This window comes from Pelodiscus sinensis, chromosome 2 (assembly GCF_052426305.1).
Source record: "Pelodiscus sinensis isolate ZL-2025 chromosome 2, ASM5242630v1, whole genome shotgun sequence".
Taxonomy (NCBI): Eukaryota; Metazoa; Chordata; order Testudines; family Trionychidae; genus Pelodiscus; species Pelodiscus sinensis.
The window spans coordinates 239,597,316-239,719,897 of NC_143053.1; the positions used below are offsets into that span (position 1 = coordinate 239,597,316).

The following is a 122,582-nucleotide window of genomic DNA, read 5'->3' on the forward strand; positions in this document are numbered from 1 at the left end:
CTAAAGTTTCTTTGAGAGAAACAATCTGGTAATAAATATAAAAGAGAAACAGGTACAAGTAGATTTAGAGAGAGAGCAGGAAAGCTAGGTGTTCCTAATTCCTGTATGATCTAAATTAGATATCTCTTGCCTTGGGTCTTATTGAAGCCACACCCTTAACCACTATCACACTACATGTACTTTTGAGGAAGATTTCCTTTCTTCTTCTCTTATCTCTACTATCAAAACCAAGTAGGAACTGTTACTGGTTCCACGCGTATTTCCTTATTCTTTAAAAATAAAAGGTGAATCACTAATGAAGCTTGTCCCTGACAAGGATGTAAAGGGTTAACCTGGCTACCCAGTAAGCATCACCCTTACGGGTTAATCAGTGGGCCCAGCCAGGCTGGAGAGGAGCTCCCAACCCGCCGCCTGCCTGTAGTCTTCAGTTAAGTGTGCATACCTCTGTCCACTACTGGCTGGAATCACAACTATTAAGCTGTGTTCAGTAGATCCTATAACAGGGGTGGGCAATTATTTTTAAAGGGGGACCATTCCCAGAATTTGCTAAGTGGTCAAGGGCTTCATTCTTCCATGATATTAATGGAGGAAGAATGGGGTCTTGGATGGCGGTTGAGTGTAGAAGGGAGCTTAGAGTAAGGGATTGCGGTGGAGGAGGGGGTGTGGGATCTGAGAGGGAATTTGGGTGAAGGAGGGAATTGTGACCTGGGGCAGGAATGCAAAAGGGGTGCAGGGATTTGGGTTGTGATTGGGGCTAGGGAATTAGAGTACAAGGTCTGAGAAGAGGTATGGGTGAGGAGCAAGGGTGAAAAGGATTTGGGTTACATGGGGTAGGGGGTGCAGGAGGGGGACATGTTTGGGGGAAGGTGGGACTGGGGTGCCAAAGATAGACTCTGGCTGCGAGTATCTTACCTGGGCAATTCCCAGCTAGCAGCCCAACTGGATCCTCAGCCCCTGTGAGCCTGGAGTGGGGAAGGGTCCTGCAAACAGGCAGCTCCAAGCTGCAAAATTTTGCTGGGGGGCAAGGGCAGTGTGCAAAACCTTTCCCCTCTTCCACCTTCTCCCCCACCCCCATCCCGGGCTTGCAGCATTCAGAGAGCTGCTCTGAAGACAGAATGGGAGTGAGGCAGGCAGGGAGCATGACAGAGGCTCCTGTGGGCCAGATCCAGTGGCTTGGTGGGCTGGATTCAGCCCATGAGCCATATTTTACCTGCCTTTGCCCTATGATGTTAAGAGCTAGCCAATATGTTCCCTTAAATTAGGTGGCAATGGTCTATAGTTTTAGATAAGTATCTGGATGGTCCTTGCTGCCACCATAAAGTGTTAAATGGCTGTGATGGGGTTGTACAGTAAAACCAGTACCCTAGCAGACAACAAACTTGTTACTAAGTTGAGGTCAAATGACCAACCTTTGGCCTCTTTTGCTAAGTATTATGTCAGTGCAAGAGAAGAAGGAGCATCCTATGGAGGACAGGCATCCCATGTTTCCTCTCAGTCTGAATTAAATGGAAGAGGAGGAGCACCATTTTGGAAATGATGGCTGTTTTAGAGGAGGAGAACCTGTTTTCTCTTTTTGGTGTCCATGAAAGGCTACCTTAGTAAAGGCTTTTGTTGTAGCATTGCAAGGCTCTGGAGAAAAGAAGAGGCTGAGAAAACTCTTCTGCTATGAGAATGTGTGTATTCTGTTCGAGTGTGTCTACACAGCACCCTAAACTCCAAATAAGATATACAATTTGCATAGCATAAATTGCATATCTTATTTCTAATCTATTTTGAAGTAGCTTGTTTTGAAATTTGGCACATCTACACAGCTCCACATTTCGAAATAACACACTGTTTTGAGTAGTGATAGAAATGTAGCCATGTTAGTCTGGTGTAGCTGAAACAAAAAAACAGGACTATGTAGCACTTTAAAGACTAACAAGATGGTTTAATAGGTGATGAGCTTTTGTGGGCCAGACCCACTTCCTCAGATCAAAAACTGTTTTGAGACATCCCTTAACCCTCATGGAACGAGGGTTACTGGGATGCCAAAATAGCGCACGGTTGAACCCATTATTTTGAAAAATATTTTGAAATAATAGGCAGCTTGTGTAGATACGGGGTAACTATTTTGGTAAATAGCCGTGCAGTGCAGACAACGTACCCTTCATGACCTTCTTTTTAGATTACTGCACTTTATTAAAGCTATTGATGAAACTTCACATCCTGAAAATTTTCCAGCTGGCTAACAATAGAGCACCCTCCCCACTTAATCAAAGTTATTGGGATTTCCTCACCCCAGTATTCTCCATAGGCTCCCCACCAAATACAGAGTCTCACTCATGGTCTCCATCATGATATGGAAAGCCCTCAATGGCCTAAGTTACCCTAGGAATCGTCTCTACTTTTCTGATAATGCTCTCTCATGAAAGTTGAGTTCCATTGGGGCAGGCAACTGTTCACAAGTAGTGGGAGGCTCATCCAGAGGAACTTCCACAGCAGTGGAACCAGCTGGCTCTGGCAAGAGCAAAGAGCATCCTGCTCCTTTCAGTGCTACCAGCAAAACTCATCCTTCCACCCAGCTGTGTCTTCCCGCCCATGGAGGCTTCCTATAAGCGATCAGCAATGACTCCTTTGCACGGCAATGGGCAAGGCCAGGAAGGTGATGGGCCAGCGCTATTGTCTGGGACTAAACACTCACTGTTGGTCCCTATTGAAGGGGAGGTGTTGGGGGGGGGGGCTGTGGTGTGTGCGCCCCCCATTAAAGGGGAGGTGGCAGGCGCTGTAGGGGGCGGGGAAGTGGCCCCCTTTAGCGGCGGAGGCGGGGTTTACAGCTCTCCTTTCCCACGCGTGGCCATGTGGGTGAAGGCGAGGGAGGCGGGGCTGCCGTGGACGGTCTCCCCAATTAAAGGGAGGCAGCGCGCCCCATGCGGGGGACACCCTGACTAGCTCGCGCTCCTTAGCGGCCCCTTTAAATCCTCGGGCCACACCGGCAGCGAAAGAAAGGCGACGCCGTTCCTCTTGGGCGTGCTCGGCCGGAGGGGGAGGGGGAAGAAAAGGGAGCTGCCCTCCCTTTTACGCGCGCTCATTCACGGGCCGCTGACGGCACCTGGGTCACGTGCCGAAACACGTCATGCCGCGCGCGGTGGCCCGCTTCGCCAATCATCGGTGGCTGCCGCGGCCTTGGGAACCTTTAGCGACGGCCAATATCTTCCGCTGGCGAAGGCGGGACTTCCGCCGGGAGCCGGAAGCGGGGCTGCGGGTCTCTCATGCGAGCGGGGTGTTGCTGCTGCTGGGATCCGAGACGTTGTGGGCCCCAGGTCCCCCCGCCGCCGCCTCCTTCTTCTCCTCGCCTCCCCTCCCCCGCCGCTGCTGCCGCCGCCTCCTCCTCCCCCCCGGGCCCCGCTCTCCATCCTCCTCCTCCTGGGATCCGGCAGTAGCGAGGCCCTGGTGGCGGCGGCGGCGGCGAGAGGCCCCGACCCCCGCGGAGACCCCGGCAGGAGTGAGAGGCCCCAGCCCTCGCGGAGACCCCGGCAGCGGCCCCGGCCTCAGCGGAGACGCGAGCGGCGGGTGGCCCGGGCGGCAGTGGCTGTTGGTGACAGGTGAGTTCAAGGGCCTCCCCGGCCTCTCGCCCTCCCTTTGGCCGGCCGCGCTCCGGCTCCTCCCCAGGCTGCGACCCGCCACCTCCTTTCACCGGGGAGGCGGCCGGAGCCGCCATCTTCCTACCCGAGGCGGCTGCTCCTGGGGTAGTTGGGTCCCGGCGCCAGCCGCTGTTGGTCGCGGCGAGTGCGAGTCCCTCGGTGTGGGGTCGTGCCGGGGCCCTGAGCTGTGTCGGCTGCCCAGAGCCCCGCACTGCAGCGGCCGGGCCTTGCTGGGGCGCCTCCTGCGCACTCTCTCGTTCGGGGACCGGATCCCCCCGGAGCGGAGCAGCCGCCGGTCACGGTCTAAAGCGGCTCTGCTTCCCCGCCCTGCTTTAGCCTTCTTGGTCGGGAGCCTCAGCGGAGATCCGGCCCTGCGGCAGGGTCTCTCCCTGCGAGGCCGGGATGGGGGAGGGGGGTGTTCCATAAAACTCTGCGAAGCGTCGTAGCTAGGTCCTGCCGTTTGCGGGCTGGGAGGTGGGGTCCTTACCTCGTTTATCTGCAGCCTGAATGAAACCAGGTACTGCCCCACTCAGAGAAGCGCTGCTGCTGCTTGGTTTTTTGTAGACAAATCTTTCCCTGGACACAAGTGAATTAATCGGTCTGAGAGCTTTCAAGGCACATGTATGTAATAGCTTAAAAAAAAAGCACCTGCAAAAAGTGTTTGGACCTTAAATTACTGTTTTAAATCAAATATGGTGGTTCTTGGTCGAAGCAGCAAATGGAGGGACCAACTTTTCCCCTCTTCACGTTGTGCAAATACTCAAAATTATTATTCAGTTTTACAATGCAATTTATATTCAGTGCTTTCAGTCATGGTATTATACAAAAGTCGTGTGAGGCAGAAGAGTCACTATTTCCACGTTGCTGGTGAGGAAATTGAGGCAAAGTTAAGATCTGTCTGTGACCACGTGAAGACATGGCTTCACAGCCAGTTAGGAATTCTGACTACTAGTCCTTTGCTTGCTCCCCTAGATCATGTCTGTGACCTCATTTTCTTGGCCTTCATCTGAAAGCTCAACAACATTTATGTTAATCTTAAGTGAAGTAAGATATAGGGGTTGCACATTGGAGCTCTTCATGTAATTTCCCCAGAGTTAACTTTGTGATGGGACTCTGATGGGGCTTCTTATTTGCTAAATGAAGTTTTTTCCTAAATTCAGAGCCCTGGAGGTAGAACTTCTCAGGTAATTCAGACGTGTCAGCCACTGTGCACTTGCACTAAATCAACTTTCTAAGAAAATCACATTCTCAAATGGAAAATTAAAAGATTGATTTGTTGCCTGTCTTTGATGTTGGAATAAAATGTTAGCTTTTAAAGTGCTGGAAAAACTGAGATGATGCATAATGAGGCATACAGTGTAAATGATGGTTTTTTTTCCTTATATAATGTCTAGAGGTGAATTTCCCCCTCCCTCCCGCCCCCCAAATGATGCAACTTGTATTGTGGTTTTGTTTTAAATAGTCCATTTTAAAATATTTAAGTTGGTTTAATATGTATGGAATAAATGATCTATATGAAAACTAAAGTGGAAAAAGCTAGGTTAGTGCCTTTTAAAATCCATACTTCGACACACACATTTTTGTGTGATCGCTTATGCAAAAGCATAAATTGTTTTACTAAGTAATGATGGTATATCATTAGTATTTCAAGGTATATTAAATGCATCATCACTTAAAGTTTCTAGTACCTTTCCCCTTGTAATCCTTGTTTAAAAATTCCCACACTTATATACTGAAAAAGGTGTCCTGCATATAGAATATTCCCAACTCTTATCCTAACTCATATCACTTGCTTTTAACTTCATACTTTGTATACTCCTTTATGAAAGCATGCAATATCGGGTTCATGTATCTGTTTACTAGTTTGGTTTGACAGTTGAGAACTTACTTTAATTGTTCTACAGGACATCATGATGGGTTTAGACAAGCAAGACCCTTTCTTCCTTTGGGGGACTAGGATAATTATTTGACATTCCCAGTAGTTGTTTATAAACAGGTGACAATCATGTTAAATATTAACTACTTGCCTTATTTTATAGAAAGGGAAAATATATATTTTGTCTAATGTACATGTTTTGTGAAACTAAGTTTTTTTTTTTTTTTTTTTTTAGTCATTTTAAATTGCATAAGTGGAAGTAGTGTTTTGCTTTAAATCAGTTATAAGCTTACTGGGCATTAATTTAGCTATTTATATTAAATTGAATATTTAGTTTCTGTTAGCTGTGAAAATGCAATAGATGTATTGAAAACATTCAGTGAAGACATATTCTGCTAGAGATGTGAAGGTTTAACAGGTTAACCCATGGAGCTAGCGCAACTTCCCACTGGAAGGGTGCTGCTCCAGTACAGCCCCACGGCCTGTGGCAAGGGGGGGATCACAGGCAGGGGTGCTCTGACCAGGCTGACTCAGCCCATGCCTGCAGCAGGTGGGTAGGAAGGTCTTTCCAGCTAAGCTAGAGTGGCCCCTTCCACTTGCCTCTTTCAGTGGATTAACCAGTTAAACAGATGTTTTATATCCTAATAGTCTCACAAGCCATATAAAATGTTTACAGACCAAGCCAATGACAATGAAAGCTGGTAAGGAAATGAGTATAAAGTGTGAGCAAGTTGATCAGGTCTTGATGATACGGGTCTTACTGGTTAAAAATAAGAAATGGACCTTTAAACTTAAACTTATTCTGTTGCCTCTCCAACATTATCTTCCCAATTTTGATTCCAATATTCTTATACCCCGTTCTCCACATTAGACCCTTTTACACTTGATAAATTAGCAGACAGTTTACAAGAAAGCAGTCGATTATATGGCCAACTTGTTTCTTGAATTGAGGAAGGCTTTAAACATACAGGGTAGTGGCCTGTTGACCAGCTCAGGAAAGATTTTATGCCTGGGACAAGACTCTACAAACCAAAACTGAAAGACTGCTGTAAGAAGCAAGCAAATGCAGCCTCAGTGTTTGGCATCATTGGCAGAAAGAAGATTGAATAGTAGACAATGTAGGATGAGCCAAGGAAATGTTATATATGGGATATATAAAGCCATAATTGTTAGGCATCAAATGAAGCATCATTATTTCTAGGGTGACCAGAGAGCAAGTGTGAAAAATTGGGACAAGGTGTGGGAGGTAATAGGTACCTCTATAAGACAAAGGCTGACTATTGGGACTCTACCTATACGACTGGGACATATGGTTACCCTATTTATATTGGGATTGATGTGCTGCCAAAATTATAGGCTCCAAATGGGAAGTTACAGCATATCGTTGTTTAAAATATGTAAGTAGGTGTTCGCTGGTAGTAAAATAGCTGGTACTAGTCAAATGAACAGATACAAACTGTCCTTGTTGGTTTTTTGTTCCTGTATATTCAGGCTGTCGTGTTAAACAAGTCCTGCAGCTGTCTTGCTGTGTATACAGAGTCGGAACACAGGCACAGATCAGAAACTAAGGTTATTACAAAATACAGAGAATTATAACAAGGAGAATTTCTTTTTATCCCTTTGAGTTTTATAAGTGGTTTATAAAATGGGTTGGCTAGGAGAATTGTGTGGGACAGAAATAAATGAAACTCTTGAAGTCAAAGCCTAAGAACATTTGAGCAGGCAGGTTATGCTCACGCTAATGTCACTGCTTGTTTTGTGGAATGTGATGCCTTGTTTAGTTCCTGTTAACTAAAAAACAAAGTCAACAAAGGTAGTAGGTGAAATGGAGGAAACTGACTTACTCATTTTGTATTACTTGGAAGCAAAAGATTAAGTGATTGAAAAATAGATTAGCTGGAGTACTACTAATTTCACTTTTTTGACAGCTAAACTTGACAAAGTTTGTGAAGAGAAACCAGTGTCTTCAGCTGAAATGCTGGAGTCCTGCTGGAAATGTTCCTTTATCCTCTCTCACTTCATAGCGCACTGAAAGATAGCTTTATGCCAGAATACTCTCAGCTAAATTGCAGGCAGGAAGTCCCATAACCTTCAAGCAACAAGAAAAATTGAAAAATGTTAACCTACTTACTATTCAAGAAGTAATTGCCCCAAATATAAAACTAGACGGTATTTCAACTAGCTGTATGATAAACTAGCTGTTGGATGGTTAATGGAGACCCAAATAATTGGGTACTTGGCAAGTCTTGCAATAAAACCCAGAATTTTTATGATTCATAATAAAAGATTTTATCTGAGCCTCGACAGTTCAAGGGAATTGCTGGGAGGGGCTTATTTCTCTTCTTCACTCGAAGTTTAAGTGAGAGAGGCTGTACTAGTACAATGGTAATTTACCTTAAACTGACTTGCATAGATCTTAGTAGAAAACTATGGAACACTTTAGGGCAGTGCTGTTGTTTTCACTTCGTGTTCCTACTTCCCTTTCACCATCTTCTCATCCCTTCTACATTTGTCAGTGTTAATGTTGTCATCTTTCCCGAGTTCTCCTTTTTTTTTTTTTTTTAATGGGTTCTCCCACTTGGTATAGACAAAACTTTAACTAAACTAAGTGTGCTCCTAAAACAGTTTAATTCTGAAATTGAAGTACTCATGACTGTACTTTGTGATGATACAGCAGCACACTTCCATGTTGACCTGTGTATGTTGAGGATGGCAATTACCTACTAATTTGGAAGCTGTGCAGAGATCAGTCTTATGTGATAGACATTTTGGCCGTACACTATTCAAATGTACTTGCAGGACATTGAGGAGGCAGTGTTTTGGCACTCTGATGAATCATCAGTTTCTCCCTTACTTTTGAGCCTTACTCTTTTTCACTATACATCTAATTATGGAGGGCTGAATGGTTCATACTCTGGAGCTTGTCAATACAAATCCTTAACAAATAGTTGAATGATTTAATGGATAAGGAATCATTCATCCATAAGATGAATGGATTACCATCTCAGCACTTCAAGACCCTGTTGTTGCTCACATACCACTGATGTTGTGCAAGGAACTGCAGTCTGTGCAAAGAAAATTTAGAATAAGAATTTAATCTGGATTGCTCTCATGGTCCTGAAGAACTGAAAGCCAGTAGCCATAATTGTAAATATTACTCTTGTAAATGTCATTTCTGGGGTCTAGCCTCCTACAGATGACTTTTATGCTTAGAGTTCCTTATCTTTTTTGACCTGTGTTAAGGATTGCTTCTTCTGTGGGCTTTTCTCAGTAGAAAATAGTATATATAAATATGGTGGTAAAACTAGGGTAGACCTGAGCAAAACACCCTCCTGCCCGCAGACGTGGCAGGGAGCCTCAGGCAGAAACCCCTGCTTGCCCCACCCCTGCCCGCCACTCAGAAAAGCTGTGTCTAGCCCGATTGTTTTTTCACAAACTGTAAACGGGGGGGGAGAGCAGTGGTGCTTCACAAGCAGCTTCTGCCCCAGCAAAATCTCATTGGCTGGTTTCTGGCCAATGGGAGCTGCCTGTTTCAAGAACAGTCAGCATGCAAAGGACCAATCCTTCTGCCCCTCAGGCTGTTACTCACAGAGCACATGGCCCTGCAGCCTCTATGGGGATGGGGCAAGCTCCTGCCGCAGAAACACACTGGGCTGCTGGTAGGGAGTTGAACTGGTAATTCTTCTGGCCCGAGTGTTCCTCTGGCACCTAAGCCCTCTGCCCCTACTCCACATAACCCAAATCCTCTTCCCCCCTCTCCTGAGCCCATGCCCCCTCCCAGATCCTGCACTCCAATCCCTTGCCCCAGATCACTGTCCTCTCCTGCCCTATGTCACAACCCCAACTACTGCACCTCAATCCTCTATCCAGGTCACAACCCAAACCCCTGTACTCCAGGTCACAACTTCCTCCTTCATGCAAACTCTCTCTCCCAAACTTCACAGGCCCTCCTGCACCTGAATCCCTTACCCCAAGCTCCATCCCAGACACTGCAACTCTTCCTTTAGTGTCATGGAAGAGGGCAGCCCTCGACCATTTTCCAAAATCTTGGATTTCCCCTTTCCCCCATCAAAAATTATTGCCCACCCCTGGTCTAGAGGGAACGAGTTAATAGAAGATTTTAAGTGACAGGTGCTTAAGCTTTTTGATATATTGCTTGTTTTGGAACTGACTGACTTTTGATAGTAGTTGTAGATGTCATAACCAAATTGTGTTAAGAGCATGTATGAATTGGGTGGGTGGGTCAGGGGGAGTTGTTCCCCCTTGGAAATGCTCAGGAGGTGCTAAGCTTCTCAGGATTTTGTCAGGTATATTTGTTTTTGGCTGTGTTGCATTTTGTTCAGAGGATGATGCTATAATCAGATATTGCTTTTAACAGTTTTTGAACATCTTCTTTGACCTTAGCTCCTATGAGAGTATAGTAGGCAATCAACAATTTCTTTCCAAGCTTCTCTGTCTTGTGCCATCTTTTCTAATTCTCTCCAGCTTTTGCCAGTTTTCCTCACATTCACATCTAGGTCTCTTCTCTGACTATTCTTTGGCCTTCCTCTTCCCCTTTTTCCTTGTGGGTTCCAGGATCGGGATTGTCTAGTAATGCTAGTTGGTGGCTTTCTCAGTGTATGGCCAATCCATCGCCATCATCTTCTCAAAATCTCTTGCTCTACAGGGCATTGCCCTGCTCTTTCCCATAAGCTAATGTTTGTAACCTTGTCAGACCACTTCAGGCCAATGATCTTACGCAAACATTTATTAATAAAAGTTTGCAATCGTTTGCTGTTTGTCCTTATTCGCCATGATTGAGCTATATAAAGTACTGATTTTACATTTGAGCTGAAAATCCTTATTTTGGTCTGTAGCTTGATCTCTTGAATTCCATATGTTCCTTAAAATAATAAAAGAACCTCTTGCCTTCTGTATTCTGGTCTTAATATCTTCATCCATACTTCCCCCTTTATTTACAATACAACCTAAATAAGTGAAGATATCCACTTCCTCTAGTGTCGTTCCTCTCAGGATAAATTGGGCTGCAGTTATTTGCTGCATTCACTTTCATGATCATGGTCTTTAGTCCCATCTGCTGTGAAATCTTGTCCAGCTTCACTGTTTTATTTTGCATTTGAAGTTGATTGTGACAGAAGAGCTAGGTCATCTGCAAAATCACGGTCTTCTAGCTGTTTAAACAGGGTCCACTGGATTCTATGCCTCTCATTAGCTGTTGTTTCTCTCATGATCCAATCAACAGCCAAAAGAAAGAGGAAGCAGGAGAGCAGACAACCTTGCCGAACTCCAGCCTTTATTCTGAAGGGTTCTGGAAGGTGACCCTCATGCAAGACCCTACAGCTCATATCTTCATAGGTCTTTTTTATGAGATTCACGAGCTTCTGAGGGATCCCATAGTGCTGTAATAATTTCTACAACATTTCCCTATCCAAGCCGTCGAATGTTTTTTCATAGTCCACAAAGTTGATATACAGGCAGTCCCCGGGTTACATGGATCCGACTTACATCGGATCCCTACTTACAAACGGGGTGAGGAAACCCCGCACTAGCTGCTTCCCACCAGCAGACCAGGGAGCCGCGAAGCTAGCGCGCCCCCCCCCCGGCGGCCCAGGGAGACATGGAGCGGCTTTTCTCAGCAGACACCTCAGCTTGAGAATAAAGGACTGAGGGAAGTGAAGTGTGGGAGAATAAAACTGAGCTCTGGAGAAATGTTTGGCTAGAGTTTCCCCTACAATATGTACCAGTTCTGACTTGCATACAAATTCAACTTAAGAACAAACCTACAGTCCCTATCTTGTACATAACCCGGGGACTGCCTGTATTAAGAAACATTCCATTCTAAACATTCTTCATTCTAAACATTCTTCAATAATTATGTGCAGTGTGTCTGGCTATCTGATCAATGCAAGATCTATTTTGACGAAAGCCTGCTTGTTGATCTTTTAGCTTGGAATCTATAGTTTTCTTGAGGCTTTCTAGAATTACCCTGTTTAATACTTTGCCTGGCACTGACAAAAACATGATTCCTCTATAATTCATGCATTCTTGTAGGTCACCTTTCTTTGGCGATTTTACTAAATATCCTTCCCTCCAGTGTCTCGGTAATTCTTCCTTTTCCCAAATGTTATCAATAAAGCTGTGGAGTATTTCTGTTGATTTATCTGTCTACCGTTATAGCTTCTGCTGGTATTCTATCAGGACCTGCAGCTTTCCCACTTCTTAGAAGTCAAATTGCTTCCTTTATCTCTTCTTTACCTGGCTTGCTACAATCGACCAAGAGATGGTCTTCAGCTGACTGGATTTCCGGGGGATCTTCTGGAAGTGGTCTGTTTAGAAATTCGCTAAAATGTTCTACCCATCTTTCCCTGTTCTGAACATACCTTAACGCTACTAGAGGTTGTCAATAAAGGATAATGGAACAAATGGGTTGAAACTGCATCCGTGACCAAATGGGGCAATATTACTAATTTTCAAGTAGAATTTAAAATGTAATTACGAATAATTAAGTTTCATGATAGCATTACATTCGTTAGAAGCAATTTGTTTTCTCTCTCCTTACCTAATCCATAACACACATTTTAAACTTATTGTTCCCTTTTCTCTCAAATCAAAATCTGCCCTCTGACACTCTCAAATTTCATGGTAATGGAAGATCTGCATGGGTGTCACAGGGTGGGGTTTGTTCTTATTGCTTCTATTTGAGCCTCAATAATTCATCTTGGTGTTCGCTATAGCTACTACTACTAATACATCTCTTTTTAGCTAGAGAAGGGCATAGAAAATAGATTGAAGTGCTGCCATAAAACAGTGATGTGAAGTAAATACTTTACCCAGTCAGCACATAATTGTATCTGTCCAGCTGTGCTCAGTATGAACTCTGCTTTTGAAAATTATTTGTGGATTTTATTGTTGGAGGAAAGTGTAGTACTTTTACAGAGCAATGGTGTTTCCCTGGTAATTTTTCTAATGTAAGGTATTTCCTAGTGCTCAGAAAGCTTAGGATATTTGCTATTCTGGTAATAAGTCTTGTTTCTCAAGATATTAACTAAATAATTACTTGTGGTGAGTGCTTTTTTTAACTAATTACCTCATCAGACACTTCTGTTACAAAGCTTAATCTAAAAATAGTCTGCAAACCTTATACTGAAATCACATAAGACTAAAATCTTTAATCTTTTTGTTTAGAGTTGGCACTCATGATACTCTTACAGGTTATGGATCTGTCTGGGGTTGCCCCACAACAGAGCTTTGCTAGTGCTGACCACTGTTCAAACAAGGAAAGGATGAATCAACAGGCCAATGTCCAAAAGCAGTTTGCTTACTCATACACAGTGGCTGGAGAGGTTTTTATGCTTAAATGAGTCAGTAACACCTTATTTCAAAATATCTCCTTCTTAGCAATCAAAACAAGAATGGAGCAAAATTAAATGAATACATAAAATAAATGTCTTGAACTTCCTGAAACCAATTTAATTATGGGTGTCAAACAGAACTCTGATATTGTTTTACCATCCTCCAGTGCTCTCGAGAAATAAAAGCACCATATCTACATGGTGGCAATCGTTGCTCCTTTATCACCAACAAAACTCAGCCATGAACTGATAGTTCTATAAAGCCATTCAGGGGCAGGTAGTGAACAGTAAGTTTTCCAGTTAACATGGCAATTATGTTCTGTCCACCTTTGTTGCTCACAAAGGAATTTGGCCATGACACTGGTATTGATCTCCATAATCCTGCTTACCTTGCCATCCGGTCTTAGATCAGTCACGTTGTTCCTGAATGATAGCCCTGTGAATTGCACTGTTCTTCCAACTCTTACACTAGGAAGATGAGAAGAACAGGTGTTACAAAAAGTGTTATTTTTCTCTTCTGTCAGTGGCTTTCAAACTTTTTTTTTCGTAATCCAGTTCAAGAAAATGGATGTCAGTGACCCAACATAATTTGAGGAGTGTGGGCTCTAGGTCGGGGCTGAGGATGATAGCTTCAGGTTTGGGGGTTGGTCAGGGCTGGGTTAGGAGGGACTTCACCTCATGTGCCTCCTGGTCAGTGGTGCAACAAGGGGTGCTAAGGCAGGTTTCCTGCCTGTCATGACATTGCAGACCATGCTGTGCCGCAGCCAGCAGCAGGTTCCCAGCCAATGGGAGTGTGGAGCTAGTGTTCAGGGCAGGGGCATACACGGAGCCCTGTGTGCAATTCTGCCCCCTCCCCCGCCTAGGAGTCAGGCCTAATGCTGGCCGCTTCCGGGGCACATTAGTCTTCAGTGCCAGGAGAAGCAGGAAGCGTGCCTTAGCGTCCTCACTGGTCATCTTGCAGCAACGAGACCTGTGCCTGACTCAACACAGTACTGGGTCATGACCCATAGTTTAAAAACCACTGGTCTAAGTAGTCATCTGTTGCAATTTGGCTAGGGATATTGAACAAGATTATTCAAAGTATTATGGTTTAGAGCAGGGCTACTCAAAGTTGAGTAGCCCTGCTCTAAACCATAATACTTTGAATAATCTTGTTCAATATCCCTAGCCAAATTGCAACAGATGACTACTTAGACCAGTGGTTACCCGCCGCACATGCTGAGGGTTACAAGGATACCCACCGCGCATGCTGAGGGCCACAACTTAAGTGTGGTTGCATGTACATACAAATAGTTTCTTTCACACTGACGGGCATGAATACAAGGATTAAGGCAAGACTACACAACACATGGGTGCCATTTAAGTCAGTTCTGCTGATTTTAATAAAATGCAATATTTACCCCATTTCCACACGACAGCACTTTTTATGAGCAATGACAGTCCAGGAATTTAACTACTAAAACACACATCAACCCAAACTTCACTGTGGGCCGCAAACAAATGGGCTGCATGTGGCCCATGGGCCACGTGTTGAGTAGCCCTGGCTTAGAGCATGGTGGGTAATTTTTATTTATTTTATTTATTTTATATATATATAAAATAAATAAAAGCTTCACAGCCAAATTTAAAATCCCTGTAAAGGAAAACACAAATGTTGGTGGTGTGGATTTTTTTTGTTTTCTCAATGGTTTCAAAATGCATCATACTTCCATCATTTTGAAACAAATGTTTAATTTAAAAATACTGAAATTTAAAGCTTTTTAATTGGGTTGAAAGTATTTCATTCGGCCAAATTTAAGAACAAAGGAAGAGATTTGGAAGTGGGGATGTAAGAAGAAATTGAAAAAACTAATGCTCACTTCAGTTGCCCAAGGACCACATTTATGGGTATTAACTATTTCACCAAAGAATTCTGATTTATGATGGAGCTTGACAATTTTATCTTACCACGTGATGTAAAGATATTGACAGGGTTTCCGAGCAGGATGTAGTGTTATGCTATATGTTCTAACTTGTGGGGAATGTTAAGGAGGACACTGAGTCCAGGCTGAAATTCTGGAAGAAATCCATCCTTGAAAAATGAGCTAAAATCCCTGAATTGCTAATAGCTATGATTACAGTATTCATCCTAAATGTGGTGGTTAGACTAACTATAAATACAAGCATTTTACAGTAGGTGTTGGTGTCCCAATTTGCTTATTTTTAAAAAATTGTGCATTGTTACAACTTCTGAGCTAGCATGTAGATTACTTGCAGAAAGATGTGCAAAGAGGCTGACCACACTGAGCATTTTGATTTTTATATTTGACAAAAGTTATTCATGGTAACTAATTCAAGATTGCATGTCCTAAAAATGAGGAAAAAATATCAGGTTAAATGAACGTACATTTGTGACCACTCTAAATCATTTTACAAAGGCCTTGAAAATATTCACAATTGTAAGCGAAAAGATTAAGTTATATGGGAGAAATTTTTAAAGCGATCTCAAGGGAAACTCAGAAGGAAACTGACTAGAATTTCCTGCAAAAGAAATGTAAGTGTTTTTGATTAGAAGAATCATGTATTTAGCTAACATTTTAATTGAAAGAAAACTGCTTAAGAGGTTGTTTTTATTACCTTTACTGTCAGTTATATTTGATCTTGCCCCACTTGGGCTTTGAATGTGTCAGCACTTTGGTTTTGCTGTCATGCTCCAAAGATCTGCTGTGGTTGGGGAAAACATGTTGTGCCAGTACTGCCTTAGCTGCCCTACTATATGTTCGTCAGTCCAAGCTGTAGGAAATATCCCAGTGACTTGATTTTTTTTTAAATTTGCCCTTAATTAGCTTAAAACTGAGTTTTATATTTAACTGCCATGCAAATTTGGTAGCTAGCATCGTTTTCTTAGAAAACACGATGAATCGTGTAAATTCCATGTGAAGGTTAGAGACTATTTCACAAAGCACTAAACATTTAAAACTCTCCCCTAATATATCAAAGTGAAATAGAGTGAAATATTAGTTAATTCAGTATGCTTGTTGTGGACTCACAACATGCAGCTGAAAATACGTTTCTGTTTAAAAGATCAGCTCATTAAGATCTGTTGAATTAGACAAGAATTTTAACCCCTGGTAGTCAAGATGTTAAATTTAATTGAATCAAATAATCGACTAGCCGATGGATTTTTCCATCAACTAATTGATAAGTGGGGAGGCACAGCAAAGTTAGCTCCAGGCCTGGGAGCTAACCCCTATGGTACTTCCTTTAAAAAATCTTAAGAGCCTGTTGACTCTTAATGCATTTAAAAGGCTAGTGCACAGCAGCAGGGAATCTGCGTGAGCTGGGAAATCAGCTATCCTGGCTAGCGTTGGGTCCCTCCTGCTTCATTTTTGCCTTTTAAATGTACTAAGAACCAACAGGCTTTTACTACAGTACTACATTTTAAAAAGCAGAGGTGTGTTTTGGAGTAGGCGTGAGCCAGGAATCTCATGATTCCCCTCAGCACCATCTCTGTGAGAAGCAGGGGAGGCAGGAGGGGACTGGGTGTGAGCCAGGAATTCCTGGCTCACACCCAGTCCACTCCTGCTTCCCCTGCTTCTCACAGAGATGGTGCTGAGGGGAATCAGCTTTTCAGACAGCTGCCCCCCGCACCAGCTACTGTTTCTCTCCTCCTCCCCCATCCCTCCCTTGTTGCCTCTGATAGAAGCAGCAAGGGGTGAGGGAAGTGACTAGTTGCTTACATCCCCATTGGGCAGTGCTCATTAACTTAATCTTACAGGTTCGAGATGACACTCTCAGTCTTATGTTTGGTTACTAGAATAAGAGGCAATATTACAATAGCTTTATAGTATCTAGCTCACCAAGGGAGAGCACTATCACTAAAATGTTGGCCCAGAATTAGATTTCTCTTGGTGGATTAAGTCAGACCTTAATTTTAATGGTTGAGTATTTATATCACAATGTGATTTTACTCTGTTACAGACGAGAGGTTTTCAGGTGGGGAGACCCCTTTGGCAGGTGGAATATATTTTGTGAGGAGAGGTATGACAAGCTTGGGGGGAGAGAGGGAGCCTTACCATGGGCACACATAATTAGCAAAGTTCTTCCAGAGCTGTCATGTCTTCAGATGTTGCTGTGCATTTGACTCTAGATGGCACTGTGCATTTTTATAGATTTTTTTTTTTTTTTTTTTTTTTTTATTATGCTTGCATTGCCCTCTGCAGTTGAACTGTTTGCTAGGATGCGGTATGCCCATTCAGTTGTAAACATGGATCACAATTGTGATTTTTGCTTTTGCTCTTATTACAATAGATCAGATCATTTCTGCAGCAGTTAAGAGGGGGAAAAAAAACAAAGGAACAGAAACTGATTCAAAGGAAGCGTTGCCATGTCATATATTGGTATATGTAGTTGCGTGGAGTAATGGTGCCATAAACGACTATACACATTGAAGGGGGACTGCGATCAAAGAAGAGAGAAAACCACTAATGTGATTTAAATACAAGTACAAATAAGATTGAGATCCAGCTAGAAGGCTTGCATTCTGGGGAACTAAAAAAGTACATCTTTGAGTATACTTAGATTTCCATTTTCAAGTAAAGTAGGGGTTTTGTGCTAATAACTGTGTGGTAAAATTGAACTCCAGTGGCTTTACAATCGACTAAACAAAACTTCAATTCCTGTGTGTCAACTTCATAGTATTTCTAAGCTCTAGAGCTTTAGAATATTAATGGCATGCTCTGGTTGAATTGGATCTTTTAGGTTCTTGCTGATGAGTTATGATTCTGCTGCAGTCTCGGACGTCCTCTTCAGGCTCTGGGGTCCTCCTCAATGAGTGCTGGGATTCTTGTCATTGGGGCCCTTGTTCTGTGGAGCATAATAGCATCCATGTCTGAGTGGAGAGAGAGCCAGATGATTTTACAGTAGTTAGATGCAATTGCCAACTCTAAGGGGCAATGTGGACCTTGTACTTGGAGTTAAACTTTTTCCTAGAGTTTCTAGCAGTGTTTGCAGTTTTGCAGTGAGTACAATAAAAGTTTTCTTGGTTAGAGAGGGAAATGGCATTTAAGTTTCCCCTCGCCATGTTTGTAAAGAGGAAAGGGAAGGGAAGTAAGGTGTATTGGTTAAAGAACAAGGAATTAATGAATTTACTGTTGTAATCCCAGCTCTAAATTGGCTCTGACTCTGAAAAAGACTCTCCATTATAATAAAACTGATAAGCCTTTTTGCTTCTTTCAAGGGTGGTGGTGTGAATCATGCATCTGTTAAGACTTTGAGTCCCTTTCAAGGATCTCCAGAAGTACAAGTTAAATACTCGGTGATATATCTTGGCACTGACCTTGATTGAATGAAGGAGTTTTTAAAACACTGCAGATCTACCATTTATTTTGAACACTGAAATGTAATTTCAAAAGTGATCCAGTGACAACAAACTAAAGATATTGATAAATTAAGATAAGCTGTGTTCCTTAGCCCACAAAACATTGTAGTTTCATTATGTTTTTTCAGTTTCAGAAAACATTGCTGCTCAGATGGGAGTAAAGCCTTGCATTACAAATCAGCTAAAGTTTCAGCATTAAGACTGTCTACACTGGAAAAGTTTTGTGACTAAAGTGTAGTCAACGTGCAAAAGTTGCCGAAACGGAAAACTTGTCAGCCTAGTTTTTCTGCTACCCGCTGTTGATGTTTCATAGACACATTGTTAGCTCCCTTGTCAACAGAATGAGCAAAGCAATGTAGGTAAGTATCCCATAGTGCCTGACATTGCCATCAGTCACTAAGCACTATAGCAGTAGTCACCAACCTGTACATCGGGATCTACTGGTACATCTTGGAGCCTTGACGGATAGTCCTGACAGGTTTGGCTGGGAGGCTATCATGTGCCAGCATTTTATCTGCCCCTCTCAGCACTGCTGTGCTGCTCCTGCCCTCTGCCTTGGAGCTGCCCCCCATCCTGGGAATCTCTTGCTTGCTGTGCAGTGCACAGAAAGAAGAGGGGATTCTGATGTCAGGGTGTCCCTCCCCTGACTATGTACCCCATCTCCAAAGGGCAGGGGCAGGGATGGAGAGAGTTTGGTGGCTGCTTTTGGGAATGGTGCAAGATCAGAGAAGGGATGAGCCTGCGTTAGCCCCTGTACCACCACTCAGTAGCCACCTGTGGTAAGCGATGCCCAGCTGGAGCCCGCATTCCAAACGCCAGCCCAAGTTCTGAACCCTGCATTCACTCTAAACTCCTGCTCTAGGCAAGTACCCCTGCACCCAAACTCCTTCCCAGAGCCTGCACTCCTCCTACACCTTAACTCCCTGCCCCGGGCTCAGCTCAGAGTTCCTCTCACTCTCCAAATCCTGCTAAAAACGAGTGAGGATGGGGAAGAGAGGGAGGATGGAGTGAGCAGAGGAGGGCCTCGTAGAAGGGGCAGGGAGGAGATAGGACAAGGGGTTTGGGTTTGATGAAGACCCTGGATTGCACTTAAATTCAAAAAGTGATCTCATGCTTAAAAAGGTTTGAGACCACTGTACTATAGGAATGTACAACATAGCATTAGGCATTTTGGGAATGTGACAAGAGGTGGCTCATGGCACATTCTACTTCCCAGCTCTCCCTGGGCTTCCGGATTACTTTTGAACCACTTGAATGGCCATCCTTGCTGCCAACTTCAGCATTTGCTGTGAGAACCGTGGGATCTACAATTTATCTATCTCCCATATTGTATTCCATGTGCTTAGGATATCCTGCATTGCAGCAGTGTTAATTGAATTTGGTAGCAGAGGACAGAGATGCAAATGTGGATGACAATGAGTGACAGGGGGCAGCCACGAATTAGCATTGCATTGGGGTGTTAGAGTAGCATAGTAGAGCATCCTTTTTGGGATAGAGAAACCAGTACCGAGTGGTGGATTACTTTGTCATGCAGAGGTGGGATGAAGATCAGTGCTTGTGGAAATTTCAGAGGTGTAAAGCAACCTTCCTGGAACTGTGCGTGCTGAGTTGGTACAAGGACACCCAAAAGAGAGCTGCTTTCTCGGTACAGAAGGGTGTTGAAATTGCTTTGTGGAAGCTAGCAATGCTTGATGGCTGCTGTTCAATTGCAGATCAGTTTGCAAGTGTGCAGGTTTGACGTAGTGGGTGGTACCTTGCTGGTTGCTATGCTGGGCAGTGGGTTTTGAGTGACCTCCACTGGCTGCTGGCTGCAGCACAGCCCAGCAGGGCAGGGGATGAGTCATTATGCAAGGGGGCTTCCAACCAGTCTGATGACTAATCTCCCAGGGAGTGGAGCCCTGGCGGGGGAGGGGGGGCAGGGCTGAAAGTGAGTTAGGTTTCTGGCTGGTATCATGGAGGAAGCAGCCTAGGCAATGGGCTGGGATTTAGGGGCCCAGGCTCCCCCATCTCAAGGGGGGCTGAGGCATCCTAGGCCTGCCCTGTAACCAGATTACATCTGTGCTGTGCTGTATCTTGGAGAAGCAATAAACTCCCTCTATTCTACTGGCTGGTGGAGTCTGTCCATGCCATTACGGGGGTGCAGGAGACAGGAAAACCCCAACACGCCGTTACAGCAGGGAAATCATACTTTGATTAATAGGACTGTGACTGGGAAATGTGGATGACATAGTGGCTGGCTTTGCTGAAATGGGCTTTCCAAACTGCTGGGGCAAACAGTGGCACACAGGCCCATTATAGGGCCACTTCACGTTGCCTCAGAGTACATTAATCAGAAGGCACTTTTGAGTCACCATAAGCGTTGCACAGACATAAATGAAGTGTGGTCAGAAAGGTGCATGATGCATGCATCTTCAGGAATAGAGGCCTGCACAGAAAGCTTCAGGCTGAGCCTTTCTTTTCAGACCAGAAAATTACAATGGGAGATGTGGAAATGCACCTGGTGATCCTAAGAGACCCAGCTTACCCCTTACAGCTCTTATACAGGGCACCTAGACACCAGTAAAGAGCGGTTCAACAACAGGCTAAGCTTATGCCACGTGGTTGTTGAATGTGCCTTTGGAAGATGGAAAGGGGGATGGAGATGTCGCTATGGCAGGGTAGACGTTTTTGAGGATCACGTCCCCAAAGTGGTGGCTGCATGCTGTTGCTTACATGATGTGTGAGTAAGGATGAAGTGTTTGCTCATCGGAGGAGCACTGAAGCACAGTTTGAAGGGCCAGATAGTTGTGTGCTGTCAGGAGGAGCTTGTAGGGAGGCCATCAATATGAGGGAGGCTCTGAGGAATCACTTAGAAATGTCAGCGCCCCTCATTGTCAATATGTTGGGGTTGTAAGACAGGTTGGGCATGCAAGAAAGTACAGTCTGCACTTGTACAGCAGGTGTACACAAACAATTAGTAATAATCCGACCCTTGTCCTCGGGTTGAGAGTAATCTAGCTGAAATAACCCTGCTGAAGGTTGTCTTGCCCATACACTTTCTCACACAGGGCTCAAGGAATGTGACTCTACATGTCCCAGTTACTACAAGGCACTTGCAGCTGCAATTGTACCAATGATTTACCTGCCACACAGAGAAGATCCAAAAGCTCTGCAGTGCTCCAAGTAGGAGAGCATTTTGAGTGATAACCATCCTTGTTTCCCTGAGAAGGTGCCAAGAGGGCCGCTATATAATGAGCCAGACACAAGGAAATGGATGTTAAGGTTCCTAGGGTTTGCAAGTGGGAGATGTCCATCTGTTTATATAGCTGCGCAGTAGATCTTTCAAAGCGCTAACCAGAGTGGCTATAAGGCACTACACAAAACATGCTAAAGGTCAAACTCAAAAAAACCTGTTATAGTACACACTACATAACTGTTGACAGTAAAAGGAGGGGGAGAGACACAAGAGTCTTGCGGAGGTAAAAGTTTTTTGTTGCCAAAATGGGATGTTTTTCACAGCTGAAATCACATTGCAATGTAAAAGCTCTCCAGGTTTTGTTACCAAAAAGGGATTTTTGGTGACACAACTTGCCACTGTAGACAAGCTGACTCGTGACTGAGGTGGCAAGAGATCCAATGTGAACAGCTTCTGTGTCCTCCCTATTGTGAAGTGTGGGAGGTTTTCCTGTTGTCTTGTTAAGGCTGCAGCAGCAGTATACAGGCAGTCCCCGACTTACGTGGATCCGACTTACGTCGGATCCCTAGATACGAACGGGGTGAGGCAACTCCCGCACATGCGCAGCAGCATTCCCGGGGCTCGCTCACCTGGGTCCTAGGATCCTCCTCTTCCTCGGGCCGGCTCCGACTGGGGTCCCGCAGAGCTGCCGGGCAGAGGAAAAGTGCCTCCCCACGCCCGCTGCCCCCCCCACCCCCTGCCAGCAACAGGCTGCCCCCTTCCCTGAGCAACAGGCTGCCAAACAGACAAAAGCAGCCTCTCTGCCCCTCCTCCCCTCTATACATGCCGGGCTCCCGGAGTGCAGCAGCGTCCCCGGGGCTCGCTCACCTGGGTCCTAAAATCCACCTTCTCCTCCTCTTCGGCCGGCTCCAACTGGCCTCTGCCTGCAGCAGCTGGCCACAGGGACAGGGATCCTGCAGAGCTGCCGGGCAGAGGAAAAGTGCCTCCCCACGCCCGCTCCCCCCGCGGCCTCGCATCCTGCACGCCTCCCCCCTACCCCCCTGCCAGCAACAGGCTGCCTCCTCCCCTGAGCAACAGGCTGCCGAACAGCAGACAAAAGCAGCCTCTCCGCCCCTCCCCCCCCATACATGCTGGGCTCCCTGGGCAAACAAAGACTCCACCAAAACAAACAAACAGTGCTGGCCTCATTGTGTTAGCAAAACAAGGACCCTCCTCCTAGAACCCTGGGTGGTGTGTGGAAATAAAGCTATTAGCTCAAAGCATGGTGCAGAGCTGTTTGGTATTTGATGAGTTACTCCTTTAGTCCTGAGTTTGTCACAGGGACAGAAATAGATGTGAAATCTTCTGAACAGGGGAACAGACAGCAAAACAAACATTAGAGGGGAGTTAACCTTTCCCTATGCTATCCAAAACTAAAAAAATGTTTGGCTAGAGTTTCCCCTACAATATGTACCAGTTCCGACTTACATACAAATTCAACTTAAGAACAAACCTACAGTCCCTATCTTGTACGTAACCCGGGGACTGCCTGTACAGTGAAACCTGTGTTCTGTGGCATGCCTGGGGATTAGGTTGTGCTGCTTTCCTGAAAATTCTGGGTATCTGGGGCCTAAGGGAGAGCGGGGGAGCTGTGCAGAGGCTGGGATGTGACCTGCTGTGGGGGGACCATGAGCCACAGGCTGGGGGGGGGGGCAGGATGTGGCCTGGTGAAGGGGGCAGAGATGACGGGGGTGGCCTGCTGGGGAGAGGGTGGCGTGAGGGGGCTGACGCGCAGGGGACAGCTGCTGCGGCGCAGGGGACAGCTGCTGCGGCGCAGGGGACAGCAAACAGAGTTGTAAACAGGGGAGTTTGGATTGTGGGACTCATTTGGGGTTTGTTTTTGCTGTGGGGGAGGGGGGGGGGCTGGTTTGTTTTGTTTTTGTGTTGGCCGGACTAACAGGATTTAGGTGGGAAGGCTGATAAACACAGAGGCAGCAGTGGCCATGGCCCAAGTAGTAGAGGGCACAAGGAGATGATTGGATGTGGTAGCTGCGGTATGTACATGATTCTGGAGGGGGTACCTAAAAGGAGTTCTGTTTGCATTAAGTGCTGCCTTATAAAGCTGATGGAAGAAAAGATCCTGGGATTGAAGATGCCGGTGGAAACTTCGGTCGAGTTTAGAAGGGGGTTCGAGCAGATGATGGAGAAAAGGCATGAGGTGGCTGAAGGGGAAAGGTTAGACATGCAGATGGAAGCAGGATCAAAGGCCTCTGAGGGGGGACTGCTGGGTGAAGAAAATGGACAGTGGAAGCATGTGACTAAGAGAACCAGGCAGAGGAAAAGATGGGCCAGTGAAGAAGAAATAGAGCTCAAGAACAGGTATGCAGAGTTGGAGAATGAAGAAGGGGTACAGCAAGTGGCCACTGAAGATGGAAGGGCAAAGAAGAAGAGAAGAGTGGTTAGTCCCATAGATAAAGGGGAAAAGTCGATGGAGACAACACCAATAATGAGCACCAGGAGGATACAGGATGAGTTGAAGAGGATTACAAGGAAAAATAGAAATGGAAAGGATTTGCAGCTAGAAGAAACAAGAGAGAGACCAGAGAATCGGACTGTGACCAGGAAAAGGCAGGTCTTCGTGATTGGGGACTCCTTATTGAGAAGAATAGATAGGCCTGTAACTAGAGCTGATCCAGAGAATAGAAGGGTGTGCTGTCTGTCTGCCAGGTGCTAAGATATGGGATGTGAAAGTGAGGTTGAAGAGGATCTTAAAGGGAGTGAGAGAGAATCCATTGGTCATCCTTCATGTAGGAACAAATGATACGGCTAGATTCTCACTGGAACGAATCAAGGGAGGCTATGGTAGGCTGGAGAAGATGCTTAAGGAAATCAGGGCTCAGGTGATCTTTAGTGGGATTCTGCCTGTTCCTAGAGAAGGGCAACTAAGGTGTGACAGGATTATGATGCTCAATAGATGGCTTAGACAGTGGTACTAAAGGAGGGCTTTGGGATGTATGGCCACTGGGGGGCATTCACGGACAGAGGACTGTTCTCTTGGAATGGACTTCACCTAAGTAGGGAGGGAAATAGACTTCTAGGATGGAGGCTGGCACAACTGATTGAGAGCTTTAAATGAGGAATTTGGGGGAGATGGTTGGAAGATGTCCAGATAATCTCTACGCCAGATTTTAGCATTGAGAATGAGGAAAACAAAGAAAGAAAGGATATAGCTGGGGGTAGGAGAATGGACGAAAGGTAGAGTGGATACTAGTCTAATAGGTCATATTGGAGGTACAATGTCGGGATAAAATTGGGTAGAGAATGTGAGTGAGGCCAAACAGCAGAAATTAAGATGTTTGTACACCAATGCGAGGGTCCTAGGTAACAAAATGGAGGAACTAGAGCTATTGGTCCAGGAAGTGAAACCAGATGATATAGGAATAACAGAAACATGGTGGAATACTAGGCATAACTGGAATACAGGTATTGACGGGTATGTGCTGTTCAGGGAAGACAGAAATAAAGGTAAACGTGGTGGAGTAGCATTGTACATCAATGATGACGTAGATTGTAAAGAAATAAAAAGTGATGGAATGGAGGAGACAGAGTCCGTCTGGGCAAAAATAACATTGGGGAAGAAAACTATTAGTGCTTGGTGTGTGCTATAGACCACCAGGATCTAATTTGGATATGGATAGCGACCTCGTTCATGTTTTTAATGAAGTAAATACCAATGGAAACTGCATAGTCATGGGAGACTTCAACTTTCCAGATATTGACTGGAGAACAAGTGCTAGTAATAATAATAATAGGGCTCAGATTTTCTTAGATGTGATAGCTGATGAATTCCTTCATCAAGTAGTTGCTGAACCAACAAGGGGGGATGCCACTTTAGATTTGGTTTTGGTGAGTAGTGAGGACCTCATAGATGAAATGGGACAACCTTGGCTCGAGCGATCATGAGCTAATTCAGTTCAAACTAAATGAAAAGATAAACAAAAATAAATCTGAGACTAGGGTTTTTGATTTCAAAAGGGTTAACTTTAATAAATTAAGGAAATTAGTTAGGGAAGTGGATTGGACTAAAGAATTTATGTATCTAAAGGTGGAGGAGTTCTGGGATTATTTTAAGTTACAATTGCAGAAGCTATCAGATGCCTGTATCCCAAGAAAAGGGAACAAATTTATAGGCAGGTGTTTTAGACCAAGCGGAATGAGCAAGCATCTCAGAGAGGTGATTAAGAAAAAGAAGAAAGCATATAAGGAGTGGAAGATGGGAAGGACCAGCAAAGAAAGCTACCTTACAGCATGTAGGGACAAAGTGAGAGGCTAAAAGTCATGTAGAGTTGGACCTTGCAAAGGGAATTAAAATGAATAGTAAAAGGTTTATAGCCATATAAATAGGAAAAAAACAAAGTAGTGGGACCGCAAATCGCTGAGGATGGAGTGGAGGTTAAGGATAATCTAGGCATGGCCCAATATCTAAACAAATACTTTGCTTCAGTCTTTAATGAGGCTAATAAAGAGCTTAGGGATAATGGCAACAGAACAAAGGGGAATAAGGGTATGGAGGTAGATATTACCATATCAGAGGTAAAAGCCAAACTTGAACAGCTTAATGGGAGTAAATCAGGGGGCCCAGATAATCTTCATCCAAGAACGTTAAAGGAACTGGCACGTGAAGTTGCAAGTCCATTAGCAAATTTTTTTTAATAAATCTCTTAAACTCACGGGTTGTACCGTTTGACTGGAGAATTGCTAATATAGTTCCTATTTTTAAGGAAGGGTGGGGGGAGAAAGTGACTTGGGTAACTACAGGCCTGTTAGTTTGACATCTGTAGTATGCAAGGTCGTGGAAAAAATTTGAAGGAGAAAGTAGTTAGGGACATTGAGGTTAATGGCAATTGGGACAAATTACAACATGGTTTTACAAAAGGTAGATTGTGCTGTGCCAAACCAACCTGACTACCTTCTTTGAGAAAGTAACAGATTTGTTAGATAAAGGAAATGCAGTGTCTCTAATCATCCTCGATTTCAGTAAGGCATTTGATACAGTACCACATGGGGAATTATTGGTTAAATTGGAAAAGATGGGGATCAATATGAAAACTGAGAGGTGGATAAGCAACTGGTTAAAGGGGAGACTACAACGGGTCATACTAAAAAGTGAGTTGTCTGGTTGGAGGGAGGTTACTAGCGGAGTTATAAACTGGGGGCAAATCAGTTGGAAGTAACTGAAGAAGAGAAGGACCTCGGAGTCCTGGTTGATCACAGGATGACTGAGTGGCCTTTGTGACATGGCTGTGAAAAAGGCTAATATGGTCTTGAGGTGCATTAGGCGAGGTATTTCCAGTAGAAATAAGGAGGCGTTAGTGCTGTTATACAAGGCAGTGGTGAGACCTCATTTGGAATGTGCAGTTCTGGTCTCCCATGTTTAAGAAGGATGAATTCAAACTGGAACAGGTACAAAGAAGGGCCACTAGGATGATCCGAGGAATGGAAAACCTGTCTTATGAAAGGAGACTCAAGGAGCTTGGCTTGTTTACGTTTCTCAAAAGAAGGCTGAGGGGAGACGTGACTGCTCTCTCTTTAAATATATTAGAGGGATAAATACCAGGGAGGGAGAGGAATTATTTAAGCTTAATACCAATGTGGACACAAGAACAAACTGATATAAACTGGCTATTAGGAAGTTTAGACTCGAAATTAGACGAAGGTTTCTAACCATCAGAGGAGTGAAGTTCTGGAACAGCCTTCCAAGGGAAGTAGTGGGGGCAAAAGACCTATCTGGATTCAAGATTAAGCTAGATGGGTTTATGAAGGGGATGGTTTGATGGGATAACATGATTTGGGCAACTAATTGACCTTTCACTATCAGTGGTAAATAAGCCAATGGTTGGATGATAGGAGTTACTATAGAGAACTTTTTCCTGGGTGTCTGGCTGGTGAGTCTTGCTCACATGTTCAGGCTTCAGGTGATCGCCATATTTGGGTTCAGGAAGGAATTTTCCTCCAGGGTAGATTGGCAGAGGCCCTGGAGGTTTTTCGCCTTCCTCTGTAGCATGGGGCACGGATCACTTGCGGGAGGATTCTCTGCATCTTGGGGTCCTTTGAACAATTTGAGAATTCAGTATCTGAGATATAGGTGAGAGCATTATTCTAGGAGAGGGTGGGTGAGATTCTGTGGCCTGCATTGTGCGGGGGGTCAGAGTAGATGATGATAGTGGTCCCTTCTGACTTGAAGTCTGAGATGCGGTGGGGGAGTGCAGGCGAGTGGCCGTGGGGAGGGCCAGGATGTGGCCTGGCATCAGGTGGCTGTAGCAGCCGTTTGCTTCTCCCCCAGGTATGTGCTGCATGCCCGGCTTAAAGCACCAGTTTCCTTTTCCCCCTCACCCTGGAAATTTGCCGGTTTCTAAAGTTTTCCGGCTAGTTAAGTGCCAGATAGCACAGGTTTTACTGAAGATAACTACTTTATGAAATAGTTGGGTTCTGGATAGGGATGTTAAATTGTGGATAGTTAGCTAAACGAGTAGTAAATGGAATTTCCATTGAATACTTGATTAGTTAAGGGGGAAGGGCGCTCACTGCCCCTGCTCCGACTCCTATTCTATTTAAATAGCAGAGATGCAGCAGGGTTTGCTCCTGGGGGCAGCCTGAGTATGGACTAAGCAGTCCTGGCTTGTGCCGCCCCTGAGAGCTAACCCTGCTGCAACTATGCCTTTTAAATGTAGTACAAGCCTCCTGGCTCTTTTTACATTTAAAAGGCAGAGACGCACTGCTTCTGCGCCTCTATATCCCGTGCCCCCTCCCAACTGCGGAGACAGTGCTGGGGGGGGAACCGGCTTTTTAGCCAGCTCCCCCCGCACCAGCTCCTGCTCCCCTTCCTTGCTGCCTCTGATAGAGGCAGTGGGTGGTGTAAATACTATTCAACTACTCTTTCACATCCCTGGAAGTGGTCATAGATAGTTGCTTCTTGCAACTGTAGAAATATAGAGTAGCATTAATTTTTGGGCTCCTGAGAGAATATTCAGTGTTTCAGAATTGAGGTGGAAAACAAACTCTGAAATAAGTCTAATTAAAAGAAAGCAACCCTCGCCCTCACCCCTTTAAATCTGGGTCCTCAGTAAATACCTTTAAATGTGATTGAGAGTTAAGTGTTCCACCATAAGTGGAGAAAAAGTGACTCTCTGTGCCCCAATTTGCAGACTATGGACACTTACTGCTGTAGGTAAATATAAATCTATGGGTCAGTAGCTTTCTAGATGCTTTTTTCAGATCCTATACAAATCATTGTCCTACATGCACTTAAATAAATTTCCCTTTCATGAGATTGTCGTTAATCCTGTGAAACTTCCATCACCACTTGATCACTAAGAGTAGTATTCACTACAAAGCATTTAGTTTATCCCTTCTATCCAATTGCTCTTAAATTTAGAATGCATTGTTGGTTTGCTGTCAGGCACTTGGAGTTGTTTAAAAATTCCCTTTTATATTCATGCTATCAAGTACCATTTTGGCATATGCAGTGACTGAGAAACAGATGGGCAAAACTACCAAGTGTAGAGTCTTTGAAATGGTCAAGTGCTCAAAGGTCCCTCCCCACAAAGTGGTTCAGCTGGCTAAACCTCTTACTGAACTTCTAGTCACAGGTTCATGTGTGACTCTATCAACTGCTAACTAGCTTGGAGGACAGTACTGCAAAGCTGTGAGAACTCAAGCTTGTTTCCTTACACATAGTGCTCCAGCAATTAAGTGTGTGTGTGTGTGTGTGTGTGTGTGTGTGTGTGTGTGTGTAAACAAAAAAATAAACAACTCGTTCTTGGACTTAAATCATTTGTAAACCTGTAACATCTTTTGATGTTACTAGGAGTTCCCTGTTAGCTGCCTTATGATCCATTTCTGCCTAGGAGTTTAAAACTTATGATTTGGCCAGCTGAGGAGTCAGATATATCTAAAGATTGTTGAGGAGCTTTGCTTTGGATTTTGAAACTTACAGAATTGCATTTTGTTGGAGGTATTCACTTACAGGTGCTACAGTGAAACTAGATGGCCTTTCAAGGTTCTCATCAAAGTTTTCAGTTTCCTTCAGAGTAGGTGAAATGATAAAACTGAGCAAAAAGTTAATACTTACCCAGAGAATTTTAAGTACACAAAAATCAGTTGCTTCTTCTCAGCTGATGGTGCGTTTCTAGTCCCTGATAACTGACTCTGTAGGCATGAAACTATAGTTTCATGTCCAGCAAGATGACTTTCTGCCAGTCTCCAAGCTTGAAACTAATAGGTGCTGAAGCATGATACAAACACAGGGATTTTTCCCCATCTTTCCTCTTCTCCCTCCTCCCCTCACAAGATGTTAATTTCTTTTGGTTACTTAATTGTGCGCCCCCATAACAGAAGATGTTTGTGTTGGGAATTCTTCCTGCACAGTTGCCCAGCTGACAGATATTGGCTCAGTTAATTCTATTATTGTTCTCCTTGGTGAAATATGGGGAGGCACGGCAGTACAATTAGGAAAAAAGACGTTATAGGAGGCTATAGTAGCAAACTTTAAGAGGAAAATGACAGAGCTGTGTTGTAGCATATTTGGGATGCTCTCTCCTTTTACCTGAGGTAGTACAAGTTATGAAATGTTGAGGCTGAGGGAGTTCCTGGCCTATCTTTAGCTAGCTGTTGACATAAAATGAAAATACTTGCCTGGAATGTGAGAAGTCTATATATGAAATTTTAGCAATTAAAAAACAAGTCAGCCCTCGTATTCTATGTTATGGAGAGACTCTGAGTGTGAGGGGTTTATAAGGGCACTGACAGACACTCCTTCAATGTAAAAAGGCAGGAAGGAGAATGGCTCATTCAAACCTCAGACCACAATTAACCCTGTTGCCTTCTGGTTTGCCAGAATGATGTGCAGAAGGGAAGGTTAAGGGTTTGTTTAAATACAGTTGCATACATTTGGAATGGGTCAGATCATGATCTCTGGGTGTGACTTTGGGTAGAAGTAAGGTGTGTACCTGGGGTTAGAGTTAGAAGGCATGTGCTGCTAGCCAGTTACTAATTGACTGAATTTCCAGATTGTTGCTCAGGCAGCAGGATCCTATTTAAATAGCTCACAGCAGCCTGTTGTAGTAGTACCTTTGCAGGGTCTGGAATCATGAGCCCTTTAAATAGCCACAGTAATCCCGGGTAGGTGCCAGGCAATGCAGTAGTGGCAGGGCTGGGAGCCACGAGCCTTTTGTTGTGTTTTTTAATTCAAAGCCTCCAACCTCAGACAACTCTAGGCGAAGGTTAGTCAACAGCTCTCCTTAACCCAAGCCCAACATCTTCCAGGAGTGGGAATCCGGGGGAATAGGTCAATGGAGGGATGATAGGAATTACTAGAGAACTTTCTGGGTGTCTGGCTGATGAGTCTTGCCCACATGTGCAGGGTTTAACTGATCGCCATATTTGGGGTCGGGAAGGAATTTTCCTCCAGGGTAGGTTGGCAGAGGCCCTGGAGGTTTTTCACCTTCCTCTGTAGCATGGGGTACAGATCACAGCTAGAGGATTCTCTGCATCTTGGGGTCTTCAAAGTATTTGAAGGCTTCAATATCTGAGATATAGGTGAGAGGATTATTCTGGGAGGGGTGGGTGAGATTCTGTGGCCTGCACTGTGCAGGGGGTCAGACTAGATGATCATAATGGTCCCTTCTGACCTTAAAGTCTATGAGTCTGAGTAGAGTTGGCCTGTGACCACAAATCAAAATTAAGTGGGCCCCCCTGCAGAAAATCATTGCCCACCAAGTTATTTACTTGTTTCTATAACATAAAAACTAGGGGTTAACAAATGGAATGAATAGGAAGTAGGTTTAAAACAAAAGAAGCTGTTTTTCACACAGTGCATGGTCAGCCTGTGGAACTCCTTGCCTGAGGATGTTGTGAAGAACAGGACTTTTACAAGAAAGAACTAGATAAATTCATGGAGGTTAGGTCCATCAATGGCTAGTAGCCAGGATGGGTAGGAATGGTATCCCTAGCTGCTGTTTGTCAGAAGCTGGGAATGGGTGACAGGAGTGAGATTTCTTGATGATTGCTTGTTCTGTTCACTCCCTCTGGGGCATCTGACATTGACCACTGTCAGAAGACAGGATACTGGGCTAGATGGACATTTGGTCTGACCCAATATGGCCGTTTTTTATGCTTTGTGGTCAATGCACATGTTACAAACACACAGTTGAGTTAAGGAACTTCTATAATTGCGTTAACTTCGCAAATCTACTGCTGCTATATTACTAATTTCTGCCTCTTGATTTAGAATCTTACGGCAGAGTCATTTTTAGGTCACCCATTTCTTGTTTGTTAAAATAGCTAAGCTAGATATTGCAAAATTCAGCCTACAGTTCCCTTGCATTTCAGCTTGTCTGACCTATCACCTAATTCCGTTAAATGTTACTTACTCTTACACTTGCTTAATCTTACACTTCTATCATTCTAGCCCCCGCTCTCCCTTACTGCCTCTCACAGAGGCAACGGGAGGGGCAGATTGGAGCTGGTGCTTTTAAGCTAGCTCCCCACCACCACAGGCTCTGCAGAGCCACCTCCCGTGCAGCGTGAAGGTGGTGAGGAAGGGGGGAAAGCAGGCAAGATTCCAGAGCAGCTTCTGTCTGTGGGGAGCTTGGGCACCACGGGGACAGGAGCTGCTGCCATCCCATGCTGCTGCCTCTGATATCAGACACAGCAGCAAGTGGGAGCCAGTGTGTGCAGGGAGCTAATTTAAAACCAGCTCACCTTTCAGACTGGTTCTGGCTGACACCCTGTGCTGCTGCCTCTGATACATAGGTAGCAGCGCAGAGTGGCAGGGAGCTGCCCAGGAGCGGGGCTGGGAGCTGGAGCACATTGGCTGCCAGCCTTGTTCCTGGGGAGTGTATTAGTAACTGATAACTTTTGCTGGTCAAATAAATGTTATGAAACATCCCTAGTTTGCACTAGCAAATCTGAAAGAACCTTACAATTTACTGGGAGTAGACATTGTGAAAACATGAATACATTATAGATCTGGCCAATTACTTGCTAGGTGTAACTGCTATACAGGCATTGGACTGCTGTATTTCCATTTGTGATACTGTTTCAGCAGTAACAGAACTGGGAAGGTATATCCTAGAACAGTGTTTCTCTACCTTTTTTTAAAAAAGTACTCTGTTTTCAACCAAAAAAAAGTACCCCCAATACCTACAGTTTTCTCACACACTTTTTTCCCCTACTATTGCAACGCATTTGTTTAAACAACTTAATCAGAACTGGGCGGGCGATTAAATTTTTGGGTGTAAAATGTACAAAAATAATAAAGTTCTGTGAGACTTAAAACAAATATTCAGTTTTCTCCAAATTTCAGTTGTGTTGACATACCCAGCAGGCTTCTCTAGAATACCCATACAGGTACTCATACCACTGGTTGAGAAACACTGCCCTAAAGAATACTGCAGGAAAAAAAGCTCCTGTGGAGGCATTAATAATCAAACATGCTGATGCTTTCGCTAAATACAAGTCTCAATTCAGAAAGGAATTCTGCCATAAGTCTGAGAGGTAGCTGCATTAGTCTGCATCTTTAAAAACAATAAGTCCAGTGGCACCTAGATTTAACAGATTTATTGGGCCCGAAGCCTTTGTGGGTAAAACTCACTTGATCTGATGAATTGGAGTGGAGAACTCACGCACGCACACACCCTCTATAACTTCCACTCCAATTCATCTGAAGTGAGTTTTACACACATGAATTTATGCCCTAATAAATCTGTTAGTCTCTAAAGTGCCACAGGACTCCTTGTTATCTGCCATAGTATCCTTACTATGTACACCATTGTTGCTTTATGTAGTTTAGGAGGAAAGCTTGAAGCAGTACATGCATGAAGGCTAATACCTAATTGCATGTGCTTCTTACTCATGTAGTCAATTGTCACATCCTCAGCAACAACCAGAAATAATGCAAGAAAAGGATATGAAGATATAGATACTTAGGCTCTGAATTTCCTTGTAAGTCCACGCTAAGTTTCAGAAGCACGCACTAGTTATAATCGTGTACCGGTATTCAGAGAAGTGATTACTTGCAACAGTTGAGAGAGTCCTAACAAAGGGCATCAATCCCTGATAACCTAGATTAATGCTGTACAGGTAGAGCGTAGTCCCGCTATCTTTAGGAGCTGAAAAACCAGCTTACCTCGCAGACTGACCGCCTGCCACCCCAGTGCTGCTGCTTCTGATACAGAGGCAACAGTGTCGGGTGGCATCTGCCCCTATCCACAGAGAGTCTGAGCTCCCCACAGACAGAGGCTGCAGGGGTGGCAAGGCTGCCACTAAGATGGGGAGGGAGGTGGCACTGTGAAGCCGGGGCTGGGGGAACCAGATTTTAAGCAGGCTCCTGCTCCCCACTCCTTGCTGCTGCTGATCCAGCAAAGGGGAGGAGGCAATGTGAGCAGTGGAGAAAATTAACTGAGCGCCTTCGCCAGGCACTCAGCATTCAGAGATGCCCATGGCCCTGCATCTGCTTCATTGAGTGTTGAGCTGGGGAGGGGCAAGCAGAGAGAAGACTGAAGCTCCCGTGGGCCTGATCCGGTGGCTTGGTGAGCCAGCCAGATCCAGCCTGCAGACTGTATTTTACTCAGCCCTGATCTAGTGTGACCTACAAAACACAGGCCATAGAATAATTCCTCAAAATGATTACTAGAGAATATCTTTAGAAAAAAGTCCAATCTTGATTTAAAGATTGCTGATGGTGAATCCCCCATGACCCATGGTAACTTGTTCCAATGGTTGGTTAGCCTCACTGTTGGTTTGTTTGGTTTTTTACACCTTGAAGGCTGAATTTGTCTGTCTTCAACTTCGATATTGGCTCATGTTACACATTTCTCTGCTAGATTGAAGAATCCTTTTATTAAATGCTTGTTCCCCCTGTAAGTGCTTACAGATCTGTTCCTTTGGTTCAGCTAAATACTCAAGCTGCTCAGTAACAATAAGACATGTTTCTTAATCACTTAATTGTTCTCTTGGCCCTTCTTTGACTTTATCAACATCTTTCTTGAGTTGTACACACCAGAACTAGACACAGTATTCCAGCAGTGGTCACATGAGTGTCAAAATGTCCTCAAGATTACCCTGTAGAAGCACCCAAGGATTGCATTTGCATAGTGTTGCTTTGGGAGTGTATTTTCAGTTGCTTATCCACCAGAACCAACGAATCTTTCTGAATCCTGGTTCCTAGGATAGAGTCCCCAATCTTGTGTATATATAGTCTACATCTGCGGTGTCAAACCAGTTCTGAGGCAGTTGCCACTGTAGTTGCTACTGTTGTAGCGAACTAGCCACACTCAACCATCCAAATAACCACATTGGTCAAGCCAAATAGTCACGTGTTGGACACTACTAGCTAGTGTGTTGGACATCACAGATCTCCATTCTTCATCCTTAGATATGCGCATTTACTTTAAAATGATCTTGTTTGTTGGCCCTCAGCCTTACCAAGTAAATAAGTTTGCCCCATATCTGTGACCTGTTCTCATTAATGACCACTCCCTCAGTTTGTCATCTGTAAAAGTGAACTTATGTTTTCTTCTAGGTCACAGATAAAAAAACTTAAATAGTAAACATACCATGAAGACTTGCCTCTGAGACCTCCAGTAAACTCTCCAGCCATTTCTTGAACGCACATTATTTGGACCTGCTGATTTTGAATTGTCTAACCATAGTAGGATTTAAACAGCTACTCAGCTTAGTTGCTGTTCTAACAAGTAGTATGCAAAGACTTACGGATGAAAAAAGCAACACTCTATCTTCCTTTTTTTGTGCATTTCAGTTTTAAACATTAGGTCCTTGCCTTTCCCTATGTAGTTGGCTTTACTTTTTGTGTGGCTTTTCTATGACCGTATAGAAAAGAAACCCTTGAATCAAATAGGTAAAAAACCTCAATATCAGGGATTCAGGAGGAGGTATATAGTACCTGAGCCTTAAAAATAACTGAATAAGCTTCAAACGACATTTAAATTAATCTCTGGCTAATATGGTAAATGCACAAGTCATTACTGTTGATCTCCTTAGTAATTAAGCTTTCATATATTAGGCAAAGTGGGCAAGCAAGTTTAACCAGAAACTTCAAGTTGAATTCATTCACTACTAAAATAACACCATACTGTATTATAACTTTAGTGTGTGTGTGTGTGTGTGTGTGTGTGTGTGTGTGTGTGTGTGTGTGTGTTAAAAATACTATGCTAAAATAACATTGAGGTAGCTCCAAAATTAGAATTGAGCTATCTTTATAACCTTAATTTGTTCCTTTCAAGTATGTGTATTGACATATTCTTGAATTGGTGATCAGATTATTTTGTCCATGAGCCTTATCTTCCTCAAGGTAACAGGACAGCTGGTGTTTACTTAAGTAGCTCTTAAGTATTTTTTGTTTTGCCTTATTCAGGTTGTAGGCCCGTTTACTGCATGGTCTTCAAACTAAGGCTGTTGAAAGGTGGGTATTTCATTGTGTAGTCAATAAGAATTTTTATCGACTACACAATTAGTCAGGAAAGAAGCGCTTAGTCATGGCTTGTCCTGGGTCCAGGAGCTACCCCTGCTGCAATTCTATGGTTAAATGTAGGAGGAACCGGGCAGGCAGGCAGGAAGCCTGGCTTCTACTACGTTTAAACTGCAGAGCTGCATTGGGGGTAGGTCCTGGACCTGACTGGAGCCAGGACTGAGCTGGGCTGCCTGTCTGACCAGAACAGCTCCTGTCCATGGTTGACCAGGTTGGCTTCAGGGAGAGGCTGTTCCTGTGCAACAAGGGCTGCTGCGGGGTTCCAGCTCCCTGCCAGGATCCTATGAGGAAAGGGGCTGCTGCTGGAGCAGCCTCTGGCGGTTGCCAGCCTGGGCCTGCTTTGCAGCAACCTTCCCTCATCCTCTGCCTTCCCCCTCCCCCCCCTCCCCACTGCTACCTCTAATAGTAATAGTAGCAGCGGGGGTGGGGGGTAGGTGGCATTGTTATTCCTCCAGCAGTGGCTGCTTGCGCCCCCCCCCCCCCCACACACACACACCCCGCCTCTGATTCAAGTAGTATAGACCCAACATCAAATTAAGTGCTAGGTCTCTCGTGGAGGTGGAGTGACTGAAGCTGTATCTATATTAGTATTTGCATTAGTCGGGTGTGTGGGTGTGTGTGTGTGTGGGTGTGTGTGTGTGTGTAGAGACGGGGAGAAATCCCTGTAACACAAATACCAGTGTGGACAGTGCTATGTCCTGCCAACATAGTTACCACTGGCCATTAGAGTTGATCTAATTATGCTGTCGAAGTGGTCTGCTGCTAGCCTAGAGTGACTACATAGGAGACTTTTTAACAGCTGCAGTGAACCTGGTAGCACTAGTACATTTATTATTGCTGGCCAGTGCCTGCACTGGCCCACTTTCATCGCTGATCATAATTAACATTTTCAACAGTGGAAACTAAGATTAAAGCTAAATATAAGAACTCTAGACAAATGTATGCTGAGTGGAGAAAGTGACATGTGCTTGAAAATTGAGATTACCAGCAATTAATCATTTCTTCTTATTACCAAAGTAGTCTTTCCAAGGGTGTGTACTCTTCTGATTTTTTTTAAATGCAATGTAATAGTCCCACTCAGAATATTGCCAATCTCGAGGTTCTTATCGGACTCCAAGTCAGGAGATCAGTCCTTTAAACATAGTTGATCAATCATTAGATTGTAGAAAAGAATTATAAACTGCTGCTATTTGTCCTCAGTGTATTTAGTGATGTCCGTGGTTTCAGATGTATTAGGTATGATAATTTTGGCCTCTGCTGCAGTAGTTCTCATCGCCACATCTGCCCACCCCCTGCCTAGCAATGAATTTTGCTCCCCAATCTTCAAAACTAGTTCTGCCTGCCCCAGACCTCACCCCCCCCCCCCCCCCCCCGTTTCCCTTTCCTCTGGCTTCTTCCCCCGTGACCCTGGAGTGTGATCCACACTCTCCTTCCAATTATAGGAAGATGTCTCCAGGGACTCTCCCTTCTCCACTCCTAGCTGGAGTACTTAAGGCAGTGGTCCCCAACGTTTTGGGGCTGCTGGGTGCCTGGGGGCGGGGCCGCGCACAGGCCACGTGACTAGGGGTGGGGCCAAGCATGCGCTGCATGCCCAAGGTCAGCACCGGCATGTGCTGCGATCCTGGGCAGGGGCTGCCCAGGTTCCGCGCGGCGGGCCAGGGCCAGGGCTGGCGCGGTGCCCCCGGGGGCGGGGCCGGGGCCGGGGCTAAGGCCGGCAAGGGCATGCATGGCACCCCCGGGGGCGGGTCCAAGGCTGGTGCCAGGGCCAGCAAGGGCATGCGTGGTGCCCCCGAGGGCAGGGCCAGGGCCGGCAAGGGCATGTGCGGGGGCCAGGGCCAGGGCACGCGCTGCGCACCTGGGGGCGGGGGTCAGCCATGCGCCTGGGGCTGGGACCTGCTGCACTCCCGGGGTTGGGGCCAGCCCAGATTGCTCTGCGGGCGCATGTAAAGGGCCCGGTGGGTTGGGGACCATGGACTTAAGGAACTGGCTGAGATGACCTGAGCCATTTGAGGAGAATGGGGGAGATTGCAGAGGACTGGCCAAGGGCAAATTATAGTAGCTATCTAGGGAAAGTAAGTTCAAGCCAGAGACCAGTCAACTTGAGTACCCAAAAATATAACAGCAAAACACTTATTCCATCATGAACTAGGTGGTTACTAAGTTACAATTGGCATGGATTTGTTAAGAACAAATCATGTCAAACCTAGTATGCTTATTTGACAGGGCAACAAACTTTGTGGAAGGGAAGAAGCAGTAGATGTGATATATCTTTACTTCAATAAGGCTTTTAATACTGTCTCTAATGAAGTTTGCAAATAAATAGGGAAATATAGCATATATCAGTGATATTCAAATCTCAGTGGTTCAGGAGACAAATGAGCGATCAGCACTACCCAGAAGAGCGGTAGTAGTGTGAATTCAGTTTCATTTACTGTACTCCCAGGTATTTATATTTTAACAGTATGATGGGGAAATTTGTGTGTGTGTGTGTGTGTGTGTGTGTGTAAACTCACAGCAGAAAGACCCAGGTGTTAGTTTTATCAGCTACAGCTAGTTAATAACTTAGACTTGTGTGAATTCCACAGCATTTTACTATCACAAGGCACATTAAAGAGCCACTTAGAGCGCACAAGCCAGTCTATCACTGGCTTAAATTAACCTGCTTTAAGGCTTAGATGAATCTTCTGTAAGGTGGGTGCACATTTTATAGGTTCATAATCAGGGTGGAAAGACATATTGGGAAGGGTCCACAGGCATTAATACTGCATCCATTTCTGTTCAATATCTTCATAAGTTATTTGGATAATACCGTAGTATACAATTCAAGTTTGTGAATGTCATCAAGCTGGGAGGTGTTACTCCAAAGCGCTTACAACATAAGAATGGCCATAGTGGGTCAGACCAACAGTCCATCCAGTCCAGTATCCTGTCTGTTGACAGTGATCAATACCAGATAACCAAGAGGGAGGGAAACCCAAAAGGTAATCCTCACGTGATCTCTCCCCTGTCACCCACCTCCAGAGAAATTGAATAAAATTATTGCCTTCGATTCTTACGATCCAGAGTTCCAATTTGTCAAGAAAAGCCTTGATGATGCTTTGAGAGAACAGATTTGCACCTTTCCCTTGCTGCTAAAGATTCAGTTTGTTCAAGATTTCAAAAATATCGACAAGATATGCAAGTTCTAAATTTGACTGCTTCAGCACATTTCGGAATTCCTCTTTCCCTTGAACCTGGAGAAATAAATCCAACTCCTCTCTCAGCTGAAAAACTGAGTACGTTCCCTGCTGACAGCCACCGTACAGAAGGGTAGAACAGCAACACATCAAAATTGGAACCCATATTCCAGGCAAAAGCTTTTGATGTGATTCACCACTTTCACCAATCATTTGAAAATGGTGTTGAGTTGATCAGGCAACGTTTTTTACGCCAGAGCTTGCCTCTGAATGAAGCCGTGAACTCCAGTTACCATTGGAGTGCACTGTTTCACCAGCGTTTGGAAGCCCGATCTTGAGCCCAGCATGGCAAGTGCACCATCAGTTGTGATACCCACAAGATTTACTCAATCCAGACCATGTACTTCAAAGAAATTGTTAACTATTTCCATCACATCCTGAGCCTTTGTGGTGATATCAAGTGTCTTACAAAGAAGAAACTCGTCTTTGAAGTCTCCCTCAACCATGGATTGTGCGAACACCAATAGTTGAGAGTACAGTGCGATATCGGTCGATTCATCCAATTGTATGGCAAACAATGGAGACTCCTTTATTTCATCCACAACTTGTTCACTGATGTTCCGTGATACCTCATGTATCAGTCTCGATACTGTGTCGTTAGAGACAGATATATCATTCCTTGCTGCTTCCTCGCCAAGAACAAGCCGCGCCATCTCTTTTGCACAGGGGAGAGCAAGTTGCTCTACAATGATATGAGGCTTCTTGGCCTGTGAAATTTTGTATGCAACAATGTAAGAAGCGTGCACTGCATTGCTTGTCTTATTGTAGAATGCACTTGTTGAGTTGAGGTGCTGCCGTTTCAGACCTGATAACTGCTGCTCGAAATAATCTTCATCCTTTTGCAACAAATTGGGGTGGCACTTTTCAAGATGGCGTTTCAGCTTAGCTGGCTTTGAGTCTTTCCCTAAAACTTGGAGACAAATAACACATTGTGGCAAATCCACGCCGTCTTTTTCGGGACAGGTGAAGTTGAATTTGATGTAGTCCTCTGAATACTTGCACTTGACATTTCTTCCTGTCATTGCCATTATAAACAAACTACACCACACCTGTAAAACAGCACATGTAGCACAGGACGAATGACACAGCAACTGCTCAGCATGACGGCCTCAGATGGAAGTTACTGGCAACACAACGCGGTTGCGTCCTAGGTGACGCTATGGATGATGCACCATGTGCTTGTGAACACGGCTTAAAACACCCTAATGGCAGCATTTGCTCACACTGTGTGACTTTGGACAATTTTCCTGTGGACCACTGAAAGTCACGATGGACTACCAGTTAAGAACCACAGCTTTAAAGAAATACAGGCAGTCCCCGGGTTACGTACAAAATAGGGACTGTAGGTTTGTTCTTAAGTTGAATCTGTATGTAAGTCGGAACTGGCGTCCAGATTCAGCCGCTGCTGAAACTGACCAGCGGCTGACTACAGGAAGCCCGAGGCAGAGTTGCTCTGCCTTGGGCTTCCTGGAATCAGCCGCTGATCAGTTTCAACAGCGGCTGACTTGGGGACGCCTGGGGCAGAGCAGCGCCCCAGTTGCTCTACCACAGGCGTCCCGAGAAAAGCCTGGTCTGCTGGGGGGAGGGGGGGCGAGCGCACTAGCTGCCCCTCCCCCCAGCAGACCAGGGAGACGCGGAGGACCCGGGCGGGGGGACCGCCCAGATGCGCCACGGTCTCCCCCCTGCCCGGGTCCTCCGCGGCTTTGCTCCGCGTCTCCCTGGTCTACTGGGGGGGGGGGGGGGGGACGTCCCAGCAGACCAGGGAGACGCGGAGCAGCTTTTCTCGCCCCGGAGGACGCAGGCGGTGGGACCGCGGCGCCTCTGGGCGGTCCTGCTGCCCGCGTCTTCCGGGGCGAGAAAAGCCCCGTTCGTAAGTGCAGATCCAACATAAGTCGGATCCGCGTAACCCGGGGACTGCCTGTATGTCAAAAGTCACATTTGCAGCAGCAGTAGTCGTCACATTAAATAAAGTCTGAGTACATTTCATTTATGCTATTAATCATTGTCAGTTATCAATATTAAGTTGTAAATTTTCAGTCATGCAAATGGGCATTCTTATGATTCTTTGACCACTTATTGTGAATTTTGATGTAGTTTGGCTGTTGGGTTTGAAAAGGTTGCCAACCCCTGATTAAGAGCATGTCTACAGTATGGAGTGGTTTGATACTGTGGAGATTACTCCGCCAGGGGGTTGATTTTTAGCCGGTCTAATGACCCACTAAATTGACTGCCGATGACTCTCCTGTTGACACCCCTTGCTCATCTCATTCTGGTGGAGTACCAGAGTCAACAGGACAGTTTTCCTCTTTTGACCCAGCATGGTGAGGATTCTGTGGTGAGTAGATCTTATCTGCAGAGGTTCAAACTTTGCTAGTAACTGAAATTGTGTAGCTTATATCAACTTGTCCTGGTAGTGTCCTTAGGGTTGGTCTGCAATAGGAACTTAGTCATAACTAAATCGTCACTCCACAGTGTGGAAAATCCACGCCTCTGTTGACTTTAGTGCGACCGATAGGGATGCTTGTATGTAGCAGTAACTTGGCCGCTCTATATATGCTGCTGTTACGGGTAGTCAGTTCTTTAAGATACACATTTAACAGTGGATATGCCAACATTGCTGTGAGACTCTTCAGTATTTTAATTTAAATATGTTAACACTGCATGAACATAGAAATGTACATTTAATACCTTAAGCTTTAATGTTTAACTGTTAAATTGGTATCACAAGATAATGAGCTTGGTTCCAATAGATCCTGCTGAGTGGTCATATTCTCATCTACAACATTGTATGCTGTAGCTGTGGTCGCTCCCGGTTTATCAGACAGGCAGGGCGAGGTGATATCTTTTATTGAGCCACCTTGTGTTGGTGCCAGATGACCTTTCAGACTTACACAAACCTGAAGAAGAGCTATATATAACCTCGAAACTTGTCAAGAGAGGTTCTTACAGTAAAAGATATTGCCTCATCCACCTTGTTTACCTACTGCATTATCATTCTTAGCAATGTTGTTGGGTCCCAACACAAAACATAATAAGAAAGAAATCTTTCAGTCTAAAAGTATAGCAAATTTCACTTCATAGTCTTCCACGAAACTCTGAAGGGGGCATTGGACACTTACTCACTTAGAATTGTTATTTAGCTCTTCCTGATAGCTGTGTTCCACTAGGTTTTCTCCAAATACATTGTTCTGTGACATGGCTACTATGGAACCCTACCGGAATATGGAGTTGGACTACAAGGTACTGATAAGTGGCGACTTTATTATAATGGTGTGGTTTTGAAAAGTTCATTATATGGAAATTAACTTTCCAAAACAGTGCTTTATAATAATGCCACTTGACCATTTAGGTCAGCTCTGTAGTCTAGTTCACTGGTATTCATGATGTCATAACACAATCTGGGATGTTGCACCAGGGCTCTCAGGTCACTGGGAAACATGAAATGACCTTCTAATTTTAAATCTTGGCAAATGGCAGTGGCATTCAGCATATGTGAATGTTTTACTTCATTGTAAAGCAGTATTTCCCTATTAACTTTCTTTTAAAAACCTAACTGGTAACTTAGAAGGCTTGCAGAACAGATCCTCCATAAAGACATGTATAATGTTGTTACTGTAACTTAATAGAACTGCACATTGTGTCAAGCCCAGGAATCTAGAATAAAAACATTCTTACCTGGTTGGATGGGCCGTGCAGTTAGCTATGTATTAATGTAATACATTTATGTAAATGGTAAGAAGAATATATAGCTCTTGACAGAGACTTTACATGAGATGAAATGAGACACATCAACAAAGGGTATATTTAAACTACAGCCACTAAGAGGCACAGTTGTGGTGCTGCTCTAGCGTTTATTGTATACTGTTGACGCTTCCTGTGTTGATGAAAAAGGGTTTGTTTTTTCCATTTGTGTAGTTAATGCATCTTTCTGCGAGGCAGTAGCTAGATCAGTGGAAGAATTTTTCTGGCAGCCTACCTGCATTTGCCCTAACTATGGCATCTAGCACGCAAAATATTTCACTGCCCTGAGCAACATATAACCAGGTCAGCCTAATATCTACATGTAGACCAGGCCTTAGAGTTAGAGGCTGAATGCTGATGATTTTATTTTTAGTTGTAATTATTAAATGCTCATATGGCTATTGCATTTCATTATGTTCATGACATTCTAAGCCATCTAAGAAGCTTACTACAAACTTGTGTAAATGTGGACATAGAATAATAATTTAGCAGACTGTGTGGCTGATGGGCATTTCAGTGAAATGGAGCTTTACTTATAATTGTTAAAATGTCATTCTACTTGGTTTGTCCTCTATAGGCTTTACATATATGAAATTCTGGTGCTAATCTTAAGTTTTCTAGAAAGAACAAGGTTGGAGGGAGGGTAATGGAGGTTGAAGGGAAGGGAATGTTCCAGAGTAGAAAGAAAAATGTGAGAAAATGTGTAGCTAGAGCAGGAGGGTAAGAAGGAAAACAGGTTCTAAAATGTGTCAGAGTAGATCCTGTGTGCATGTACCTTATGTGCAATATTTTACCTCTTAACTATGGGTGTTGGGGGCTCAAACTGTTTGTGGGTCTCAACTTGGATGGTGGTTACTTCCATGTTGTCATTCTCCTGGTCCACAAGAAGTACTTCAGGTTCACAGTAGGATCCAACAATTGTCAGTGCTGAGTTCTGCCTGTCTGGTCTTGGAATTTATGGGGGATGTGCCTGACTATAGCTGGGGCACATCTAAGAGGGAATCCACTTATGCTTATATCTAGATGACTGGCAAATGAGAAGCAGGTGCCAAGAGGAGACATATTGCCTTAGGTTACAGCCCTCCTTTTTTTTTCCCTGCTGAAGATGCTTGGTGAGCTACTGGTACTTTTTCTTTTGCACCATCGCAGATGTTAATGTTCACAGGCGCTCTAACTGAGCAAAAGATTTCTTGCCAGAGGAGAGGTTCCAGTCCCTTCAGCCTGTAATGCACCAACTATGGACAAGACAGGCAACAGTGTGAACCCTTCTTGGGCTCTTTAGCCATATATCTACATGAATCTACTTAAAAGGGATGTAAGCATGAATCTGCTCTTAATGATTAATTGATGAGCCCGGACTCATTGGTTAATCCGAATGGTTACATGCAGCTTTTTCCTCCCCCCCCCCCCCCCCGCCCAGCTATTTCTGTATCAGAGGCATGGAAGAGGCAGGAGCTGGGCCCCCTGCATGTAAATGTATAACTGCTGTAAATTCAGAAGTTACATGTGGACAAAATTACATGCATTTAAACATCCCTACCTTTCGATGTTGCTTGCCAAATATTACCTGTGGCATCTGCAGTGACCTCTAGTCCCCTTCGAAACATCATGTAAACAAACAAGCCATGGTCCTGGCCTGAATCCTGCAGGAACCTGACTGGTGAATGTGAGAAAAGAGTTTTTAGTCTCATTTGAGACCTGGACAGTCTTGGTCACTCATTTAAATCACCACTAAGTCAGCCTGCAAGACTTTCCTTCCTGTACCCTGAACCCCTGTATTGCAGATTATGATAATGCATTTCCAGTGTTCAATTAAGAGGTGCTTGATTATCTTTTCCTTTGTCTAGAAGCAGTTGAGTTTTGGGAATGATGCTATCAGCATGGAGTTATCCTCTGCTAGCTCTATACCTTTCAGGTATCAGATTTCTGCAGTGAACACTCATAGCTGTTAATCCATCAAGCCATTGCTATCCTGCAGCTGATACTCCACCAGTGACAGACTCTCATCATAGGTCTGTTTGCCATGGCAAACAATTTTTATCCAGATGCCTTCTTGTTGATTGGTCTCAAGGACTACTACATGCCAAAGTAGGTCTGCCCCACGAAAGCTCGTCACCTAATAAACCATCTTGTTGGTCTTTTAAAGTGCTACCCAACTGCTTTTTTTTGTTTTGTTTTTGTTTTTTGTTGTTGTTGTTTCAGCTAGTAGAGTGCTTTTGGATCTATGCAGATCTCTAGCTAGCTTTTCTGTACACCTTTTCATCTGTCTGAAAATGCCGTTGCAAAGCAAATATTCTATTGGCCAATAAACACTCAGTGACTGCACCTGATTGGAGGGCTTGTCAGCTAGATGTGTGGGACTGACGGACTGCACCTTAGCAGTCTAGGAGATATTGTTTTCAAGTTGGACAATGTAGGGAATAATTCTGGACACCTTGGATGCAGGTGAAAACCAACAGAGGATTTATTGCACACAGCTGGTGGAGTGTCCCTCCGGTTAACCTGGTGAACACTAGTTAATCAAAACATTACAGTAGATTATATAGGCAGCAGATGGGCGGAGTGGAAGAAATTTGATAGGGTCTGGTGGCAAGACGTAATGAGCACGAGCCAATAAACTACGGAGATTACACAGCATTTCCGCCCATTGCCAATTAAACATCTTATCAATAATATAGGTAGTTATTCCTAATAAGCCACCATAAACAAGACAAGCATTTTTATGGCAACTTTGTCTGTTGAAATGATGTGTCTACTGCGGGGTGATAATGCCTTGCATTGTTGCAGTCTTTGGTATCCAGGTTTATTATCTAGAATTAAAGGAGACAGTGAGAACGACTTCCATGAAGCTTGTTTTGGTACCAGCCAGTGTCTTATCGGAGTGAGGCTCTCTTGGAATTTGGCTGCCAGGGCAACCAGTCATGTTAGCTGCTTGTTCTACGTGTTCCCAGGCCTTGCCTCAAATTTTAGGATTTGTTTAGGAGAGTTGTTAGCAGAATACCATGGACTGCCTCAATTTACCCCTACAGACAGAAGGATCCTCAAAGTAGGAAGGACTTTTTCATAGGGCATCCCAAAACAATGTGGATGTGGTAGAGACCCTAATACCAAAGATTGTGGGATACGTATGTCTGCTGAAGCAAGCATGATTTAGCTTGTAGCTCTTAAATCCACCTGCCAGTAATATCAGCATGCTGTTAAGTTGTATTAAGTTTTTTCCATAACCTTCAGTATGTGAAATTCCTCTCAACTATTTCATGTGTCTCTTCTGGTTAGACATCAGGCTTCTGTGAGACTTGATACTTTGATAATTCATCAAGATTTCATCAAATGATCAGAAGATTGCCTATTATACCATCTCACATCAAGGAGGTTGTCTTTGAACATAACATAAGAACGGCCGTACTGGGTCAGACCAAAGGTCCTTCTAGCCCAGTATCCTGTCTACCGACAGTGGCCAGCACCAGGTGCCCCAGAGAGGGTGGACCGAAGACAATGATCAAGCGATTTGTCTCCTGCCATCTCTCTCCAGCCTCTGACAAACAGAGGCCAAGGACACCATTTTATCCCCTGGCTAATAGCCTTTTATGGACCTAACCTCCATGAAATTATCTAGCTTCTCTTTAAACTCTATTATAGTCCTAGCCTTCCCAGCCTCCTCTGGCAAGGAGTTCCACAGGTTGACTACACGCTGTGTGAAGAAGTACTTTCTTTTATTCGTTTTAAACCTGCTACCCATTAATTTCATTTGGTGACCTCTAGTTCTTCTATTTAGGGAACTAATAAATAACTTTTCTTTATCGGCCCTCTCCACACCACTCATGATTTTATAGACCTCTATCATATCCCCCCTCAGTCTCCTCTTTTCTAAACTGAAAAGTCCCAGTCGCATTAACCTCTCCTCATATGGGACCCATTCCAAACCCCTAATCATTTTAGTTGCCCTTTTCTGAACCCTTTCCAAAGCCAAAATATCTTTTTTGAGGTGAGGAGACCACATCTGTACACAGTATTCCAGATGTATAAAACTATGGTACGCCCACAGGGGCAATAAGATATTCTGTGTCTTATTTTCTATCCCTTTCCTAATAATTCCTAGCATCCTATTTGCCTTTTTGACCGCCGCTGCACACTGCGTGGAAGTTTTCAGAGAACTGTCCACGATAACTCCAAGATCTTTCCTGATTTGTCGTAGCCAAATTAGCCCCATCATACTGTACGTATAGTTGGGGTTATTTTTCCCAATGTGCATTACTTTACACTTATCCACATTACATTTCATTTGCCATTTTGCTGCCCAATCACTGAGTTTGGTGAGATCGTCTTAGAGTCCCTCACAGTCTGCTTCTGTCTTGACTATCCTAAACAGTTTGGTATCATCTGCAAACTTTACTACCTCACTGCTTACCCCTTTCTCCAGATCATTTATGAATAAGTTGAAAAGGATTGGTCCCAGGACTGACCCTTAGGGGACACCACTAGTTACCCCTCTCCAATCTGAAAATTTACCATTTATTCCTACCCTTTGTTTCCTGTCTTTTAACCAGTTCTCAATCCAAGAAAGGACCTTTCCTCTTATCCCCTGGCCATGTAATTTACACAAGAGCCTTTGGTGAGGGACCTTGTCAAAGGCTTTCTGAAAATCCAAGTATACTATATCTACTGGATCCCCCTTATCCGTATGCTTGTTAACCCCTTCAAAGAACTCTAATAGATTAGTAAGACAGGATTTCCCTTTACAGAAACCATGTTGACTTTTGTCCAACAAATTATGTTCTTCTGCATGCTTCACAATTTTATTCTTTACTATTGTTTTGTCTAATTTGCCCAGTACTGAAGTTAGACTTACCGGTCTGTAATTGCCAGGATCGTCTCTAGAGCCCTTTTTAAATATTGGTGTCACGTTGGCTGCCTTCCAGTCATTAGGTACTGAAGCTGATTTAAAGGATAGGTTACAAACTACAGATAATAGCTCAGCCACATCAGTAAGATTCTTAGGGTATGTCTTCACTAGCTCCCTAATTCGAACTAGGGAGGCTAATGTAGGCATTCGAAGTTGCAAATGAAGCCCGGGATTTAAATATCCTGGGCTTTATTTGCACCTTTCCATCCGGTCGCCATTTTTAAATGCCACTAGTCCAGACTAACTGCCCACAGCTACACGCGACAGGGACCCGGTAGTTCGAATTAAAGCTCCTAATTCGAAGTACTTGTTAAAGGTCCTTGCAGATATAAAGATTGAATAGTTAGAAATAATTCATGTTCTTAAACATGGCTTCATCTTGAAGTAATAAGTGGTGAAACCATTTTAATATATATAAAGTCTAATTAAATATTCCAGTAGCAGCATTTTGATGTCACGTATGCCAACACTTCATTTGGCTTTTAAGATCTTGAAGTCCTTGACCACCCATCAAGAACCAGTTGAGTATAAGCACTGTGGTGTTTCTATAAAAATGTGCTCAAAATATTTTTCATGCTGTCTAGTCAAACCACCACTTCTGCACACGCTTGCTTTTAGTATGATATAAGCAAGGGTTCATTTAAACTAGATATTTAGTCTTAATATTAATATTTAATATTTACTTAAATTACTTAATATTTATATTTTGGTTCCTTGAACAACACAAATAAAATGATACACCTTTGAATTAAGCTACATCTTGTTGTTTTGAGTCCTTTGATTACTTGTAGATTTGAAAGGATAAGCCTTCTATTGGTAAACATGAATTTAAAGATGCACAAACGGATGAAAAATATTTCTGTCTGCTAGACGTTTACATGTGGGGAAAAGTAAAAATGCTTGGTAGTGTAAGGATGTTTTACTTTGCATCCTATTTTGATGTGGTGTTGATAACTGAGATTGTTATGTTGAGATTCATAAAATTAAAGGTTTATGAAACATTACAATTTCATTGTCAGAGCCCCATGATTTTGTGAACATAAATGTGAATAACTTATTATTGATACACTTTTTAAACATTGAAATGTATTACCTAGCTTATTTACTTGGATCTGTAGCTATATATTAGGGATGTTAAACTACTTTTTATTAAGGTAAACAGGTAACCGCTCCTATCTCCCTTGCCCTTTCCTGCGCTGCTGTCTCTGATACAGAAGGGGGGGGCTGCGTGTAACCACAATGGTTAACTGATGAGCCCAGGCTCATTTGTTAACTGTTCACAAGTATACACTTATACATTCCTTATATATATAGAAAGAATCATAGGACTGGAAGGGACCTCGAGAGGTCATCGAGTCCAGCCCGCCGCCCTCAAGGGAGGACCAAGCTCCGTCTACACCATCCCTGACAGATGTCTATCTAACCTGTCCTTAAATATCTCCAGAGAGGGAGATTCCACCACCTCCCTTGGCAATTTATTCCAATATTTGACCACCCTGACAGTTAGGAATTTTTTCCTACTGACCAATCTAAACCCCCCTTGCTGCACTTTAAGCCCATTACTCCTTGTCCTGTCCTCAGAAACCAAGAGAAACAAAGTTTCTTCTTCCTCTTTGTGACACCCTTTTAGATATTTGAAAACCGCTATCATGTCCCCCCTTAATCTTCTTTTTTCCAAACTAAACAAGCCCAGTTCATGAAGCCTGGCTTCATAGGTCATATTCTCTAGACCTTTAATCATTCTCGTCGCTCTTCTCTGTACCCTTTCCAATTTCTCCACATCTTCCTTGAAATGTGGCGCCCAGAACTGGACACAGTACTCCAGCTGAGGCCTAACTAGTGCAGAGTTGAGCGTCAGAATGACTTCACGAGTTTTGCTTACAACACACCTGTTGATACAACCTAGAATCATATTTGCTTTTTTTGCAATAGCATCACACTGTTGACTCATATTCAACTTGTGGTCCACTATGACCCCTAGATCCCTTTCCGCCATGCTCCTTCCTAGACAGTCGCTTCCCATCTTGTATGTATGGAACTGATTGTTCCTTCCTAAGTGGAGCACTTTGCATTTCTCTTTATTAAACTTCATCCTGTTTACCTCTGACCATTTCTCTAACTTGCTAAGGTCATTTTGAATTATGTCCCTATCCTCCAAAGAAGTTGCAACCCCACCCAGTTTGGTATCATCTGCAAACTTAATAAGCGTACTCTCTATCCCAATATCTACATCATTGATGAAGATATTGAATAGTACGGGTCCCAAAACAGACCCTTGCAGAACTCCACTTGTTATCCCTTTCCAGCAGGATTTAGAACCGTTAACAACAACTCTCTGACTACGGTTATCCGGCCAATTATGCACCCACCTTATCGTGGCCTTATCTAAGTTATATTTGCCTAGTTTATCAATAAGAATATCATGCGAGACCGTATCAAATGCCTTACTAAAGACTAGGTATATGACATCCACCGCTTCTCCCTTATCCACAAGGCTCGTTATCCTATCAAAGAAAGCTATCAGATTAGTTTGGCATGACTTGTTCTTCACAAACCCATGCTGGCTATTCCCTATCACTTTATTACCTTCCAAGTGTTTGCATATGATTTCCTTAATTACCTGCTCCATTATCTTCCCTGGGACAGACGTTAAACTGACCGGTCTGTAGTTTCCTGGGTTGTTCTTATTCCCCTTTTTATAGATGGGCACAATATTTGCCCTTTTCCAGTCTTCTGGAATCTCCCCTGTCTGCCATTATTTTTCAAAAATCATAGCTAAAGGCTCAGATACCTCCTCTATCAGCTCCTTGAGTATCCTGGGATGCATTTCATCAGGACCTGGTGACTTGCTGACATCTTACTTTCCTAAGTGATTTTTAACTTGTTCTTTGTGTATCCTATCTTCTAAACTTACCCTCTCTCTGCTTGTATTCACTACGTTAGGCACACCTCCAGACTTCTCGGTGAAGACCGAAACAAAGAAGTCATTGAGCATCTCCGCCATTTCCAAGTTTCCTGTTACTGCTTCTCCCTCCTCACTGAGCAGTGGGCCTACCCTGTCCTTGGTCTTCCTCTTGCTTTTAATGTATTTATAAAAGGTCTTCTTGTTTTCCTTTATGCCTGTAGCTAGTTGGATCTCATTTTGTGCTTTTGCCTTTCTAATCTTGCCCCTGCATTCCCGCGTTGCTTGCCTATATTCATCCTTTGTTATTTGTCCTAGTTTCCATTTTTTATAGGACTCCTTTTTTCTTTTGAGATCATGCAAAATCTCCTTGTTAAGCCAAGCTGGTCTTTTGCCATATTTTCTGTCTTTCCTACACAGCGGAATTGTTTGCTTTTGGGCCCTTAACAACGCCCCTTTGAAATACTTCCAACTCTCCTCAGTTGTTTTTCCCTTCAGTCTTGCTTCCCATGGCACCTTACCTACAAGTTCTCTGAGCTTATCAAAATCTGCCTTCCTGAAATCCATTACCTCAATTGTGCTGGTCTCCCTTCTACCTTTCCTTAAGATCATGAACTCTATTATTTCATGATCACTGTCCCCTATACTGTCTTCCACTTTCAAGTTCTCAACTAGTTCCTCCCTATTTGTTAAAACCAAATCCAGAACAGCTTCTCCTCTGGTAGCTTTTTCAACCTTCTGAAACAAAGTTGTCTCCAATGCAGTCCAGAAACTTATTGGGTAGCCTGTGCCCCGCTGTGTTAGTTTCCCAACATCTGTCTGGATAGTTGAAGTCCCCCATCACCACCAAATCTTGGGCTTTGGATAGTTTTGTTAATGGTTTAAAAAAGGCCTCATCCACCTCTTCCACCTGGCTAGGTGGCCTGTAGTAGACTCCTAGCATGACATCACCCTTATTTTTTACCCCTTTTAGCTTAACGCAGAGACTCTCTACACAGCTATCTCCTACGTTCATCTCCACTTCAGTCCAAGTGTGTACATTTTTAATATACAAGGCAACCCCTCCTCCCTTTTTTCCCTGACTGGCCTTCCTGAGCAAGCCGTACCCTTCCATACCAACATTCCAATCATGTGTCCCATCCCACCAGGTTTCTGTAATACCAATGATATCATAGTTGTATTTATTGGTTAGCAATTCCAGTTCTTCCTGCTTATTACCCATACTTCTCACATTTGTATATAGGCATCTAAGATACTGATTTGATCTTGCCTCCCTGTTGTGCCCTGACCCTCCTTTCTCCTTGCCATTATAGGCCGTAGTCCTCCCCATTTCCAACCCATCTCCCAGTCCCGCACATTCAGCACTTACCTGTGGGCTTTGCTCACCTGTCCCCGTTGAACCTAGTTTAAAGCCCTCCTCACAAGGTTAGCCAGTCTGTGTCCAAACAAGGCCTTCCCGCTCCTGGAAAGGTGAACTCCATCTCCGCCAAGCAGTCCTTCCTGGAAGAGCACCCCGTGATCAAGGAAGCCGAATCCCTCCTGGCGACACCATCTTCGCAGCCAGGCATTCACCTCCAGGATGCACCTCTCTCTGCCCGGACCCCTACCTTTGACAGGAAGGATCCAAGAGAATACCACCTGTGCTCCAAACTCCTTCACCCATACTCCCAAAGCCCTGTAGTCACACTTGATCCACTCAGTGTCACACCTGGCAGTATCATTTGTGCCCACGTGGATGAGTAGCATGGGGTAGTAGTCAGAGGGCCAGATAATCCTCGACAATGCCTCCGTAACATCTCGGATACGGGCCCCTGGCAGACAGCATACCTCTCGAGATGAACTGTCAGGGCGACAGATAAGACATGAGACTCTTTTACCAACAGTCCAAGATAAACTACATCCCATTGTGGGCAATTATTTCATCCTCTTGATAAACTTATCAAGCTCTGTCATGAATTGTTAGATTTTTTTTTTTATCCTACCTGTTCCCCCTTGCAAGGCTGGTCCAGAACTTGACTCCGCTGATGGTTAGAAACCTTAGTATAATTTCTAGCCTTGTTTGATGACCAGTTTCATTTATTTCCTTAAAACAAAGATTGTGATTGAGAATTTTGTACTTCTTGATGAAGCACCAACTGATTACTAAGGGAGATTTAATATTAGCTGAAAAATTTGAAGCTATCAGTCCTGCTGATATTCAACCGTCATCAGCTTTCTGTTTCTTATCCTGTTGGATCAAGCAACTTTTTGAAGCCTGATGGAAAAGAATGACTTATTAAGCCTTCCTAACATGGAAACAGTTGCTAAGATGAAATTTGGGGAATCTGAACATTGGGAATCTGGAACAGTTGGGAATCTGAAAATTGATTTGTACCAAAAATTGGAGTTTTTGTAATCAAAGAAGAAAATTAGCTGCAGGGATGGTAAAAAGAGGTCGTGAATTGAAAATCAACCAGAATATTTCTCAAGATAGATCAAGGTACATTTTTGTATGTAACTGGTTTCCACTGTAAATTTTTCTACTGGAAAAAATTGTAGCTGTTCCTTGTGCAGTTGTTCTATGTAAAGGGTCCAGGTCAGTGGGAAGCCATGCTGACTCTCTTACCTGCCCAGGTAAAGGGCAATAGTAGTGCCACAGTTGGCTTGACACATCTCAGCCCAACTGCAGGCCAAGCAGCAGTTTATAAAGGCCCGGCCCTTGGTTGGGGCAGTCACCAAATAAGCAGCTTATATAGTCAGGGACTCAAGCCGCTCAGTAGGCTGAGGGGTAGTTTATAAGGCCCGGCCTTTAGTTCAGGCAGAGCCGCAGATCAACTGTTAAGGGCCCAGCATGGGCAAGAAGTTTATACGGCCAAGTCCTGGGTCAGGGCGGGGCGGATAGACAGAAGTTTACCACAAGCGGTTCAATAAAGCTACGTCTGCATTGCCCAGTCTTGCGCAAGAACATATGCAAATGTGGCACGGCAATATTCATTTCTGTGCCTCATTCGCATATGTTCTTGCGCAAGGCAGGCTACGTCTACATTGCCCAAACAGTTTAAAGTTTCGGCTGAGTCCCACCTGGGTGGGGATCGTGTTTCCTCACTGGCAAGAGCCAACAAGTGCAGGGGTTTAGCCCCCACAAGGGGAAGCCTGCCACCCAATGAGAGAAGTGGTAGGGGGGACGCAGACCCACCCTCTCCACTGCACCCCAGCCCAGGGCTCTGACAGTGGTAGCTTGGTGGCCACTGGGTCAACAGGGATCCGGACTGCAGCCTGCTGACCAGATCTGTGGGTCAGTGGGGATCCAAGTCTGGCTGACATCCATCTCCTCAGCTGCCCCAGGGTTGGCTGTCCCATGGCCGCTTCCCAGTTCCCCCGGGGGCCTATTTGGCTCGGTCGCTGCTCCTTGGGGTCATCTGGGGACAGAGGTGCTGGCAGCATGTCCATGGGTTCTGCCAGTCCAGTGGTTGGGACCTGGTGAGGGTCCCGACAAACCTTCAGGTCATGGCAGCAGGCTCAGTGACCTGGGCCAGAAGGGGTCCTGGTGGCCCAACCTAGTCCTCACATTGGGAGCAGCACAGCTGGGTCCTTTGCTGCAGGAGCTGGGGCTGGGCATCTGGCCTGTTTGGCTAGCCAGCTCCAACTGAGAACTGAGCTCTGAGCTCTTATACTCGTGGACCCACCTTCCTGCTTCCTGTGATGGGGCTGGGTGAACCTGTACCTGCCCACCATGGGAGTCTTAGAGGGCCCTTCCTCTTCCAGGCTTTCCTTGATTCATTACCATCTACAAAAAAAAGTTGCTTTATGAATTCCTGAGCTGTTTAAACAGTCACTTATTTACAATATCTGTATCTTCTGTTTTCTTTGCAGCTTACCAAGGTGACCAGTAAAGTTCTCTCTGAGGAGCCAAAAAGCAGACAGCTCATGACTTCTGATCAGGACACTAAAGTTGTGGCTGAACCGCAGGTGCAGCAAGTACAAGAAGTTAAGGACAGTTCTCATCTAGTAAGTATTACAGAAAATAAAACATGTTTGTTTAGTTACCTGAAACTATCTAGTATAATCTTTTTGTATATTAAACAAATATGCCCTTGGTTTGGTATTCTTTAATACAAATTGTATGGCAACTATTTTAATACAAGAGATGGGCAGTACATGGCACTGCCACTACAGATATTGAGAGCGCCATCTAGGTGACATGTGCACAAGAAAAGAAAACTCCCCTTGATGGTACAAAATTGTTTCTCAGTCCTGAAGTAGTATTCACCTTTAGTTAACATATTGTGCAATTATTAATGTGCTGATGCCAGATGGAGAATGGTGGGGCTTCTTTTTTTAAGAAAAAACAACTAACCATAAAGTCAGTCAGAGGAGAGTGCTGGAACCTACACATGAGAAATTTTACAGAAATAATCTTGGCATGGATATCTTTAGCTGATTATTGTAAATTTGTAAAATGGGAATTTGCATTCCATGTAATGAGTTTGCATAGTTAAAGCACTCTGGCTGATGGCATAAAATACATGCTGCTGTGCAGTATCCAATAAATTGAATCATCAAGTTCTTGTGGCTTTTGGCAAAACACAAATTGTGTACAGATTAGGGATGTTGGTGTTTAATCAGCTAATCGATGGAATTTCCATTGACTAGTTGATAAGGGGCGGAAACTGCAGAACTGCAGTGGAGTTAGCTTCCAGCCCCAGGAGCTTACCCAACTGTGGATCTGCCTTTTAAATGTATTAAGACCTGTCAGGCTCTTAACACATTTTAAAAGGCTAAAGCTCAGCAGGAGGTGAGCCAGGCACGAATTGGGGGTGAGCCAGGCATGGCTTGATTTCTGGTTTGGGCCTGCTCCTCTGCCTCATGAGTTAACTGGCTTTTAAGCAGGCTCCCCCCAGCACCAGCACCAGCCCCCGCCTCCCTTTGCTGCCTCTGATAGAGGCAGCAAAGACAGGGGAAGTGACTACCAGTCAACTATCAGATAAGTGTATGTTGATCGGATAGTTGATTAGTCGCTTACATCCATAGTACAGATTTATAGCAATAGTCGCAAATATTCCAAAGAGATATTTGGGTTTGGGTTTTTTTATTAGCCAAATGAAAAATTTGATTTTCTGCATGAAGAGTACTTGCATAAGAACAGCCATAAACAGTCAAACCAAAGGTCCATCTACCCCAGTCTTCTGTCTGCTGGCAGTAGCCAATGCCAGATGCCCCAGAGGGAGTGAACACAACAGGGAATCATCAAGAAATCCCTCTCCCATCACCTGTTCCCAGGCTCTGACAGGCTAGGGACACATTTTCTATCCAGCTTGGCTAACAGCCTTGATGGACCTAACCTCCATGAATGTATCTAGTTTCTTATTTGTTAAAATCCTGGTGTTCACAACGTTCTGTGAGAAGGAGTTCCATAGGATGATCGTGTGCTGTGTGAAGAAAAACTTCCTTTTGTTTTAAACCTACTATCTATTAATTTCATTTGGTGACCCCTCGTTCTTACATTATGGGAACAAGAAAATAACTTTTCTTTATTCACTTTTTCCACACGAATCATGATTTTATAGACCTCTGTCATATTCTCCCTCACCCCCCCCCCTTAGCCTCCTCTTTTCTAAGATGAGAAGTCCCAGTCTTTTTAACCTCCCTTCATATGGCACCTGTTCCAAAGCCCTAATCACTCTTGTTGCCCTCTTCTGAACCTTTTCCAATGCCAATATATCTTTTTTGAGATGAGGTGACCACATCTGTATGCAGTATTCAAGATGTGGCTGTACCATGGTTTTATATAGAGCCAGTAAGATATTCTCTGTCTGTCTTCTCTATCCATTTTTTAACGATTCCTAACATTGTTTGCTTTTTTGACTGCTGTTGAACACCAAGTGGATCTTCTCAGACTATCCGCAATGACTCCAAGATTTCTTTTGAGTAGTTGTAGCCAAATTAGTCCTCGTCATATTGTATGTATAGTTGAGTTTATTTTTTCCAGTATTTATTACTTTACATTTATGAACATTAAATTTCGTTTGTCATTTTGTTGCCCAATCACTTAGTTTAGTGAGATCTTTTTGAAGTTATTCCATCTGCTTTGGTCTTAACTATCTTGAGCAGTTTAAAAGCTTCAGAAGGTAGCTGAGTTAGTCCGTACAGGATAAACTTAAAAAAAACCAAAGTCTGGTAGTACTTTAAAGACTAACAAAACATGAAGATGCTATCATGAGCTTTCGTGGGCATAGCCCACTTCTTCAGATGAACAGTTTAGTATTACCTGCACATTTTGCCACCTCACTGTTTATGCCTTTCTCTACATCATTTATAAATAAGTTGAATAGGATTGGTCCCAGGGCAGACGCTTGGGGGCACCACTAGTAACCTCTCTCCATTCTGAAAACTTACCATTTATTCCTACCCTTTGTTTCCTGTCTTTTAACCAGTTATCAATCCATGAAAGGACCTTCCTTCATCTCATGACAACTTACTTGACTTAAGAGCCTTTGCTGAGGGACCAAGTCAAAAGCTTTCTGGAAATCTACGTACATTATATCCACTGGATCCTTCTTGTCCATGTGCTTGTTGACCCCCTCAAAGGACACTAGTAGATTAATACGGCATGCCTTCCCTTTATAGAAACCACGTTGACTTCCCCAACATATTGTGTTCATCCATGTGTTTGACAATTTTATTATTTACTGTAGTTTCAACAAATATAGCCAATACTGACTTTAGACTTATCGGTCTGTAATTGCCAGGGTCACCTCCAGATCCCTTTTTAAATATTGGTGTCATGTTAGATAACTTCCAGTCATCAGGTACTGGAAGCTGATTTAAAGGATAGGTTTCAAACCACAGTTAATTCTGCCATTTTACATTTGAGTTCTTTTAGAACTCTTGGGTGAACGCCATCTGGTCCTGATGACTTGTTACTGTTTATCATTTTACTCCAAAACCACCTCTGACACCTCAATTTGGGACAATTCCTCAGATTTGTATATTGGAAAAAAGGCTCAGGTTTGGGAATATCCCTAATAGCTGTGGTAAAAGAAAAGGAAAAACTAACAAGATGATTTAATAGGTGATGAGCTTTCATGGGCCAGACCCACTTCCTCAAATCATCATGTGAGGAAGTGGGTCTGGCCCACAAAATCTCATCACCTATTAAACCATCTTGTTAGTCTTTAAAGTGCTACATAGTCTGATCTTGCTAAAACAAAAGGAAAACTAACACGGCTACCTCTCTACTACTACCTAACATCCTTAGCGGTGAAGACTGAAGCAAAGTGTTCATTTAGTTTCTCGGCAATGACTTTATTGTCTTTGAGTGCTCCTTTAGCATCTTGATTGTGCTAGGGCCCCACTGGTTGTTTAGCAGGATTCCTGCTTCTGATGTTTTGAGAAAATATTTTGCTATTACTTTTTGAGTTTTTGGCTAGCTTAATTTGACAGTTTATGCTCCTTTCTATTTCCCTTGCTAGGATTTGACTTCCACTTTTAAAAACTTGTCTTTTTATTTCTTACTGCTTCTTTTACTTCATCATTAAGCCATGGTGGCGCTTACTTTCGGTTTTCTTACTGTGTTTAATTTGGGGTATACATTTAATTTAGGTCTCAATTATGGTGTCTTTGGAAAGTTTCCATGGAGCTTGCCGACATTTTACTTTTTGTCATTGTGCCTCTTAATTTGGTTTAACTAACTACCTCATTTTTGTGTAGTTGCCCTTTCTGAAATGAAATGCCATAGTGTTGTGCTGCTGAGGTGTTTTTTCTACCATAGGGATGTTAAATTTTAATACACTATGGACAGTATTTCCAAGTGATCCAGTTATGTTTACCTCTTGGACCAGATCCCATGTTTCACTTAAGACTAAATCAAGAAATGACTCCCCTTGTGGGTTCTAGAACCAGCTCTCCAAGAAGCAGTCTTTTAAGGTATCAAGAAATTTTATCTCCATCTCATTCATGATTCAAGAGATTTTCTTTAAAGCAGTTACATTTTAATATTGCTTTTAGGACTTCTGAAGTAATTTTCACATCTTCTCATAGGCTGTGTCTAGACTGGCAAGTTTTTCTGCAAAATCATCTGCTTTTGTGGAAAAACTTGCCAGCTGTCTACACTGGCCGCCTGAATTTCTGCAAGAACACTGACTTCCTACTGTCTGAAATCAGTGCTTCTTGCAGAAATGCTATGTTGCTCCCGTTCGGGCAAAAGCCCTCTTGCGCAAATGCTTTTGTGCAAGAGGGCCAGTGTAGACAATGCGGTATTGTTTTGCGCAAAAAAAGCCCCGATCGCGAAAATGGCCATCGGGGCTTTCTTGCACAAAACTGCTTCTAGATTGGCACGGACACTTTTCCACAAAAAGTGCTTTTCCGTTAAAAGCAGTTGCGGAAAATCATGCCAGTCTAGATGTAGCCATAGGGTTTTTCAGTTGCCCCACCACCAGTTTTACCCAGTCATACTAAGTAGAAGCTAGGGCTGGGGACAGTGGGGCAGGAAGGGAGAGCAGGGATTTACTAGCACCTCTCTCACCTGAACCACCCCCAAATGCTCCTACAGGCTCCAGTTGCTCTTCCCAACCCCTGCACACTGGCAGAGGCCTGTTTGAACCATGCAGTCACTGGGGGCACTTACCCCAGTTTCCCTTTGGATCCTGCAATTGGTATTGCTAAAACTGCTCCTGTATGCACGCAGCAGCCCCTCCATGTCTGCCTGGCTCTGTGGAACAACTGCCACGGAGCCAGGGCCTGAACTGCTTCTGCTCTCACCCCCCTTCCACTCCACACATCACATGGGAACAATAGTTGCCTGCCGGTTCCATCCCGTGAACCAACTGCGCTGGAGCTGGGACTTGGGTAGGCCAAGCCGGCTGTTCATCTGGCTGCTGCACACATGTCTCCTCTGGTCCAGAGTGTGAGCCAAGTTCCCAAGCACCTGCGCATACCCCAGGGCACCAGGCAAAGGAAACCCAGGCCACTCAGGTCCTTTCTACTGAGCGGCTCCTCACCCGCCTTGTAGAAGCACTGCTTGCTGCTGCAGCCTCGCATGTGTCTGGGTGTGAGAGCTTGGGACACGGGCTGGGCTTGGGTTACCTTGTTTGCTGTGCCTCAGCTTTGGGCAGCTGTGCTGTGACAAAACTGTGGGGCAACTGGGAGCCTGCCTCTGTTCCTGGCACAAGTGGGCTGCACACTCAGGCCTCGCACCTGCTGAAGCAGCACGCTGGGACAGGCCACAAGAAAGGCTGCAGCCAGAGCTTAGAGGCAGGACCCTTGGGAGGTGGAATCTGCCCAGGCACGGCTGTCAGGTGTCTCTACCAGTCCCTGAACAGTGTCCAGGTAGGGAGCCTGTGTGAGGGTGGACCCTGTGGACGCTGATGATATCGCTCTGTTGTCCCGCAGGACAAAACTTCTTTATATAGAGGGAGATGTTCTTTTTTATACAAAATTAGTTGGTGTTCCATGTTCCAAAATCTGGAAGGTGACAGTAAATTCATGATTAAAACCTGTTACTTCAGTAGAGTGCTGAGAACATACCAAGGCTTATATAAAATAAACTTTTTTTTTAATCTTCAAAGAATAATTCCAGCAGAGATTTTTGCTAAGACATGATTGACAAGACAATACCCTGGATTTTTATAAAAAAGTGGCTTTTCATTTTATTGTATTGTTTAAAGCAGCATTTCCCAATCTTTTCCAGTTGGGGACCCATTTTGACAATTCAGGAAGACTTGGTGACCCAAGAGTAATAGAGAAGTAGCCATGTAAGTCTAGTCTAGCTGAAACAAAAAACAGGACTATGTAGCACTTTAAAGACTAACAAGATGGTTTATTAGGTGATGAGCTTTCGTGGGCCAGACCCACTTCCTCAGATCAAAGGAAGTGGGTCTGGCCCACGAAAGCTCATCACCTAATAAACCATCTTGTTAGTCTTTAAAGTGCTACATAGTCCTGTTTCTTGGTGACCCAAGGCAATTCAAAAAAAGTATGACTGGCTCCTTAAGAGTCACCTGGGGACTCTTTTGAAATGTAATGGCGATCCATATGAGTCCTGACCCATAGGTTTGGGAAACCCTGGTTTAAAGATAAGGTTTTATTTCCATAACGTTCAGAGACATGTAGGTAACTTCTCTGAATCTGTGTGCAATGGGGATTATTTAGCAGTATTTGTTGTTGTTTGTGCTGGTCCTACCAGAAACCCTGAGCACAAGAGCCCAGCTGCCCAAAGCTTACTGGGGATGTGCTGAATCATATCCCTAGTCATCAAAGCTGTGCCTGTGGAATGACTCTTTGCTTTCTGCCAGTTCAGCCTCCCCTTCACAAAGTCTGTTGAGAAGCTTCTGGGGTAGATGCAGTCCTTGACAAACGTAGCTTTTAGGGTACCTATCTGGAGCACTGAATGAGCCAATGAACCCAATGAGCCAACGAACCCAGTGAACCCTCTGAATGAGCCAATGAGCACTGAATGAGCCAATGAGCCATTTTTTAAAAATTTCTGTAAAGAATTAATCTTCTCATTGTGTTGAAGACTAACATTAAAATCAAAACTTAAAACAGATTTAACTGCTCTGTAGTCTGAGCACCTAGTGGTACACCTAGTAATAGTGTTTATGAAGATGAATTGCACTTGAACATCTATACTCCAGTGTCCCTAGTCCAGGAACACCAGTAATGCAGAGGAAGCAGCATTTGGACACTGCTCCCCATCTCCTGAGCTGAGAATAGCAGTGCAGTGACACACTTCCCCTTCAGTTTTTCCCTGCGACTCCCATAGTGGTGTGGGGTGGTTCCTAGGAGCTGCAGGAGGTGCGGAACCACGTGTTCCATTGAGAGGAATGTCAGATAAGCCCCCATCTCCCTCATGCCCAGACCCTGCAGCATCTTCCCTGGCCTTGCAAAATCTTTAATCTGGCATATTCTGTTTCCCAGAGTTGCCAGATTAGAGGTTCAAGTGTACTGTAATTAAGACTAAATTTTGGATGATAGGACTCCTTTACTGTTACCCCAAAATCACTCCGTAGAGATGTGCTATGAGGCAAGATAGCTAGCGAGCCTGTTCATTGGGAATTTCCAAAATGTACTTATATTTAGTCATCACAGACTAGTCTACATGTGGGGTTTAATGCCGTTTTTAAGATGCAAATTTGGTAACTTGCTGTATGCAAGTGCCACTAATAAATAGTGTGCACACTAGCAATGTTGCCTCTAATTTGTTGCCATCGGTATGCTGAATAAATGTTTGTGCGCCAAGTCATGTGTGAAGGTGCACCACCAGTAAAACAAACCTGCATGCACTATAAACATGTGTGACCAATTTCTCCAACAGGACAAGGTTGGTATTTTAGAACTCATCACTCAAACAATTAAGTTTAAGAGAAATAAAAATTGAATATGTCTACCATTCAAAGCCCTAATATAACACTGTTTGAAACAATAAAATTAGAGACTGTATGAGCTATTGCTGGAAGTATCAAATAGTAGTAATAATAATGTGCATGTTTTGGAGGTGTGAGAGAGCTTTAAATCTGCTGCTGGTTATGTTAAGCTCTCCTGCTTTATTCCTCTCTTCTGCTGTGCAGAGATGGGGTATATTGGCACTGGGCGGGGGGGAGACAAAGGGAGGAGGAGGAGATGGGGAGACAGTGGGAGCCTGTGAGCTGGCTGCTGGGGACATCTTAGACAAATGTCATGGCCTCTGTCAAAGGCACTCACTGCACAGTAGACCTCAGACCACAGCAGCTCTACATCCTCCTGAGCCAGGTTTTATCCCCTCTTCCTTTCTTTGCAGACATGGAGTACAAGGGGCAGAGGCTTCCCTAAAATCAGCCGTCCTCTACACCCCATTCTGCACAGCTCACAGGAGGGTTCAGGGAGTAACTACAGGATGGAGCAGTGTGGGGGGAGGGACATCAGAGCACATGCTGCTGGATGTGCCTGCTCTGCTAATCATCTGGGGGACATTTGAATCTTTATTGCGTGGCCACACACGTTCATAGTTTGCAGGGGACACAGCACACAAGATGGCTTTCTCTGTTCTCAGTTCACATGGTGTGAATACATAATGGTAGTTGGCTGCAAACTGAGGGAGTAGCATTCTCGGGACAGCGGAGTTATTCCACAGTTCTTTATTTGCAGCTGATCCATGGGCATTATGCTGCTGCTCTCACTGTGCCTTGTGGGACAAAGTTGAGATCAGCTTTTAAAAACCCATGTTCATGTTTTGCCTCATCTGTTTTGGGCTGGTTAGCAGGTGATGTGTTCTAGGAAGGACAGACAATGGAAGGTGAAATGAAGACACATGTGGCCTCTGTGCTAAGGTCTTGAAGACTGATGTTGTGGCTTGCATTAGATAGAGGCCAGTCACTGGATGGAGTTGCTGCCATTTTGGAAACCAGCATGGAGAGTCTCCGGGCCTGTATGGGCTGGTGAATGGAGGGGAGATGGGACTAGTTTCTAGATGACATGTGTCTAAAATGGCTGTGGCTGTCAGGCACCCAGGATACAAGGCAGAAGGCATTTTATAGGACAAAATTAATAGTGTAAAGATAGGTACTTTGCTTCCAAGGGATGGGACACTTTGGTTTTGGCCTGACTTCCTGGCTGGCATTGAGCCTTTGCTGATGTAGGGCTGGAATCAGTGTGTTACTTCAGGGCATGACTGCAGTTAGCTTTCCATCTGGCTAATGTTAAGGTTCTGGGTCCCAAATTGAACCTGACTCTTTCGAGAATCAGCTGTTCTCCAGCATCTTCCCATCTGTGGTGGTAGAGTGAGCTGGCTTCTTACAAGGCCTTAGATGAGTTGTGCTATAATTCCTGTAGGCTTCTGTACAGTTCATTATAGAATGGGTAGGTCACATGTCCTTAAGGATGTTAAAATGCAGGTTGTTGCACAGTCAGTTTTCGGGGTTCGTCCCAATGTGTTCCTGACAGGTCCTCGAATACGTCAATGATACGTCATATGGAGCTACATGTGTTGGCTCCTGTTTAAGTGCGTGAAACATGCACAATTAGTTAACACGACAGACTCCCAGAGATCACACATCAGATACAGCTCAAAATCACCTGAGCAGGTTTATTGCCAAATGACATACACTAATAGTTGTCAGCAAACACTCACTGCTGTACCACTACACATTATGTAAGCCATGGCAACGGAGTAACGCCCATTAAGCACCGTAGTGCCCCCCAGTCCTACGGTCAGCTAGTGATCACTCTTTGCAATGCCCCTTTATAAACACCTACAAACAAATTTTACATCACTTGTGATGTACCAGGTTGCCATTCTCTTACCTAGTTCCTACCCCTCACCTTGCAGAAGGGCGGGGGGGGGGGGTCTAATTATTGTTATTCATGCTGTCAACCAGGTCCTGAACATAGGTCGGTATGTACATCAGTTTTTGAGGAGTTGGTTAGTACCAAGATGTTCCTTATTGAGACTTTCTGCTACTCCCCTTTGGCTCACAACCTGATCTTGATCTTTGTACCTGGTGCCTCCTTATGTTCTTCCATGCTCAAGCTATTAAGTGATGATAGTTATAAATAGGGTCCCTTTCCTGGTTGATGTGTTACTGAACCAAAGTCTTGCTCGCTAAATTCCAGGCCTATTGCTGTTCCAGGCCTTTATTCAGGCCTGCTGACTCCATGTTACCAAACGTCAACTTACTACACCGGTAATTGTGTTAACGTGAAAAACTCAGTTACATGCACCCGCAGCTGGCTCCCTGGGAGCCAGTGCATATCGCTCCCAGAGAGCCAGCTGCAGCCCTGCAGGACAATCCCAATACAGTACTCTTGGGCACTGTTTTAACATAAGAAGGGCCATACTGGGTCAGACTAAAGGTCCATCTAGCCCAGTATCCTGTCTGCCAACAGTGGCCAATACCAGGTGCCCTGAGGGAGTAAACCAAACAGGTAATGATCAAACAATCTCTCTTCTGCCATCTATCTCCACCCTCTGACAAACAGAGGCTAGGAACACCATCTCTTACCCATCCTGACTGATAGCCATTAATGGGCTTAACCTCCATGAATTTATCTAGTTCTCTTTTAAACCATGTTATCTGTTGACTTATCGGATAGCAACTAGTCCTTAACATCCCTAGAGTAAACAAAGCGAGTAATCATCATGTGATCCCTCTGTCATTCATTTCCAGTCTCTGATGAACTGAGGCTAGGGATACGGTTCCTATCCATCCTGGTTAATAGCCATTGATGGACCTAACCACCATGAATTTTTTTAGGGAGTATTATTATTTTTAAACGCTGTTCAAGTCTTGGTCTTCAACTCATCTGGCAAGAAGTTCCACGGGCCAACTGTGCGCTAGTTGAAGGAAAAACTTTCTCTTCTTTATTTTAAACCTGCCACCTATCAATTTCATTTGATGATGCCTAGTTCTTATGTTATGGGGTTTACGTGTAACAGGGCTTCATACAGATTTACCTAGATATCAAGGAGTTTTTAATCATGTTAACTTGAGCTAGCATGATTTAAAGATGCATACTTTTTGCCCGTAAAGAAATAACTTTGAGGACTTTTTAAAAGGAGTTGGAAGAAGTCTAAACTAAAGTGGCAGTGGCAGATTTTCAGAATATAGGCTGTTTAGACTAAAAGCTTCTTGCGCAAGAAGCCTGCATCGGAAGAGATCTTCCACAAAAACTTCTTGAGCAAGTGCGCTTTTGCAGTGTGGATGCGCTTTGAAAAAGCAATGCGTTTTTGCAAAAGCGTCCTGACTGCATGGACACTCTCGAAAGTAAACTCGGATTGATATGCACAGAATGGCCACAAGGGCTTTTTCCTCTTTCCTCATATTGCGCAAAAAACCTTCTTCCCAGTCAACACACCACACCTTTTTGCAAAAGAGCTCTTTCACAAGGCATTCTTCGTCGTAGAATGAAGAATACCTACTCCGGGGGAAAACCCGCTGTTTCTTTTTGTGCCAAAAAAGTAGTGCTTGAGGTGTGGAAGCTCTGAGATTTTTTGGGGGGAAAAAAACCGCTGTTTTCCCGCAAAAACACTGTAGTGTAGACATAGCCATAGTGTAGCTGACCTGAGTGGGGAAAAAATTCACTGTTTCTTTATAGGATAATTCTACTTTTAAACTTGCATTTAAGTTTTCATCTGAAGATTCGACCGTTTGAAAAGGCAGTCAGGAGCATGCATGTGACTTACAGAGCATTTGCAGAGGGAACTTGAAAAGTTTTTTTCCCTCTAATCTTTCATGGTTTGTTTGGGTTTTTTTGCCAGTAAGTCTAGCAAAGAGCTTGACCCAAGAATCCTCTTGCATGAGAATTGTTTATATTAAATAAAAATCTAAAGAACACTAGAAAAGCTGTGTCTATTGTATGTTTACCTACTGGAGCTCCAGTCATACATACTTGTACCATGGTACAAGAGTAATTCCGCATTTACCAATTAAAATTTCAAAGTTGGCCATGGTGAGATAAAGGTTGGGTTTTTTCCAGTGACCAGCAGAAACTGCGTAATTTGTAAACACTAGTTGATAACTCTCTCTCTCCTCCCCCTCCCCCCCCCCCCCCCCCCCCCCCGCCCCAGAAACCAGGAGTGAGTGATAGCTTTGTATGAGAGAAATGCCTATTTGGCTTAGACTGGGAAATCAAGCAACTCTGGCACCAGTGAACATTTCTCTAACAACTTTGCATATGTAGAAACAATGTTGATGAATTTGGTAGCGCCTGACGGTTAATGCAGTTTTTTCATTCCGTTTTTAATATTTAAGTATTTTACACATTAAACCAGGCCTGGGGAAAATACGGCCTGTAGGCTGGATCTGGTCTTCCAAGCCACTGGATGGAGTCATATCCCCTCCCAGATCAGACATCCCAATTCCCTGCCCCAGATCATAGTCCCCTCATGCCCTAGCTCACAACCCAAATCCTTGCACCCCCTCCTATACCTCAATTCCCTGCCCCAGGGCACAACTGCCTCCTTCATCCAACTCCCTCCCTTACCACAGGCTCCCTTCTGCACCAGAACTCCATCCCAAACCTTGTACCTCCTCCATTAATATCATGGAAGAGTGTGGCCCCTGATCACTTGGCAGTTTCTTGGAGTGGGCCCCCCCCATATAAAAAATTATTGCCCACCCCTGATTTAAACAGCCCACTTAACCCCCGTACGCTGGGCCTGAGGAAGAATGTAAACCTCATTGTCTGTATTCACTTCTTTAGAACTTCTGGTAGGGGCTGAGGCATAATCTTTCCCTTCCTCCACACATGCTTTACATTTTATAATCAATTAAATTTAAAAACTTTTTTTATTTTTGTTTTCAGGTACCATTTTAGTAGTAGTTTCTTTATTTGTGCATTTTAGGCAGGAAATAGACTGTGTTTCTGCAAACATTAAGTAGATGCATGATTCTTGTCATGTTAATCCTGTTCAGGTATGTGGGAATTCCCATGCTTAAGTATTTGCAGGATCAGAGACCTAAAACAGCATTAATCAATTTTTTCGTAATGGTATTATAAGCTTTGTCACTGTTGAACAAAATTGCTTCACTGACGATGCACATTGTGAATTTTTTTCAGTACTGTAATATGGTTATTGTGAACTCATCTAGATACACAGGCCAAAACTTCAAAAATGAGAGGCTAAATTTTGGCTTTGTAAGGCTTTATAAAAGCACATCGGTGAATTAGGAGCATAAATCCTATTAGCTTGAAAGTACAAACTATATGGAAGAGGTACAACCTGGTCCAGCACAAACTTACTTGATATGTATCAGAAGGCGGTGTTGGAAGTGTAGCATGAGTTATTTTGCTTATTAGTTCCATTTTGTGGTGTTCTCCTAATAAGTATTACAATGAGGCCTGGGATCTTTTCTTTTTCTTGTTATAGTGTAATTGAGTGAATCCTTGTAAGTAGGAAATTGAAGAAACCAAGTTCTAAATAGACTAAATGGGAAGGAATTATACTAGCAAATGTGGTGTTACCAATATTTTTCATAATTTCTATCCCTCCTGCCTTAGAATCACAGATTAAAAAATGGTATGGTAAAGCCAGTCAGCTGCTTCTTGACCATTTTGTTTCCCTTTTAATAGTAGCAAGTTTTCCCTTCACATTTAGTTAACATGTGTCTTTAGTAAAGGACTTAAACTATGTGGCTACGTCTACACTGGCCACAATTTCCGGAAAAGCCATGCAAATCAGGTAAGTCGGGATAGGGAAATCCGCGGGGGATTTAAATATCCCCCACGGATTTAAATAAACAAGTCTGCCGCTTTTTTTCTGCCTTGGGGAAAAGCCGGAAAAAAAAGCGTCTAGACTGGCGCGATCCTCCAGAATAAAGCCCTTTTCCGGAGGATCTCTTATTCCTACTTCAAAGTAGGAATAAGAGATCCTCAGGAAAAGGGCTTTATTCAGGAGGATCGTGCCAGTCTAGATGCTTTTTTCCCGGCTTTTCCCCAAGCTGGGAAAAAAGCGGCGGCCATGTTTATTTAAATCTGCGGGGGATATTTAAATCCCCCGTGGATTCCCTATCCTGACTTACCTGATTTGCATGGCTTTTCCGGAAATTGTGGCCAGTGTAGACGTAGCCTTTGTGTGTGTCTTAGGTATACCTGATAACCATCTTTGTGAACAGTTTCAGAACAAAACAGTGGTTGGCTTTAGTATGCAGGTGATGTTAGCCTGTGATATACAGGCTGTCAAATAATCTGGTGGTCTCTTCTGGCCTTAAACATTGACTCTAGTATTGCTCTTACATTCTGACCTTTAAACATTTTTGGATTATTCACTCATGTAATATATTCAACAAAATGCATTGTCAATGGGGAGGAGAGACCACTAGTAGTTGTGGGGTTTTTTTAGGCAATGTAGCGGGAAAATGAGTCGTCATATCTGAGTCAAGTTGGACACAAGCTTATTGAGGAACCTATCCCAGGAGAGAATTTAAAAAATAAAAGGCAGCAGATGGCAGCAATGATGCATCATACTTCCTATTGTTAAAAACAGTTATTCTATAGTGGTTTGTGACATGGTTCAGATTTGGTAATTTGGGCCAAGTTACTCTGTCTTGCTACGGGGTCTCAAGGGAAACTTGCAGGAGATTATTCACTGTTCTGCCAATTAAGCAGTAGTGAGAATAGTGAGACGCTTTGAGTTAAATAGTTTCTTCTGGACATTGGCCAACTTAACTATTTAACATGAGCATATCTGAGGTTGGAGAGTTCGGCTATCTGTGGGACTTAATGTATTTTAGCCTTTAAGAATTGAGGCAACAAGTAGTAGCACTTCCTAAATTCAGTTTGTGTTTTGTGGACAGAACCATTTGTCTGCAACAGACTTAATACACTGGGCCATAAAAAAATCAGCTGAAAAAGTTGCTCAGAGTACAACAAATATACCCTGCATAAAAGAGGGGTGTAGAGACCTCTGAAATGACATCACTTGAAACAAAACTCTACACACCTTGCAGACAGTACATGGAAATTGGGGACTTCGACAGCTGATGATGATTCATTTTGGCCTGTAAATTCTTGCTGAAGCCACCTTGCAGTGTTGCTCCCCAAAGTAAAAAAAAAAAAGAAATCAAGCTCGACCAATATGTGATGATTCTCAGTCCAGACTGGCATTGTCACAGTTTTTTCCTATTGTACTTTTAGTACAGAAACCCTTCCCCAAGGATTACTAATTATGCATGTCCAACTTCTGTCCATATGTACTAATTAATGCAAGGACTGGCTCACTTGATGCACTTACTCAACTAGGAATATTTTCTTCAAACTCCTGAAACATGTTTTAAAATCATCTACATGCTCAGTTTCTATAGTATGACTTTCCCATTCTCACAAATACTAATACAAGCTCCTGATCAACCTGGGGATAATTGACTTGTTCCAATATCCTTCTGTTACCTCTACCATCTTGTCTCTTCTATAGGATGTCTCCAGATAGTGTGGTTAAATCCAACCCCTCTCAATTAACTGTTTTCACTGTTGTTACTGTTCCAAATGCTATGAATGACCCATTTCTATCCTGACTTGATTAGCTTCATTAACACAAGCAACTTCTTCCTTGCATATACTCCTGCTTCTATAACTTCCACTCCAGTTCATCTGATGAAGTGGTTTTTACCCATGAAAGTTTACGTCCAACAGATGTTAGTCCTGTGGCACCTTGGAGACTCCTAGTAGTTTTTGCAGATACAGACTAACATGTCTGTCCCTCGGAGACTGATAAATCACTTGTAAGTTGTCATGTTTCTTACATTTGAAACCTGCATGTGGTTGCAGTTTTTCTTTGTAAACGTGTTACTGATAAATAGGGTATTACAAAGGACTTGAAATATTTAGTTTTTGAAGATGGGACTTGTATTTGCTTTTTCAAAATATATCTTTCTTGAAAGCAATCCATGTCTCCAGGGGTAGTTAGGTTTTATATACTTTACAGCCATGGCTAACACCTTACTGATGAGCCATCTTCTCTTCACAGTTGTGAATATTAAAACTTGTGGGTTACTAGTATGGGAATGCAGGCTCAGTAGTGGCCATTTGGTAGAAAACACTTTACCACTGTGAAAAGATTATAGGTAATTCTCCTTATTTGAAAGCCTTTCCAAAGGTTTATTCTCTGGCAAGCATTAAAGTCAGTGGAAAACAAAATAGAAATTAATAGCAAGGTATTTACATAAAGGTATAATGCAGCACCTAGAAGATTCCTGCATAACTTTGTACACCCAAGCATATGAGGTAGACTGGACAAAAGTCTTCTCTACTTTTGTCACACTAGTGAAATAACTCTGGCAATAGTAAGCTGGAAGTTGTAAAGAACTTCAAAAAGGAGTCTAAGCTCTGTAAAATAGGGAATAGACAAGGTAAAGATAGCTGAGTAATCTGAGAAGAATATGATTGTAAACTTGCTTAAACAGAAGATGAAGGATTGTGTTCAATAGTAGTTTAGGAACTTTCAGAATCTGAAAACTGCTGAAGCGAGAACCTTTCCTAGACAAGTGGTGTCAACTTTAGCAGTATGTATTCTTAGCTTTTTAAAAAAACTTCTAGGGTTCCAGTCTCTGTAGTTGCACAGAGAATCTTCTGAACCTGAATTAAGCATGCAATAAGTCATCTTTCTGAGTCTGCAGGCATGGGTTAATCACTTGTGCTGCTGTTCAGAGCTTGTTAGGTAGCAGCAGAATAAATGTTAATTTCATCACTTCAGTTGGCAAGACTTGACTTAGAATCTGCAAAGTATCAATGAAACTTTTGAATAGGTCAGTTTCATGCTGGTGCTTTTTAGGAAAGCTCTGAGCAACAGCAGAGTAAGACTATCTATTGGCAAAGTAAAACTGAAAAGATGTTGGGCGAGAATTTGGGAGAATTTTGGAATTTGAATGGATGGGAGGAGTAACAATCTCTTAGGTACTTGAAGACCACTATCATGTCCCCTCTCAGTCTTCTCTTTTCTAAACTAAAAAAGCCCAATTCTTTCAGTCTTCTCTCATAGTTCATGTTTTCTGGACCTTTAATAATATTTGTTGCTCTTCTCTGGACCGTCTCCAATTTTTCCACATCTTGAAATGTGGGCCCCAGAACTGGACACAATACTCCAACTGAGGCCTAATCAGTGCAGAGTAGAGTGGAAGAATAACTTCTTGTGTCTTGCTCACAACACTCCTGCTAAGGCATCCCAAAATCATGTTTGTGCTTTTTTTTCCAAGTGTCATGCTGTTGTCTCATATTTAGCTTGCTGTCCACTATGACCCCTAGATCTCTTTCTGCAGTACTCCTACCTAGACAGTCGCTTCCCATTCTGTATGTATGAACTGATTGTTCATTCCTAAGTGGAGCGCTTTGCGTTTGACCTTATCCAACTTCATTCTATTTACTTCAGACCATTTCTCTAGTTTGTCGATCATTTTGAATTATGACCCTACAATTATGATAGCCAAACCCTTCTTTCTGTGCTTAACTCCTTGCACCTTATAGCTGCTGTATGGCAGCATAAAGAGTAAGAGTTTGGCAGCTGTGCAACAAGCCCTGTTCAACAGTAGAAGGTCATCCTCTAGGCCAGCCTATTTACCAGAGTAAAAGAGAACCCAAGTGACCTGAACTTCCATCCAGGCTTCTTGGAGTACCTGTTACATCTTCAGACATCTAGCAACAATATTAGCGTTCCATATCCCCATTCAGAGGAAGCTTTTTTTTCTCAATGCCATGGTGGCAAGATTTCTGAAAGGAGTCGTCCTCTGATATTCTCAGGTTCAACCCAGTCCCCTTATGGCAACTAAAAATAGTTTTGGCAGCTCTTAAGGAGCTTCCGTTCAAGCCCCTTGCATTCTGTCCACTGCCTCATCCGTCTCAGAGAAACATGCTCCTGATAGCCATTACCTCTGCAAAGAGGGTCTCTGAGTTGTGGGGTCGGATGGCAAGTGTGTCCTACCCACAGTCCTCCGAGGATAAGGTAACTCTGTGGACTTCATGGAGACAAGCAGTTTCTACTCAGACTATCCCTAGATCTCATCTTAAAACTGCATATGAAATGACTTGGGCTATGACTTCTCAGTGTATACGAGCTCATTCAGTGATAGCACAAGCGTCAGCAATAGTGTTATCAGTGACCTATACACTTTATACATTTGCAGGGAGGCCACATAGTCAGTCATACAAATATGGACCCTTCTACTATTACCACATGTTCTAGAGAGAATGCAGGCCTCATAGGGCAGTCCAGCAATCTGTTTTTCAGTAGTCTCCAGGCCTCTCCAGGTGGGGTACCTCTTGTGAATCACCCAATTAGAATACACATCTGCATTTATTCAGAGAAGACAAAATGGTTACTCACTGTAGCTATGGTTCTTCGAGATGTGATAGATCCATGGGATGGCAACCTTTCAGAAGTGGCGCATGGGCTGGCAACCTTTCAGAAGTGGCGTACCGAGATTTAACTCTTTCGTGGATCTGTGTGCTGGGGAAAGGAGGGTATAGGGGAGGCTGGGTACAGTGACCTTACTTTCGGAACCAGGTGCAGCTAGGGAGAACAGTTTAGTTTAAATTATTAATCAGATTAATAAGCATGAGAAAGTTAAACTTCATTTTAATAAAGGAAAATATGTCCAGCACTAAATGTTTCAATGTTTTCTTTATGGCAGGGGTGGGGAACCTTTTTTGGCTTGAGTCACCAACCAATAGAAAAATGTTGGGGACGGCACAAGTGAGAAGCAAAAACACTCCTTCAAAAAACCTCAGTGCTCACTGATGTGGCCCAATTGAGACACCTCACTCCTCTGGTGCCCCAGCCCCATGGGGTGAGTGGAAGAGAAGGGACACTGAGGTTCAGGGCTTTCCATCATAGACCAGATTTACTTTTCTGGGATTCTGGAGTTAGTAGATTTTTATGGACCTCTTTAGGCTCTGGAGTAGGGACAAAAATGATGGGTACAGTGTGCAAGAAAGGGCTGTCAGCAAATAGGATAGGAATGGGCTGCAGGATCTGGGAGGGAGGTGGGGTGCAGAAGGTCACAGGGGAGAAGTTTCAAGGTGTCCTCCTGGGGATGAGGTAGGTGCAGAAGCAGGCTGGGAGTAGGGTGAAGGGAGCAGGACCAAGGGAGGGTGCAGTGTGACCAGGAGAGAGGGTGCAGTAGCAAGTGGATGAAGGAGCATGGTGGGTTGTCAGAGCAAGCTGGGAGTGCCAGGTCTTGAGGAGGGAGAGTAAGGAGTTCGGGTGGGGGGTGAACTGGGCATGAGGGGACATCTTACCTAGCCACACTGTCCCAGACATCTTGAAGGGAGGCCCTGCTGCTGGGGCCCATGTGGTCCAAGCCCAGCCCTGGAAGACCCCTTACCACTGTGGTCTGGGGCCAGCCCTGGAGTCCCCGCTGTTGTGGCCTACGTGGTCTGAGGCTAGAGGCGTCGCTGCCATGCAGTCCTGGGCCGGCTCTGTACTGCGTGGCTGCAGCAGTGGTGCCTCTGGTCCCAGCCAAGGCACTGCTGAGGAGCCTCTATTCCCAGTGCTGCCTCCTCCCACCTCAGCCTAACTTGCTGCAGACAGGAGGGAGCGCTCTCCAGGAGGGAGATAGGGGTAAGGCTGAGTTCCCACCCGCTTGCCACTGAAAATTAGCTTGCGTGCCCTAAGTTGCCAACCCCTGCACTAGGAGGTGGGGCCTGGACCTGCCTCACGGGTTGGGTCAAAGCTCTAGGCGGGCCAGATTCAGCTAGCTGATGGGGTTTTGCCCACTCCTGAACTAAACTTGCATGCAGCTCGGACTTAGCTACTCTTGCACAAACATTGGTGTTTCAGGTATGATTAAGAAAATAGGGTTAGGGCATGCCGACAGTACAGTGAAGCAGTAAATATTTTTATAGGTTGGTTTAAGGAAACTTGTCAGAAAATGGAACAATTAAAGGCCTGAAAGTATTAGAAAGTCTGCAATGTTTTGTTTAGGAAAACTATTTGACTTAGTTGTTACAGTTCATAAAATGAAACATTAAAGCATTGCTCTGTAACTGGGGTTTGGACTTTGAGTGGCAATGGCATATGAGCTCCCTCACTGTGTAATAATGTACTATTTTTGGCGTCTGGGTGTTGGCTTGTCTCTTCAGAAGCAATAGAAAGTTAGTTACATGTGCAAGAAGGAGATTTGTAATGTGAGCTCTCCTGTAGTACAACTTGTTAAACATGGGCTGCTGCTTCAGTAAAGAAGTAACTACCGGCAAAAACAATGAAAAAACTGGCCTGTTACAAAAATCTGTGGAAGAGGAGGCATCAGAAACCAGGATAAGTAAAACTTTACCTTCAATTTTAGAAACTGTGGAAAGTAAGAAGCTGAACGCAATAGAAAAGACAGCTAATGGGAGAGGTGCTCTAGTCAGCATTGAGTGCATTCATTCTGATAAATGCGTTGAGTCAAATCCTAAACGTGGGTTCTGGGGCAGAAAAACAAAGTATCCTTCATATGAAAGTTTAGAGAACACTCATCGTGGACAAGTCACTAAGACACAGCATAACGGACCTTTTAACTTTTTTCTTTCATTTAATCGTATCTTCAAGGTCTTTAATAGTTATAAAAATGTGGAAAAGAGTAAAGAAACGGAAGACTGGGATATCGGTGAAAGAGTAATTGAAAATACCAATAGGAATGTTAAGTGTGTGAATAATACAGAAATCTCTCAGTGTAATAGTCACAACGGAAACAAATCCATTGTAGTCGGAAAGCCATGTTGCTCATTGGACTGTGTTTCTCCTTCGTGGGGACCAGTAGCTCTAGACCAAGACTCACAAGAAGAATCTTTGTTAAATGTGAGTTATCTGGAATATTACCCAGTTAAATGTGAGTGTTCACAAACACAAAATGAAACAGAGAATGTTCAAGATAACAATCGTGACAGCCATAGAGAGATTTCAGATATATTGCACAGACAAATAGTAGTTCCAGCCTTGACTTATATTGATATAGACCATGGAAAATACAGACGAGATAAGGAGTTTTATAGCATTTGTATTGTAGATGCTGAAGATCTGAAAATGGATGAAGAGATGCCATCTACAAAGCATGGATTGATAGCAGCAGACGTAGATCATTCAGCTGTTACAGTTGAAGGAATGTGCAATGTGGTATGCTCTCCAGACACTGAGAGAGAATTTTCAATCTTGCAGTCAGTACCAGTGCAAGCAGAGTTTAATATACAGAAAGAACTCTTTATAGATGAAAGAGAGCACAAGTCAAACCCGCAAAAAAATGAAATAAAGGAGTATTGTTGTATGGACTTCCAGTCATCTTATAATGGCTTACTGGATCGCAGCTGTCAGGCACATAGGCTAAATGTGGATACTATAGCAACAGATGGTTTAAGAGCACTAATATATGATGAAGAGTTTCCTGATAAAAGAATGCAAAGAATGGGTACGCTAGATAGTGTTGGTTTGAATGAATCAGTTCATAAAAACACTGAGTCGGTACAATTTGTGAATGCTCTCCAAGAACGTTACTGTCCATATTCAGTAAGTGTGAAACATGTTGACAGCTCCACTTCTGACATGTTGGCTTTCAGTGCTAAAGAATATAATTCAAAAAAGACTGAGAGAAATGATAACTCTGACACCACCTCAGTAAATGTTCTCTTAAATAAAATGAACCCTGAAAAGGAAGCAAATATTAAACAAAAGTTAGATGATACTACAGGTAACTTACGTTTTCAGTTAGAATTTCACAAAGTATATGATGATTCCTTTCCAATGAGTCAAGATCTGGAATACCTTAGCCAAGAGGATTCCCTACTAAATCTAAAAAGGAAACTAAATTCTAATGAGAAAAAAAATAAATTTCACACAGCATACTATGAATTTAAAAGAGAGATCCCTTTTACCACTTGTGAACAAGACAATAAAATGGAACTACTTCTGGAAGATAAAGAGAGATACACAGGTGAAACTTCATGCAGCCTGGAAAATGCTGTGGTTGTAAACATGACTGAAGGGCCCTCAAAATTGGAGTGTGTTTTGGATTGTCAAATGGCTATGAAAGGCAGTGCTGAAACAAAGATAATGTCAAATGTTTCAAGTCCTGATACCATGCAAGATGACAATCATGTGAGCATTGTTGGGCAAACGCCCTCATTTCAAGCAAATAACTTTTCTGTGGAAAGTCTGAAGACTTCAGTAAGGGTAAGAAATCATACACTAGCATCTTGCAAATCATATAACATAAGTACACATGAGATAATTCAAAAGGAAAATTGTCTAGAATGTCAGTTTTCACCACAACTGCCAGAAAATAAAGGTAAAATATGTGACTATTCCAGTTCATTGAACAAAAACAGTACTTCCTCTGTATCTTTGCAGGCATATTCAAATGTGAATAAAATGGACTTGAATTATAAACAAGATGAACTATGGGATAAATGTTCATTTCATGCAATGGAAAGTCAATTAAGTATGGGGACTAATCCTGCCAGATTAACAGGTGGTGGTGTAGAAATGATAAAACAGCTAAAACAAGAAATGTGCCAATGGGGGACTGTTAATAATGAAACAGAAAATAGTGAGCCAAATTCTGAAGTTATCATTTTTGATCATGACAGTAGTATTCTAAGTCATAGAGACTTAATACACAATCAGAATGTTTTCTCTGTTATGCATGATAAACCTGTGACTTTGGAAGGTGATCCATCTGATACATTAAAAATGGGAAACAGTTTCAGAAATCATAGAAGTGCTAGTAATGATATATTTGGATCTCCTAGCTGTCGGTCTGCATCAAGCCAAAGATCATATTCAGATGGTTTTCAAAAAGACGTGCGAGAGTGTGATGAGAGAGAACCAATTAATGTTAAAAGGTCTACTGAAGAACTTTTGGAAACTTACAAAGAATGTGCTACAGGTGTAAAGGAACCAGAATTTCAAAGGGGTGAAAAAAACCTGTGTCATAATCTGTTAAAGGAAGAAAGCAATCTTTTTAATACATCAACTGAAAATGCAGAAGCACGAATAAGTGAGAATAAAAAGAAGTTGGAAACAAACACCGAATCCGAAAACAGCCGTTACATTCTAGATGCTGAGGTGAAAAGTTTGAATACTCTTTCCACCACAAATCATGAACAGACTGACATTTGTGATATGAGTGCATCTGATCAAGATTTTTTGGGGGGTTGTATAGATCCAGGGCAGGTAGATAGATACGCTGCTACACCTTCCTATCAATTACCTAATATCTCAGTTGTTGCCAGAGAGCATCAGCAAAGCAATGAGAGATGTGTTCTAGATCTGATGGAAGATATTTTGAATGAATCAGAAAATGCATGTAAACTGGATATACAAAATTCCCAAAGAAAAATGGATTCACAGTTCATAACTCTGCAGACTACTAATGTTGATTTAAGTCAGATATTTTCTGACACCATTTTTAATGATAATAGTGAATATCCGATGGGCTATTTATGGAATACCACTACTTCTAACACAGTTATGGAGAATGACAGACAACATACCATGAATGAGACTCTCAAGAACCAATCTCATGATGTGGTAGATGCTTCATTTGCTAAAGAAAGAGATCCTTATCCGTTCCTAGTAACAAAAAATGAAGGTATCTGGGGATGGCAAGAAGATGAAGAATTTGTAAGTATTTTTAAAAGTATGGTTTGATCATTTACACTATATTACATTTCAAAATATGGCTTTCGAAATTGTGAGCAGGAGTAAATCAAACTGTAGTTTGACTAAATAGCACGTTTCATTTGTACTCTTTTAAAAAGCATATTGATCAGTTTTGGCTCAAAGTGAAGTTACATCATGCTGATACAGTCCAAAAATGTTACTGACCATTGTCAGATGTAAACAGTGCTGTATTTTTGCTGTTCAGAAGTTTAATCCTTGGCAAAGCACTCCATTTCGAGAATTGTGGAATAAATGACATCTTGCAATATCTGTTCATCACAAGTAAGGAAAGGTATCTGGAGATTGTCAGCAGTCTCCTTCACAGTGGTATCTCAGGGCTATATTTATAACCACAATAAATGTTTTTTAGAGGTTTTTCAAATCCATTTTGCAGGGTGTTGATTTATTTGTGGCAATTCCGTGTCATATCAGATTAGATTTTTGGGCCCAATTAAACCTTGTGCCTACACACTTGACATCAAGTACTCATGCAGAAGGATACTAAGAAGGTTAGGACATTAGGTAAGGACTTAGAGTTCAGTTTTCTTCTCTGCCACAGACTTCCTCTATTAATGTAGGGAAATTGTTTAGACCGATACTTGAAAAGGTAGTTAGACATTGGAGCGCTGCAAGGAGCAACACCTCAGTACATTAAAATAAACAAAGATGCATATTTTACATTTCCATCTACAAATTGCGGTAATAGTGCTTCCCTTGCCAGAGCTGTTGAAGATAAATACAAGCGGAAAATGGATACTCAAGTACAATAGTGATGGGGCCACAAATTTACCTTAAATGTATGTTATACATAAACCTTGCTAATTTACCCCACTCTTTTTCCAGTTTAGTCTCTTGAAACAGAAATCATTTTCACCATGCCATCATTTATTTTAGCTCATCTGTTCTTCTCACCCTTCACTTCATCACTTTTTTTCCTTCTCCCAAAAAGCAAACCCAACCCTAAAATTCAGCACTTCTCTCCTGTGAAATCTGTTACATAGTAATAATGAGTTCCTGGTGACAATGGCAGCAGCATCACCTCCAACCTGGGTAGGTCTCAAATTCTCCCTTGTCAGAAGCCTCTCCTTTCCTTGCTGCTCTACTTAGTCCTGCGGGTTTTGCTTTATCCCTTCCTTCATTTAGGGAGGAGGCATGTATGGTGCTCCTGAAATTTTCAGCTCCTTGCTGGAATGGGATTAGGAATTTGGATATCTTCTGCTCACTTTTGAGACACACCAGGAAGTTGGGGGAGATGAAGAGGCCACAGTAGAGTTTAAGAGCAATGTCCTGGGTTTGTGGAAAAGTGACTTAATTTCTTCACATCTGTTTACCTGGTGGGGCTGGGTTGGAGTTGGTGTACTAGCACAATACAGCAATGTTTGGGTTGCAAACAGCTCAGAAATATAAAGGGTTCACTGAGTATCATTTGTATTACTTTTAATATTCAACAATTAGAAACTGTTACATTCACAAAATTAAGTTTAGTAGTTGGTGTCAAATAGCAGTAAATCTGTAATTGCCTGTAATATTGGGAAAATGTGGGGAGTCTTCAGAATATTTAAATGTGTAACTTCTTAATGCTTGAAAGATGCTAAAATAAGATGCTCCATAACGTGTATGCTGGAAGATGGTTTAAGTGTACAGTCTACAGTGTGATACTAGCTAGCTCTGTGATCATTTATCAGTGTAATGCCATAATATTTCTTGCGGGGGGGGGGGGGGGGAGAAACCATGCCTGAATTCTACAAAAAGTGTACCACCTGCAACATACTAGTTGACAGGGTTGCAGACTATTGACCCTGCTTGTTCTAAAATAGATTGCCATTTTAGTCCTTGGTGCTGGAAACAGTGTTATCTTATGTTTTATAGTCTGAATTGTTTCCAGTGCTAGTTAAGAGGAGACAGTGGCAATAGCAACAGTTAAGTTTACTCGTGATGGTGATTCTAGAGGAATATACGCAGTCCGTCATGATTTACCACTAACTTATTTGCCGCCTTGGCAAATGGTATAACCCAAGTTTTGTCATACACACTTCATATGAAAAAAAAAAAACAGTCTCGGGGTAGCTGTGTTAGTCTGTTTCTTGAGAAATGAGTAGTCTTGTGGTACCTTACACACGAACAAATATATTAGGTCATGAACTTTTGTGGGTAAAGTCCACTTCATCAGATGAATTAGAATGGAAAATACAGAATTCAAGGCATATACAACAGCTAAAGCAGTTACCTATCAATTGTAGGGCCCCTGTTAATTAAGCTAATTAAGTAGGCTGGATGTGTCTGATTTATAGCTATTGATGTGAAAATGTAGATCAAAAGTTGGGGAAATTGGCTTTATAGTGTATTAACTGTGGAGTTATTTTTCTCTTTTCTTCCACAAGAACAGGCAGAGAACACATCTTTTGTTGAAGTAGAGAGCTAATGTGAACATTTTGTTAATACATCTTTTATATTGCTTATTAACAAACATGTAAGTGTCAGATCCATGAAAGCCACAAATATTGGCCTTTGTGGCCTGCAATATTGTTAAATTCTACACAACAGTATCATTCCTAAACCAGTAGTTCTGTTACTGTTCCTTTTTTTTCCCCTCTGTGCTGTTGTATGGTTAAGAAACTTAGGATGCCCTCAGGCATGATATGACAGGGTTTTTTATGACACATGCTTAAATGTGACGCATTTACAAAGTGCATAATCCAAAATTTCTTTTGTAGGAATCAACCAAGGTTTCTGAGTTAAATCCTAATGCAAAGGTATGGGGGAATCATATGTTACATTTGGAAGCCAGTGGTGCCACTGATGATAGCGTGAACAAAACGTGGGAAGAAATACCTGACCATCCTCCAGATCCCTGCAAAGAAGGTATGAATAATAGTTTAAAAAATTGCCATTACAGCAGCAGTAAACCTAGTCCAGGCTTCCTAGTAATCTCACAAATGGTTTAATAGAAGACACACACATGAAAATACAGTAATGAAAAACAAGAGGGCTCTCAGAAGTAGTCGATGATTTTGGGGAGGGGGGGCCACTGAGGTTTATTTATACAAATGAAAATTTAGACCTTTTGAAGGAGAAATTCACTTTATATTCTTGTATTCCTTGCTGTAGGATTGGATGCCAATGGTGATGGTGACAAAAAGCAGCAAAATGCAGTGTTAACAGAACTGCAAGAGCCGTCGCTAACCGTTCCAGTGTCGGACCAAAGAGAGATGAACACTTTGGCTCTAGATAATTCAGAGTATGAATCGATGCATGAAACCACCCAAACAGGTTAAGAAAAGAAGCTTTCTTTATGCTTTGATAGAAATTAATTGTAAATTATTTGCCTAGTAACTGAACAATGAGTATTTATATGATAAAGCTCTAAGTTACAAAATTCTCGGAATGGAGGTTGTTCATAACTCTGAGCAAAACATTTTTTCCAGAAATTTACATCTGAACATTAACATAATACAGCTTTGAATGTTTACTATGTAGAAGAATAATACTGCTTTTAACCATCTTAATTTAAATGAAACAAAGACCAAAATAGTTGCCTTATTTTTTTAAGCGTTGCTTTGAGTTATTCAGTAGTTGACGTTTAACACAGGACTGTACTGTATTTGCTCTTTTTGTCTGCTGCTGCCTGATTGCATACTTCCCGTTTGAAATGATGTGTGTGTGGTTGACCAGACAGTTCATAACTCTGGTATTAATGAATCTGAGTTTCCTACTGTACTATATACAGACATCTCAGAAAATAATTATTTTTGCCTTAATTTATTGCTATACATTCTAATGTAAACAGTCAGAACAAGACTGTTTTAAATATCTACAGTAAATGTAGTAAGCTAATAAGTGTCTAATACTTCTATGAAGCAAGAGGTAATATTGGTATAAAGACTTTCTTAAAATATTAACCATTTCTTTTAATATGAATTTCACTTACCCTAATATGTTTTTCTTGTAAAACTGTTTCACATTTTTCTACCTCCCCCTTGTTACAATTTTCTTATTGAAGTTATAAATGGCCAAAGTTTGTAGTGGTGTATTTTAGCCAAGTTTTCAGGCTAAAACAGCAGGGTCTTGAAATGCTTTCTGTTAATTGGGGGGTGGTGGTGGGTGTGTGTGTGTGTGTGTGTGTGTGTGTGTGTACACACGTACAGTGGCATAATAGCGAACAGCTTCCTTTTGGAAGGAATAAACATAAGGAAGGAAGTGGATGAAGGTCAATGAAAAAGACAGTAATAGTGGTGATTGATTTTAGAGATGAGCATGGTTTTTTACTGAATGTTGCTGAATGGAAGAGACCACTAAATAAGCAGATCAAACTAAATGTTCACTTACTCTGTTTGGTCCTTGTAGAGACCTCCCATTGATCTCAGCAGGACAATTTTTACAGTAGGGATGCTTAAAGCCACTGAACTAAACTGTAAATCCTGTATATAATGAAAACCGCTTCAGGTGAGAGGGTGCTGTTGCACCCCTAGTTCCAGCACCTATGTTTGGGCTCCTTGGGAGTCTTCACTCTAGAATGATTATCGTATGTAGTCCTAAACTTGTATACTAGCCCAAGGACAATAGAAATGGAGATTGATCTTCTCCACACACTGAAAGATCCCTGGTCTAGGAATCATTTTACAACGTGAGGGAAAATATATTGGTTGATCTGATGTGGTTGTAACCACTTGTAATTTACGAAAATGGTTGTGTAAAATTGGCTTTAGAAGAACTACATCTTTCCTTCAGAGTTGCAGTGTTTGAATTGAAGACAAACAGCTGAGAGCAATGGTGAAAATAGATTAGTTCTCAAACTTCATGGAACTCTAGCCCACCTCGGACAAAAATGATTAGACCTAAGGAGTGGGCACAGAAGACGGATCTCACCCACCACCTGGGGAAGAAGCCAAAAGCCTAAAAACTTTGCCTTTGGGCAGGGGCCTGTAATCTGAGCTCTACCACAGACTGCTGAAGCCCTCAGGTTTTGGCTGTGGTCCTGGGTGGTGGGGTTTGGGCTAGTGATATTAAAAAGGGTTTATTCACGTAAGAGTGTAACTGCTGAAATCATCAGTTACATGTTGACATGTAGGGGAAGGCAGCTCCCTGCAAAGTGTTGGTTCCCACTCCCCACAAGCACTGGCTCCCACTCCTCCCACCCCCCATGCTGCTTCCGCTGTATCAGGCAGTGGCACGAGGGGGGTGCATGTAATCGTGAGGATAATCAACGAGTCCAGGCTTATCTGTTAACCATTCACACAAATACACTGACACATGCGTAGTTTGGGCTTGGGCTTCAGCCCTGGGTTGCTGGCGTCAGGCTACCTATCCCCTGCCCAGAGCTGAATCCTTAGGTCTTCTTTGACTGTGGTCCTGGGCCCCAGGAAATCTAATGCTAACCTTGGCAATGTTGTTAAAATGGGGTTGTGAAATGTACATACCTTGCCTACTTCCAGCTCTTTTCTAAAGCATTTCCAACTGCCTATGGGCACAAGGAGAGAATTTTAGAGATGACATCCAGATGTGTTACTTTGTGGTGTTCCTTGTTTAGGGATTATTGATTCCTTACTACTGTGATTAATAGTCATTTTTTAAAATGTCTAGCATTAAAGTATTAATGTTTAAAGTCTAGGCTACAACTCTTTGTGTATGACACTTCAAAGTTACTGTAAGTACTTTCTGGCAGAATTAACTTTCAGTGGTGTGTTAGTCAAGTTTTCAGGCTCCAGCTGGAGAGTTTGCAATATGGTTAATTACGATTCTTTTTTAAAGTTTTATGTACTAGGGGGCTGCACTTGCCAGCCCCCCTATCAGCTGGGGAAGGCCCAAGGCCACAAGCAACCCAGCTCTGGCCCTTTCTCACTCCCCCGCCCTCAGCCCATCTTGGTTCTTTCTTCCCTTCTCCTCCCCCGAGCACCAAGGAGGTGGGTGGAGGAGAGGCTGCGTGGCTCACTGCTTCCACCCCCCCACCCACCGAGCACCAGGGAGGGGCCTCATGGCTTCTGTTTCCTCCCTCCCGCCCCCCAAACATGTTCCCCAGCCTCAAGCTCACTTGAGGGCTATGTGGGGGTGGAATATTCTCACTCCCTTTCCCACCATGGGCAGTGTAGGGCTGTAGTTGAAAAAGCCAGTCAGCAGCTGGCAGTGTGTTGGGAGGCCCTCTATGGGTTGGGAAAGGATGTGTTCTGGCTGGGAGCGTGGCGACAGAGTGGTGTATAATGTCACTCTGTCGTCTCTTGGGAACGAAATACATATATTTCTGTATATATAGAGAGATTATACTGTGTTTGATATAATCATACAACTGCACTTCTTCCATACTTAGGAGGAAATGATCAGTTGCAGCCAGAAGCTCAGGAAGACCTCCGAGAAGTGCTTAAAAAAACACTGGAGTTCTGCTTATCTAGGTAAGTGTAATATGTAAATGTGGAAGTTCATAGAATTGTTAGGATCTTGTTATATATTACCATCTATCCCCGGGATATAATGGGATTTCTCTTCCAAAAGTAGAAACTTAGTGGCAAGGAACAGCAATATTAAAGGAAATGATCCTTGGGAAAATTCCAGCATGTAATGCTACTGATAAATTCTGTAGCTCGAAGAGAGATAGCAGTGTCTATGCAGAAATTACTGGATCAGATGCTCTTGGCTGTGTTAGGCAGGTCAGCAGTGGATTTGTGTACTAGTGCCCTGTCATCTTGTGTATTTGGATTAAGGAGATAATGAAACTAATAAGAAATACATGAAATACCTTTCATGAAGTTGTTTCTGGTCTGGACAACTTTGATAGGTTTGTGCATTCTGCCTACGTGTCTGTATTTGAGGTGAAATAAATAATTCTCTTCATTATAAGTTGTTGTAAAACTAAGACAATGTGTTAATCTTTGAAATCCTGTTTTACTACATTTGAATCTCTTGAATCCAGCAGCCCTGGGAAACGGGGTATACCAGATTAAAGATTTGGCCAGGCCAGGGAGGGTGCTGCAGCATCTGGGCTTTAAGGCACTTGCCTACTGCCCTGCTCCTGGGGGCACACATGCCTTCTTGCTCCCTGCTGCTCCTGGGCACCGCCCCTGCACTACCCAAATGGCAGGGAAAAGCTAGAAGGGGAATCAGCTCTGCACGCTACCATTTGCCCTAGCTGACAGTGGGAGGGGGAGTGGAAGCATGTAGAGCTGCTTCCTTCTCTCTCACAGCTGTTCTCAAACTAGGGCCACCCAGAGTATGGCAGTTCAAGTGTACATCAAATTAACATCCACATAATTGACAGTCAGTTGGAATAGTGAAATTTCTGGGTCCCAGCATGATCAGGAAGATGGGTCACATGCCTGTTCCAAGCGTGCCAGCACAATTTGTGGTAATGAACTGATTAATGGTAAAACAGAAGACAGGACTATGTCTTAATGGTAAGTGTTCATTCTAACAGCTTGTTTAAAGTGGAACAGCAAAATAATGGTGCTGAGTAGTTTGATGGAAAATGAGGAAGAACATAGTCTCTAGGTAAAGGATGCTGTAGGAATCGGGTACTTCCTCCTTTATGAAGATGGATATAACATTTGATGTGGGAATTTTTGTCTTCACAAATCCTGTTTTTGCACATAATGAATGTTACTGGGGAAACCCAGGATTAATAACTTGGATCTCTTCCAACAGGGAGAATCTTGCCAGTGACATGTACCTTATATCACAAATGGACAGTGATCAGTATGTGCCAATAATGACAGTAGCAAATCTTGATCATGTCAAGAAACTCAGTACAGATATGGATTTGATTGTGGAAGTGCTGAGATGTAAGTAAATACTGCATTTTCACAGCATTTTTGTTGTACATGCTAAATAGTTTAGAACATACTAAAGACTTGCAACTTAAATAAAACCACTTAGAACTATTGCAGTGATTTCCAACCTTAAGCATGAAATCACCTTATTGAATTTAAGTGTAATCCAGGATCTACTTCAAACCCAAACACAGTTGCCCCTTCTCTGAGGCCTCGCCCCTGCTCACTCCATCCTCCCCCATCCTCACTTTTATAGGCTGGGGGCAAAGTGCTGGGGTACAGGAGAAGGGGATGTAGGCTCTGGTCTTGGGCTAAAGGATTTGGAGTGTGGAGGGGCTCTGAGCTGAGCCTGGTGCAGGAAGTTGAGGTGCAAGAGGGGGTTTGGGTGCAGGCTGTGGGGAGGGAGTTTGGGTGCAGGAGGACCTCAGGGCTAGGGCAGCAGTTTGGGGGGGCAAGAGGGGTTCAGAATGCAGGCTCTAGCTGAGCACAGCTTACCACAGGTGGCTACTGGGTGGTGGTGCAGTGGGGCTAAGACAGGCTCATTCCTACCTTGGCCCTGCACCACTCCCAGAAGCAGCCAGCAAACTTTCTTCATCCCTGCCACTCTGTGTAGGTGGGGTAAAGGGTAGAAGGAGGGGCACCCTGACATCAGCACCCCCTTCTCTTTTCATGTGCTGCACAGCAAGCAGGAAACTCCTGGTGGTACAGGGGAGGGCAGCTCCAAGGCAGAGGGCAGGAGCAGCATAGCAGTGCTGAGAGGAGCAGATGAAGTGCTGGGCAAATCTATCAGGATCACCTGTCAAAGTTTCCAAAAACTACCAGTAGATCCTGATCTACTGGTTGGTGACCACTGAGCTATTGAATGTTAGTGAATGTTCAGCCTTTCGTCTAATACTAGCATATTCATATATCAGTGCTGTAGAACTTAATCATTAATAGCGTAGTTTTAATTAGTTTAAGGGTCAGTCTGTCTATTCTGAAAAAGATCATGTTTAAGATGGTTGGAAGCTATCTACTATGACCCTTTACCCAAGCTGGATCAAATTATGTTTAACAGGCCTACGTAAAAAATACAGACAGACTTTAAGTGACTCTGTAGTTTTCAGGGTGTAAAACTGCTTTACTGGCTGTTTTCTAAAATCAGATTTTTTCCCCTTTCCTCTTAGCATTGCCTTTAGTCCAAGTGGATGAGAAGGGAGAGAAGGTCAGGCCAAATCAGAATCGTTGCATTGTGATTTTACGGGAAGTACCTGAATCTACACCCATTGAAGTAAGGATTTTGTAATTCCATAAAAAAAATGCTTCATTCTCCAGTTGACAACCAAAATATACAACGGGAATTTAATCTACTTTTGAACATTTTTAATGAGATTGCTAGCCTTTAGTTTATGAAGTCCATTTGAATGATCTGTGATGGTTCTCTTTGGAACAAAAGACAGGACTATGCTGCACTTTAAAGACTAACAAGATGGTTTATTAGGTGATGAGCTTTTGTGGGCCAGTCCCACTTTCTCAGATCAAATTGTGGAAGAAAACTGGCATGATTATATATACCAAAGGGATACAATAAAAAAAAGTGAACACGTATAAAATTGACAAATAAGATTTTAGAACAGAGGGGGCATTAGGAGAGCAGGTTAGTGTCTGAGATAATGATATTGGGGTGATAATTGGGAAAGATATCTTAGTAATGAGTAAGGTAGTTAGCATCTTTAAGGCCCATTCGTAAAATGTCAAATTTAAGCGTGAATAACAGTTCTGAAGCTTCCCTTTGTAGTCTGGTGTCTCTTTGAGGTCTCTTTGAGGTAAGATGCATGTAGTTAGGTCCTTGAGACAATGCCCGGTCTGATAGAAATGACAAGAAACTGTTTTTTCTGCATAGTTTCGAGACTTGTTACAGTGAGGCATATGCGTTTGGCATGAAATTCTGCAAAGAGCTTTAGCTGCATCTGAGACCATGTGGGAACTTTTGTAAATAGGTAGAGATATAGAACTATATGGTTGTAGGTACCTTACATTGGGGCGGGTGGGGGGGGGGTCTGTCCTAGGATTTAGCATGTGACTGTGCCCCCACAATAGATCAGCAGAGTACTTATCTGTGACATACAGAGTTGCCTTCCTCTGTTCAGAATCTCCCTCCCTTAATCTACTCTTCTCTGGCATTCTTCACTGTATGTTTGAGCCTGTTTGCTTTGGGGCATACCTAGCAAATGGATGAAATTGTGAAAAGGAGACACTTCTATTGAAACTAGAAGCCTGTCCCTGTGAGTGACTTTAAGCTTCAGAAGCTTTCTTGAAGCACTGAGGCAATGAGCTTAATATATATTAATTTGTTTGAAGGAATGTTAGTGATTCTGTGGACCAGTAATTGAAGCTGATTAGACCTAAGATAGTAGGGGGAAAAAATGGAGTAGCAGAGGAATCCATAACTACTTTGTTAGGGAGCAAGAAGGTGGCAGAAGGATTTACCATAAGGAAAGCATATGAATGAAAATGTAAAAAACATCATGTTGAAAGGAATGCAATGGATTATATTGCTGAAGGAAAAAAGTAATAGGAAATAACAATGACTTGAAAATAAATAGGAGCATAAAAGTCTTAAAGAACAAGAAAAACATTGATTTTGGGAAGACTTCCTTTCTATAATCTAGCTATTTTAACTTCGAAGGTGTCTGAAGTGAGGCATTCCACATGTATAAAGTAGTTCCCTAGATGTTTTCCCTCTGTCACCTATTTGTTGATTATGACAAGATGTATTGATACTGGATCTGTGTAGCTGATTTACCTTGAACACTTGTAAAATAGTTGTGAATTACTGACTTAAAAAATGCTCAAGACCGGTCAGAAGCCAAGTACATAGAGTAAGTAAAAACTGTAGAAACTACAGAAGATGTAGCTACATTCATTTTCTAATATAATGGAAAATTATTGAAAGTCTGACCAGAATGTGCAAAGCCACTGTCAGGTCTTCGTAGTCACATCATGGTTTTGATTAGTTGTTTGGCTTTTGGTTTTCAGAATAAAACAGGGTAGCATAGTCTGTACTTTAGGCAATACAATTCACACACATATATTTTCAAACGAAAACCCTCTGAACTCCTGTTTTGTACTGAGGAAAAACAATCTCTATGGCCTTCGTAGTGCAGGGCTTCATGTCCTTTTATGTTAAAACTAAACTTTAAGCATAACTGCAGGTATTTTAATCTCTATTCTTAGTCTAGCATGTTTGTCTCTTAACACTAGTTCACATTCATAATTCTGCACTTCACAATGACCTTTCTTCTCTCTTTCTCCCCCCCTTCCCCAAAATTTTCTTAGGAGGTTGAAGCACTCTTCAGGGGAGATAATTTGCCTAAATTTATCAACTGTGAGTTTGCCTATAATGACAATTGGTTCATTACATTTGAGTCAGAAGCTGATGCACAGCAGGTAACAACTTTTTTTCCCCTCACATGTAAAATATTGTATATAATTATTCAATCTTTAGAATGCTTCAGGGCAGCAGCTCATGATGGGCATGAGCAAAAATCTACATGGTATATAAATGTTTTTTGACTATTTCAAGTGAAAGAAATACTGTTAAATATCCAGTTAGTAATATCGGAAGTCACGTGCTATTTAAACATAACCAGTAAGAACTTTATCCTGTGGCATATTCTGTTTTATAAATATAAATAGCTATATCACCATATATGTATTATCTCATAGAACTGGAAGGGACCTTGAGAGGTCATAGAGTCCAGTCCTGTGCTCTCACGGCAGGATCAAATACTGTCCCTGACAAGTATTCCTGTGAAATACTTTATTTACTAAGAATGGTGGTATGCAGTTAAATATTTTGAATTATCAAGCATTAAAAAACAACTGATTGAGACTTTTCAGTGGCTTTTAAAAAGCTGCGTAATTCTATATCAAATTTAATTTCAGTTGCTGAAGAAGTGTTTATTCAGTTGCTTCTCTTTTAGTACTGCTGATACTTCAAATACAGTACTAGTTCTTCTCTAACAAAACTCACCTAATAGTAGTTGTTTAATATTAATGATGGCTATTTGACAACTTTTTTTTTTTCCATGTCAATTTTAAAAGGCTTACAGATACCTTAGAGAAGAGGTGAAAACTTTCCAAGGAAAACCCATCAAGGTAAATGAATGAGTTTGTACTACTTTATTTGCTACCAACATAATAGTTGACATGCTTAAATAATCTAAATCTATCTTGCAGGCAAGGATAAAAGCAAAGGCAATAGCTATAAACACATTTTTGCCAAAGAATGGATATAGACCTCTGGACATGAATCTCTACACACAACAGCGTTACACAGCGTCCTTTTATTTACCTCCAGTATATAGTCCCCAACAGCAGTTCCCTCTGTACAGCTTAATTGCCCCGCAGACATGGTCCACTACACACAGCTATCTTGATCCAACATTGGTAAGTGTTTAGGAGCATAAACAGTGTTTGTTTATAGCTGCTGCATGTTTAACTGTTAATTTAACCACTTTGAAGGACTGCTGGTGGGAGGTCACAATCTGAATTCTACTCTGCTGATATGTGATTTTTTTTGTCTTTTATTGAAAGTGGACATTGGCAATCTATATTTGGGGTATGAGGGCCTCTCTTTGAAAGAGACATCTGATTTCTTTTAATCAAAAAGAGAGGTTTAAGAAGTTACTTTCCTCACATTTTTAAATTCACATCATAGGTTTTTGTTCTTAAAGGTTAGACACTTAAGATTTCTGCTCTGAATGAGAAATACTTTTTTTTTTTTTTTAAGGTAACCTTCAAAGCATGAGTGTATTTAAAATCCACTTCAATATTATGTGCAGAATGCACCTAACAGGACTAGCTGAGGGGATATTCTAGCACATTAACCTTTGCAAGATAAAATCTTACGTGTTAAATTAATGTGCAGGATTGCCCTATCCCACGTACCCTGACAGTGGCAAAACTAATATTTTATTATGAGATATAAGAATTGTTCATAATCTTTAAAGTAGTATCGATGATAAAAAATCTTAGCTACATTTTCTGTATTCAAAACTGTGTGACTTAGTGACATACTAGAGTTAATTTGGGCGGCCGGCTCTGCTCTCCACTTGTGCTTGTTTATATGGCCAGTGGTATACATGCTTGCAGTTTTTTGTGCACTTAGTGCAGGGGTGGGCAATAATGTTTGATGGGGGCCACTCCAAGAATTTGGAAAGAGGTTGAGGGCCACACTCTTCCATGATATTAGTGGAGGAGGTGCGGGGGTCTGGGATGGAGCTTGAGTGAAGGAGGCAGTTGTGACCTGGGGCGCTGGCCTGGGGTGTAGGGGGTTGGACTGTTACCTAGGGCAAGGAATTGGGGTACAGGAAGGGGTGAATGGATTGCGGTGCCAGATCTGGGAGGGGATGTAGGTGCAGGAGTGAGGGGCAGTGTTCTCACTAAGCTGCGAGACAGCACAGCTTAGACTGAAGGAACATTGCTGCCTGCTCTGCCCCTCCACAGGCTGCAGCGTTGTGCTCTTCAGCACCTTGTATTTCATGGCTGGCTGTTGTTGAAATGGGCAGCTCCCATTGGCTGGTTTTTGGCCAGAAACTGGCCAGTGGGATTGTACTGGGGCAAGAGCAGGGCCTAAAGATTCCCCCCTCCCCTCCGGAGTAAAAGTTGTTAAAGAAAAAGGGCCCTGCAGCCATGCTTCTGAGCCTCATGCAGGTGGGGCGAGAAAAGCAGGGAGCTTTTCTAGAGTTCCCCCGTGTGTCCGCAGGCCACATCCAGCTTGCCCTCCAGCTTGCCACGGTTATCATAGGTGGAACCAGCCTCCAACCCCCACATCTGTCTTCAGTTGAGGTTATAAGAAACTAGGGTATTAGTGCTCAATTAGGAAGACTATACAGAAATCTTGGCAAAGGATTAAAGTCTCCTTGAATGAACTCCCTGTGTATCGAAAGACAAGACAATTAGAAAGTTGTGGTGAACGTGTTTGACACACAGGGAAGTCAGCCAGGATCCTTTGCTGTTAGTGTTAAAATGGAGCTAGAGAATGAGGAAGAGAGTTGGTGGAATCCACATTTATCTCCGGAGACTCATGTCCTGATTAAATAACACCAAAAAAGCTAGGTTAATTTTGAGATGTGAGCAAATGACAGCTGTAATTGCACCACTTTCAAAAGCAGTCACATTATTGGTGTCCAATAGGATGTCTGGTTACGTCAAAGTAAATAAAAGCTTTACTTGGTTCTGGGTTCCACTGCAGTTGGAGGGGGGGAAACGATAATCCTAAGAATATTGTCAAATTTAGGGCTTTTCTGGGGATAAGGGTGTTGATCATTTAAAGAATTGCTCTGAAAGAATGATTTGAATAACCTTAAATTTATTTACCTCACACATTTTACTTAGCTTGGACAATTAAACAGTTGGACTTTCTGGTGGGTCTTCAGTTTGCAGCATTTGCATTACAAACGCTGTGCAGCAAACATTTCAAAACCAGCCTTTTTGACTGACTCTAGGATATTAGTGCTCAGTTAGTATGCCTATTAGTATTAATACGCTATATAAAATCTTTAATTACCTATATTTAAAACCTAAGACATTGAGCAGTGTCTCTCTTAACCCCTTGATTATGTCAGCATATTTACTGCACTGTTTTATTTTGATCATCAGTGATTTGTGATGCTCTTTGTATTTCCAGACAGTGCTTTTTCTGAAGGTATAGCTACTAGTTCACATGTAACTTCCATTCTTGGAAAAAGACTTTGTACAGATTGCTGGACCAGGGAGATCCATACTCGGGACCTGTCTGGTCCTGGATGAGGGATTTTGCTGGACCAGGGAAGGTCATTTTTGGACCCATGCCACCAGCACCACTGGCATCCTTCTGCCCTGCCAACCCTGCCAGGCAGCCATGGCTGCCAGGATTGCTTACCACTGGTTTTGCAACATCCGTGCCGAACCATGGGTGTTGCCAGGCCAGATCCCAGTTAAGAGGGTTTTAACTAGGGATGTTAAATTGTGGTTATCTGACTAATCCTATGGTCAATGCAAATTATATCAACTTACATGATTATATCAACTTGAGCTGAGTCCAGCAGCCCCTGTTCATGGCAGCCAGCCTGGACCACTGCAAACAGGAGCTGCTTGGCAGTGGCAGCCCCAGTCTACGGGGCAACCCATCTCCCCACTGTGACCTCCACAGATGGGCTGCTACCAGAGCAGCCTCTGCCCACGGCAAGCCTCAGCCCACTGCCAGCAGAGGCTGCTTCACAGCAGCACCCTCTATTCCCCCCTGCTGTCTCTGATAGAGGTGGGGGTAGGTGGCATAACAGAGACAGTGCTGGGGGAAATGAGCTTCTGTTCTCCACCTCCTCCCCCCCCGCCCCCCCGTTCTTTGCTGCCCCTGAGGCAGTGAGGGGGAGGGGCGAGAGTAGTTGATACTCTGGTCAATTACCCTCTTAAAGTCTCTAGCTTCAACCTGTACTTGTAAGCATTTATGTCAGTGTTTCTTAAACTTTTTAAGACCAAGGAACACCAAACAATTTTTTTTAATGAGGAACACCAAGGATTTTTTTTATTGGGCAAAAAAAAAAGGGGGGACGGGGGGTAATGGGGGTGGGGAGGAGAGAATAGGTGACCATTTTGAACCCTGTTGTTCTCCACAGCGCACAATTTAAGAAACACTGATTTATGTAGTTTTCTTTTTTTCATAGCTTTTTAGAAGTTAAATCTCAGCTCATCTTACTGATGCAAGTATTAATTCAGACTCTGGTTTTACTGTTACTGCATTCAATTGTGGGTTGTGTTGTAGCATGCTAAAGCAGTCGTGCACACAGGAATTTCTCTGGGCGTGCTTTTTTGTAAATTATGACCAAAAGGGTGCAAACGCACCTGCTATGGTCCCCCAAGTAAGCATGCCCAAGTCAGGTCAGCAGGGATATATATGACGCCACAAGTTATTGCCACAGATAGTTAGATGAGTACTGCTAGGGAAAAGTTTTCCCATAAACATGCATGTTACGCACACATGTATTGGAATGGACATGAGCAAAATATCTCAAAGAACAGTTTTTACCTTGAAATATCAAAAGTATGACACATGAGTATTCTCCTTTTTGACACTTCAAGATGAGTATTGGAAAGTGTGGTTAATTTTTTTGGTGATAATATAAGGTAATGCAGGGGTGGGCAAAATAAGTCCACAGGCCACATCCAGCCCACCCAGCTGATTAGCAGAGCATACATATTTCACAGCTGGCAGCTTGGGTTCTGCTGTACCTCCCCCATATTGTCCATCCTATAGCTGAGCTGCTCCCAGTACCCTCCTGCTAGCTGTGAAGGAGGGGAGTGCTAAAGTCAGGGTGTCTCCTGCCCTGTATCCCATCTGTGCAGTGTTCCTGTCTGAAGTATGGAGCTGAGTGACTGGGTGCCTGTCTTAAAATGCAGTCCACTATTTCTAAGGCTTCTCCAGCAGCCAGCTTGTGCATACTTCCTCTCACATACCATGTCTGCAGAACAGGGCAGGGGAAAGACAACTGAGCTGGAGAGCTTTTCCTGTCCCAGAGGCAGTACAGGGTATGTGTGTCAAACTTATCCAGTCACACATCCTGCCTCTCTTTAGCTCAACCTAGCCTGAGGTACTGCCCCGTCTGGGAGCCCAGAGCTAGCCCATAACAATTTAGCAAATGTGTGGCATGGCACACTAGTGAAAACTATTGCCCACCATGGCATAGTGAGCATCTATTGTGTATTATGTAATGGAGGTACAAGATACTAGAAATGCAAAATGGGAATATTGTTTGGGGCATAATATCCATGTTGCTTTCTGCTGCCTTTCTATACTCTGCTACCTGTCTTCCCAAGCTGAATGACTTCATATTGTCCTTTAGCGCCTCATACTTCTGTGTGGTTCTTCATTCCTGGAACCCTCTTCCTGCCCTGTCCACTATGCATCTAGCCTTGCCTAAAATGTACTATTCCCATGAGGCTAACACCTTAATCTTGCTTGAATTATCTTTGAATCCAAACCAGTAAGAGTGAAATACCTAATCCTCTGAAAGCATGAATTAGTAACCTAAGCCTGTTGCTGTAGGTTTTCTTCCATCTCAGCTCAGTGTTGTCGCCATCTTGTGCACTCTTGACATTGTAAATGCTTTGGGACAGGGGCACTGTTTTACTAGACGGTAAAGCTCTCTTCTTGATGCTGTGAAATACAAAACATATCTTATGCTACGTAAGAAAATTTGATCAGAATTACAAATAATTTTTTACTGCTGAGTTTAGTTGTCATCTTTTAAGTATGTGTAATGGCTGTTTATAAAATTCCTCTTAAGTGAGTTTTGTCATGCACTGGCCAAAAGAGTTGTCAACCTTAAAACTAAATGAAAAATGAAGATTCTTTTTGGAATTTCATCTTGTATAAAATGACATGAGATATAGTTTCAAAAATAACTATATCGACATTCAGAGCAAGCGAAGAGGACTAGATCTCTAAACAAGTTGGTGATAGACTTAATTGGGCCCAGGGCATTATGGGGTGAGGGCTGGCTCGCCTCTTGGCTCCTTGGAAGGGGTAGGACTAGGGCAGCCATCCCTCACTGCTGCTAGGACAGTGCTGCACAGGGCTACAGTGTCAATTTAAAGTACCTGGAGCCCTGGGCTCTTTTAAATCTCTGGGAAGCTGCACCTTATTCCTCTTTGCTCCATATCTTCCTTCCCCCATTGGAGGCCCTGCTCTAAAATAAAGCAAAATAACCTCCAAACTTAACTTGCTATAAATAATACCATAGTCACTATTCGATAAACGTATGGAGAATCAAGATCTTTCGTATAAACAAGTATTTAATTTCCCACTCTTATGATAAACATTCAGTTTGGTCATATAGTATGTAATCTGCAAGTGTATGTCCACCCAATGTTGTTGTTATTTAGGTAACGCCATTTCACAATACTGGATTTATCAATGGGTTTACATCGCCAACCTTCAAGCCTGCTGCTTCTCCATTGGCTTCACTCAGACAGTATCCTCCCCGAAGCAGGCAAGTTTGATCAAATAAAAATGTATTTAATTTTTTTAAATATTCCAGGAGTTGCGCAAGTTATTCTATTCTTAATAGCAAAGACCGCTTTAACTTTCAAAGTGCACACTGTTTTAAACTGGTGTAAGATAAATTATGGCCAGACTACACTTAGATATATCAATCTAGAGACACAACAATATTAAAAGTAATTGACTGCACTGCTTCATTATAGCTCTGAACTGTCAAGTTTCCACTAAAAATGTATCTTTCTGTAATGCAGATGACTAAAATTGTTTTTCTGGATGGGTGGTCACTTCAAGAAAGGCATTCTAAATACAGTGTTCCCTAAGCTGAAGTCTTGGGCTGCAATTGCACTGTTTGAAATATGTTACATATTTAAAGTTTAGAATAGTTTGTCAAGCACTACATTAAAATAGAAGTTCCAAGGTTTAATTGTGCTAAAAGTACTTTACATGTAATCTACAAATACATGTCTAAGGATTATATAAGTATACAACAAAGTTCAAAGTAATTCACAGAATGATTTTTAAATGCAATGTATTTCTGATTTATAGGAATCCTACCAAATCACACCTACGGCACACCATACCCAATGCAGAAAGGGGACCTGGGCTTCTAGACAGTCCTACAATATTTAACTTTTCTGCTGATCGTTTAATTAATGGTGTCCGGAGTCCACAGACGAGGCAGCCGGGACAAAACAGGACACGAATGCAAAATACAACTACAAGTTATACCAAGAGAGAGATAGGAACTGGGCGAATGGAACAGACAAATATTGACTCTTCCCCTGGCTTAGGAAGAGGCAGGTGAGTGTTTAACAGCTGTCCATACAAATACCCTAAGCTGTGGTCTGCTTCTGAGTATTTGTGTACATAGGAGTAAAGATGTTCAGAAACAGGAGTGATTTTTAAAAAACAAGTACAGCAAAATTTAATTGTAGTTCTCTTTTCAATATAACTAAGACACTGAGGCATTTACTCTAAATATTTTCAGTTAATTAAACAAGACTTTGTTAAATAGAGAGAACCTCTTGTTACTGTAAAAGGTTGAAGTACTAACCTCTTCGTCTTTTTACAGAGCTTTCGTGTTCACTTTTTACTTGTACTAAACTCATCTGTTTTCTAAAACTGTAGAGTTGTACGGTTTATAGAATTGTCTCCTGGAAATATTTAATGGAGGCCCAGTTCATTGGTTTTCATGACTATTTGAAAATAGCAATATCAACTAATCTTGCTTGTTGTGTTCAAATTTAGCACTCAGCTTGGTTAGAATCCCACTCACAGGTGAATTACCTACACTTTTAGACTAACCCCTAATACAATTAACGAGCTTTCAGTGGCTGGGCTAAATCATGATTTCATTTGTACTTATGTAATGTAAAGAAAAATGTAATTGCATAAGAATAACCAAGGACACATTCTAGACAGTGGGATCTATTGTGTTGTAAAGAAAATGCCAAGATTACACTAGGGGCGTAAGTGATTGGTTGAATAGTCCCTCAACTAGTCCTTGTTCTCCTCCTCCCCTCCCCATTGCTAGTTGCCTCTACCTTAAAAGGTGGTTGCCCTAAGCACAATCTCTACAGGAGCCGGGGGGAGAGGGTAGTGAAGACAGGGCGCAAGCCAGAAATCAGCTGATTTCTGGCTCCCACCCAGTTCCAAAACTCTGTGCTTCTTTTTAAATGTATGAAGAGCTGTCTGTCAGGCTCTTAATATATTTTAAAAGGCTGGTACACAGCAGGAGGGACCCAGCAAGAGTGGGGAATCAGCTGTCCCAGCTTGCACCGGGTTCCCTCTGCTGCGCTTCAGCTTTTAAAATGTATTAAGAGCCTACTGGTTCTTAATATATTTAAAAGGCAGATCCACAGCGGAGTTACCTTCCCCGTATAACAACTAGTTGATAGAAATTCCAGTGACTAGTCGATTAGTTGATTAAATGTAACATTCCTAACTTACACTTCAGTTCACAGGTGATGTTTACAGTGTTGGGTATTAGTGAAGCAATTTTTAATTTACAAATTAAGCACAATTGATATGGAAGATATTGAGATTAGGAATGTAAACTGGTAACCGTGGTTAACTGTGTAATCAATAGAATTTTTATCAGTTATACAATTATTTTCATACTTTCTACATCCCTAATTGAGATACAAGCATAACACCTGGCTGCCATTTTATAATCACACTTTCAGGATTGTGTCTTAACTTCCTTCTGCCTCAATATTACCTTATCACTCTTATCAATAAATAGTTGAATTATAACATGGGGTTTTTTTTCAGAAAGTTGAAGTCAAGTCAAATTTACCTTGCCTTTTCAGTAAATAAAAATGGGAACTTAAACTCCTATATTGAATGACTTGATATTGTCCAGATATAGTTCTTCTGTCTACATATTGCTTTTGGTTTAAAAAAAAAAAAAGCTTAAGTTGTGAATAAGTACATATATTATCATGTAGAGTTGTAAGTGAAAGAATTAACTAGTGTTTTATGTCAAGGATGAGGAACCTTTTTTGGGCTGGGAGCTACTGACCCACAGAAAAATCAGTTGAGGGCTGGATTAACTCTTCTGGGGCCCTGGAGTTGTTAGATTTTGTGGGGCTCCCCTAGGTTTTGGGATGGGGCCAAAAATGAGGGATATTCATTGTGGGGGAGGGGGGGTTGTTTGGGTTGGAGTTCAGGTTCTGAGAGGTGAGCTGTAGGAGTGGGCTGAGGGTGTGGGTTCGGCATCTGGGCAGGAGGGTATAGGAGCAGGCAGAAGTGGGGGGCTTGGGCAAGAGGGGGTCAGAGGATGAGAGTGCTTACCTGCCACAGCTCAAAAGGGAGGGGCCACAGGTAGCTCTGCTCAGCCCTGAGCTGCTGTTCCTCCCATCAGGCAGAATCTATGGGCCTAATACTTCTGCAGATAAACTATGTTTTTAAGTTTCAGCCAGTGCTAACTCACTTCCTAAATATGAAGTCAAAATTATTTGGCCCATGTTTATTGAATGGTTTTGGGTGTCTGAGATTTCCTGATAATTTTAGATAGCTGTACTTTGCACAGGGGAAGTTTTTTAAAGTGAACATTTGTTTTGTGTAAACTTTGTGCCTTTGTTGTAGTATAATCCTTATTAGTTGCTGTCTCTAAAATACATGCATCTGACGAAGTGGGTCTTTGTTAGTCTATAAGGTGCCACAGGACTCCTTGTCACTTTTGTCTCTAAAATAATGACTTCTATAATAAGCGTATAGGATGAGGATGGCAGTAATAACTCAGAAATAGATTATTTCTGTATCCCATCTATGCAAAGTTCTGATGTTAATTGTATGTTCTTTCTTCTAGGAAAAATTCATATGGGTATCGAAAGAAAAGGGAGGACAAGTTTACAGTGAGTATTTGATCATAATTAAGTGAAATATGGGCAACAGGACTTGAATATCTAGCATGCCATGAAGAATAGGCTTAAATATGGTTACACAAGAAAACATGCATACTGAAGAGAGCAATGCCCTGAGGGCAGTTATCCTATAGTGCAGCTTTCATGGGAAGGAGTAGATGATGGGAGAGCTTCCTGTGTTCCTTCTCCCTAAACACTGGCCAGTTCCAATAGTTGAGCATTGCTGCAAGCAGGGGATTATTTGGAACATGCATTGTCACCTGGCCACATAAGTGAGCACTTGCTAAGATGACAAATGGAAGTTTCAGAATTCCCTGGGGCTATGCAGGGTGAAGATATGGACATCTGTGTTATGTCCTGTGGCGCCTAAAAGCTCTGTATACAATAAGAATGTGTCTTCACTTGTACATCACTGGGAAGAGCTATATGCCTCTCATGCAGGTGGTGGTCTTTTTATGGTGAAACGTTAGTTTCATTGCAAAAAGTCATGGGCAAAGTGTACATGTTCCCACATTTTTATTTTTTTTGGCAAGTGTAGAAATGTCCTAAAGGTGCTCTGTATTGAGACTGCTTATTGTCCTTTCTGTACCCGCATGATTGCTGGAATAATTACACCTACACTTCTAATTCATAAATTATTCAAGGATCGTTAAAGCAGCAGTGTGTGTGTGTAAATAAGGGTATGTCTCTCACTTAGTCAGCAGAACTAAGTCTTGGGGATCTGATGGTAAATAACATTTTGAGGCCCTGATCTTTCTTATTTATTGGTCTGATACGAAACTACTAAGCATCATAGTTTCCCTTTAACTATAGTTTGATCTAACTTGATAACGTGTTTCACTTCTCTTGTTGCAGAGAGGGCAAACACAGTCTCCGCCACCTCCAAAGCCTCCATCCCCTAGCTTTGAATTGGGATTGTCCAGCTTTCCTCCTTTACCTGGGGCTGCAGGCAATTTGAAGACTGAAGATTTCTTTGAAAACAGATTGTCCAGTGTCATAATAGGAACGTCAAAGGAAAGAGTGAGTGGTTTGAGCTTACTGCTTCACATACCTCCTTGTTTCAAATCCAGTGGTGTGTGCAGTGAAAACGTAATTCAAGTAATTAACCATGCTTTTATGTTGGTCATGGAAAACTGTGTAACTCCTTTGCTATCATCTCCACACTCATCCTAGCAGTTGGTTGGCAAGAGTGCACCCACCTTTTAGGGTAACTGAGTTGGTATGGAGTATTGGTGCATCAGAGTAACCATTTCTAATTAGTTGCTAGTGATGAAAACAGATCACTTTTTTAGCATTCCCACTTGTTGATTTGATAACATTAAGTGACAAATATTCTTACACTGCAATTTGCTCATAGTTGGATTTGTTGTTTGTTGTTGTTTTCTCCCCATGACACCTAGGAAACAGTTGTACATTGGGAAAACAAAATGTTCCCTGAAATATAAGAAAGAGCTCGGAAACTCTCTAAACACAGGGTTTGTTAGTTGGAATAAGAAGTGTTGCTAAACTAATTAAATGCAAGAGCTAATGTGTGATCTCAGTTGGAAAATGTAAAAATACACCAAAATAACATGGTTGATTTTGTACTTTTAGGATGCAGCGAGAGATGTAATTCAGAGTTAATGCTCATAGATTGCATTTTCTGCGAACTCTGTCTTTTGCACCATCTGTGGGCCAGGGTGCTCTCCAGGACAGATTTAACCCCATAGTTATGATCAGAGTCTGGGTCTTGGAAGTCTGTTGGAGCAACCCATCAGTTTTAATTTGGTTTCTTTAGAGGCAACTTTGTCGGTACAATGTATGTTGATTCCCATAACCAGCATAACAAGATCCTCCCATGCTGTAGGGTTGATGTAGACTACTTACAGAATTGGTTTAACTGGTTCTCCCAACTACAACCCTTTTGATGCTAACCCTGATCCACTATATCCTCATCGCAATTGGTGTAAGTGCCCTGTGTCATGGTAGCCCCTAGTTACACTGTGTCCATTGATCTCACTAACAGTGTCAGTTAAAGAAACCCTAAGGTTTTTCTAATGAGGGGCATTGCCCCTTGTAGAACAGTGCCAGGCCGTCGCACAGCTTTTCCACCAATTTGTGGTGTCTGCGTTTTCGCCCTCAGTCTTTGAAAAATTTACCTGTTCTAATTAAAGATTTGTATCTTCTTTACTCACATATAACAAGTCTCTAATCTTCTATTGACTTGATTAGTCCAGAGTGTTTGTAGCATGTGATCTAGAGCCATGTTGGGTGAGGAGTTTGCCTTGGGCACTGAACTTCTGTTTCTGCTTTCTACATTGTGCAAGTGCTCATATTTGGAAGAGGGCTTGACTCTGAGAATTGGCACTTGAGAATAAATGGGGCCGCATTGATTTGGCTCACCAAGTAGCTTGATTCCACCCTGTAGAGTGTTTTGGGTGTGATCAACAGAGTTTAAAGAGGGGATTCCTGCTCTTCATCTCAGGTTCTCCTAGCATTTTTTCCAAGCATCACTATTGTTCTCTGAAGTAGGCAATTATTACTATTCTTGTTTTACAGATGAGACCCCAAATGTATAGGTTTATTCAAACCAGTTTACACAAATGAGCTGAAAAAACCCCCCCAGAAACAGAGCCTAGAAATTAGTCCTTTGCTCATCATGCACTATCCTCTATTAATTAAGGATGTTAAGTGGTCGACTAGACGATTAACTGATAAACCTAGGCTAATTGTTTAATGTGGTCGTCTACTCTCATTTCCTCCCCCCTCCTTGCTGCCTCTATATGAGATGCAGAAAGGGAATGGGGAAGCAGGAGTTGGTGCTGGTGCCAGACAGAGGCAACTCTATCTAACGTCAGTACTATGAATAGCTTGGGAAACCTGTTTCCAAAAAGCTATGTATAATCTTCTCTCTCTCCACCAGAAATTGATCCAATAAAAGATATTACCTCACCCACGTTGTGTGTCTGATCTTTAACCACGACATTTTAGGGCTTATTCATGTTAAGTGATGCTCTGGGCTTGGGCCAGAATATTCAGTATTTTGCACAATGAAGCCTTTACCCATGTAATTTTGGGTGCAGTATGGCACTCTTCTATAACTAATGTCTAAATATCAAGTATATATGTGCTATATGCAACTACTCATGATTTAGTTTACACCCAAATTTAAAACTCTGATTTCATTCAGGGAGCTATGTACTTATGTGGTCTGAATCATAGCTGTCTCATGCAGAAAACCTCCCTGTCATTGCCTGTCCACAGACCCCACTAGAATATCATTCTAGACACATGAACATGGAACCAGTTTTGTTTGGTAGATGGAGACAAAAAAGAATCCCCTGTACAATCTCTGCTCCTCTTACGATTCGCCAAAATGGTCACAGAACCAATGTCTCCGTTATATCTTGCTTGATAGACAAAGCTAATATTTTTAATTGATTGTGTTAGGAGAGCTGGTTTGTGGTGAGTAAAGTTTCTATTTTAATTTTGTAGCTGTTGGATTTTAGTATGACTAGATCCTTTACATCTTGTTCAGGAGGAAGGATCAGTCTTGTGCAGTGCACATTTTTATTGTGTACTTCCTATTCAGTGCTCAATCTCATTTCATGTGGGTATGAAAAAACATTATTTTTGATCTTGGAGAAGAACTTTCCTCTAATTGCCATGATACCTACAAGTTTTTCTTTAAAAGGTGCAAAAACCCAATAGACACTGAAGCCAGGTCTACACTGGTGGAGAAAATCTATGTAAGATGAGCAATTCCAGCTGTGACAACTATGTAGCTCAAGTTGATGTACCTTATATCATTTTTTCTGGGGCAGCCCCATAGTGAGAAGTCAACAAGAGAAATGTTCCCATCAACTTCTTTTCACCCTTGTGTTCACCGAGGACACCGTTGGCGTTCAATTTTAGCGGGTCTTTACTAGACCTGCTATTTGAATGCCAGATCAACTGCCACAGCATTGATCTTCCTGTAAGTGGAGACGTGGCCTTAGCTAGAACTTGCCTCTGCAAAAGATTCTGGTAGTGCCTAAGTGTAGGAGACTTTCCAAGAAAAAGCTCTCAAAAGGCATGAGTAAATGGCTACAAAGCCTCCCTTGGTTCTACAGCCTTATATGAAATACCAAGTTGAAAGAAGTGACCCTGTTGTCATGGTGCCATGGTAAGAAACATTAAAGCAAGCTTTGCTAGCTAAAAATCAGGCTTTTGGGAGGCAGAGCTCAAGAATAGCATGCATTCCAAATAGCAGTGCAAGAAGATACTTCAGTAAAGATCCTGTGTTGGATCCCAGGTATTAATATGTACATTGGCTCTATCTGACCAGGAGTAAACACTTTTTTTTAAAAGGATGTTGGGGAAATGCTACACCATCTTGTGTGTCAAACTGCAGCAGTTCTCTCTCCTCTCTTCCCCCCACCCCCACCCGCCCCATAGATAGTATAGATCCCAATGAGTACAACTTCAATTTTTAGCATTAGCCTGGTGATCTGTGACTGTTTGGTATAAATTAACGTGCAAGTAATGTAGTGTTCTTGTTCGCTTCCAAATGACTTATGAGAACATGGGCTGTCATTACACCTCTGCTTTAAATATACTGTTTAATTTTTTTAGAACATAAATGTGGATGCAAGTACAAACACTATTCCATCAGGAATTCCTCGAGAGCCATTGTTGCCAGCATCTCCTGTTCTGTCTGGGACATTTGAACGGTCTCCTTCCCCATCCCAATCTTCTGAGTAAGGATTTAGTTACCTGCCTATAATTATTCTTTTCTACATCAAAAGTTTTCATTTTCAGAAGGTTAGGTGGGACATTATGCGTAAATAGCTATTGAATCCTTAATTAAGGAATGGAGTAACAATTTCTCATGTTAAAGTCTATGGGGAAGTCATGTTAGTCTGTAACTTTAAAAATTAGTAATCCTGTGGCACCTTAGAGCAACAAATCACAAGCTTTTATGGGTAAAACCCACTTCAGATGAGTTGGAGTGGAAATAACAGAATCCAAAGTGTATACAACAGCAAAAGCAGTTACCTGTCAGTTGTAGAAACCATGTTAATGAAGCTAATTTAGTCTGGATCTGTTCCATTCATAGTTTTTTATGTGAAATTGCTAATGTCAAAGGCAGGGGAAATTGACTTTCTAGAGTGTTAACTAGTTAATGTCTTTATTCAAGTCTAGGTTGACAGTGTCAACAGTATAAATAAATTCAAGGTCCGCAATGTCTCTAATTGGGTGGTAAATTTCCTCTGTAGAAGAAATGCTATTTTTAAATCCATTATTTAGTGTCCAGGTAAGCTAAAATATTCCCTTAGAGGTTTGTGTTACCATTCCTGATGACTGATTTGTGTCCATTTAGCCTTTGTCACAGAGACTTTCCAGTTTGACTAAGGGGTTTAAGCTTGGGGCTGTAGGTGATGACCAGTGGTCTGTGTTCCTTGTTGGACCTGTGTTGCAGTAGATGACTTCTGGATATTTGTCTGGCTCTGTCATTCTGTTTCATAATACACATCTGTAGGGGAACATTTTAACCTACCTGGACATGCTATAATGGAATTAAAAATAGCCCTTCTTCTACAAAGGAATTTTACCACCCAATTACAGAGAGACTGCTGAACTCTCATGTGAGCTATACATAAAGCAGAAGGCATTAGCTTGTTTATCAAATGGCTTTGTCTTGATTATTAATAGCTGTAAATGTTTTGAATAAAAGCTTTCAGTATTCTTAATGCTATACCTTACAGTGTATGTCTGCAATGTATCCCCCACATTAGGAGAAACTGAGTTGGCACATTGGCTTTAACTTAGGGCTTCAGCACCCATTGCATTTGCAGCTTCAGGTTAGGAATTATTGAACCTTGGCTGCCAACCTGGGGCCTAGGTTCATAGTGCAGTGTGGGAAAACTTGACTGTTCATAAAGTTTCTCTGTCTAGAGAACCAAGAAAGTTGGCCCATTGGATTGTGGGTTGCTTTTGACAGATTCCCAGACTGTGAGTCCGATAGTGCTGTCTACATTTGCAGAGCAATAAGTTTTGAACGGTGATTGCTGGTTTGACAGTGGCTTGATCCTTCTACTTCAGTGGGGTCCTTGGATGCTAGATCTGGGACTTGGGTTAACCCAATCTTGAGTCTGTTTGAACATTGGGTTCACATTACCCACACATACAGAACCAAAGCGTGCATAGGCTACCTCCCAAAGAAATATTAAATTGTACTTTGTGCATACAATAAAAGAATAACCTGTTTTGAGAATTGAGCATCAAAAATTAGGATTATGTCAAGAGAAAATCTGAGCTCTAGTCTGGCACTTACATTTGTGAGCCCAGCATCCTTATACTTGCCTCTGTCTTTTCAAACAACTGCAAACTTAACTTACGGAACACATTTCTCTTAATACTTAAGAATTTGTAATATACTTTTTAAAAGATAGGGTTTAAAATAATAACTTTTAAAAGGCTGCTAGTTATGTAGTTTAGAGTGATCAGTTCACATGTAGCTGTAATCTCCTTGCAATATAAAACTAAGTTTTATAAGTACTCTTAGATTCATAATCTGGTCACTTGTTGACTTCTCAGGTTTCAAATACGAAGATAGCTTTTCATGAGACTGACTTTCTGATATGTTCTTGCAGTGACTCCAAGGTTGTCGATAAGCAGCAGAGAGACACACACAGTATGGAAAGACTTTCTTCCACGCTCACTACTGCATGTAAATCGGTGCAAGTCAATGGCGCTGCCATAGTAAGTGATCTTAATACTGCCTTTTTTATAAATATATCACTGGATGTATTTTATTATCAATATAGAGTTTTTGTCCATTGGCACTTACGTTTGTGAGCCCAACATCCTTCTACTTGCCTCCGATTGTCTTCTGATAATTTGCAATGATATGGCTGTATAATATCTTACAGAAAAATGGCAACTGTAAGCTGCATTTCAATTATTAAAATTCAGCTCGCTGAAGAATTAGAAGTTAGTCCTAGGTAGAGTGACTCTTTCTGAGCCAGTAAGTGCAATTTGAATCGTGAAGGAGGAGGAAAAAAATGTTCTGTTGTAATTTTATTTATAACAGTTGTAAGCATTGACACCCGTAGTTGGGTTTCCACTCCATCCCTTCTCTGTTGCGTCTTCTTCCTCTGTTACTTACCACATCCACCACCTCTAACCATCATCCCACCAAACCTTTGTGGAGTCTTTGTAGGTCACTCAGACTCAAATAGGCTTATCAAGGAGACTGAAACCTGCACGTCCTGGCTGTCAGCTGACCGCGCGCTCCGCGGCTTGGCTCTGCTTTGCGCCCCCCCCCCCCCCCCCCCGGTCTGCAGACTGGGGGGACGGGGGCAAAGCAGAGCCAAGCTGCGGAGCGCGTGGGCAGCGGACAGCCCTGTCCGCTGCCCGTGTGTTCCGCCGCTTTGCTTCCTCTCCCTGGTCTGCTGGAGACCAGGGAGACGAAGGGCCCCGTTCGTAACTGCGGATCCGACATAAGTCGGATCCGCGTAACTCGGGGACTGCCTGTATATGGAAGTGGTGGTTAGGTTTGAGCCAGAGTTTGAACCTTGAACTTGTTGCAGTGTAGACATACCCGTAGAGGCAGTATTGCTTGAGATAGTGTTCCAGTCCCAAGCTTATTTTGTCTTGAACTTCAAATATCAGTTCATGGCTTTTGAGCCTTGTCAACAGTTGAATAGTATATCGATAATTCAGATGCTATGGTTAGCTTCAAATGTTAAATTGCTCTTTGGCTTGTCGGTGGTGCTGTATTGAAATATCCACATTTCCTTTTTATTTGATTATCCTTTCGTCTTTGGGCAGTGTGCTAATATGATCTCACCATTGTGACCTCCTACATATTTAGTTACCTGATTTGGCAGGTGGTGGTTGTTGTTGTTTTTTTTAATCGATAACATTTTCCCCAAACTCTTTTTTTTCATACTATTGTCCTTGATAATCCAAGAAGGGAGAGAAGTGGTTAAATGAAAAGTTCCTAGAGCACGTGATTCCATGTTGCGTATATGCGTGTTCACATTTATGATGATTGGAAACGTTTCTCGTGGAGGTATCTATCGGACTGCTGGCACCATCTGGAGCCTTGCACTCATCTGCCAATTTATTGGGCATCACCAGCCCCTAGCTTTCTCAGTTTCTCCATACTGTCAGTGACAGTTGTTGGAATGCTCCTTGCTCCTACAAGTTCCCCAGTTACCTTTGTTCTTGATACTTTGAGGTCGTTTCCTTGTATATAGTTTAAAACTTGTCAAAGCACTATAACAAATGCCATCCTCTTTCCCACCAAGATCTAAAAGGGCAAAGGGAAAAATAACTGGGACCCTGCCCAAGGTTCCGAGTACATGTATTCCCACCCCACTCCAGGGTCATTGGTGGTCTTATTTGCCAACAGATGAGCAATCTAGTGCAACACCTAAAAACTCAACCTTTTTGATAGAAAGGTGCATTCTAGTGCCATTCTGCAATTACATATGGCCAGTCAGAAAGCATTTGTGGAGCAATACAATGATTATACTTGGGACTCAATGGCCAAATTCAAGGACTCTGCTCAGGAATCAAGGCAAGAGTTTTTAGCCATTTTTGCAAGAGGGCAAGGTGTAAAGGCTGAAGACTCACTTTTAGCAGTGTTAGATGTGCCTGATTCAGCAATGCAGTTGATGGTATTGGCCATCTCCATGTGGTTCAGTTCGTGGCTGCAGTCCTCAGGGCTCTTGAAGGAGGTCCAGATGTCCATTCAGGCGCTCCCCTTCGAGGGAAGTGCCTCTTATTTTGCAGCAGACATAGGACTGTTCAGGCTGAAGGATTTAAGGGCCACCTTGTGTCTCAGTGCATAGAGCTCAAAGGAGACCTCAAGGAGACACCATCACCACCCAGATACTCGTGTCTGCCTCAACAAAGCTCCCAAAAGAGGAAAGACAGACTTACTCAGCCAGTCTGCCCCATTTTCTGTGGCCCTGCTCACTACTCAGGTGGCTCATAACAAATATTTCACAGTTGCTCCCAAGGGCAACAAACCAGGCTGACAGGATCCAATCCCCCTTTTATTTTTAGATTGGTTTTCCCCATTCCTTTCTGCATGGGCCCAAATTACCTCAGAATATTGAGTGCTTAACACCATAAATAACATCTGGTTACACACCCTGCAGTTCTCCATGCCTTTCTCGTTAACCTCATCCCCAGGGCTCAACAAACTACCCAATCTACTCACCCATGGTGAGTAGATTTCAGTCGTGCACCCCGTTCACCAGCAGCGAGCACATGCGCAATGCAGGTGTTGTGCTTGCACAGTACGGGGCTGGCGAGCGGTTTTCGCTGCCGATTGTCAAGCCCTGTTCATCCCACTTCAGGGACCCTTCTCACAAGAGAGTCCTTTTTCAGGAGGTAGAAACTCTCCTACAGATAGGGGCAGTAGAGGAAATTATGCAAAAAATGAAGGGATAGTGGATTAATTCCTGTCACTTCCTGATCCCAAATGCCATAGGTGGCATTAGAGCCATCCTAGACCTGAGTCAGCCAATACCTGAAGAAGTTCAAGTTCCATATGGTCTCCCTGGCCTTCATCCAATCTCACATATCCCTTGACTGAAAGGTACCTATTTCCGTGATTTTAGCTTCCGTGGTCACATGAGGTTCCTTCAGTTCTTAATGGGCCAACATCACAGCATTGCCTTTCAGATTCTCATCTGCTCCAAGAGTCTTCACAAAGTATATGGAGGCACTGGCTGCTTACCTGAGGCAGCAAGGGGTGCAGATCTACCTATACCTCGACAACTGACTTGTTGGAGGCAGGTTATAAGCCCAGGTTCAGCACAACTTTTAAGTGGTGTGGGCCACCTGACAGGCGCTAGGTTTGCTAATAAATGAGAAGAAATCGGCTCTGGCCCTGGTTCACCAAATAGTTTAAAGGAGTAGTGCTCACTTCGTCCCAGGCCATCCAAGTCCCAGTTCCAAGCCATGTCTGATCTCCATATTCTTTTTAAGAGCCCACCTACTCTCACAGCCTGGGTATTTCTCACGCTGCTGGGCAACATGGCAGCATATACTTGTGTAGTCTGACGTGCATGTCTACATCACAGGCCCCTGCAAATGTGCATGGCATGTACATCCTCTCAACCCTGGCTTGGTGGACAGACACTTGATGGATGTTGGAACGGACTCCCAATATCCATCACTGATATTCACTGCATCAGATTTGAGTTGCGAGCCTACATTGATAACTTCAGCACACAGGATCTGCAGTCACCAGGATTGTTCCCTCTGTATAAATATCAGTGCTCTACCTGGCCAAGTGGCCTTAGCTCTTTGGCCTTCCCCCTTCCAAGTTCTTGCTTCACCTTGAACTCTAAAGCCAGGCCCTTTCATCTGAGTACTTTAAGCAGCTTTTTCAGCTTTTCATTCTTCAGGCCAATGTAGATGGATCTTCTCACAAAATCATGCTCAGGTTCTTGAAAGGCTTGGAGGAGCTCTTCCCTCAAATCTACAATCCAGTTCCTTTATGGGACTTGAATCTGGCTTGCTTTCAGCTCTCACGTTTCCCTCCTCCCCACACACACACATGCGCACACCTTCCTTGAGCTATTGGCATTCTGCTCTCTGCTGTTTTTCCTCGTGAAAGGTTGCCTGGCAACTATCACTTTGGACCAATGGGTCTCCAAGAACAGAGTTTTGATGTCAGAACACCCCTTCATCGGTTTTCTAGAAGGAGAAAGTCCAGCTACACCCCCATCCAGCAACCAGAGTTGGTGGCACAGTATCACTGTATGCAGGATATTTTCCTATTGGTCATCTTCCTAAAGCCTCACAAACTAACAAGGAGCATCAGTTATGTTCTTTGAATTTTAGACAGGCCTTAGACTTCTACACTCAGAGTTAAACCCTTCTGTAAGTTGACACAGCTCGTCATCACAGTGGTAGAGCGTGTAAAGGGCCTGCTGGTTTCTTCTTAGTGGATCTCCTAGTGAACAAGCAGTGGTGTCACCACCAACTGTCATGACTGCCCATTCCACTAGAGTTCAAGCTTCTTCAACTTTTTTTGAACCAGTACCAATTCATATTATCTTTTAGAGTCACTACTTGCTCTCTGGCCCATACCTTGATGTTCCCCTACAGTCACCCAGCAGGCCTGGGATGATTCCAGCTTTGCAAGTAGCACAATGATAAACTCCAGGCCCGCCTCCATGGATACTGCTTGTGAGGCACTTAACATGGAATTAACATGAACAGGCACTTAATGAAGAAAAAGTGGTTGCTTACCTTTTGTAACAGATCTTAGATGTGTTCTTGTCAATTACACAACCTGCCCTCTTCCCCATTGTCCAAGTTGACGGTAAGAAGGAATTAAGGTGGTGCAAGAGCTGGTCCTGTTTGTACTGCTAAGGGAAAATGTCCTAGAGTCATGCACATGGGCATGCACACTCCTCGCATTGAATAGACATGTGCAATGCATCTTGAACAGTTATGAGAAGTAGGTAATCATTTTTTCCGAAGGCAGGTGGTATTACTATTTGCAAATGTATCTTTTGAACTTTAAAAACTTACTATTCTTTAACGCTGTTCTTACCACTTTGTTCAAGTTCAGATGCGAGGTCATACTTCGCTATTCAGAGACAAGCCTATTACTCCAAGATTTGTCTTTTGGTTGCAGCCAGTCTTGGCTATAAAGCTACTTACACGAACTTCACATGCAAGACTGTGCTAAGAGTACATGCAACTGCAGGGAACAATCACACATAGTTTCTGTGCTACATAGTCAAAATGAAGATTGATACTGTTTTAACTTTGGTGTTTTGTGTTTCCCTTTCATTTCACAGGAACTACGAAAACCTAGTTATGCAGAGATTTGTCAGAGAACAACTAAAGATCCTCCTACATCACAGCCCCAGAAAGAACAGAAGCCAAACACTGTAGTTTGTGGGAAAGATGAAAGAAAGCCTACAGAAACAATAGAGAAAAACAGAGAACCCCCTCCCACAAAGTCAAATCCAGGACAGCCCAAAGACCAGCGGAGACAGTCAGGGCGCAGATCGCCCCCTCCAGCCATCGGGAAACGTTTAAATAAAGAACAGAACACCCCCCCAAAATCTCCTCAGTGAAACTAATGCTTGGGAGGGGGTTGAAGAGAGTTCTACTTCCCACTAATTAAAACCCATGTTCCCACTCAAGTACAGAGAATGAGTTGCTGGTTAGGGAGCTTGCAGTGCTAGTAGGCATATAAGATGCCTGCAAGTGTTTTCTTTTATGAAATATTTTTCCCCTCTTGAGCAAGCAGTCTATTTTTCCAGGATTTAATTGATCAAACCTTATATTCAGGTTGGTGCTTAACTGGAGGTGATGCTGAGTCTGATTATTTTCAAGTTGGAAAATGTTATCTTAAAATCAATTTTTTTATCAAGCCTCACGTGGCTCTGTGAATACAAGCTCAATAGTGAGTGTTCCTGAACTATTAAGCAGAACTGTGCTGCTGCAATTTTTAATAAACTGGTCTGCAAGTAACTATATCTCTAAACCTTGAGAGTGGCAGTTAGTATAGAGCATGAAGAAAGTATAGTGTACAAAATTGTATGAATATGACCTTGAGGATTTTTTTTATTGGGCTGCTGTTCTGAGTATCAGCTAACAAACTTGCACTTTTAGGTTAAACTAATACAGTTGATAATAACATTTTTTAAAACTAATCTTTTTTGATGTCTTGTGCAAAAAAGTCCTCCAGAGAGCACCATAGAGGTTTTCAAAAATATTTGTGTTCTGATGTACTGCAAGCAAGTAATCAGCTTCTCAGTCCAGAATAAAATGAATACTATGATTTCCAAATACAAAGCACATTGTGAATAAGAAAAAAATTGAGGTCTGTGAGCTTATATGGAGGTGAAGCCTGCTAATGGATGTTATCACAAGAAAGCACAATAGTGTTCTTGTGATGTTCCCCCTCACAGGATGGAGTTAACTAGGGTCATCACTGTACTTTTTAGTTATCCCTGTGCTCAGTGTAGACTTTTTTAACTTATCCCCAAGTGCTCTTTGAAAGAGTTCATATCTTAGTCAGCCTAGTGTTGACGTCTTCCTGTAACCGCAAGCATTGGCATGTGGATTTAAATTTTCCAGTTCTTGAAAGAATGGCATTTGTGTTTTGTGGTGGAGGAAGAGATCCCTGCTATTTACCTCTGGGATGAGGTTTCTCACACTTATATTTACTTTAGAAGTGATGCGCTTTCTGAAGGACAAAGATGCACTAAATTAGCAAGCTTCTAATAAAGTTGAATATAAACTATTTTTGTTTTAAAATGCCTAAAGTTTTTCTTTACGTGTTTAAATAGCAGGCAGTTCAGATAATCCTCTTTCCTGATGAACATAACAGTACAGTTTATTCCACAAAAATGTTTGTTTAAACAACTGATTTTTTTAAAGAATTATTTCCATCCGATATTTAAAGACTTGAATTTTATTTAAACTTGAAAATGACTTTGCCTTAACTTTTGTATAAGACAGCTTACAGTTAATGAAGTCTGACCCCCTTAAGGGTTAGCATGAGTTAATTACAGAATTACTCAGTTACAGTATGTATCTATTGTCACTGGTCTTACTGGGTAAACATACTGTAGTACAGGAACTAGCAGCAGTTTTTGTAATATACCTTAAAGATCTTAAACAGTTGATCTTTTTCAGATTGTTGAAAAATCTGTAAATGCAAATAGTCAATACTGTATTAAATATGTGCACTTGGAAGTGTGTGCTTTGCTTGTACAGTTGTAAATAATCAGAACATATAAAAAGGTACCCTAAAGAAAAAAATCTGATAAAAATTATTGATATATTATAAATGTTGCTGTTGAGCTGGATGTAGATAAACTAAATGTTGTGGTTTGAATATTACTTTAATTTGTTGTTTTTTTGTTTCTTTTATTTTATTCTGGTGTGCTGAACTGACTCTGCCTCTTCACTGCAAAAGGGAAATGGAAAGAAAGTTTTATTTCAAAGCCCTCAAATGTTTTCATAAGTCTCTCCTGAAAGTGTGCTTTTTAATCAATACCTGTTCCATAACAGCACGTAAAGAGTAAACTCAAAAAGTCGAGCAGTTCAACTGAAATTTTAAAAACACCAGTAACAATTTAATGCATTGGGATCCTGGATCAGATTGCCAAGAAAAATACCCTGAAGCTTATCTGGCCACCTCTTCCAAGGAGAGTATTGATGCTTCTGTAGATGGATAATGAACTTGAATATGGCTGTAAAAAAAGCCATTAATTTGCTAGCAATTTTCATACTGCAGATATCTGATAGTAATGAAGTGACCTTTTAAATTTACTGCAGAATTGGTTAAAATGGACAAGATAAGATTTGTTTGTTCTTTGGCTAAAAAGCACACTTTGGATTTTGTTGGAGGAGATAGGACTCTGACAGCAGTGAACACCAAAATTTAGAAACCTGTTGTGTCATTGGATTTTAATATCCTTTTCCCAGTGGGCAGTGAAAATGGCAGCTAGACTTGTATATGGTTTAGGCCAGCTGTGTGATTTGTTGTTTGCCTGCTGAAAGAGTAAACGTGGACAGCTGCAAACAATAAAAAAATGGTCACTTACAGCAACAGTGTACAGCTGATCATAATAGCCAACTGGGACATACGGTAATATATTGAGACCAGCGGATTGTGTTGTGCTGTTCTAATGTATTCTGCTGCCATTTGTACTAGGTCAATACACTGTAATTACTGCTTACCCAGCAACAGTCTGTTGCAACAAGAGTTTAAACCTTGCTCTGATGTGGTTTTATAGCTTTTTTTAAAAAATGCAAGTGATCTGCCAAGTAGCTGTATATAGTATTAAAAAAACCTTTACCTTTGCTGCATTTACTTTGAGATTTTTCCACGCAGTGACAAAATGGATTTTCAGAGTAGACAGTTGGGATGTTGCATGCAGACTGTTGCTAAGGTTCATATAGCTATTAATATGTGGCTTCTAAAAAGTTAAAAGGAAAAAAAATCCTTCCAGAAGCAGGTTCAGAGATACAGTAACTAAAATTGACATTTTAACTTGTAAGATTGTGTGCATTTCATTTGAAAAATATAAAACAAGTTAATACAGAATCTGAGACTCTTGGTCCAGGAATGCATTTGAAACAAAAATTGCTTTTGAGACTTAATGTGAATTTCATTGCAGATCAATCCCCACCGTGACATCATAATTTGCCACTTAGAAATCAGTGGGAAGTGGCGAACTTTTTTGTTGCTGCATTGTTGTCTGAAGATTGAGCAGTTAGTATGGGAAAAACCCTTGTTTGTGGGTGTGATGCAGTGTATCACAAACAGTTGACTGTAATGGTGCATACTGATCTCTATCTCCTTCAGCTAGTGACAGGGATTTTTATGTGCTTTGTAACCTATTACACTAATAGCAGCAGACAATCGAAGACTTTCAAGGAGCGCTAACAGCTGCCAATTCATGACATAGAAGTGTAATATGGAAGCTTTTTTGAGGGTTTTTGTTTTTGTTCTACTTCTTCCATTAAGACTGGAATCAAGCTTACATGTAAACTATTGGTAATTTAAGTTTCCTTTTGTGTCATAAAATGTAAAACTTGTCTAATTTGAAAAATATGTAGGTTATGAAAAAATAAAGATTTAGGCACTGTTGAATTCTTGATTTTTTTTTTTAATTAAACTGTTCAATGGTATCTGTCACTACCTTCTGATTTTTTGTTCACATTTGTGGAGAGTGTATTGCTTTTACATTGCTTTCTATTGTGATGTTTCTCTGATGTGAAAAGATTTGAAATAAGTTTCTGAACTTTGACGTAAAAATTCTAAGTTAAAGATGAGCAAATGATAGCACGCATTCAATAAGGAACAATTAACGTAGGAGCGGTGCTGGTCCCAGCGAACATCTTTTTCATGAATGCTTCCATTGAAAGCTCTTCGGGGGCTTTGAGTGCCTCAGTATTCTTGGCTTCAATTTTGGGCTGAAATTTGGTGTCCTGGTGCATGACTTGCAGTCTACAACACTGTAAGGCACTACCTCAGTTAGCTTGTTTGGTTCTTTTTATTAGATGGGGGGGGGGGGGAGCATGTTGAATACTCTGTTGTCCAGGTTTTAAAAAAAAGACTTTAAGAGTACCAGTGTACATTTTTAACCTTACTACCTGTAGTGCAGTCTGGTATCTCTAGTACCCTGTTCTAGTGTTCACATAGGCTGTTATTGCACAGCAAGCTAGGCTGTTGTAAGGATGTTAAAATGCGGTTTTCAGAGTAATGATATAGTCGATATAACTACCAGCTCCTGTTTCCCCCTCCTTGCTCCTCAGAGGCAGTGGAGGGAGCAGGGGAGCATGGGGCCAGCGGTACTCCAGCAATCCCTGCTGGCCTGTTGTTCTCACTATGGCATTTCAGATTTTGAAATGTACAAGAGCCCCGTGGGGCTAAAGCAGCTGCAGTGGGAACATGGGGAAACAGGACTGCTTGAGTCCCCTGCTCGCCCCATGCTCCCTGTGGTGCTTATGCTTTTGAAATGTACACAAGCCCCACAGGACTAAAAACTTGATAACGAGGCTCAATAGATGTATGTAGTTATCAAAATGATGCAATTATAGGTGCCTAATAAAAATGCTTCTTAAATTGTGTGTCATTATGGTTCCAGTTCTGGACACGAAGCATGCACAAAGTTATCCTTTAATGACCCGCTCTTCAGATCCCAAAAGAATTTCTGCCCTCTGAGCACCCATGTCTGCCTCTCCAGTCTCACAGGATTAATCTCTATTTCTAGAAGTCTCTGCCTTTTCCCCCTAGTATTAATAGCCTTCCCTCAAGTTCCAACACTTTTCCCCACTCTCTCTAGCAGATGAATCTTGTAATTTGGAGCCATAAAGTCACCCATGGTGAAATATGAATTTGTTTGCTGCTCCTCCCATCTGAATTGCAAGGGGTTTTCATAGATCAATGCATTCTGTGTCTTGTAACACTTGATTTTTTCCTTTTCTCCTCCCCTCACCTCATAGTAATGTTGATGTGAGGTGTGTTTGGAAATCCATGGGATGAAATCAATTCTAGACTAAATGTCAGATTGGTTTTTTTAGACATTATGATCCCTGACTAGTTTTTAGTGCAAATTAAACATGTGTAGTCTATCTCAGAACATTTAAAGTTTTTACAGATTTTTCCATTACATTTATAATATATAGTTCAGTTTTATCATGCTAAAGTCTAAGCATGTGTTGTGTATATACCATGTTGTGTGGAGTGAGTCCTGGCTGCACTGAAGAAAGCTTTTTTTATGCGAACAATGCTCCAGGTGATAGGCACCATAGTGATTGTATTTTGCTGTGAAGAGTGTGTTCACGTGTACTGAGGAGTCATCTGATTGACTGAATTGGCTGCTTCCCTGGTAGTGAGTTTTGAGAGAATGGAAGGGCTTTCTCCAGTTGCATTGGGCAGCTCTCCCTGAAGTGGATGTTCTGGATGGGCTGGGGATCCTGGCCATTATCCTGCATATATCTTACATGGCCCTTCTCCATGCCTGGTAAATTTTAGTGGTGGTAGGGGAAACGCATTGAAATTCTTGGCGGCTAATTCATTACATGAGAGCATGGTAATATTTTTGCATGTGAGTGTTTGAGACTGGAAGCCAAACCAAAAGAGAACAGTGAAGGATTAGTGATGAGAACTTGGAAATAAAATTTTAACAAGGCAGGAGGCTATTTTACATTTAAATAGCAGGAAGTAGATGCTACACAATTTGAAATTAGCCATGTATTAGCTTGACTGTAATTAGCTTGACTGTGCTACTATGAATACTGTTTCCGTGCCCTGTGTTGTAACTGGGTGGATATGAGCAGCACTCATCAAAAGTAATTTTTGATAAACTTCTGTTGGAAGCATTTTTTTCATATTTCAGCATTTGTAGTTTGTGTTTGAAGTGAATTGGAGGTGCCATCTTTCCACATATGGAAAAGCCGAATGACTAGTAAAAAGGCAGGAATATGGTAATGTTCAAGAGTTGGTCCCTGTGTGCCTGAGATGAGAGATTTCTAGCAAGTACAATAGAATCTGAGGTATGAATACCAGAGTTACGAACTGAGCAGTCAGCCACACACCTCATTTGGAACCAGAGTATGTAATCAGGCAGCAACAGAGACAAAAAGGAAGTTAAATGACAGATATTAAAAACAGCATTTTTCTTCTGCACGGGAAAGTTCCAAAGCAGGAGTAAGTCATTGTTCAGTTGTAAATTTTTGAAAAGAAGCATAATGTTTTGTTCAGAGTTAGTTACATCCAGTCTCCATCTCCAAGGTGTTTGTAGCTGAGGTTCTACTGGAGTACGTGTTGCCTTCATGCTTCAAACCAAGGGCCTATGGGTGAATATGGATGGGTACATCTCTAGTTTGCTGTTACTACTGACTGGCCTGAGCCAGAATCCTCTGTGTCCATAGACACCTATTTTAGTGTGTATACTTTTAGCCAAAACATAGTATAGCTTAGCTCTTCAAGGGGTGCTCCCTTTCCGCTGTCTTAAGACTTTGTGTTTGTAATTGGAGATTAGTGATAGCAGTGCTCAGTTGTGGTGTACAATTCTCCAAGCAGTTACACAGCAATGTGCAGCCAACAGTACCTCAGTTATTTCTTTAACGCCTTCAGCTCTAGTCATAGTTATCAGCAGCACCCTTGTTTATCTCAGATAAGATAAATAGTAGATAATAGTTGATAATTTATAGTATTAGCTAACCTATGCCCTCACTCTACTCTTATTTAACTTTTCACCTTCCCTATCGACCTCTGCCTCCCCAGGATGCAGATGGCTTTACTCTTGGGCAGCATTTACTCCCATTTTTCTCTGCAAGACAGACTTTAAGACATGTCCTGCTGCCTGACTTAGACACTCCAAACTGGTTTCTGATGGGCATGCACAGCATGTTCCCTGTCTTGGCAAGACATGTTATTCAAAAGTGCCACTGCAGAAATCTTGACAGGGCAAAAAAAACAAACAGCCAGCCCAACAGGTCTACAGTTGAAACTCCTTATGAGGGAAAAATCTTTCAGGCCAGCCTCAGACCCTGAGGCCAGGATACTCTTGGGCCAATGGTTGCCAGCAGAAGCCTCTGATGGGTTCTGCACCTACATCTAGCTAGGAGCCTGTTTTGAAAAAGGCCACAAAGAGCTGGTCACAGACATTACCGCACTGAGAATTGCCTAACATCTCCAACTGAAAAATTTGCCCTGGTACTGATGGCACCGAGAGCATTTTGAGTTACGGGGAATATTTGGTCTGAAGAACTGGCGAGCCTATCTGAGCAACCTCAAATGGAGATTCACAGAACAAAATGAAACCCTCCTACTCGGCTCCCTTTGGAGCCTTGGCACCGTGCAGAGCAACAATGCCACTTACTGTACCCATGCTGTGCAGCTCTAAATCTTTGGCACCATTGACAATGCCATCCACAGTTCTCAAGCTCCGTTCTGCAACAATTCACAAAACAGGAGGACCTGATAGTAGCTCCAACAGCTGAATCTCCTTCATTTGGTATTGAGGGTACCTCATCCAGGTCAGTACCATGCCAGAGAACTACTCCATCTGGATCACTCCTTTAGTGATGAGGAAGAGGGTGATGCTGTAATACCTACTCCTTGCTATTCCTCGCCCAAGCCTGGACCATCTCACCAGCAACCATATGCAGATATATGGACTTAGTTAGGGCACTGTCCCTGTGCCATTCCAGTCTCAACTGGCCATATTGGGAATGTATAGGGCTTGACACTGCAACCCTTTGGCCCGCGTAAGGTCTGGAACAGTACAATTGCCATCAACTGTCCCTGCACCCTTAGAAATACTAGAGGAAGAAACATGGAACTGAAGGAAATCGCCACCTACTTCATCTTCATCATTAGATGCAACCATAATGCTGCCACCCTTCACCATGGAGATGATTTCAAGTCCTTAAAGGCATTGAGAACATTTATCCCACAATAAGGAAACCAGGACCTACGTGGGACTTGGACCTTAACCTTGTTCATTGTGGACTTATGGAAAAGCTGTTTGTTTTAAGGTGTTCAAACTGCTATTTGCTGCAGTTACCCATCAAGATAGCCTTCCTTTTTGCCCTCACATCTGCCAGATAGGTGGGAGAATTAGGTTCCTTAATGGCATCCCCCACATACATTTTTTTTTAAAGATAGAGGAACCATTTGACAACATCCCAAAGTCACCTCCCCATTTCATTTAAACAACCTGGCTGTGTCTACACTGGGCCACTTATTCTGGAAAAGCAACCGCTTTTCCGGAATAACTTGAAATCTGTCTACACTGGCCGCTTGCTTTTCCGGAAAAGCAATGACAATCTAATGTAAAATCGTCCTTGTTTTTCCGGAAAAACTATGCTGCTCCTGTTTGGGCAAAAGTCCTTTTCTGGAATAACTGTTCCGGAAAAGGGCCAGTGTAGACAGCCCAGTAGTCTTTTCCGCAAAAAAGCCCCGATCGCGAAAATGACGATCGGGGCTTTTGTGCGGAAAAGCGCGTCTACATTGGCATGGACACTTTTCCGGAAAAAGTGCTTTTCCGGAAAAGCATCCTGCCAGTGTAGACCCGCTTTTTCTGGAAATAATTATAACGGAAAACTGTTCCGTTTTTTAAGCATTTCCAGAAAAGGGTGCCAATGTAGACACAGCCCCTGTGTCTAGAGTATTGCCAAGACTACTTGTTTACATAACAGATTCCTCAGTAGGTCAAACGTCTCAAAATGGATATCTAGATGGATCCAATTGTGCTAACAACTTCCAGTGAAGTTTGCGGATACTTGATCAGACCACCTATTCTCTAGGACTAATTGAAACTTACACTTCCCTTCTCTGTCCTCAATCTCCTCTTTCAGAGACAGCCCTCCTGAGACCCATTTTGGCACTAGAGAAGGAGATCACTTTGAGATGGAGATGCTTCCCTCTTTCACCCATCCCGTTTTTGCTGCCACTGGTCCTGGCAGCTCCCCAAGAAAAACAGAAACCAGCCTTGTCTTTCGATAAAACAAGCTGTACATGAACCACACATACGTGTTCAAACAGACTTGATCTGGGGTCCAACCTCCACCCTGATAGAACCATCTGAGGGCACAATGGGATCCCTTTGATCAGTCAGTCCTTGATATTGGCCCTATTAAAGCTCATGGAATCCCTGAGTTAGATGCACTAAATCGGTCCATAAGTTCTATTGATCATCTACATGACGCCACCTGGCTCGGTCACCATTTGAGGGAGAGAAAACAATCTGATCTACAGGCATTGCATCACCCTCATCAGGTGAGGGAATGGCCCCAACTTTTCCATCCTGGTCTGACATCCAGGCCCTGAAAATTCTGATTTTTGGACTTGCTGCCAATGCCATTCTATCTCTTTTTCACCATGACCCTTCTAGGATTTTTTTTTAAATCCCAAGAACAGCAAGACCAACCATCCCATCCCAGTGCTCTTTCGTCTCATTGCCTAATATTGGATGGGTATCATATTTGGGACATGCACATGTGGAAGCTGTTCAGTATATTCTCAGGTAAGACTTCACCTGAAAATGTTACCTGTCTAAACAAAGGCATTACTTTGTGCCCAGGTAGAGAAATCAGTTGTCTCCAAAACCTGCTGATATGTTTGCTATTTGAGACTCTCCCCTGCCCCTGAAGACTTCAGGGCTTCCTATTAGTTTCTTGGGATCCATGTAGCAGCACTCAGTGCCTTCTATCCTCTGTTAGGACAGTCCATTTTTACTTGCCCAACAATGATGAGCTCTGTAAAAGGTCTAGCTAGGACCTTCCCGCCATCCGTAAAATCTGCACCGCAATGGAACCTAAACCGTATATCAGTACTTACGAGACCACCCTTTGGACCACTGGCTAAATATTTGTTCCACTTTTACATGCAGGTAACTGTTCTTAATCTCTATCATATTGGCCAGACAAGTACTGAATAGGACACGCAGCTGACATACCATATGCCATTTTTCATTAGGAGGCTGTTGGAAACTCATAATCAAGGTAAGTTCACAAAATAACCTATTGACTTGCTGGAACTCTTTCCAAAACATGCTTCCGGGGGGGAGAGGTTTCTCTCTCTGAATGTCAGAGAGGTTTTGGCACTCTGCCTGCAAAGAAATAACCCTGCAATTTTCTATTTGATTTATTTGTTGTGTTACTGATGTGCAAGGATGGGCATTAGCTGCTCAGAGGCTCTCTAAGTGCATCTCATGCTGCGTCATGATCAATTGGCATGTATTCCTTCCCTGGATGAAGGTTGGGAATCCATTTCACTGGAGCATCAACAACCTTAACATCATCCTTTTGAGAGATCTCTACTGCACACCTATAGGGCAGCTACCTGGAGTTGGATCCATACATTCATGAAACATTACACACTAGTTATAGCCTTTTCAGCAGAAGCGGCTGATAGGACCCCAGTATTACAAACATCAAAGCAACTGCATTTTGCACCCTCCTCCTATATAAGGATTGCTTACCAGTCACCCATGTGTGGAATGCACACAAGGACCAGTACTTCAAGAAATGCCGATTGCTTGCTTGTAACTGGAAGCCCTTCAAGATGTGAAATCCCTGTTCGCTGTCTGCTGCCCACTATCTTTCTCTTCTGCTTTATGATTCACAGCAACAGTGAAGCAGCAGAGCCCTCGATCAGGAGGGCAATTGTGCAGGCATAGACCAACAGACTACTTGCTAAAAATCTCATCTCAGGTAAACATGCATGTGTACCCCACCCAGGGCCGGACTGAGCCATTCCGGTGCCCTGGGCAGACAGGTTAATTGTACCCTAGATTGGGGCAGGGGGCATGGCTCTGCGCTGGCGCATGGGGGAGGGCGCATGTGCGGCCCTGTGCTGGTGCGTAGGGAGCTGGTGGCAGTAGGATGCATGTACCTGGCCCGGCCCAGCCTGGCTACCACCACTGGCGCACAGCCTGGAGTGGGCTTAGCCTTGCTGTCCAGGGCCCCGCAGCCATGGGGGGAAGGGCACTGCTGGCCAGTGCTGCGGGGGTTAATGTTGCCCCCGCCCCAGGTGGCCGCTACAGGGTGACCGCTGGGAGGTGCTGCAGCCTGGGAGCTGGGCGCGTGGCACCTGATGGCGGCTAGAAGGAGCACTGTGCGCCTCTTGCATCTGCCATCAGGTGCCCCCCCCACCATAAGTTGGCACTCCGGGCAGCTGCCTGGCTAGCCCATGCCTTAATCCGTCCTATACCCCATCTCCCCTTGACACTCCAGTTCCAAGGAATTAACATCTATTTCTTTGTCTTAATTTGATCTGTCGGGCAAAAGATGCATGGGAACCAAAATATTCCTGGTATGTTTGGTTAACCGATAGTGTGTTAATCTTTGTGTACTAAAAAGACCTTTTTGTGGTCGAAAGATAACTTACTAGAAGTAAATCTGTGGAGAAATAAAACCTTTGCCTTACTGTTCCAGGTTGTCCTACTGTCCTCTGGCACCTTGGAGTTGGACTGAGATGTTGATTCTCTAGAATTGTGTTTACTTAACTAGACCTGTTGTATCTTTCTCTGCGAAAGTATTCTCAGTATTGTCTTGGATTTCCTAGTATCTTTGAGACTTAAGTGCATAGCAGGCTGAACTCCTTGTACATGCTGTTACAATATGTAAGGGGAAACAATCTGCATATGGGATATTCTCTGAATCTTTTAGGCCTAGCCTGTGGCTCT

The 122,582-nt window shown here is 42.7% G+C and overlaps 1 protein-coding gene across 2 annotated transcripts; it reads left to right on the top strand.

Annotated features, from left to right (window-relative positions):
* Positions 1-3,103: 3,103 nt before the first annotated feature.
* Positions 3,104-114,532, top strand: LARP4B (La ribonucleoprotein 4B). 2 transcript variants are annotated; one of them, XM_075922717.2, is made up of 17 exons: positions 3,104-3,584; positions 54,547-54,681; positions 80,485-80,632; positions 80,879-81,040; positions 84,072-84,153; positions 85,400-85,536; positions 86,691-86,794; positions 88,843-88,953; positions 89,611-89,664; positions 89,746-89,955; positions 95,431-95,537; positions 96,095-96,349; positions 98,862-98,907; positions 99,772-99,936; positions 103,510-103,634; positions 105,531-105,639; positions 110,715-114,532. In XM_075922717.2, the coding sequence occupies exons 2-17, from the start codon at positions 54,601-54,603 to the stop codon at positions 110,994-110,996; spliced, it is 2,178 nt and encodes a 725-aa protein (XP_075778832.2). In that variant the 5' UTR covers positions 3,104-3,584; positions 54,547-54,600; the 3' UTR covers positions 110,997-114,532. The 2 variants fall into 2 exon arrangements, with proteins under 2 accessions (XP_075778832.2, XP_075778831.2); XM_075922716.2 differs by lacking the exons at positions 3,104-3,584; positions 54,547-54,681 and adding an exon at positions 73,157-77,731.
* Positions 114,533-122,582: the final 8,050 nt, after the last annotated feature.

Coding starts and splice junctions, on each gene's coding strand:
- LARP4B (XM_075922716.2), top strand. CDS start 74,294: ATGGGCTGCTGCTTCAGTAAAGAAGTAACTACCGGCAAAAACAATGAA. Junction 81,041..84,071: donor GCATGAAACCACCCAAACAG/GTTAAGAAAAGA, acceptor TTCCATACTTAG/GAGGAAATGATCAGTTGCAG. Junction 85,537..86,690: donor GATTGTGGAAGTGCTGAGAT/GTAAGTAAATAC, acceptor CTTTCCTCTTAG/CATTGCCTTTAGTCCAAGTG.